Source organism: Bombyx mandarina, chromosome 28 (genome assembly GCF_030267445.1).
Source record: "Bombyx mandarina strain Sakado chromosome 28, ASM3026744v2".
Lineage (NCBI taxonomy): Eukaryota > Metazoa > Arthropoda > Insecta > Lepidoptera > Bombycidae > Bombyx > Bombyx mandarina.
In genome coordinates this window covers 3,396,944-3,508,435 of record NC_143233.1, presented here as the reverse complement: position 1 = coordinate 3,508,435, position 111,492 = coordinate 3,396,944, and the positions used below count along the sequence as shown (strand labels likewise).

The window sequence follows — 111,492 nt, the reverse complement described above, 5'->3', positions numbered from 1 at the left end:
CATATTTTTTATCATTCATTGACCACGATGTCAGAGCGTTCGTTTGCGCAATACACTAACTCTTATGCAAACAACCGTGAATGAAGTGTACCACAATAAGTTCGCACGTTACCGAATGGCCATGGGTTGTTGCGAAACCTCCAGTTTTATTTTCTTTATACCTCGAATAGAACTTAAAATTAATATTTTTATAATAAGGAACTTCGTTCCTATCCGGTGTCCCATGATACCACACATATTTTTCTCTTCCATTCTCTTCCATCAGCCGTTAGCTCAACACTGACTCCTCTTTCTCTCATATTGTTATTCACACACTCCATCCATGTCTTCTTCAGTCGACCTCTCCCCCCTCTATGAAAGTATCAAGCTTATAAAAGCGTTTTAAAAATTAATGATTTTTATTTATTTAATTTATTTATTTATTTATTTAATACATTTCTGCTCCACGCCATTCTGTGTGTGATTCCGTTAGTTCGACAGTCGGCGCCACACTTACGTTCGCTGCAACATCTGAAATATGAAAATTGAAACTTGTTATACGTGGCTCTTGGTTTTGTTCGATACGACGATATCGCTGGATATTCCGTATTTTAGCAAAATATATCTCGACATCCGAATATCAATACATGTCTATGTGAACTAGTGGCCCCGCAGTAGTCGAAAATCGACTATAATTAATTGGAATTGTAAGTTTGTACACTATTTTGATTGTATTTTATACTTCTATAATCACAAATTTCGCCAAGACTACACTATAAAAAAATATTAATAAAGACAAACAATATTTAATCTATTCTCAATTTGACCACAGACGTCAAGAACAAAAGTTTGACAATAAATAGTATGCATGCGTGTGTGCGTCAAATATATGGTATGTAGTGTGTGTAATGTTTTCTTTATTGATTAAATGTATCTTTTATGCATTATTTAAAAAAAATATTAGTATTGTGCACTTCTTCTCTATATTCTCTATAAATACGTGTGGAAAATTTCATACTCCTCCGTCCGCGCAATTTTCGTAAAAAGGGATACAAAGTTTTTTCTTCACGTATTAATTATATAGATTTTGCGAGCTTTTTCTGAATTGTTCTAATGAAATATTATTGTCATTGCGACTATCTGAGGATAAGATTCCTCAAAATAACGGTTCTTAAAAAAATAGTTTAGAAATCGAATCTACCTATGAAAGACGAGAAAACTATTATGAATACGTATTCTATAATATTCAGTAAAGCGACTAAGTCATCTTGGGTTTGCATTCATGTATGTAACCACTAATTAGTTATCACCTAAATATCTTCAAAAATACAGGAAATAAGTGGTTACGAAACTTGCTACATCTTTTTTTTCTGACCTTTTCTGGTGATCTAAGGGATAATGCCAGCGTAGCCGGATGAGTAGGTGAGCTCATGGGGCTCTTACCTGACGAATTTACTAACACTAGCCAGAGCAGTGCCTCGTAGAATACGTAGAATACGTACTACCACCGGGTCGTAAACGCGACTGGCTGACAAGATCCGGCGAGAAACTCAGTGGGCTCATTTTTATTATGTGAGGGTTTTCATTATCAAAATCAGTGAAAATTCAAATACATTTAATTACAAACAGTGTAAACGCGTCAGAATAATTTAAACCCCGCAAACATAGATGTCACCACTGGTTCGCTTCTGCCAAAACATATTATGTAATTTATCTCGCAGAATTAAAGTGATCGTATTGTAATTAGTCAGCGGGCATGCCCGCTTAATTACGTTTTAATTAACGAGTTCCGAGTTAAAATTGATTCGTTTCGGTTAATGTTACGCAATTTGGGGACCGCATGCAATGTGTTAGCGGACACAGGGCTGTAGCGTTTGACCAACAAATCGCAAATATTTGCAATTGCAACTGCGATGAGATGCGCTTAGCGTGACAGCGCTAGAGACGCGCCATGTTGGTTTCTGTGGTACCAGTTTAGTGGACAAACTCACCTGTCTGTGACTGTCGAAGCCCGTAGACATCGTGGATTCCGCTCCCACCGAAAGACATGAGGTCGAAATTTCATATTTATTTTATAGCTCACCCATCAAACCGAAATGCGTAAAGGAATACACAGGATTGTCGTATCTACCTGTGCGGGCTTACAATACGTCCTATCGCCAAGCCTTGTGCAACTCTCATCGGAAAAAACAGAAGATGTAACGTTGAATTTATACGAAAAAATCAATACCAGCGAATGAAATCAATGAAAATATATGTGAGCTTTTCGTTGGTACGCGAGGAGCGAAGTTGCGTTAGTTGTTTTATTTTGTTCATTTAGTTGAGCATCTGTGAAAGTTTCTTAGTAGGGTTCTTCGAAAATTTCACTGAAAAATTCTCAGTGCAATAATTATCATTTTCACTGACATTAAATTTCATTCCATAATATGATTTCCTTTCATTTAATTTCATCTGAATTGATTAAAGTCCCAAATTTTTTTTTTTATTGACTTTGCAGACATACGTGCATACGGCCCACCTGATGGTAAGTGGTCACCGTCGCTCATGGACGAATCAATTAACACCATTTTGTTTCGCTTCGAATTTTTCATATAACAGAATATAAGTAGTAATAAAACTTGCCTTAAAGGGCTCGCTACCAACCCATAAAATTAAAATTTTTTTATGAAAATACAGAATTTTTAGAAAAGTAAATTTTTTGCGCTAAACAATGTTCAATCAATCACTTTTCATAAGACCGTCATTTTTAATGCGCAGTATATTTAATTTAGGTACATGCTTTCGCTCAATTTCAAACTTCCCAACCTTCATCACTATTACTGTTAACCTTTATCATTTTATAGCTATATACTTTGATTTCATTTAATTGGGATCATGTGCTACCGAAATATTTCCGTTATTAATTGTTTTATTTATTTATTTATTGCTTAGATGTGTGGACGAGCTCACAGCCCACCTGGTGTTAAGTGGTTACTGGAGCCCATAGACATCTATAACGTAAATGCGCCACACACCTTGAGATATAGTTCTAAGGTCTCAGTATAGTCACAACGGCTACCCCACCCTTCAAACCGAAAGGCATTACTGCTTCACGACAGAAATAGGCGGGGCGGTGGTGCGAACTCACAAGAGGTTCTACCACCAGTAGATGTGGCCCAGTTGCCCAGTTGTTTCAAACAATAGCGGCTATATCTATACTAGATACATTAATTAACAACACTGATTTAACGGGGCTCTTACCACAATTTCACTATTATAGTTTTCCAGATGATTTGGCGTTGTTGAAAGTGCAATCAATGATCGCGGCTAAACTAATCCAAAGCGAAAATCGTGGTAAGAACTCCGTTATAAATGAATGAATGATGAATGATTTATTTTATTTCAGACAACAACAACAAGTCTATATGTGTACATAGTATCATTGAAACATATGTACTTAAAATTAACAAAAGCAATAAAAAAAAAATGCATTTATTCAAAACTAGCTGACACAATCGTTAAACAAAAGACCTAAACTTTTGTATAAAATAAATTTAATAAAAAACAAACAAAAGGAATCCGTGCGACGCGGGACACATCAAAGGAAAAACAAAATTGTTATTTTTATTTAATTCCGAGCATTTTCATATTTATTTACCTTTTAAACCTTCTCTGGACTTCGACAAATAATTCAAGACCAAAATTAGCCAAATCGGTTCAGCCGTTCTCGAGTTTTAGCGAGACTAACGAACAGCAATTCATTTATATATATAGAGAGAGATAGATAGATAATTATCAGTTACATTTAAAATATTCCATTCAACTGATACTTACTTCGAACCAATGTAACAGGTCCTATAATACGCGGTTAAGTGTGTGTCGTTTAGGTCAGCAGCGGCTTAGCTCTGACCCTGGCATTGCTGACGTCCATGGGCGACGGTAACCATACAGCATCAGATGGTCCGTTTTCTCGTCTTCCTACATGAAATAAAAAAAAAGATGTGTGGTGTCGTGGGACACCGGATAGGAACGAAGTTCCTTATTATGAAAATATTAATTTTCAATTCTATTCAAGGTATAAAGAAAATAATTATTCGGGTATACATTTTTTATAATAATTTTTTTATTGATAAAAAAAAAACTACTTTACAAAGTTATCAACTTTATTCACAATGATAATAATAATAACCGTCATCACGTAGACTATACATTAGACACTGTATAGCCATCATACTAAGATAATAAATAAATAGTAAAAATCTTACGTTACGGACGTTTTTTCCCGATTAGTGTACCCCTCTGCATCGTCCCATAAGGAACATCGTTCCAAAAACTTCCGAATCGGTTTTAATTTGATTTAGAATTTTAATAGACAAACTTGCTCACCGTTCTTGTTGCTCGTAAAACACCTAACATAATAACAGCTAATTGCCGATGTTAGCAAATTAACATTCGAACGGCGCGCGCCAACGGGCCTTTTTCATTGTCTTGTTTCTTATGCTAATTACTATGTTCTAATTGACGACAGCTAATTGTTAGGTATCGTTGCCTATCAACGAACGATTCTGTGTTGTCATTTATATTTCCATACGATTTATTGCGCGCACTCGCCGATATTGCGAGTCTAAATATAATTTTATTTATTTATTACTTAACTTTATATACCAAAGTACAGTAGCAATTTTAATATACAAAACACCCATAGCATAGAAACATTTTATTATATATATATTTTTCTCACGGCCCACGTGGTGTTAAGTGGTTACCGGATCCCATAGAGACCTACGACGTAAATGCCGCTACCCACCTCGAGACACGAATTCTTAGGTGTCAGTTTTTTACAGTACAACGGCTGCCCCGCCTTTCAAACCGAAACGCGTTCACTTTCACGTTACTGCTTCACGGCAGAAATAGGCAGGGTGGTGCTTAATAACCCTATCTATCTATCAGCCCACAGACATCCACTGCTGGACATAAGCTTCCCCCAAGGCTCGTCACAACGACCAATCCTGTGCTGTTTGCATCCAGAGGATTCCCGCGAACCTCAATAGTTTGTGGGTCCACCTTATAGGAGGCTTACTTACGCTACGACTTCCGGTACGCAGTCGCCAGTCGATTTTTTTTACTGGTGGTAGGACCTCTTGTGAGTCCGCGCGGGTAGGTACCACCACCTTGCCTATTTCTGCCGTGAAGCAGTGATGCGTTTCGGTTTGAAGGGTAGGGTAGCCGTTGTAGCTATACTTGAGACCTTAGAACTTATATCTCAAGGTGGGTGGCGCATTTACGTTGTAGATGTCTATGGGCTCCGGTAACCACTTAATACCAGATGGGCTGTGAGCTCGTCCAACCAACTAAGCAAAAAAAAAAAAGCCCCAGCGCGTAACAATACTAATCATAATCATAGTAGATGTTGTTACAAGTTGTGATATTCCCGAAATCAAGTTCTCAATGTACCTTCGATCGATTTGCGGCCTTGACCTGTGGCTGTGTACTCTTCTACCTTCCTAAGGTAATAAGGACATAAGATACACAGTAAATCTAGACAAATGGGCCGTTCCCGTCAAATGTCAGTTCATCGAATTAAAAGATGGCTCACGGTGCTACTGAAGGGATACAAATCGAAATTTCAATTAAGTTAGAAAGAATTTAGTAGCTATAAGCTTACGAGCTTCCGTAACATCATAAACGGGAAAAGTTCTATCGGATTGTGATTAAAATTTATATTGTGAGACCGCGCAGGTAGATACCTTCCTCTCTATTTCTACTTCGAAGCCATTTTGTATTCCGGCTTAAACGCCACAGCCATTAACAATATGGTTGATTTGTTGGCGCACCAATCTGAAGCTCGGAAAACTGCGTAGAACCATCTCATCTCAAATACCGCTGTGTCTCAAAACGAAATTATTTGACCAGTATGCTTTTAGGGATGGTATACGACAGCGATCAGATCAAATAAGCTTTGCATTAGACACCTTTAGCTCTAACACTAGGTGAGAGAGAGACGACGAGAAAAAAGAAAATAAAAACCTAACCTTTGCATTAGACGCCTTCAGCTCGAACGCTAGGAGCAGGCTTAGGGACCCCGGTAACCGTACTCGTCGAATTCGATAAAGAGTTCGACGTGCAACCCAACCTTAAACCTTAGCCCGCTGAGTTTCTCGACCGATCTTCTCAGTGGGTCGCGAATCCGATCCGGTAGTAGATTCATTCGCGAAGCCCATAAAAAAAACGAGAGTGAAACGTGGTCGCTCAGAATGGCTCAGTCATCCAAACAGCACTATGCTCAAAATTTCGCTGCCAAATCTAACCAGGAATGAAGAGATTTGTTGGATAACCGATATCAAGGATTGCGACGCTAAAGTGGTAGCAAGGTATGGCATATTACTCGTAGATCAGATTCTTGCTCGAGCCAAAAAGCTCTTAGATGTCGACAGTGTAATCGATGACGTAACGTGGGTAGTCTTCTACAAAAAAAGACCTATCGAAGGTGGAAGGAATGTGCTGAATACAGACAGCGTAAGTCTATGTACAGCAGTGAATGTCTGTAGGTTGATAGATAGATAAACACAAAGGCTTACTTTTTTTTATCTTTATTTAAAGAGATCATTCACCTAGTGAATATGCCACTCCATTACGCTACAACAGAGAGTAACAAAAAAATTATATAAAAAAATAAAGAAGACTGTTATCGTCTCTGAAGGCTCACCAAAACTATTTTATAAAATGACTTAGCCATTTCGGATTCCGAAAAGACTAATACCTAATTTATACCTCCAACTTGTCGAAAATCTGTATATTTTGCAAAGAATTCTTGTCTCAAATCATCGTTCCGCGCACACTCCATCATAATGTGAAAAGCATCTTCCACTACATCAAGGCTTTTACTTAACAGTCAAAGATTAGTTGCAATCCTTTTGAGATGCTTGTAAAAATATCCTATTATTATCTGTGTTCCAGATATAATTACTTTTGAGAAGAATAGAAATAACTAAATCCCTAAAGAAACTGTGACACGTAAAATAGTTTTTTTATTTGGAACAAATTTTGAGATGTGTAATTTCAATAGAAAATTATTCCTGAAACACGACTAGAATTATTAACTAGAAAATAATATAATCAAATCTTAATTAATTTAATTTGATCCATCCCACATCCTCTTAATTAACAGAATACGGCACGTACTTATTGAATAATTTAAAACAAACATCCCAACCTCACTGGATTAGTCTGAATAAATAACGTCGTGCCATGAACTGTGGTATGCTTAGAAAAGTTTCCATAATAATCCTTGAGTATAATCTGTACGTTCTAGTTAAGGAAGGGTACCGGCTAATCTGTTGTAAATCACGGATTCCCGACCTTTCTAAATAAAATACGTTTTAACTATTTGATAAGCTAAATCAATTTACTTAAGCCAATAACAAACATATACAGTATTTAATGATGATTCAAACTTCGAAAACACATAAACTTTACGAACACAAAATCCATATATTAATACGTGAAGCAAAAACTTTGTATCCCTTTTTACGAAAATTGCGCGGACGGAGGAGTATGAAATTTTCCACACTTATAGAGAATATAGAGAACAAGTGCACAATGCTAATTTTTTTTTTTAATAATACATACAAGATACATTAAATCAATAAAGAAAACATTACACACACTACATACCATGTATTTGACGCACACACGCATGCATAGGTACTATTTATTGTCAAACTTTTGTTCTTGACGTCTGTTGTCAAATTGAGAATACCTTAAATATTGTTTGTCTTTGTTAATATTTTTATAGTGTAGTTTTGGCGAAATTTGTGATAATAAAAGTATAAAATAAAATCATAATAGTGTAGAAACTTACAATTCCAATTAATTATAGTCGAATTTCGACTACTGCGAGACTACTAGTATACCTAAAACCGAAATACTTCAATTCGTCTCTTCCAAGAACTTCAAAATATCAAACCACAGGGGGTTAAAGTATGAAATTGCCGTTCTACGAATTGACATAGAACCTTCATGGTTTGAGATTTTTTGGAGAGAAAGAAAAAAAAAAACGAATTTCAATTTTTCAATACAAATCGGCAATTTTTTTATTTATTGCGTTGATGAGTGGGCGAGCTCACAGCCCACCTGGTGTTAAGTGGCTACTGGAGCCCGTAGACATTTACGACGTAAATACGCCACCCACCTTGAGATATTAGTTCTAAGGTCTCAAGTATATTTACAACGGCTGTCCCACCCTTTAAACTGAAACGCATTACTGTTTCACGGCAGAAATAGGCAGGGTGGTGGTACCTACCCGCGCGGACTCACAAGAGGTCCTACCACCAGTAAAAAACTTCATACTTTAACTTTAATATATTTCAATAACTTTGTGGATGTATTTGTTACTTTGTGTATATAAGAAGCGGTCAGATAATAATGCGAATTAATTCCGAACAACATATATCTTTAACAAACTAGTAAAGTCGAGTGGTAACCAAACCGAATCTCGTGGTATCGATCAGACTTTAGAGGCATGTGTCCTCAGAAATTTGAATACTTTTTTTAGATCGAAGGAATGCCTTTTTCCCTAATGCCTTACTGTTTCACGTTAAGTAAACACGTATCTCCAATAAGGATACATACGTACATCAAATGATATATTGGATGGCATAAATAAAACGCATAAAAAAGAGAGTACATATATTAGCTTATTTTTTTTTTTAACAATAAAAAAAAGTCCAAACGAAAAACGTAACAAGTCCCGCTATTGTAAATAGATCTTATTTCTAATAGAGCTTAAGTTCCTGCGTCCCCTGAATAGTTTGTAGCTGTTGTCCGATTTTAAGTAGCGCTTGTCACGCGGCGGACTGGCGCGGCTCGGTGGTAGCTGCCAGTCTGGACACCTGTAAAATACATGTAGAATTGGATGCACATTTTTTTTTTTTTGCTTAGTTTGGTGGAAGATCTCACAGCCCACCTGGTGCTAAGTGGTTACTGGGGTCCACAGAGATCTCCAAAGTAAATGTCGCCACCCACCTTGAGATATAAGTTCTAAGGTCTCAAGTATAGTTACAACGGCTGCCCCGCCCTTCAAACCGAAACGCATTACTGCTTCACGGCAGAAATAAAAAAATAGATAATAAAATATCATTTAAATGAAAATAAAAGTTCATTAAAATAATAATATTCAAACTATCTTTATTATATTATTTTTTTAGTAACCTGACGCAAATAGAAGGGTTGATGTGTGTGAATTAAAATTTTTTAAAGACCCGAACGAAGCCGGAGCGGGCCGCTAGTTTAAAATAAACAAAGAAACTGTTGGTTATGATCAATATTTTATTAACGCTTAGAGCGCGTACTGTCAATAGATCAACTCTCTAATAATGCATATAAAGTGCGGAGCGTCGGAATACCGACTATTGCCTTTTTTTTTTGTTGACAAATAAACACAATTGTAATAAGTTTCATTTGATTAGTTTGATATGTATCTTAAAAATAACCGAAATTACGAAAATTCACCTACATTTGAGGAAAATAATTAAAACTAGAGGTCCCGCAGTAGTCGAAATTCCACTATAATTAAGTGGAATTGTAAGTTTGTACACTGTTATGATTGTATTTTATATTTATATAATCACAAATTTCACCAAGGCTACTCTATAAAAAAAAATTAATAAAGATAAACAATATTTAATTTTAATCTATTCTCAATTTGACCACAGACGTCAAGAATAAAAGCTTGACAATAAATAAATAGTATGCATGCGTGTGTGCGTCAAACACATGGTATGTAGTGTGTGTAATGTTTTCTTTATTGATTTAATATATCTTTTATGCATTATTTTAAAAAATATTAGCATTTTGCACTTCTTCTCTGTATTCTCTATAAGTGTGGAAAATTTCATACTCCTCCGTCCGCGCAATTTTCGTAAAAAGGGATACAAAGTTTTTGCTTCACGTATTAATATATAGATTCTGTGCGACTTAGTTAATAAGGTACTTTTTTTTCAAAAATCCTTTAGCCATTTCTGAAAAATACTTGTCAATAAGCTCAGCATTAAAAGGATCAAATTATACTTTACGTAAATGCTATCAACCTAAAATTTACACCGTACAGTTATTTTAATATATGTTTAGAATAAATGATCTTCAGATTCCATCTCGAACACGTAATAGAATAGAACATGATCGATTTTGTAAATGAATTTCCTCGACAAATCCAAAATGGGAATCCCGAAGCAGCAAATTTAAAACTAAAAGATTCATTCCTAACGGGTACATTTTAATTATTAATTAAATAGACTGCTTCACTGGCGTCAAGTGTTAACCTCATAAATATCAAACGACATCCTCGAATCGAGATTTCTTAGATGTGTGGACGAGCTCACAGCCCACCTGGTGTTAAGTGGTTACTGGAGCCCATAGACATCCACAACGTAAATGCGCCACCCACCTTGAGATATAAGTTCTAAGGTCTCTAGTATAGTTACAACGGCTGCCCCACCCTTCAAGCCGAAACGCATTGCTGCTTCACGACAGAAATAGGCGGGGTAGTGGTACCTACCCGTGTGGACACACAAGAGCTCCTACCACCAGTAGCCATAGAATTATCTTGTCTGCTTTTGTATTGAACGTTATTTTTAACACTCTTTCTAATTACCTCAAACTGATTTTTTTATACGTAATTTTCACCAAATTAAAGACATTATTGATTTATTTCAACATTTTTTCATTATTCTTTTTATTAATTATCTAGGTATGCTGCAAAGACGCTATGCATTCCAATTTAAAGAATGTCTTGAGAACCACATTAACGATAACCACAAGAACCGTGAGCTAGTTCACTCATCAACGCAAAAAACTAAACTACACTATATTGGTATATAATAGGTTGGGGAAAAAGACTTTTCGCGTTATAGTATGTATGAACTTGTAATAAAATTTCTTTGGATATACTATTTGTATTTGGCTGGTTTTGGTATCATTAAAAGTTTAAATTTTAAAGAAGATAATTCCAAATTCAAATTGGGAAAATATGTGATTTTTATTTATTTTTCGTACTGTCAAGATCGAGTGAATCTAATGAAGAAATTCGATACATTTTAAAATTTTACTACAAAAACGGTAAAAATGCAACTGCTGCCCTGCCCTTCAAACCGAAACGCATTACTGCTTCACGGCAGAAACATGCATAACGATGGTAATTCATTACCTGTGCGGACTGAAAAGATCCTACCACCAGTAATATATAATATATGATTTCAGAAGTTTCAAATACAGTTTTCGCGACCACGGGCGAACTAAGTTGTTATTACATTGATTAAACCTCAAAAATTGTTTTAAGTGCGACTAAAACCCGCAAAAATCAAAGAAAATACTTTACTTTTCAATGTCGGGCAGAGTTTGGCCTTTGCACCTGACCTCCCATTTAGGCCAATACTTGAAGCCTTCCTGTTCGAATATCTTGATTGCACATACTCCATCATCTTTTATGTCTTCGTCGAGTAACGCTGAAAATGATGAGCTAGTTAATTCAAATGGCGTCGTATTTATCTTTAAAGTAGTTAGTCTAACATCTCGGTCCTACAACACCTTAAAATGGGGAACGCTCGACGCCTGTCTAACACCTGTCTGCAGCGCATAATGCGCTACTTTGGCCACGTTGCCCGCAGACGTGTAGACAGCTTGGTACGTCTGATGGTCACTGGAAAAGTAGAAGGAAAACGCCCGAGAGGCCGGAGCCCTAAACTTTGGTCCGACCAGATCTCCGAGCAAACCAGCGAACCACTTAACGCTGCACTACACCAGGCAACTGACCGGAACCGATGGAGGCTGGCAGTCGACAAGCTGAAACGGAGTCACGATCCTCAGCAATGAGGGAGCGACGGAGAAGAAGAAGAAGAAGAACATATATTAAAAATTGTTTGTGCTGCTCTTAAAAACACAGATTCGCGTATGGAAAAACTGACCAAATTTATTTGTATTTAGATTTAGTATTTTTTTTCCACTCTAAGCACCTGTCATTTTTGTAAATACTTTGATATTGGCAAAATCAATGCCAAATGTGTTGGAACCAAATTCTTTATAAAAAAATATATATGGCGTCTGAAACAAATGGTAGGGGTTTTAAGAAGGAAGAATATTTGCGTGGACTAAGTAAAGCTTATTAAAGACTTTGCGCCACAAATGACACGGGTTCTTATCTAGTAGATTGTTATGAAGTTGCATGTGACACCGCTTTTATTAGCTTCGAAGAATTCACAGATTAAATGGGTCAATCCCTTCGCGGGATGATAAACAGCTGCTGTATTCCGAGATCGTAATTGTTTTTTATGTAACGTAGATAATAAGCAATATATCGCACCTTTAGAATTGAAGTGGTTTAATCCAAAATTCTTGTTTTTTGGTAATGTAATTTTTTATTTATCGTATAGATAGCTCACAGTTCACCTGGTGCTAAGTGGTTACTGGGGCCCACAGAGATCTCCAAAGTAAATGTCGCCACCCACCTTGAGATATGAGTTCTAAGGTCTCAGTATAGTTGCAACGGCTGCCTCACCCTTCAAACCGAAATGCATTACTGCTTCACGGCAGAAATGGGCGGGGTAGTGTTACCTACCCGTGCGGACTCACGCGAGTTCTTTCCATCAGTAATTGAAGAATTGTAACTTTTCAGTTTAGATTTTAATACTTTGAACCTTAAAACGCATACCTTAAAGCTTAAAGTAAGCGTTAGGTTTAAAAGAGACAGAAAGTGCACTTTGTCCTTTTCTAAACTAAAATTTAAATTTAAATTACAATTTTCAAAATTTTAATTTTATATACTGATAGAATACGTGTTTATAAGTCGTTCACAGTATAAAACTGATTTTCTTAATAGTTAGGCCACTTAAATTCTAATGGTGATATATATAGGCCGAAATACTTGCTTACTTCACGACACATAATATAATAATATGTAAGATAGTTATATGCGTTATATGTATACAGGCCAGAACACTTGCTTACTTCACGACACATAAATGTAAGATGGTTATGTGGGTGTGCAATGCGCTGTACGAGATTTAGAGAATCAATGAAGATGCCGCTACTATGGACTGTGCAACTATGGCGCTACAAGAAACAGCACTGATTAATATGGATTTTTGTTATTTCCTGTCTCATTTTTATTAGCATAAATATATAAGCAAGCTCTGAGTCTACCTAAAAGCCGATAATAAGAAGGTTGTCGCCCACATTAAGATGCTCGTATGGGACTGAATCAAAATAAAAGGTGTTCACATTTTGAAACCGGTTTTAAGACAATTCTGCTATTTGGATACATCGCTTACCTTCGCAAGGAATGTCGCATTTACCACCCTTGCGACCTTCTTTGCACCACTCACTTCCTATCTGTAACGAAATTATTTATTTTAATTATCGCTGAGTAAGGTGCCAAATTCGGAAGAAAGTTTGGGCGAGCAACTAACATGGAAAGGTACTGAAGATTTCTACTAATAAACAACTGGTAGCAGAATATGCTGGGCATTGTTAGGTCTGTGGAGCAGGACAGATGAGTGGGTTCGGTCTGTAATGTCTATTTATTTATTTTTATTGCTTAGATGGGTCAAGCTCACAGCCCACCTGGTGTTAAATGGTTACTGGAGCTCATAGACATCTACAAGGTAAATACGCCACCCACCTTAAGATATAAGTTCTAAGGTCTCAGTATGGTCACTACGGCTACCCCACTCTTCAAATCGAAACGCATTACTGCATCACGGCACAAATAGGCAGGATGGTGGTACCTACCCGTGCGGACTCACAAGAGGTCCTACCACCAGTAATATGGAAAGGTACTGAAGATTTCTACTAATAAACAACTGGTAGCAGAGTATGTTTGACCTTGTTAGGCCTGTAGAGCATGACAGATGAGCGGGTTCGGTCTGTATTGTCTATCTTCCTCGTGACTTCTGTGGGATCTCAGAATATTCCGCCAAAATACATCATGCCACATCGATCTGTTCTCTGCGACGTGCACAACCTCACTTGTGGTGGTGTTTAGTGCGGTGCTGGTTTGGTCTGACCAACGCATAGAGGACCTGTCTTTCGGTCTTTTCCCTTCCACCTTCCCAGTCAACAACAATTTTTCTATGCTGTCGCTACTCTAACGTGGTGTCTGCGCAAAGAATTGGAAGACCCTTCTGAGTAGTGTCTGTGCGTATCACGCCCAAAAATGAAAATGGAACCATAGACTCACTTGAAACAATCCGTAGAACTTCCTCCGCGGCGACTTGACAACCAAAGCCGATGTGTTTCTATCGCTGCCTTGCTCGATTAAGCACACCCCTATAATGCAAATAAAAGAAAGAATATTATTATTATTAGAAGAGCAGTAGTACCAGAAATAGTTGGCGTTGATGATAAGCCTGATCGATCATTAATGTTTAGTGGTGTAGACTACTTGTAGTATTCAAGTACTAATACACGACTAAACGCAGCTCCACATATCATGACGTCGACTTCTGAAGTTTTATTAACAGCCAATATTATTGTCAATTAGTTTTGTTTCCAGCCAGTAGTAACTTCAATCAGTTCTGTATATAAGTGCGTGTAGCATTTTATTTATTTTTATTTATTTATTTAGACACACCAACAGCAAAACACACAAAACATTCAAGCTTAAAATTAGCAAGTATAAAATTAAGTACTGGTATGTAAGCCAGTTACAGGCGTGTACAACAATCTCTTATAACACACTATGACATGTTACAGCAATTTTACAAACGACAGAAAAATAGGTTAAATTTAAATGTTAACAGTACGCCATAAAAAAATTAAAAATTAAAAAAGAACATGTAAACAAGAGTTAATTCATACAGTGTGCTTCGTGAAATCGACCAGACAAACACAAGAAATAGAAAACCTCGCTATTGTTCTTCTTCCGTTCAAACTGCAAGTGACTGAAGTCTAATCTCAGCCACTTCAGTGCTAGTTGCTACTTATTTGCTACTAAGTTATTTACTAACTTATTTACTAGCATATTTTTAGTATTTATTTGCATTTAATCGTGTGTAAGTCTATCTTATATTCTATTTATTTTTCACATGTGTATATAAGTATATATTTTTATGTAAGTTTATTAAGATATAGCACCGTCCAGTTTGCTTATTCCAGTCCCTGCAAGGCTACCTGGAAGAGATCGCTTTCACCGATAAGGCCGCCAATTTATGTCACCGACTATTATTTGTTTTATATGCTTACTCTGTACATGTGGTGTTAAATAAAGAGTTATATTATTATTATTATTCAGTGGTCCCAATTAGTGTTGCTGCGAAAGAGTTGTGTATTCTGGACTAGAAGCCGATAGAGTTTGGTTACTCTATATACAATACAATAATCAACCTAATGTCATTAAATACGAGATAGGCCACTAGCTACCTACCTATCGAAAGCAGTAAATTCGGTCACAAGAGTCCATTGCTAAACGGCGCCATCAACATTTTACGACTCCAAACCTAATTCCGAAGTAATAAAGTACTTAATTGAAAGAAAAACATTCCTACATTATCTATAATAGTTTCCCAAACAATCCGCTCGGTTTCATTTGCTTTTCCTATCTCGTCAGTGCAAATAATGTTAATTAATTAATACGATTAAAACTTAAAGAGGACATATCTGTAGATAACGTTAGTTCATTGATCAAATAATTAATAGACTATGTATGCCCTGTGCTTGGAACCAAGATATTTATCCCAAATAGTTCAGTCTCCAAAGTTTTAAGTACTTATCTTACTTATGATTAGATTTACTAATCTTCTTTTTCTCCACCTTATCCCACTATGTGGGGTCGGCACAGCTAATTTTTCTCTTCCATTCTCTTCTATCAGCCGTCATCTCAACACTCACTCCTCTCTCTCTCATATCGTCATTCACACACTCCATCCATGTCTTCTTCGGTATGCCCTCGTATTCATAGCTGTGAAGGTTTTGGCAAAGTTTTACGACCGGCCGCCTGCCTGACGTCAACCCTCCTTGGGAATGCTTTTGTTGGTAGATTGCCCGCTACCAATCGGGTAAGTCGCTGGATGTTTGCGCTTAAAATCCCCATGTCGCCTTTTACGACACCCCTGGGAAGATAAGGGGGCGGAACTATTCTTAGCCGGATCCGCACGGCAATAGATTTACTAATGATAGCCGTAAAATATTTCCGGAAATACAAATATACTGTAATACTACAATTAATTAAATATTCGGTGATACTAGTGGTTCTTGTTGAGTGATGCCTATTTTTGCCGTAAAGCAGTAATGCATTTCGGTGTGAAGGGTGGTGAGCAGCCGTTGTACTGTAAAAACTAAGATTTAGGAACTCATGTCACAAGATGGGTGTCAGAATTAACGTCGTCAATGTACATGTCCATGTAATCAATGAACCAGGAGGATCGTGAGCTCGTCCACCAATTCAGGCAATAAAATAATACTTAATAATAGAAAATATCATTATACAGATGGCGTATGTGGATAGTATAATACAATTGAAGCAATCAGAATTTAAAATCACAGCGAAAGGTTGTGATCATGGCTACCCGACCTTAATGAACAGAATTATTTAAAAATAGCGGCCCGCTCCGTCTTCGCTCGGGTCTTTAACAAAAATTTCAAATAAAAAAATATTAATACACACACATTAACACTTATATTTGCGTCAGATTTCTAAAAATAGAAAATGTAAAATTTGTTTGAATAATTATCATTATTTTAATGAACTTTTATTTTCATTTAAATAATATTTGTTTTTATCTATATTTTTATTTTTTTTATATTATTATTTGTCTAATTTTCGTAACATTATTGGAGTTTTAGTAAGGGTCCCTAATTAAAAAAAAGAATATAGCCTATGTCACTCGGGGATAGTGTAGCTTCCAAACAGTGAAAAAATTTTTCAAATCGGTTCAGTAGTTTCGGAGCCTATTCAATACAAACAAACAAACAAATCTTTCCTCTTTATAATATTATAGTATAGATATATATGGCCAATAACAATTATTAATAGTTGAGAAGCATTTTATTTAGGAATTGTATTTTTTGTTATCTACTACGTAATTTACTATGTTAGAATAGAATAGAATTTCAGGTTTCTATATTCGAATTCGAATACCGTCGAATACATTAAATAGTTTATTCACGACATTAGATTCTAAAGACCAATTTACTTTATTGATCAAAGGTGAACATTTTGTCTCCTCTTTTCCGGCACAAACATGAGAGCCATATTTTTGTAAACCCTCTTTCGATTGACTGACTAATCTCCGAAATTTGTTTGTCACATCTTTTATCAAACAAGATTGAGTTTCTAAAAGCTCTGATAACAAGGATACAATTGATAAAATACTAAAGACATTCCTAAAATACTAGATTAATAAATAAGATGAATGACAATAACCATATTATTATTTTTACACAAACCTAGATAATGATGGAATAGTTTTAGTGAGCTGCACAATGTTGTTGTTAGTGAATTAAGCAGATATATCTGGAAAAGCCTTAATTTTGATGTGAAACATCTATAGCGGCACGTAAAAACGATATCTGGCGTGGCGACGCGTCGCCATGCGCAATCGACTGTGCGATTCTCTCCCACTCGATCCGGCGCTAAGCCATCTCTCTCGCTACACTGAGCTCGGATACCTATAGTGTATACTCCGTAGTGTATACCGTGTTGTTTACTACACTACACATAGCCTGTGTTTTACTTGAAAACAAATTATTTTTTCGTAATATTTTATTTTATCATTATGACATATTTAGTTCCTATCACAATCTGTTATTTTCTGCATATTACTTTTACAAAATAATGTCGATGTTTCACATCTGCCAGGCGTCTCGTGACAGCTCACATATTTTTTTATTTGAGCTTCGAAAATGAACTTTGATCAAACTCACAACTATTTTTATTTAAATCTATTAATTTCATTTTATAATTGATTTCGAATTTCAGTCAATAACATAAGTTTCAAATCTAAAAATACGTATTATCTTGTTTGGAATTAATTTTCAACGCCCCCAATTAGTGTGTTCAATTGACGATAAATGGTATCAAATCGCACACATAATTTACGTGATTTTTCGCCCATTGCCAAAACGAAAGACATTTATTGGTTTGGTTTGGTATTAAATTTCTATTTTCTCTCTGTTTTAAGAGTCTTCAAGACAAGTTTCTAGATTCGGAGTATATTTTTTTTTATTTCTCCGCGGTAACTAGACTTAGTACGTTTTTTTTTTCCGTTCTCCTAAGTTCAGCTCCAAAATGATTCGGTTTTAAATTGCTTAATATCTGTTCTGTATTTATAACGCAAAATTTCCAAAAATATTGTCAGTCTACAAAAGAGTATCACGAAACCTTCGCAAAATTTTACAGATTCTTTTTAAAATTTTTTTTTTGTTATTTTGATTTACATGATATTTAATCTATTAATCTTATAAATCTATAAGACGAGCATACAGCCCACCTGATGGTAAGTATTTACTGTCACTCATGGACATCAACAATACCAGAGGCACAGCCAAATCGCTGCTTAGCCCAGAGCATTTATTACATAATATAGAAAGGGATAATAGCAAGCATGCTCGCGGCGTTGTACTCCTAATCAATAATTGATTATATGTATAACTATCATTATTAATTATATATTATAAATAACGGCAACCTTTGAATTCACTACAATAGCTACTCTGACTCGCTTGTTCGGATAATAACAATGTTAATTAAGATTCATAATAAAAAATTTGAACTCCAAAAAGTGAAATATAATACAACAATCAAATTTACCAAAGACTTCAAAATGGAAGAGTGAAATATTGTACTTTTCGATGGCCTTCTATAGGCGATGCTAATTAAGAATATTGTCTATTGATTGATCATTAAGTACCACTGGTCCGAGAAAATTGTACTGAAAACGCTCATGTCGAATTTAAAAATACCGCTTTCTACCATTCCTTCAAAAGTTCAATAGTGCTGTGTCTAGTTCTAGTAAGTTTAATTTATGTGTGTGTTTTTTTATTGCTTAGATGGGTGTGTGGACGGGCTCACAGCCCACCTGGTGTTAAGTGGTTACTGGAGCCCATAGACATCTACAACGTAAATGCGCCACCCATCTTGAGACATAAACTATAAGGTCTCAGTATGTTAGTTGAATGATGTTCATTAGTAAGTACTTTAACTTAATAGCTCTTTTCGATCCACAAACCAGTTGATAATTCGTAGCTCTTGTATCTAAACGTCACACGAACGTGCGGCGTAAATCTATATATTAATACGTGAAGCAAAAACTTTGTATCCCTTTTTACGAAAATTGCGCGGACGGAGGAGTATGAAATTTTCCACACTTATAGAGAATAATATAGAGAACAAGTGCACAGTGCTAATATTTTTTTTAAATAATGCATAAAAGATACATGAAATCAATAAAGAAAACATTACACACACTAGATACCATGTATTTGACGCACACACGCATGCATACTATTTACATATTGTCAAACTTTTGTTCTTGGCCACTTTTGTCAAATTGAGAATAGATTAAATATTGTTTGTCTTTGTTAATATTTTTTATAGTGTAGTCTTGGCGAAATTTGTGATTATAGAAATATAAAATACAATCATAATAGTGTACAAACTTACAATTCCAATTAATTATAGTTGAATTTCGACTACTGCGGGACCTCTAGTAAATAAAAAAAGACGATCACGACTATGTAACGCTATGACAAGGTAAAAACATTTCGTTTACATCAACGGGAAACCCACACATTCATTGTGAAGGACATGATACAAAAACGAAGAATAATTAAAGTATGCAATAATAAAATAGAACAACTCACAATTACTGATGAACGTCCTTGGGAAGTTGTTTTTTAATAAGTCTCTCGTCAATTTACATCTAGTGTATACCTTGCATTGTGTGTTCGCGAGATATAACGATAATACTATTAATGTAAACAAAAATGCGCGTCCGCCCGCCATAGCTGCACGATTGTTACTGATATTGTCATAATTACGATTGCGTGATTACTATTCTGTCACGTAATTATGCGCTCGGTCACCTTTTGACATTACGTCTTATCGGGGAACTGAATTTTGAGTGTTAACGTGAGTTTTGCTTCTGTATCGTTCGTTTTTTTTTTATTGCTTAAATGGGTGGACGAGATCACAGCCCACCTGGTGTTAAGTGGTTACTGGAGCCCACAGATGTAAATGCACCACCCACCTTGAGATATCAGTTCTAAGGTCTCAATTATAGCTACAACGGCTGCCCCGCCCTTCAAACCGAAACGCATTACTGCTTCACGGCAGAAATAGGCAGGGTAGTCGTACCTACCCGCGCGCACTTAGAAGAGGTCCTACCACCAGTAATTGGAATTCGTCGTTGGAATCGTATTGGAACAAATGACTTATTCCGTTTCTACTTGGAACATTTCTTTGATTTTTTGAAGTTATACTTCTTTAAGCGCGTAATGAAAAATTGATGAGAGTGAAATTTTACGATGCGCGCGCACCGTGACACAAAATTAACAGAATGAAGTTGCCCACTAAATCGCTCATTACAATACGACCGACGTAACTTGGCGAGTCTGAATATAGCCGCAGGTGAACTTTTTCCTTGGTCCCGCGGTCTGCTCACAACACCATGCAGATCGTAGAGTCTCACATACCCCGCGCGCCCCTTTTGCGCGGGGACCTCGTAGGAGGTTCGGCCCTCTACCCGAAAAAAAAAAAAAAGAAAAAAAGGTGAACTTTCCGAACCGTACCGAGAATTACCGAATTTATACGATGTCAAGAAAAGGGATGTCCAATATGCGTGTTTGAAGATGTTGTTTAACCGATTATTTTTCAAATTGATTAAAATTTAAATAAAAAAGAAGAAATTAATTTAATAAAAATAAAGTATAACTTCTTACGCGCGTACATAGTACACGCACCCTTTTTTTAATTTGCCAACCAGGTGGACGGACATTATCAAGGAGGCCACAAACACCAGCGTCCCGGGCGCCATTAAGCAGGCCGAATGCAGGCAGCATTGGAGGAAGCTGGTGCAAAAACTGGACCAAGATGGTCACGACCCTCAGTAATGAGGAAACGACAAAGAAGAAGAAGAAGAAGAAGAAGAACGATATCTTAGTACATAGTATTTAATGTATTCGGCCTGTGGTTGGTAACAGTTCTTGTCCAAAGTTAAAATTTCTGAAATGATGCACGTAAAAGATATTTTTGTCAACGGATTCCGCTTCACAATCAATTTTTTTTCCTACCTATGCTGATAGCCTACAGAGGCTATTTCAGCTTCGCCCTAACATGTAGGTGAACTCACGGGGCTTAAACCGGAGTGCTGCTGACACTGGCCTTAGCAAGAGCAGTGCTTCGCAGAATCTACCACCGGATCGGAAACGCGACCCACTGAGAAGATCCGGCGAGAAACTCAGTGGGCTGTGTCTATGGGTTAATTCGCTCGTCGAGACCGGTAACCGGTGCTTGTGGTACCTAAAAGCACCTAACAATCAATGATGATCGCTCTAATACTTATCGAACCTGTCTATTGGTCACGGATTCTATGTTCAATTCGTGGTCTATGTCTATAGCTTTGCTAGGAAAATATTTTATAGATTAGCGTAATTAGGGGTGTGTTTCGTAAACCAGAAGAGGTACTGTCATTCTCTTTGTTTCTGCCGCGCGACTTTCATTTTGGTTTGAAGGCTGAGACTGCCCTAACACAATATTGGTGGTAGGACACAATTTTTTTACTGGTGGTAGGACCTCTTGTGAGTCCGCACGGGTAGGTACCACTAGCCTACATATCTCTGCCGTGAAGCAGTAATGCGTTTCGGTTTGAAGGGTGGGGCAGCCGTTGTAAATATATTTGAGACCTTAGAACTTATATCTCAAGACGGATGGCGCATTTACGTTGTAGATGTCTATGGTCTCCAGTAACCACTCCACACCAGGTGGGCTGTGAGCTCATCCACCCATCTAAGCAATATTTTTATTTAATAATAAATAAAATTGACATTTCAACCTCCATTCACGGTGTGATGTCTACTTTAATACCAGGTGGAACGGAGATCGTACGCCCATTAGCCCAAAAATAACAAAGACATTCGATGTTTCTGACGCCCCTGTCACAAGAGATGGTTCTAAATTGGGGCTCGACGTATTAATATCCCTGTTCAAATAGTATAACTCTAAATATTGTAAACCCTATACGCGTTAGTTTGGGAACTTGCGTCTTAACTAATATCAAGGCTTACCACAGTATCACTCTGCATATTTCTACCGCCAAATAACTTAACGAGAGCCTTCGTTGTTGGAGACATTCATATTGTGGTATATATACTCGTATATATGTATATAATATGCTCGTGAGCCGCATAACATCTGCCCACAGCAATGATACTGAATGACGATCACGACCGCTTTTTCAAGAGTGATACGACAAAGGAAATTAGGCTCTATATGCTAAAGCACAGAGCTTATTGAACAGATGGCTGGTGGGGCCAAACAGTTAAATTTTACTGGTAGTGGTACTCTTGTGAGGCCGCACGGGTAGGTACCACCACCCCGCCTATTTCTGCCGTGAACCAGTAATGCGTTTCGGTTTGAGGGGCGGGGCAGCCCTTGTAACTATACTGAGACTTTAGAACTTATATCTCAAGGTGGGTGGTGCATTTACGTTGTAGATGTCTATGGGCTCCAGTAACCACTTAACACCAGGTGGACTGTGAGCTCGTCCACACACCTGGGCAATAAAAAAAAACAGTTCTCGATTGGTGACCACATCACACGAGGTGAAGCAATGACATGCTGAAGATCACGGGAATCCGATGGATGTGGGTAGCATAGGACAACCCATTTTGGGAAGCCTAGGCGGAAGCCTATATCCAGCTCCCGATGTCCGGGGTCTGATCACGATAAACTCCAGTGACTTTTTGGCGATTGAAAAAAAAAAAAACAAACACAATCATTAATTTGTTAATAACTTTAATAATAAACGAATTGAAGAACATAAATTAATTATTTACATGCGAAACTAACTAATTTAAGCCGAACCATACATTTTTAACAAACAATTTACACCGATTTCATTCGATAACGGTTCGAACGCAACTTATTACAAAGCGAATAAAGCTTAGTTACCGAAACTGTTACATTAAACAAACAAAACAAACAAACAAAATCTATATATTAAATACGTGAAGGAAAAACTTTGTATCCCTTTTGACGAAAATTGCGCGGACAGTGGGAGTATGAAATTTCCCACACTTATAGAGAATGTAGAGAAGGAGTGCAGAATGTTAATACTTTTTTTTTAATTATGCCTAAAAAATACATTAATAAAAAAATTATTACACACACCACATACCATGTATTTGACGCACACACGCATGCATACTATTTATTTACTGTCATACTTTTGTTCTTGACGTCTGTGGTCAAATTGAGAATAGAATAAATTTTGCTTGTTTTTATTAATATTTTTCTATAGTGTAGTCTTGGCGAAATTTGTGATTATAGAAGTCGAATTTCAACAACCGGGCGACCACTAGTAATAATAAAAAAAAACAAAATGTGTGCAATTCACAAGTGTTAGAAGTGAAACCTTCCAAAATTAAAATACAATTATCCTAAACGTCTTAAGTATATGTAAAATTTTGTCATTAGTAAATAATTGTAAGGTAGCGCCCTCTGTGAATTGATATTTTAATTTCACGTATAATCCTAAATTAAAATTCACTACAAGAGCTTTCATACACACGTTAGTATTAAAAAATCTCACAGATGGCGCTGTATTAAATAGTATGTATATTTTTGTCTCATTCTTTGCTGGCTTCATCCTACACATTTTTGTATTTGTGTCTCTTACCTGTCGTTTTTTCCGTTGCATCCGGTTTGAAATCACAACGATTCTAAAGAAGTTTTCACTTCATTATTAAAATATGACATAAAAACAGAACACAACGTCTGTAGAAGCTAAGATGTAGCCGCGATGCTTTTTTTTTGTAGAGCAATTTAAGACCGGGCAAAGTGAAGTTTAGCCCTTTGACTCCCGTGTAGGTCACCTGTGCCCTACGCGGCGCACTGAAGTAATTATATCGATTTCTGTCACTAACATAGACGCTATAAATAAAACGGTACGACATTAATCTCGAAACAGTCACAACAAAAGCCAACTCGAAGTAATAAAAAACAATTATTATTTTACAAAGATAACAAATAAAACTCTGTTTATTAATAACAAGCCAAAAGCCACTAAATTAATGTACAATATTATTAATTTAATTAAATATAAACTATTTACATATTAACTTACTAATTTTGTATACAAACACGCCAATTATGAGGTCAGTCAGTGTAATATTGTCTTAAAATAGAATATCAGTGTCGACGTAACTCAAAGACATTCTTTTGCTCCGCGAATATCACTTCTATTTACATTAAATTAGTAATACAGTAAGCTAGTATTGGTAGACTATTTGTATTTTCTGTAGATGCAACTTACGCCAACAGTTTACCAAATCTTGATTAACTTTCTCATACAAATTAATTACAAAAATACATTAAGTAAAGCTTCTCTATTATGTATCTCATCATTTTATATCTTTAAACGAACAATTCTTGTATATTAATATATATGTATATAAACTGAATCTCGGAAACGGCTCCAACGATTTTCATAAAATTTAGTATACAGGGGATTTCGGGGGCGATAAATCGATCTAGCTACGATTTATTTTCAAAAAATGTTGTTTTATTCGTGTTTTCAATAATCAACTCTTCCCGACATCTATTGGCGAATAATAATACTATTTTTTTATTTGAGGGCAACTAACCGCTTTAAATACGCAACAAGATGGAGTTATCAAAAAAAAACCGAGCAAAGCTCAGTCATCATCTAGTCAATATTTAACTAACCCGTAAAGACTTCTAAACCTAAATTGAACAAGACTATTTTGTTCTTTACTAATGAAAACCGGTCACACTCCGTTGTGGCCTTGCTGAGTACATGAAAAACCCTGCAACATAAGTTGTAGGATAATGGCACTATGTTAATAAGCTTCGTACGTGCTCAAGCAATAAATTAACAATATTTAATCGCAATCCTACGAACAATATAGTAGCGTACACAATATAAAAAAACAAACATTGATTCCTGTAACTATTTATATAAAAGAAAGTCGTGTTAGTTACACTATTTATAACTCAAGAATGGCTGAACTGATTTGGCTGAAAATTGGTGAGGAGGTAGCTTAGAACCAGGAGAAGGACTTTTTATCACGTTCCCGTGGGACGTGACGTAAAACGTGATATAACAAAACGCAACTGATATAACAAAACGCAACTGACAGCTAAACGTAATATATTCTATGGTTAATTATAGTAGAATTTTGAAGTTGACGTGTTTAAAACAAACAGTGTGGCGGAACAAAGTTCGCCGGGTCCGCTAGTACTAGATAAATGATATTTACAAAATTTTATCTCACGAAAGGTTCGGTGTTAAATTCTCAAACAAATTCCCCTTTTCGATAACGTAAAACTTTCGTGATTACAATTAAGAGTAATGAACAGTTTCTTATAATAATTAAACATTATTACAACTTCGCGCACAAAGTCAGCAACATTTTCTAATAAAAATATTCCTGCCACCCTCGCGTTAAATAAATCAAAGACTAACAAAAAAGACTAGTACAATAAGCTCATAATTTAGAAGTAGCTGTCAGCATCACGTAATTCGCTCTAGGACTGTCCGGTTCTTGCACCGGATCAGGCCTAAAACATCTGTGACCTTCAAAATCGGTAGGTTTCTTCAGCATTTTCCTCACGAAGCATATTAAAGCCACGACCACGATCATCAAGCATAATGCGATCCCTATCAACGCTGTATTAAGGCCCCTAAAGCTCGCCTTGATTTGAGAACCGAATGGCTCTAACAGTTGAGGCACCACGCAGATTGGATGAGCATCTTCTCTCTTGAATTTGGATAAGGTGGCACACACTTCATAAGGTCCTCTTATTAGGCCTTCCATGGTGACCTCCAGGTTGGACTGACAACGGGTGTCCTTTTGGGCTACCAAAGAACCCTCAGAGAGAACTGCTAAAACTACAAAACAGTTAAACGGGTATTTCATGTCGGTATGCTGCGATCTGAGATTCTGTAAGCGCTGTGGCAACCCCATTATCGAGATGAGGACAGTTAATACACCGTCACTGGTCACGTTAGATCGTACTTCGGAGACCCTGAGGAATTATCAAATGTTTAGGCTCATTATGAAGAAGAAGTTCAAAAAAACATGAATTGATTCAAAATACATTTTCTATAATTTCCAGAGAGACCCTTTTTCCTTGTTAGAGGCTGAACGCTAACCAATATACTTTGGAACTATCAATTTCGTCTTTTGGAAGAAACAATAAGTAACTTGAGACCTTAGAACTTACATCTCAAGGTGGGTGGCGCATTTACGTTGTAGATGTCTATGGGGTCCAGTAACCACTTAACAACAGGTGGGCTGTGAGCTCGTCCACCCATCTAAGCATTAAAAAAAAATTACTGCGTAAAATATGTTACAGTTTATTTTGATGACACGAAGGTGATAAATTGAATAAGCAGTCAGCCCTAAACTCTTCAACCGGGTCACTCACCTGTAACTTTCGATTCCCGGTGAAGCGGTAACAACGACTGGCACAGCCGTAGCAAACGGTGCGCGTTTCCTCACAACCTGAGGCGGACCACACCCTAACACCAGAGACAGAGGAACATCCATGTCGTCCATTTCTTCTAACGCCAGACAGAAGCTATCAGAAAAAAAACACAATTAACTTATTGTAAACTTCAAGAAATCAGCTTGTAATTTAATAATTAATAATTTAATTCAAAATATTGTTACCGGGAATCTGTTATCTTTACTTTGTTTATTGCTTTCGTTGTGCCCAGAGAAGCGTATCAGAAAAAAAAACAGTTTAAATGGTATAATAACAATGTTGATAGTACTATTAATAACTGACACGTGGATTCTCTTCTACTTAATCTATACACATAAATAAAATTGGAGTGTCTGTTTGTAATATTGAAATAACCTCTTTTTACTACATGCATATGAATATGTATACGGTACATCGGTACATCGGTACGGTACATACGGTTTATCTGTCTGTCCGTTTGTTCCAGCTAATCTCTGGAACGGCTGGACCGATTTTGACGGGACTTTGACTGATAGGTAGCTGATGATATAAGGAGTAAATTAAGCTACTTTTTTTAGACTAGCTTCGCCCCGCGTCGTCACCCGCAGTACGACATTAATCGCGGGTAACATCGCGGGGCTCAGCTAGCCAAAAATAAATACAAACTCTCTTGTAAATGATGATGATGAAGTATATTGTGTTCGATTTTCGTGAATCATAGACACAATTAAGTCTAAGGCATGGTCGTCCGTGACCATGAAAACTGTGTAGTATTCGGAAAGAATATAATGACACAGTAAAAAAAACCCAAGATTAAACCGTAAAAGTTGTCTTCACCTAATTATTATTATGTACTTATTATTCACAAGTACGACCAACGGTATGACCTCGATCTCGACCTATTGTTGACATCGGCTCGCATTTCGGAGAATCATCGCCTTTATTGTTTCCGACTTTTCAAATATTTTACAGTTTTCGTGGTCACAGTCGACCAAGTTGTCTATTCTGTTTTTTTATTGCTTAGATGGGTGGACGAGCTCGCGGCCCACCTGATATTAAGCGGTTACCGGAGCCCATAGACATCTACAACGTAAATGCCGCCACTTGCCTTAAGAAATAATTTGTGCGGTCTCATTTTTAACACTACGTCAACATTTGAATATTGTACAAAGTACCGTCATATTTTCAAAAAAAAAAAAATTATTTTTCTTTGCACACAGAATGTTGTCTTCTTGTCCAAACGTCCTAACTCCGTCAGGGACTGAACTCCGAAGACTTAAAACAGGCAATGACGATCAATACTGCAATTTATATACCTCCAACCCAAATGCCCTTATAAAAGCAAGTATTTTACTTAAAACCGATAGTGATATCACTAAAATTAAACGAATTGGCATTTTGTATAAAGTAGCGTCAAATAATAAAGTTGGAATTTCCAAACTGTAGTATTATAACGAATCATCGCAGGTTTTTTATAGATAACCTCGCATCAATATTAGTATATAATTACACAAATTGTTTAAAGTCATTAGACAATAGAACTACATTGAAAAAGATGGAAATTGATTGAAAATCAGCCATCGAGCAGGTTTTTTTAGGAAAGATGAATTAATGGTTGCCCGAAGGCCTTTCCAGTTTCACCAAGACAGATGGGAAAGCAAAAGCTCAGCCAGTTTTTTTATATTTTTTTTATTGCTTAGATGGATGGACGAGCTCACAGCCCACCTGGTGTTAAATGGTTACTAGAGCCCATAGACATCTACAACGTAAATGCGCCACCCACCTTGAGATATAAGTTCTAAGGTCTCAGTATAGTTACGACGGTTGCCCCACCCTTCAAACCGAAACGCATTACTGCTTCACGGCAGAAATAGGCAAAGTGGTGGTACCTACCCGTGCGGACTCACAAGAGGTCCTACCACCAGTAAAAAATGTGATGGGATTTGCTAACAGCTGCCAGAGCGCCTACAAAGGAGACCTAACAACTCAAGAGCAGCTGTTTCGCGAATGAATCTTCTACCAGATTGGAATCGGGACCCGCTAAGAAGATACGGCGAGAAATACAGCGGGCTGATATATGGGTTAGGTTACAAGACCCTGACATTAATTTTACCCGAAGAAACAAGTCTGAACTTGATAAAAAGTATTTTAGTACTTTAAAATAGTCCTCATGCTACTTACGTATACTGATCGAGAGGATCTATCTTTAGTCCTCTTAACAGAATATTGGCTGGTGAAGCCCGGTGACAAGCCACGTGTTTCGCTATTCCACCACCCCTGGATACGGTCACTCCCGTGCACCGGTAATGTCTCGTCGAAGGTGGATCTACCACCCACGACAGATGGACCTCTTCATCTTCATACCAGGCATCCAGAAGACGGACCTTAAAGACAGGTAATAAATGAAGAGTTTAAAGTTTGCGTGTATCCTGATCAACACCAGTTAATCACTACATAGTATAAAACAAAGTCGCTTTCTCTGACCCTATATCTGTCTGTCCCTATGTATGCTTAAATCTTTAAAACTACGCAACGGATTTTGATGCGGTTTTTTTTAATAGATAGACTGATTAAAGAGGAAGGTTTATATGTATAATAGCATCCATTAAATAATGGAGAAATCAATAATAAATTACAGTTTCCGAAGCGAAGCGAGGGCGGGTCGCTAGTACTTTGATAAAATCAATAATACTTTAGTTATACACGATTATATAGGGATTCTTTTATTGCAAATTGCTTAAATGTGTGAACCGGCTCACAGCCATCGCGGTATAAGTGGAAACCAGACCCCATAGGCATTAACAACGTCAATGCCGTCACCCACCGCACATTTGTCTTCTAAATTCTCAGTTTTATAGTACAACTGCTGATCCTTCAAATCGAAACACATTGCTAATTCACAGCAGAAATAGATAGGGTGGTGATAATTTCCCGTGCGGTCTCGCAAGTTGCTCAACCACTAGTAAATACATATGAAAGTGCACTGCATATGTCTAAGAACGGTAATAGCCACTCACCATCAAGCGGAGCGGGAATGGGATAAAAGCAATTCTTAATACGTCCAATTGTATTGTGACTTTCTTGAAAGTCTGAAGCATGACGATGGTACAGCGTATTGCAAGCGTGCTCAGATAGGTATCACCATCTACATAATTTTGCTGCGAAGCAGTCTACGTTTCAGTTTTAAGGACAATATATATGCAAATATAGGTAAATATAGAGTTAAAAACCCACATTGACACCTTCACAAAGCAATGTTTTTTTTATTTATTTCTTAGATGGGGACGAGCTCACAGCCTATCTGGTGTTAAGTGGTTACTGGAGCCCATAGACATCTACAACGTTAATGCGCCATTCACCTTGAGATATAAGTTCTAAGGTCTCAGTATAGTTATAACGGTTGCCCCACCCGTCAAACCGAATCACATTACTGATTTGTGTTCATTGGCCATTGAGCATTACAGCCTTACCATCAAACACAGATGCCGGTAACAAAATAAACACAATAACACTCATGAAGCTTACCTTAGATTTGGAGATCGGCAAATCTTCTTCCGAAGGAACCTCTAATTCTTCGTCGTACACGTCATCATCTAATCCATCTATCTTATCTAAATACGAATCATCGTCTAAGCTGCTTCCTTCTCCATCTTTTTCATTAAAAGATATCGCATTTTCTTTATTAAAGTCATAATTTTCTTTTAGCTTCGCTTCAACGTGTTCGTTGTCGTCGCATAGTTTGTTTTTCGATAATCTGGATATAAGGCCCCCTTCTAAATGAGGGGGCGTCGTGCAAACAGCTGCCGATTTATCCGTTTGAGATAAATTCTGGGCCTCGCGAAGCCACCTAGCAAAGCTAGCCATTAAACAGTCACAGTTCAATGGATTATCTGAAAATGTATTTTTCTTTCTTTCATTTATATGTATTTATACATATATTTTTTTTTTATTGCCCTTGTAGTCAGACGAGCGTACTGCCCACCTAATGGTGAGTAGTTACCGTCGCCCATGGACTTCAGCAATGCCAGGGGCAGAGCCAAGCCGCTGCCTACTGCTTAATATTCTCTACAAGCCATGTCATAGCGCTCGGGAAACACCGTGGAGGGGTATATATGTAACCTCTATACGATTTATCTTAAAAGAGGTTAATATGTTATAAAGATGACAAAAATGGAATTTCGAACATTAAAACATTAGAAGAAGGAACATTAGAAATATAAAAGCATTTTTGGAATATTGAAATATAAAAAAAAGTGTGAAGCAATAGCTTTAAATGTTGTTTCTCTTTATAGAACAACTCAACTTGTGCTATAGCTTTACTAAGCTAAACTGTATTTTGATGTAAATAAAATAATACATTATATATATTTATTGGAATCGACCGACGAGTAATTTGGTTTTAATAACTTAATTAGTACAACCGATTTGCTCGTTGATCGATACACTGCTCTTGCAAGGGCTAGTGCTGGAAATTTTCCTCACGTATTTGGGATAGCCCCGTATACCACCAAAGATAAGGTAGGGAACAACAAACAACAACAAAAAACAACAACTTTACACAAAAAGCTTGCATACAAAAATACGACTAAGGTTTCAACCTTAGCTGAAATCTCAGTAGTATTGAAAAGCGTGTCTCTAAACCACATTGCGTGAAGCGATAAGCAATAAGATAAAACTTTCCATGCCTTTACACCTGTATCCCACATTCAAGAAGCAGTTAAAAGTTATAGGACACACTCAGTATTCGACCTTAACCTTCGTAAACAACAATTTTTTTAAAGATGCAACGACCAGTATTTTAAATGATTTGCGATTTGTGATTACCATATTTATAAAAAAGTCGATAAAGATTCATTTTTTCCACTACCAATCATTCATATACCAAAGAGTGACAGAGCTCAGAAAGTGCGACGTGGTGGAATTCTTTGCTTCTCCATTTGCTATCTCGCTCTACGAGATGTTATGCTAGCTATATATGTAAACGAACTATCCGAAGCCCACCTAATATATTGCTTAATATATCCCCAATATGCTAAGTAATTGAAATAATAAATTACCAAGTTTGATTATCAATGATTACTCATCATAATTTATCAAATAACGCAAAAAGATGGTAGAGAGGCAAAAAATAATAATCGTTTTTTTTAACACGAAAAGCTTTTTAGGATAATATACGATATACATTATAAACGATATATTAATAACACGTAAAAATCAGACGAGGTCAAATTTTATTACCGCGTAAAACATAAATCAGATTTCGCTTATGGAAATCGTGAGCTATCGAGCCCACAAATATACACAATGGATCGAAACGTGAATGGTAATAATAGGTGTCAGAAGCCAATGCTATGGATGTTTCTAACCAAAAAAAAAATCCCATAAAATATCAGTAACAAAGGGAGGGATAGTTAAAAGTCATGCAACAATAAGTCGGCGTTGCTCAGGGCGCCACAATAGGGCTAGGGCGTCACCTCACTGAAAACGTCGAGCCTCGACAAATATCCTTTGGTTCATCACGGATTTGCGGAAAAGACAACAAAAAACGTAAAAGATCTAAAGCATTGGATTTTTTGTAATTTTTCTTTCGTAAACCGATACCCTGTTGAGTTTTGGCGTTTAGCGGCAAATGGTTTTGTGTTTTACCCATATCTAGTGTAAAAAAGGAAATAATTAGAAAATTATTACTCAATAAGATACATTCAAAATCCTTCTTTTGAGGACTCAAAGGACATGGGTTTGATGTTTTGTTTGTATAAAGGTTGAATTGTCTAGTGATGAAGCAATTGTGTTCCCGTATGGATCCATAATATTTTTTTATTTATTAAGCAGCTGACCAACTAGTTCACGGCCCAAATGTGGTAAGTGGTTACCGGAGCCCATAAAAACTACAAAGTGATTTCCACCACCCACTTTACGAGTAATATCTGAGTTCTGTTATCTCAATTGTAATAGTAACTACGAAAATGACATTTTTGTTAAAAGATGACGTGTGATACGTAGAGAGAAGATGCGTGTTACTAGGAGATGTATGGAAATGGTAGTGCAAGGTAGAGGGGGAAGAGGTCGACCGAATAATACATAGATGGAGTGTGTGAATGACGATATGAGAGAAAGAGGAGTGAGTGTTGAGATGTCGGCTGATAAAAGAGAACGGAATAGAAAAATTAGCTGTGCCAAACCCACCTAGTGGGATAAAGTGGATAAAAAGAAGATGATTTTCGTTAAAAATTCATCGAGGAAATCATTAGTGAAAAAATATCAAGTAAATATTTCGTTAGAAAATTTGATAGCTGCCTACGAGATTAGAACATCGGCATAGTCGCATCGCTTGATACGAGTATACTGGCTTATGCTTCAGGCCACGACGACTTCAAACTCTAGGTTAATCTAGCCGAGAAATAATATTGAAATTCAAAGGTGCGGCTTAGTAGGGGCAGCTGATAGTGCGTTGACATTTCACGTCATCCGTCCAAAAGATCCATTCCAAGAATTATCGTTGTGTGATTTCAACCGTATTAGGAATCTTGTCTGAACCTAATTACATTTCTAACCGAACGTGTATAGACCAGGTCGATTACCCTTCGTACTCATTGTCTTCATTGTTATTAGATTCGGTTCGTAAAGTCCTAATTGATAATTCAGTTCGGGTCTCAAACGAACTAATTACTTCGGGGAACATTTATCTAATATTAAAAAAAAGAGAAATAGATAGAAAATATACCTACCTACCTTGTTACGTCGTAACAAAGTTCTAAAAATATAAAATTAATACAAACAAATCATTGCTCACAAACAAAAAAAATAACTAGTTGTTACAATGAATAGTAATGTAATTAAAATGTTATAAAAAAAAGTTAAAGCGCGCGGGTTTCATTCATTGTAACAACTAGTTATTTTGTTTGTTTGTGTCTAATAATTTTTTTGTATTAATTTTATATTTTTAGAACTTTCTTACGACGTAACAACCTCCACGACAAAACATAATTAGCCTTAATATTCAGTAATAGGCGGATATAATATGTAGGTACAACAGGTGGTATGATCGTTTCTAGGCAAGAATTTTCATAAGAGGCAAATCCTGTAAAGATACGCCCGCCTTGTCGCTGTATAAGTCTAAAAATACTCAGAGAGATCTAAAGGGTTTTTTTTTTGCTGTCGGATATAATTTTCCACATTACATGCGAATGTTGCGATGGATGTGTGAAGTAACGAGAATGGATAGAATTCGAAATTAATATGTTAGAGGAAGTCTAAAAATGGCACCTGTGACAGAGAAGTTGACAAGTGCGCGTTTGGGATGGTATCGACATGTGATGAGACGAAATGAAAATGAAGTTGGTAAGAGAGTGTTATGAATGTGGAAGGATATAGAGGAAGAGGTAGACCTAAGAAGGAAAGAATGGATGCGTGAAAGACGATATGTGTAAGAGCGGAGTGAGCAAAGAAATGGTATATGATTGAGGAGTATGGAAGGAGAAAACATGTTGCGCCGACCCCAGGTGATTGAGAGAAGGGCAGGACAATGATGACAATTTTCCACATTACCTTGAAACTTAGTAAGCGTGAACATACCTGTTTCATAGATCGGCAGCCCAAATATAAACCAAAATCTACGTAATGCTATCCCAACAAGCGCTTCAACCCGCACAGCGGTATGTCACATGAAAATCGCACGTCATTCTGAAATCATTACCTTCAATAGTGAAGCGACCGAGGCCCCTGTGCTGAGCCAAAGCGCCGTCATCTATCATAGACACATCGTTATCATGAAGATACAACTCTGTCAGGCTCTGCAGTGACTTCAGCGGCTCCGCGGAGAGCGAACGGAGGAAATTGTGGGATAAATCGAGACGGCGTAAGTTGAATAGTTGAGCTAGAGATGCACCTGTGGAACAATAAATAGTTTTAGTTCTATTGCTACTCTATTCATGCAGAACAAAGAAAACTTATAGTTTAACTAGCGACCCGCCCTCGCTTCGCTTCGGAAACATGAAACAAAAAAAAAAAAATAAAAAAAAAAAAAAAAAATAGCCTATGTTCATCAGGGACAATGTCGGCTTCTAATGGAAAAAGAATTTTTCAAATCGGTCCAGTAGTTTCGGAGCCTATTCGAAACAAACAAACAAACAAATCTTTCCTCTTTATAATATTATTATTATATTATTAGTATTAGTATTAGTATAGACTAGCCGTTCTCTAATTTTGGCCATTCGACTCCAATGTGGGCCAAATACTCTTTATTTCATCTTCCCAACGTTTTGGTCTGATGATTTACCAAAGCACAGAGGCATGTCTTGAAGCATGTGGTTCAAGTCTCAGTGCCTTATTGTAGCGGTCTAGTCCACGACTGGTTCCAAAGCAATCAGTCATTTTGCCACAATATTGTTAACAGTCGTTGCGAGATTCCGTGTACCAGATGATATTATCGTGTATTACATATATTAAATACTACCCGTACTCGCCCGCTTCGCTGGGTATTTAAAATTGAAATTATTATTTATTGTCATTATTATTATGGAGTCCAACACTCGTATAAGTATTGGCCTATCCATTAAGTACACGTATTTTCTACATGGATACCAAGTTTCGAGTCAATCGGATGCATGGTTCAGTAGTTATAATGGAGCATCCGTAAAAACCAATATAGATTTATATATTAGTAAAGATAACACGTCATGTACTTTATAAATTTTTATTGGCACAAATTTAAGGTGAACTGTAAAACTTGCTTGTACCATAATTTATTAAGAATCCAAATGAATATTAAACCACCAACCCGCTTATGCCTGTAGTGAAGCAGAACTTCATACCGATTATTATCCGTTTAAGTGTGAACCGTCGATAGATCGATTCTCTATTAATACTTATAAAATACCGGGCGTCAGAATATCGACTATTTGCACAGTTTGAATATAGATATTAAGTATCGACCTGTACGTGTATTAGCGCACTTAAGTATGTTTAACGTTTTTAATATAACAATAATATTTAGAAATAACCATTCTATGTTATTTTTCTGTGAATTTAGTTTAGATTTTTGTATTTTTTTTATGTTCAAGCTTTTGATAATGTTAATTTTTCACAAATCTTTTAGCAATTTATGCAAAATAATCGAAAATAACCTCAACACTAAAAGGATTAAAAGAAAAGCTTTACACAATACTAGACTTCTATTAAGGTCGAGTCTCAGAGTTGGCGGTGGTATTCAGCAAACTCATTGAAATCAACGCGCATCGGTCTTAGTTGTGGTCGACTTAACATCTAATGGCATATGAGTCTAGTTTTATGATTGAGGTTTTACTGGTGGCACGAAGGCCTTTCCAGTTTCACAAGGACAGGTGGGCGATTAAGGGCTCATCCAGAAGAGGCGAGACCTACCAACAACTACCCGAGCCAAGGGTGACCTAACAACTCAATGGTACATCAACCAACATCTTGCAAACAAATCAATTACAAAAAATAATAATAATAATAATAAAGCCATTTAATCCAATTCTCACTCTCGATTTATAACACAATGATTGTTAGTAAGTTGTAGTTTAAAATTAAAAGGTTACATACTTATAATTAATTAATTATTTATTATTAGTACTATTTATGAGATTGTGACCCTAAAGGTCCAAACAAAAGATGGACCATTGAAGTCACACGATGGAGAGGACAAATGGGGAAAAGGAATGTTGGTCGACAATTAAGACGATGGGCTGATGACATAACACACGTCGCAGGAAACGACTGGCTAAAATCAGGCAAAGACAAGAAGTCATGGAAAAGGATGGAGGAGGCCTTTACAAAAAAATAATGAAATAGGTCAAATACTGTAAAAAATTTCCGAATTAAACAATTCCGAAATACGTATTTCTGTATAAAACTGTATACGGTTCGTGGGGCTGTACGTTTTATTTCCTTTCTACAATGAAATTGTTTTAATCCGGAAATTAAAAAAAGAAAAACAAGAATCCTGCGTTCCTTATTGGACGTCTGATTCACAGTGACGCTGTGGAAATGTGACACGGAAAAAAGAAAAAAAAACCTAACTTGATTTCTTTCGTAAATAATTAAAAGATACTGGAATACAAAAAAAAAAGACGGAGATCTAAATGAACTAGATATGTCGTAATGTGTTTGATTTTTGTTTAAAAAGTCCCTAAGATTCAGTCCTGTTGACGTCATTTGATATCTCACTGTTTTTTTGAACTTTAGTTCTGTGCCAGTCTTAATCTTTTTTTTTTGCTTAGATGTGTGGACGACCTCACAGCCCACCTGGTGTTAAGTGGTTACTGGAGCCCATCGACATCTACAACGTAAATGCGCCACCCACCTTGAGATATAAGTTCTAAGGTCTCAGTATAGTCACAACGGCTGCCCCACCCTTCAAATCGGACCGCATTACTGCTTCAGGGCAGAAATAGGCGGGGCGGTGGCACCTACCCGTGCGGACTCACAAGAGGTCCTCATCATCATCATCACAATCGGTTGCTCTTGGCAGAGCAGTCGTGGTCATGTGGAATTCTTGCTCATTAAAGCCTTGACAGTTGTTTTCCACAGTTTGCGAACCGAGGCCCGGCGCACACACTCGTTAAGTGGGGTTTCAGTAAGGTCTTTCACCTGATCAGTCCAACGCATGGGGATTCGTCCACGAGATCTCTTACCATTGACCCTACCCTGAACAACAAGTTTCTCGATAGACTCTGCTATTATATATTTATTATATATTCGACAAGAGGTCCTACCACCAGTAAAAATCTGGCATACTAATCAGAAGATATTGTCTTACTAACTCGAACCATCAATCTTTTAACGGTACTTATAACTGTTCGACATGTGTGTTTTGTTTTGAATGAATTGAAAAGAACATTATTTTTAAACAAACAAACTTGTGAGTGTGTATGGTCACGTTATACATATAAACTAATCTCTATCATAAAGAACTATTCTTACTAATCCTAATTTCTGATTTGACATTAAGTATTTTCATATTATTATCTTCTACATCTCGTAAACTGTAAACTCAAAACTAAAGCTGAATTTTAAAAAAAACAATCAACAACATTTAAAATTTTTGTTCACTTTTCAAGATTGGTCCGTGACCACGACCGAATTGTGAAGAATTCTAAACTTAGGAAATAGTACAGCGATAATAATAAATACTAGATCAAACCGCTTAAAATATATTTTTTATATCTACGAAAATACATTGCCTTCTATTTAATTCAGGCGCTTAAAAAAAACTACCTACACGTGTATATTTCACAATCCAATCACCATCACCATCACCCATCAATATAGATGCTCACGAAAGATTGATTTTTGACATTACAAGAATTTCATTTTTTAAGCGCAATTTGCATTTTGGCGAATCCCATACATGCGCTCTTTAACTAACACTCTCATAATTACGATAAAACTTCTCTCTTCCCAACGATATCCGAGTGTCAAAATAAGGCGGGAGTACACGAAACTAATAAGTAAAACCTAATAGGAATAGGAATAGGAATAGCAAAAAATAGGAAGTATGTCTTTATTGCTTAGATGGTTGGACGAGCCACCTGGTGTTAAGTAGTTACCTGAGCCCACAGACATCTACGACGTAAATGCCGTCACTCACCTTCAAACATGACTCCTAAGGTCTCAATTTTTACAGTACAACGGCTGCTCCACCCGTCAAACCGAAACGCATTACTGCTTCACGGCAGAATTAGGCAGGTAATTAGGTGGTACCTACCCGTGCGGAATCACCAGTGTTCTTATAACCACGTTTAATAGATACCTATAATACTCACTCGAAACCGCAACTATCTCATTATGAGATAAATCCAGATCCGTCAAATTAGTCAAATGCTTGAAAGCGTAATCTTCTAAGACGTCAATCTGATTGTTATGTAGATTCAGACTTGTTAAATTCGACAGACCTGTAACAACATAACGTTATAGTATTGTTACGCCGGTAAGGGTAACGCCATCTATCGCCGAATAGTCGAACGAATATCGAAGGACCTAGAACGCTCGAGAAGTACAACGCCATCTATTGTCAGATAGCGGGAACTACTACTAGATATGTGTGGAATATTCTCGATAAATCTAGGGATGAGGTATTGGCTATAATAGCGTTGTAGAGATGGCACGTAGTCAGTCAGTAATCAGAACTACTCGAAGCGAACGGATCACCTGAAGCGAAGCGGAACAAGCGAATTGAGAGTTTTAAAGTGTTTGTTGAGTGTTTTAAGTGTTAAATACAGGTTTTAGTTGTACTTTGGTGGAACATTTATTTATCCCGAGCCCGCAGCGCGTAACAATATAATGGGAATGTCAAGAGAATCTAGACCTATACGGAATAGATTCGAAACTGAAGACATTAATTTCCATTCTCCAAAAATCTACGTTATGTACGTGGAACTACGCGAACGAGAATTAATTCTAGTAGAGAACTTCTGTCACAGACAGACGGAAAAATGGGAATACCGCGAATAATCATTTCTCTTATTCCATTTATGTGCTTGATATTGCAGCCCGGTGCGGTGTTCCATGCATTGGAGAAGTTCCCACTTTTTTTTTTCGTACCTAAGGCTTGAGAGACTATTTCAGCGTAACCTTAACTAGTAGGTGAGCTCACGGAGCTCAAACCGTAGTGATGCTAACACTGGTCCTAGCAAGAGCAGTGCTTCGCAGAATCTACCACCGAATCGGAAACGCGATCCACTAAGAAGATCCAGCGAGAAACTCAGTGAGCTGTGTCTATGGGTTGATTCGCATTTACATAACTTCATCACAAGCAATAATAGCCTTTAAACCCGGAATTTTAAGGTCAAATATGGTTTATAGGCACATAACACCTTCATTCAATGTAAGAACTCAGAAATCTTAAAAATGATACTCAATCCCTTTATCCACTCGTGTTGAATTATCTAGCTCCACAATTATCTAGCTCACAAATGTTCGTAAAATTTTAAAAAAAAATCTCTATAGGTTTCGTTAGTACACAATGAAATTTTCAAAATGAGATCAGTAGCTTACCAGCTAACGCGCCCCGTCGGATGCTGGCAAAGGTATTGTCAGATAGCTGTAAGGTTGCTAAACGACTCAAAGCCGGTACTGTATTCGAGCACAAAGGGCCTTCTAGGGCATTACTCGATAAATCCAATTCCTTCAACATGTGTGCTTCCTGAAACAAAAAAAAACAACCAGACCGTTTTATTGTCATAGACAGATCGGGTCTCTAGCGTTTTACCAGATTTTGTAGCCAAATATACGATGACACATGTCCTGAATTGACTTTTGCTTGGAGAACTCTCTGATAACTCAACCTATGTCGATAACCGAAAACTAAACCACTTTTTCTCTCCCAATAAGTTAAAATTACTTTGGTTGTTGGGTCATATAAGTGGCTTGTTAAAAAAGCGTGATATTTATTGCTTTAGGAAATGGTTTAACGGTAGGCAGTGGCTTGGCTCTATCCCTGGCATTGCTGACATCCATGGGCAAACGTAACCACTCGCTATCAGGTGGACCGTATGCTCGTATAAAAAAAAATTAGTAAAAATTGCCCGTATGCCGGTATAGTATAGCTTGGATCGATAGAATACATCAAAAAGATTTTCAAAAGCCTTACCTTAAGCGATCCCAAAGCGGATACTTTAAGTAGATTCCCGCGAAGCCTTAGAACTGTCAACTTCACCAGTGGCTTGAATGCGTCAGGAGAAATATCTGTCAATTGGTTGTCACTTATGTCTAAGTAAGTAAGGTTCCTTATACCCTGCAAAGAAATTCACTTTAAAATTTAAAAGTACGCTACATTTCCGGTGGCCGCAGTATTGAAGCTTTCATGAAAATTGCTTTTGATTTTTGTGACTTAAATATGGGATTAATTGGTCTATCAAATAGAATTTTTTTTTTTTATTTCCTTTATAGGTCGAATAGCATATTATTATGGCCAACGTGATACCATCAAGTTGTTACCGTTGCTCATGGACATCAGCAAAGCTTGAGGGGTAGCTAAGGCTCTGCCGAGTACTCTCCGGAAGGCTTGTTTGAAAGCATTCGGGAAATGCCATGGAGCTTATTCCAGAACCTGATGATACTTGGCATAAAAGGTCTCTGGAAACGCACTGTAGATAAACGTAGTGGTTCCAGATCATAAGGATTAAGGCTACTCCAGTGGCAGGAGACGCGATCGTGGAATAGATATGGAGGGATTCACTTGAAAAATTTCACAGAGCGCCTCCCATGGAAAACACGGTCCAAAGAGCAGAGAGAACTGTGGTCTCTCCATAGACCTCGAAAATAATAACATATATAGGTATATATAAAAATGAATTGCTGTTCGTTAGTCTCGCTAAAACTAGAGAACGGCTGGACCGATTTGGCTAATTTTGCTCTTGAATTATTTGTGGAAGTCCAGAGAAGGTTTAAAAGGTAAATAAATATGAAAATTCTCGGAATTAAATAAAAATAACAATTTTGTTTTTCCTTTGATGTGTCCCCCGTCGGACGGATTCCTTTTGTTTGTTTTAAGTATATTTTATACAAAAGTTTAGGTATTTTATTTATCGATGTATGGCACTACGAAGTCTGCCGGGTCAGCTAGTAACATATAAAGATGAAGCTGTTGCACTGAATAAATAAACCCTTCGTCTCATAACTGTGATAACTATTGTTTGCATCCTAGGAAATGTATGCTTCGAAGCATAGCGTAGATGTTAGTTAAAGCGGAAATCGCAAGAAATTTAATTATCCAAATAAAATAAACTTACGCCTTTATAAAGAAACGAATTTAAACAATACATCGCAATGGAAAAACCTTGATAAGAGTATTACGTAAATAGACTCTGAGATGCATACGTGACTGGTCTCCATTAACGCGACATCAAAACAAACTCGTCCTTACCTTAAAGGAATTAGATTCCAAATTGTGTATCTTGTTATTAGACAAATCCAATCTGTCTAGACTCCACAAACGCAATAAAGATTCTGTTGGCACTGAAGGCATTTGGTTGTTGGGTAAACCTGAAAAATATTTATTTAAATTCAAATTATTTTAACCGAGTGCAAAAAAAAGAGGAGTTTCTTAATCCGCCAACACTTTTTAAGTGCGTTACATCAGAACTTTTTTCTACGTCAACCAGTTTTAAAGATTCTTCGGGTGCTTCACATCTGGTCCTATTTATGAAGATCTAACCACTAGTTTTTGAGCTATATTTAATAAGTTGACTTCGACTAAATTGACGAGATAATTATTATCAGCACACTCTATAAGTTTTTCTTTTTGTTAAAATTTAGAATTAAATTTTAGTGAATCAGTTGTCATTTTTATTCAGGTTAACGTGATGGTAAACAATGTCATTTATTGCTGGTAATATTATGAGAAAGATATCTCTAAGCTCAACGCGTTGAATGATCCAGAGAGTCAAGATCCTGACTAAAAACAGAGAGAGGTTTGAACGCCCATTTAAGCGTCGATGATCTTAAGAACGATCATTTGACTATTCATTAGAAGATACAGCTATACGTCCCTGGTCTTTTCAATCATCTCCTATTACTTCTGTATAATCATTCCCTGAGCAAATCAAAATCTATTCATATGTTTTTATTCGATTTGAATTCAACCTTTGCAGACACTATCAAAACTTCGTGATTATTTCCAATACATACATGTGCATAGCAATACACGATTACTACTATTTTTTAATTAGCATTTAAAATAAGACGGACTAGAACTAGATCAGGTCAGAAATAATCAGCAATGACCAAAAATCAATTCAGTGCTGTTGATATGTGGAGCACGATTTTAAAGATGTGCAGTAGTATTGACATTATTATGAGAATACAGAAAAGAAAATTTGATATTTTTTTGTTTAAATGTTTTTAATAATAAAATCCAAATCATACAATCGAAAACAGAAGTAAAAGAAACACCAAAATAAGAAACAAGAAAAGCCCCTCTCCTGTAGCATGTTGCAATTGATATATGGAGGTGTAATCCAAGGTGATTTGAAGTCTGGTCGTTAAACCTATGGCAAATTCCTTTGTAACATGGTAAGAAGACATGCTGTGCCGACTCTGCATAATTGGGAAAGAAGAAGAATAAACAGTAATATTGGTAATAGCAATATCTTAATCTGGATTTCTAATCATAATACCTGAGGGGAAAGGTAGGTGTGGGTATGAACCACTTAGATATTCAGAAATTGGATAACCCTTTCACGATATAATTGAGCATAAATAAACAAAGAAAAATCACATTTGACCTCCCAATCAAATTGTTTGATGATTAATGTCTCGGGCGTTTTAAGGAATGACCTTCGACAAGCTGTTTCTGTTTACGAAGGTCAAAACGGCAATTGAAATTTTTATGAAATGAATTTATAAAATCGAATTTAAAGCATTGGAGATTCATTTAGACTGAGTTGAGTGCACCATTTCGACGTTGATTTAAGGGCTATCCCAATAAATGCAACAAATGTTTTTTGATGAACATTTAAATGATAGGTATATAAATAGTACTAGCCGTACTCGCCCGCTTCGCTGGGCATTTTAAATTAACATTTTTTATTTACATTATTATTAGGGAGTCCAACACTCATATAAATATTAGCCTATTCATTAAGTACATGTATTTTCTACATGGATACCAAGTTTCGAATCAATCGGATGCATGGTTCAGTAGTTATAATGGAACATCCGTAAAAACCACTGTAGATTTATATATCACTATAGATGTAGATACTACATAATTACACAATAGATATAAAAAAACTTGTCTTATATGTGATCACTACTCTAATTTTACTCTTGTTCATAACGACACAAGGGTTGGGGTAACCCTTAAAACCAGAAAAGTATTACACCTTAACATTAGCGGTAAACAATATTCACTTGCAATTCTAATGAGTACATATTTTGTACAAAAAAAAAACAATCTCTTTTTTGGTCAGTGGAATAAAAAAAATATTACTACGATATTAATCTAAAGAATTTTGACATTAACCCTTTGACTGCCGTGTAGATCAGTAGTGCCCTACGTGGAGCACTGAAATAATTATGTATATCGATTGCTATTACTAAGCGGTTCTATAGTCTAGCTTTGCTTTCTTTTATTTGTTGATGTATTTTTTTGTATTTTAAGTATCTTAGGAATACATTCATTCTCAGTATCTTCGGATTCATCTTTTTATTTTTTTTTATTGCTTAGATGGATGGACGAGCTCACAGCCCACCTGGTGTTATGTGGTTACTGGAGCCCATAGACATCTACAACGTAAATGCGCCACCCACCTCGAGATATAAGTTCTAAGGTCTTAGTATAGTTACAACGGCTACCCCACCCTTCGAACCGAAACGCATTACTGCTTCACGGCGGAAATAGGCGGGGTGGTGATACCTACCCGTGCGGACTCCCGAGAGGTCCTACCACCAGTGATTACACAAATTATAATTTTGCGGGTTAGGTTTTTATTACACGATGTTATTCCTTCACCGTGGAAGTCAATCGTGAACATTTGTTGAGTACGTATTTCATTAGAAAAATTGGTACCCGCCTGCGGGATTCGAACATCGGTGCATCGCCACATACGAATGCACCGGACGTCTTATCCTTTAGGCCACGACGACTTCAAAACTTCAAAACTTCTTTCCCAGAGTTTACTAGATATTCCAGTGTTTTAGTACCAAAAATCGATATAATTACTCCAGTGCCCTACGTAGGGCAACGGTGACCTATATTGTACTCTAAGGCTTACATTACAATAAGTACAACCAATGTTCCTATCAACTTTTACTAACTCACCCAAAGCCATTAGTGTAGACGAAAGACTAACAAACGTTCCTTGCTGTACTCGTCTGATGTCTCCTGAAGAAATCACCAGCCCGTGCAGTCCAACACCAGCTAACTCTTGCACTGACGCCGAAGTGAGTACAGTAACTCCTCGCAAAGCGCAGTCCAATAATGATATGGCGGTGTTCTTATTTCTCGCCCTCTGCTCTCGAAGATGACGTCCGATTATCTAAATGCACAAAACGTTATAATGAATTTGTCTGATAAAACAAAACTGTGCAAGAATAGGGCTGCCAATTCTGTGGAAATGTGGAAGTTTGTCTGCTAGCGGAGATAGGAAAAATTGTAATAGCTATGACGGAGGAAAACGTAAATACGTTAGTCCAATCCACCTTAAGACCTCATGTCGAAGTCGAATGTTCGAAGTCTCGGCTCTACGAGTACAATACAAGGGCTGCCTCACCCATAGAACTGGAATGGTTTACTCCTTCGCAGCAAAAATAGGCAAATTGCACCAACCAGCGCAGGCTCACAAGATATCATAATTACCACCCGTAATTATGTGAATTAAAATTTTGGCGGATTTAATATATATTTTTTGTGACTTCAAGTTTCTCGTCACAGTATTTTTACCCATAAGCGATGAAGTCAGTTAAATAATTGTTTGTATGATTTCTTCTAAAGCACCTTAAGATTCCAGTAATGTATAAAGAGTATTATCCTAACAGGTTATAAGGAGTCTAATATATTTTTATAAGAGCTGTTACCCGCGGTTATGGTCGTCATAGTCTAAGTTGCCTACGTCAATCTCCTAACCTAAAACTAACACTTTTGTTAAAATTTATAGCTTCATTTCCACTTGAAAGAAAGACAAACAAAGATCACATACTTTTACATTCGTTATATTAATAATTTATATGGCGTATGGATACATATAAATCAATCGCACTGAATAATATCAGAGCAAATAATTTGCTACATCGTATTGACATCAAAATACATTTGTAACGATAAAGAATTCGATACGTTTAAATATATTGTATTACATTGTAGCATATGTTAAAATTAAGGGTTTTATTTGAAGGTGGAGTTACTGGTGGTCCGAAAACCAGTTCCATCCAGTTCAACCCAAACCAGCTCTGTCAGAACAGGCGCACTGGCTTAGTCAGGAGGAGTGTCATTTGCTAACAGCTGCCCGAGCGCCTTTTTTTTTCCTACCTATGCAGATAGCCTTGAGAGGCTATTTCAGCTTCACCCTATCGTGTGTAGGTGAGCTCACGGGGCTCAAACCAGAGTCTTGCTAACACTGACCCTAGCAAGAGCAGTGCTTCGCAGATTCTACCACCGGATCGGAAACGCGACCCACTGAGAAGATCCGGTGAAAAACTCGGTGGGCTGTGTCTGTGGGTTAATTCGCTAGTCGAGCCCTTCGTCGCAAGCGAAGGGTTCGACGAGTACGGTGACCGGACGGAGACCTATGAGCTCAAAAGCAACTGTTTTGCGAATGAATCTACTATCTGAGGAAATACGCCGAGAAACTCTGCGGGCTGAAGTATGAGTTAGGTTTCACGTCGAACTCTTTAACGACCTCTATGAATACTGTTATCAGGATGGATATAAATAAATAAAATAACCCAGAATACAGTTTATTAACACTTAAAAGAGAAGTATTGATATGAAATAACCTGCAGCACACAATATAGGATATCAAATGGCCCAAAAGCCTCTCCATTATCGGCAGTATTTGTATTGTGCCGACAAACGTCGACGCCGAAACAATACCTTTTCTTGGGCCCCTACTTTCGGTTCTCGTTTCGGATCCATCAATTTAAAAGGATACCGATTTTTTTTTCTTGAGAGGCTATTTTAGCGTAACCTTAGCTAGTAGGTGAGCTCACGTGGCTCACACTAGAGTGATGCTAACACTGACCCTAGCAAGAGCTGTGCTTCGCAGAATCTACTACCAACGCAAGAAACGCGACCCACTGAGAAGATCCGCCGAGAAACTCAGTGGGCTGTGTCTGTGGGTATGGTAAAGGATGTTCGAACGTCTTCAGAAAACGAATACACATGGTGATTAGTACCTTGAGAGCGAAACGATGGGCTACGATCTCCCTTGCCTAAGAAAAATGTAGATTTCCTTGTCGCACGGAGACCGTAACATCAATTTAATTTAGTGTAAGAAAGAGATGAATATATATCTAAAATGGCCTATTCAAACAGGACGCCCGCTGTGAATGCGTTAACATGATAACAACAGAAAGTCACATTTGATTTGTATTTTATTGATTTTATTCGCGTGTGAAATGTAACAGAATAAAAAAAAAGTAACGGAACACTAATGACATGTGACTCGTTTATTTACATTACATTTCTGGTTAATGAAACACGTACATGCGAAAAGACGTGTACTTGGATGTTCTGTAACTCAATTATGCACTCATATCTGAATGAATTTGAATAAAATTTCGCACAAAAATAGTTTATAAACATTGGACAGTGGCTCGTTCTTTTTACCGGCTGAACTAAAAATCGTGTAATAAAAATGAAACCCGCAATATTATAATTTGCGTAATTACTGGTGGTAGGAGCTCTAGTGAGTCCGCGCGGGTAGGTACCACCGCCCTGTCTATTTATGCCGTGAAGCAGTAATGCGTTTCGGTTTGAAGGGTAGCCGTTGTATGTAACTATACTGAGTGAGATCTTAGAACTTATATCTCAAGGCGGGTGGCGCATTTACGTAGATGTCTATGGGCTCCAATAACCACTTAAAAAAACAACTTATGAGCTAACAAGAACTTTATGAGCAAGTCTTTTAACGCCCTCTTGAAACAGAGATGCACCACACTCTTTGTGTATATAGATAAATGAGGTATAAAAATCAAATTTAAGAAATTTATGTATTCGAACCATTATTCAGTGTGCTTAGTGCGAGTTCTTTAACGTTCTCGATGTCGTAAAAGTTAACTCAAATTTGTATGGAGTTCAAACGCTTACTACATTTGCCGCTAGGGGCGCTGCTCCAACTGCATACAAACTTAAGTTAACTTTTACGCTATCGAGAACGTTAAAAAACTCGAACTGAGCACACAGTTCGTTTGATAGCATTCTAAAACAAATAGTTGGGTCCTTTCCGTCACAATTCAGCAGACGCTACGTACACAAAGCCGAGTCGATTGGCACCTGTACAAACCCCGACTTTGAGCCGGGTGAGATCACGCCCCACTAAATACTATCCACTGATTGAACAATTAATCTTGATGCTAAATGCTAAGAATATTCAAAGATATCGAACGCCAAACGCTTAGCGCTTCGGTGTATTACGTATTTCGGACAAATTTTACCGCAAATTGTTTATCTATCGCAACATATGCACGTTTATTTCAGGGAGCGTCACTAAAGCATTTAATTAAATTAATCAATTAATTCGAACGTACGAAAATATGGAGTCGTCGTGGCCTAAAGGACATAAAACGCCCGGCGCACTCGTGCCGAGCGAAGCATCGATATTCGAATCCCACAGGCGGGTACCAATATTTCTAATGAAATATGCGTAATTAGCAATTGTTCACGATTGATTTCCACGGTGAAGGAATTAAATCGTGTAATACAAATCAAACCCGCAAAATTATAATTTGCGTAATCACCGGCGGTAGGATGTCTTGTGGGTCCGCACGGGTAGGTATCACCTCCCTGCCTATTTCTGCCGTGAAGCAATAATGCGTTTGAAGGGTGGGGCGGCCGTTAAAACTGAGATCTTACGCCTCATGTCCCGAGATAGGTGGCGGCATTTACGTTGTAGATGTCTATGGGCTCCGATTAGCACTTAACAGAGGGTTAGCAGTGAGCTCGTCCTCCCATCTAAGCTTTATAAAAAAAGGATTGTGTGGTTTTATGAAACCACGGTAAAAGTGAAACTTTTTTCACATTATAGACATTTAACTTTGACAAACAACATTTACATTAAACACTGACAAAAACAAAAACAAAATAGTGTGGAGCACTGACACAAATGAGTAATAGTCTTATACACTACACGGTCAGCTGCTGCAAACTATAGGCACCGGTCTTGGCTGCTCTAACGAGCGCCTTTCACTTTATCCCTACTCCGCAGCCGACCGTCACGCGACATGCAACACACAGACGAAAAAGTTTGAGACGATGTAAACGTACTTGTAACGCCGTGTGGTCACCGGTACACCTCAACGTGTGAGGCAGGTCGCAGGAGCACTCGGCCGCCGGTCTGCTGCTTAACGATGGACACCTCCACTGACCCTCTGATAGTTTTAACGCGAGGAGCAATCCCAGTATACCGCTCAACCTCATTCTGGAACAACGAATTAAAATTTCAAGGGTTAACGTTCGTTCTGCAATCGAATAACCATTAATCGAATTAGATAATAATTGTAACTTATACTATGACACTTTTTTTAATGCTTAGATAGATTGACTAGCTCACAGCCCCCCCTGGTGTTAAGTGGTTACTGGAGCCCATGGACATCTACAACGTAAATGTGCCACCCACCTTGAGACATAAGTTCTAAGATCTCAGTATAGTTACAACGGCTGCTCCACCCTTCAAACCGAAACGCATTACTGCTTCACGGCAGAAATAGGCAGGGCGGTGGTACCTTTTTTTTTTTTTTTTTTTTTTTTTTTCGGGTAGAGGGCCGAACCTGCTACGAGGTCCCCGCGCAAGAGGGGCGCGCGGGGTATGTGAGACTCAACGGTCTGCATGGTGTTGTGAGCAGACCGCGGGCCCAAGGATTTTAGGACCCACCCACTAAACGACTCCCCTGCACTCTTACACCCGACGTCCGATCCCCTCCGAGGTCAGAACCCGGATGAGGTAGGGGGGCTACCGCGGTCAACACTACAACCAGACGGCGCGGCTCACCCCAAGGACGCCCAGCCGACGGAGCCTTCGAGGCGAATCGAAGGCTCTGAAACGTCGGCCGTCTCGGTACGGCAGCCCGTCGGGCCGCCCAGACGGTGCCGCTGGTGTCCCGGAATACCCCGCTGGACCAGAACCAGCCTGCCGGGTCGGGACGCGATACACCGTCGACCGGTCGCTCTATTCACTCCACGGCAGCGCGCTAGAGTGCTGGTAGCGCGCCGCGCGGCCTCACCCCCTCAGGTCGCCCCTTGACCTTCACCGGGGGGAGGCCGCCACCTACAGGGGCCGGGACGTACGGGCGTATTCCCGCCTCCGGCCCCCGGCTCGACGGCGACGGATCGGTGCGGAAAGGGAAGAGCTCTCCCTCTCTCGCTCCGCCGCCTCCTTCTGCGAGATGGTGGACTCGCAGAAATCGAGCATCGCCTTCCAGGACGCGTCGCTGCCGAGCATCGTAGCCACGACGCGCGGCAGCGAGAGGTCCTCACCTATGACCGCGACGAGGGCGGCGCGTTGCTCGTCGAATCCAGAGCAACGCGCCAATGTATGTTCCGCTGTGTCTTCCTCGTCGCGGTCCGCGCAGTGGTGGCACTGCGCCGTCGGTTCCCTTCCGGCTATCTTGTGCAAGTACCGGCCGAAACAACCATGGCCGGTAAGCATCTGCGTTAGCCGGAAGGTGAGGCATCCGCGGTCGCGGCCCACCCAGTCCGCGAGAACCGGGCGGACCGCCTCGACGGTTCGGAGGCCGGCCGACGGGTCCGCCAAGCGGCGAGACCACGCCTCCAGCACGGACCGCCGAGAGTGGAGCCTCCGCGCTCGAACTACACCTTCGCTGGGGCGCCCTTCCCCCCTAGAGCGGAGGTCGCTACGCCACCGGTAATCGGCAGCGAGCGCCTCCGCCTCCAGGTCCCAGGGTGGCGCCCCGGCGAGCAAGCACGCCGCCTCGAAGGAGACGGTGCGGTATCCTCGGATCGCCCTGACCGCGATCGCGCGCTGCGGACGTCGCAGCGCGGCGACGTTCTGGCGGGTCAGGGCGTGGCACCATACGGGCGCACCGTATAGTGCCATCGACCGCACCACCCCCATGTAGAGGCGGCGCGCCACCTGATCGAGGGCGGTGGTACCTACCCGCGCGGACTCACAAGAGGTCCTACCACCAGTTAATTTTTTTTGCGATAAGACCGATATTGTACCAATTGCTCTCTCTCTCTCTCTCTCTCTCTCTCTCTCACTCTCTCTAAAGCATTTAAACATCAAAAAACATCAACGTAATAAATAAATAATTATCGACTTATTCGAACGAAACAACTCCGGTTGTATCAAACAGCATAACATACGTACGAAGGATATTTCGTAAGTAACAATAAACTTCAAGAACTGTAACGTTCAAGGGGCAATTCCGGTCGCTCAGCACCACTTGCGTAAGAGCAGCGACTTCAGTGCGTTTGGTTGCGACATAATCGCACATTTCCAGTGAGTGACGGCCGGACGATCGTGGGGCCGGAGCGGTCTAAGTTGTAAGCGAGAACGGAGACTACATAATTAAAAATTTACACGACGCTACTAACATTTTCGTTAGCAATCTTACGGTAAACATCTTATTATCTTACTAGCTTTTACCCGTGACTCCATCCGCGTGGAATAGTTACTTTGGCATAACGCAAAATTTTACCCCCACTTCATTTACGTAGAAAGTGAGGATATTTTTGAATTATATAATGTTAAGGAGCTATTTAAACCCCTATTTTGAAACATTATTTATTAGTGCTCCAATAGTATTGGTCTTACCGTGATGTTATATAGCCTATAGCCTTTTTCAATAAATGGGCTATCTAATACTGGAAGAATTTTTCAAATCGGTTCAGTAGTTCTTGAAATTAGCGCGTTCAAACAAACAAACTCTTCAGCTTTATAATATTAAGAAGTATAGATGGTATTTGCGTAATTACTGGTGGTAGGAAGTATTGTGAGTCCGCAAGAGTAGGTACCACCGCCCTGCCTATTTCTGCCGTGAAGCAGTAATGCGTTTCGGTTTGAAGGGCGGGGCAGCCGTTGTACTGTTAAAAGTGAGATCTTACAACTCATGTCTTAAGGTGGGTGGCGGCGTTTCCATTGTAGATGTCTATGGCCTCCGGTAACCGCTTAACATCAGATGGGCCGTGAGTTCGTTCACCTATCTAAGCAATAAAAATAAAAGTTTTCACTATTAGCCCGGACTGTTATGCCGAAGGTTGTGAGTTCAATTCTCAAATCGGGCAAACATTTGTGTGATAAACACGTTTGATCGTTGTCTGGGTGTTTATTATCAGAAAACGTATATAAGTATATAATGTCAGTCTCTGGTACCCTTAGCAGAGGAAACCCTAAATTAGGACCGAATGACCATGCGTAATTTTTTCACAGTTATTTATTATTATTATTATTATTTTATAGATTCTGCATAAGTTTACTCAAAAATTTTCGTGGCCTATTAAGTAAGATATGATTTTCTGTGAATCGAACACTACTTAACCCTAGTTCACAGCTGACTTTCACCATGAAGGATAAACGCGAAATCATACTTTGGTCAAAATTCACAAATCTACGTACGTACGAACATTTTACTATCTCCTAACAGCCTATAACAAATGTTAGACTATTGAGACCTTGTCGAACGGACTCCGATAGCAAATTACGTCGTAAAACTACGTAATATAACCAAGCAAGGATCGTTAAATTACGATGTAAATCGCTTTCGCTCGTGCCCTGTACAGCCGGGCGATCGTAGGAAACGTCAGTGAATTACCCGTTTATTGATAGAAGCGGGTGACGAACGTATAACGACCTACTTGGTACGATTTTACAGTGGCCAGTATTGTTTCTAAGGAATCTTATTCAACAGAAAGGTTTACTTAAACTTTAGTTTTAAGTTTTCATCTCATGCTCGTTAATATTTTACAGCTCTGTTAGATGAGTAACGGAATGCTCAAAAGATTAAATGATAATATAAGTGTTTTTTATTTTATCATTGGTTATACTAGTTTCCGCTCTATTTGGCGTCCATCTTTTGTACTCTTCAAACAGTAGGCATGACTGTCTTAGAAAATTCGGAAGAAATAAGCAGGATGGTGATAGCTACTAGTAAGAAGCTACCAGTGCCCCTAACACGAATAAGTGCTGATTGGCGATCACAGTGCCCTGGTATAATATTTTCAAAGCGCTGCATCGCCTTTTTTCCCTCAGACCCAGCCCACTGAGTTTCTCGCCGGATCTTCTCAGTGGGTCGCGTTTCCGATCCGGTAGTAGATTCTGTGAAGCACTGCTCTTGCTAGGACTAGTGTTAGCAAACGTCACCAGGTTACTAGAATAGGTAAGAAAAAAAACGGTTGTCTGTAAAGGCAGTTTACTGACGATAGTTGAACGTGACAACGTCATAAAAAATACTGATGGAATGGTTTCATTTTTCAAAAGAAAATTTTAATTTTATTTGTTTGATAGATATTTTGTATGGATATAGAGAAGGAGGTAAATGGAAACACTATTGAATTGATCAAGTTACATTTATTTGTAATACAAATACAATTATGTCAATTTTTTTTTACAATGTACATAGTTATTTTACAAGTGTGAATGGGCTTTGAATTTTATTATTGTATAGCAGCTGTCCACGCGGATGCATCGCTCACTCAAGTAGGAGAGAGACAGATGTCGAACGCTGCCGAACGCAGAGGCCGGTTGTGCCTCTTTGTCGCTCGTTGCGCGCTCTCGCTTGCACTTCAAGCCTTAAATGGAACGCCTCAGAGCGAGGTAACGCCGCATGAGTCATGTTTTTTCGTGCATGCAGCCGGCTCCATCGAATTATAAGACGTTGTCACGTCAAAAAAGCTAGTATGAGATTGAATTTCGTTCAATCAAAGGTACATAAGATTACTCCTTATAACACCAGTCCATTTATACTTATCACGCGGGTCCAGCCTTTTCAGAGTTTCTCCGGAGGAAACTAACGAACAAATTAAAAACTTGTTTCTCATTGTAACCACTCGTACACTGTATTCCAAGTGTTTTCTTCGGTTTTCTTGGGGCATGATTAAAACAGATTTTACGGTTTGGTCTCGTGTTTTAATTTGTCATTATATTCTTTGAAATACTAGAGGTCCCGCAGTAGTCGAAATTCGACTAGGTATAATTAATTGGAATTGTAAGTTTGTACACTATTATGATTGTATTTTATACTTCTATAATCACAAATTTCGCCAAGGCTACTCTATAAAAAAATATTAATAAAGACAAACAATATTTAATCTATTCTCAATTTGTCCACAGACGTCAAGAACAAAAGTTTGACAATATGTAAATAGTATGCATGCGTGTGTGCGTCAAATACATGGTATGTAGTGTGTGTAATGTTTTCTTTATTGATTTAATGTATCCTTTATGCGTTATTTTAAAAAAAAATAGCGTTGTGCACTTCTTCTCTATATTCTCTATAAGTGTGGAAAATTTCATACTCCTCCGTCCGCGCAATTTTCGTAAAAAGGGATACAAAGTTTTTGCTTCACGTATTAATTCTTTGAAATATTTCGAATGTTTTACAGTTTTAGCGGAAAATCGTCGGCTGATGCTTAAACTGAAATAGCCTCTCAAGGCAATAGCCAAAGCCTCTCAAGCATAGGTAGGAAAAAATTAATTGAATGTTCTGGAACAATGTAGACATAGACGAAACGAATTAAAAATATGGCATAGACGATAAACACAGTGCTATCACTCAAAGCGAAGCGAGAAACGGATCACCTTCAAAAAAGGGAAGAAGTGGATTTTGGTACTGATCTTTACCTTAAGGGTATTCCGGTTAAGAGTTCTTATTAATTCTGAGCCCCAGTTCGTAACACTATTAAAGAGGATTCACATTTTTTTCTTAGTTGGTTGGACGAGCTCACAGCCCACCTAGTGTTGAGTGGTTACTGGAGCCCATAGACATCTACGACGTAAATGCGCCACCCACCTTGAGATATATTATCAGTTTTAAGGTCTCAGTATAGTTACAACGGCTGCCTTACCCTTCACACCGAAACGCATTACTACTTCACGGCAGAAATAGCCTGGGTGGTGGTACCTACCCGCGCAGACTCACAAGAGGTCCTACCACCAGTAATTACGCAAATTATAATTTTGCGAGTTTGATTTTTATTACACGATGTTATTCCTTCACCGTGGAAGTCAATCGTGAACATTTATTGAGTACGTATTTCATTAGAAAAAATTGGTACCCGCCTGAGATTCGAACACCGGTGCATCGCTCAACACGAATGCACCGGACGTCTTTATCCTTTAGGCCACGACGACTTCGAACCCCTACGCCCTACCACCATATACTGAAACATTTGCAGACTTCCATGTCTGTTTGTGTTCTTTAGATTCGTGCGGCGTTTATCCAATTCTTTTTTTACAATCGGTACTTCTGTCGATCGTGCATGGTGCATGTTAGGCATAGTACCGTCAATGCATGCTATGATGGGCAATGCAAATCATTTTAACTAGCCAATTACGACAAGGATTTAAGAGTAGAACACAAAACTCTCACGACAGTTGAAGTTAGTTAAACAAACGTTATGAAGAATAGAATAGAATTAATTCAAGTACCCATAAGGTCGGTCATACATCTATGAATTAATTAATTTGAAGTTTAAGTTACTGTAGTTCGATATAACATATTTACTGGTGGTAGGACCTCTTGTGAGTCCGCACGGGTAGGTACAATCACCCTGCCCATTTCTGCCGTGAAGCAGTAATGCGTTTCGGTTTGAAGGGTGGGGCAGCCGTTGTAATCATACTGAGACCTTAGAACTTATATCTCAAGGTGGGTGGCGCATTTACGTCATAGATGAGTATGGGCTCCAGTAACCACATAACACCAGGTGGGCTGTGAGCTGGTCCACACATCTAAGCAATAAAAAAAAATGTAGCCGTCTCGGACTCAATTCCATTAAATTTTATTGTAGTCATAGACATAAGTCTACTGAGTTTATCGCCGGATGTTCTTGGTGGGTCGCGATTCCGATCCGGTAATAGATTGTCCTAAGCACTGCTCTTGCTAGGGCTAGAGTTAGTAAAATTTCCAGACTGAGTCCGTGAGTTGGTCTACACGTCCAGTGAAGCTAATCCATAATTCTTCGAGGTTACTAGCTATAGATAAGCAAAAAAGTAGACAGACGAGACTATAGTCGCTTAGGGAAATTAACAATGCGGCACAGCGGAGCCTATCACTAAAGATCCCTTAGCCAAGATTTTTGCAAATCGTAAACCTGACGTACTTATACTGAGTCTACGATAATCGTATACGAAATATCGGATAATGTAAATTTTAAAATAAATAACTAGAGATTGCACCATAAAATAAACTTTAATTACCTTTACCTTTAGTTAACAATATTTTTACTGGTGATGGGACGTTTTGAGTCCGCACGGGAAAACACCGCCCCACCTCTTTCTGCCGTGAAGCAGTAATGCTATGTCTATGGGCTCGAGTAACCACTTAACACCGGGTTGTCCGTGAGCTCGTCCACCCATCTGAGCATTAAAAAAAAGATTAACATCATTACAATACTCACGCCTCAAGGTTTTTAACCTCACATTGAACTGAGTCTGTGCAATTTCACACCAGATTATAAGCAACCTTACTCAACCTATCTTTAACGTTCTAACGCTAACACCAGTTCAATATGACCTTCAAATTACGTTCAACAATTAACAAAATCGCCCAGCGTTGCAGCTCTAATTATAATGGTTTACATATACCATATATCACAACAAGGTTAGTGGCCATGACAAGGGACTGCTGAAATACATAATTTCGGTCTAACACAGTACCGTTCATTTGCATTGAGTTTTTTTTATTAATTCAACGAAACCTTTTTAAAACTGTTATTCTTTTTTGCGGAAAGAGATTTCTGCGGGATTGTTTGTGGTCAGTTTCACGATTTTTTTTGTTGTGTTTTTTTTAAAGTTCTTTTTAAAGTTCTATCTTTTTTTTTTTCCTACCTAATCTGATTGCCTTGAGAGGCTATTTCAGCGTAACCTTAACTAGTAGGTGACAGCTGGACCGATTTGACTAATTTTGGTTCTGAATTATTTGTTTAATTATTTGTCCAGAGAAGGTTTAAAAGGTGAATAAATATGAAAATGCTCGGAATTAAATAAAAATAACAATTATGCTTTCCCTTTGATGTGTCCCCCGTCGGACGGATTTATTTTGTTTGTTTTAAGTTTATTTTATACAGAAGTTTAGATTTTTTATTTATCGATTGAGGCACTACGAAGTCTGCCGGGTCAGCTAATACTAGCTAAATACTAATTTACAAATAATAAAGAAATATTGCTAGTTTTATTAAATCGCTCGCTAGTGTGTGGTCCGCTTTAAAAATTGTGCAACAGTTCTCCCCACAAAGTGAATAATTGAGTTTTATTGGGTCAAGCTGGCAAAGGGTTTGTGACTTGCATCCACACCACAGGTTCTGTTTGCTCTGCTCTCCAATATAAAAAGAGGTTAGTTGAATTTAATATTTTTTTAAATCAAAATGAGGCTTACGATTCGAATGAGTGTGAGCTTTTTAATATTCGAGGAAATCACTGAAAATATATATTGTAGAACGAGCTACGTATAGTTAAGCTTTTGCAGTAACAAAAAGAACTAAATAATACATTCTAATGATTATTTCAGACTTGTAAGACACTTCTAGAAATAGTCAAACGATACGTTAGACCAGCTATACACAAATCATGCATCAAATTAAGTCCTTACAAAATACTCAATTTATTGTTGCTCATTCAAAGAAGTTTTTTTTTATTGCTTAGATGAGTGGACGAGCTCACAACCCACCTGGTGTTAAGTGGTTACTGGAGCCCATAAACACCTACAATGTAAATGCGCCACCCACCTTGTGATATAGGTTCTAAGGTCTGAAGTATAGGTACGACGGCTGCCCCACCCTTCAAACCGAAACGCTTTTTTTTCCTACCTAGGCTAGTAGCCTTAAGAGGCTATATCAGCGTAGCCTTAACTAGTAGGTGAGCTCACGGGGCTCAAACCTGATGACGTTGCTAACACGAGCCCTAGCAAGAGCAGCGCTTCGCAGAAACTACCACCGGATCGGAAACACGACCCACTGAGAAGATCCGGCGAGAAACTCAGTGGGCAACTATATTAAGCTTAGTAGATATATAAGTATAGGCGAACTCACAGAGAGTGACTCACTCACATTATATCTCTTGCTTAATCCATTTTCAGTACTATGATCTGCATTGTTATTGTTATAAACATTTACGTTAAAATTCAAATGGGAATAATATTTGTTCCTTGTTTTCGTGGCAATTTTAAGTACAGCGCTGAAATATATTAGCTTTTTCAGTTTCAAAATAACCAAGTGAAAATAGCATATAGCATTTTATTGATAACACCAAAAATAGAATAGGTACTATCAGAAAGAAACGAAATATAAAAGTAACAGAAAAGACTATAATTGTCCTTGACTGTTTTAATATTTCATATTTACATATAAATTTAACTTCCGTTCACTGAAAACAATGAAATGAAACAATTGTAAATAACGAATGAATATTTCAACACCAATTATGGATTCCTTTATTGAATCACCAGTGTAGTTTTTTTTTCACTCATTTACTGTACTGTTCATCTTTTTGATATCTGACATTTTTGTGTACGCCAAAACTGATTTAGAAACCCGTAGGCATGTAGAAGCTATCTAAGGAATAATATCGTGTCCACATTCGACATTCGCAGTGAAAGAATAAAAATCGCGCGATTATAGTATAGGCTGCGGCTTGGCTCTGCCCCTGGCATTGCTGACGCCCTTGAGCGACGGTAACCACTAACCATCAGGTGAGCTGTGCGTATATAAAACAAAAACAAAAAAAAACCAAACCCCTAAAAATGTATATGCATTATTATGAGCGTATTGTTCGCCCGTCACATCATTACGGATCCATCCGATTAACAGTGCTTTTAGGTACCTCAAGTACCGGTCACCGTCCTCGCCAAACCCGTCACTTGCGACGAAGGGCTCAACAAGTAAATTAACCCATAGACACAGGTCACTGAGTTTCTCGCCGGATTTTCTCAGTGGGTCGCGTTTCCGATCCGGTGGTAGATTCTGCGAAGCACTGCTCTTGCTAGGGCCAGTGTTAGCAACACTCCCGGTTTTGAGCTCCGTGAGCTCACCTACACGTCACGGCGAAGCTGAAATAGCCTCTCAAGGCTATCAGCATAGGTAGAAAAAAAAGGAAAAAAAAGGTGCTTATGGATAAAATGGCTGAGCAATTGCGTACCGCTTAGGAATATTTTGCATCCACATTAATACGAGGATGTTCAGAGCGCTCGGGAAACACGTTTGAGGGTAGTAATTCATTCCATAATCAAATTATATGTACTTGCCAAAAAAATTTCTTATGAGTAAACTTTGTTCCGTTCATTGCAAAGATAAAATACAGATGATCGATTCATCTCAAACGAATTCCCCTGAAAATTCCCAGTACCGAAATAAAATACACTACGAAATTCGGCAGCGTCAAACGACACACTCCTGTACGACTAATTTTTCATAACACAGGAATCAGTAGCGGCCAACAGGAATGATAGGAAAAGTAGCTTTAAACTCCATCCATAAGGTTGAATATCGCGCGTCCACAACTCGCTGCATTTAGATTAGGCTGTGAACACACTGTACCATTTTTTACAAGCGACTTCATTGCCTTTGACCTGTCTCTATCTACGTAACGGAATCTTTCGGATCGAAGTTTTTTTCTTTTTTATTTACTTAGATGGGTCTACAAGCTCACGACTCGGTGATTAGTCGTTACCGTAGTCCATAGACATCAACAATGTAAATTCCGCCATTCACATTGAACCATGACTTCTAAGTCTGAAGTTTTATAGTACAACGACTGCCCCACCGTTGAAGCTGAAACGCATTACTGCTTCACGGTGCAAACAGGGCCAACAGGGTGGGGATCCTGGCTGAGCCCTTGCTCGCCCACCTGTCCTGCTGAAACCTGCCTCAGGACCCACCAGTAATCCTTCAAAGATAAAAAAGAAAAGAAAAAAGAAGAAAAAAGTAAAAGTCCACATTATAAGCTGCGTTACAGCTTCGCGCCTGACTTTAATAATCAAGAGAGAAAAGGAGGAGAGGAAGGAGAAGGAGAGTATAGAGAGAAAGAGAGTTTTAGCTTTAGCAAGAGAGCTTTATTGTACACAAAAAATGTAAGACATTAAATACAAAAAAGTACAATTGGCGAATAAATAATTATTAAATAATAATTTAATTATTATATATTTTTTTTATTGCCCTTGTAGGCAGACGACCATACGGCCTTCCTGATGGTGAGTGGTTACCGTCGCCCATGGATTTCAGCAATGCCAGGAGCAGAGCCAAGCCGCTGCCTACCGCATAATACTCTCCACAAGTCTCGTTTGAAGAAGGACATGTCATAGCGCTCGGGAAACACCGTGGAGAGGAGCTCATTCCATAGCCGGATGGTGCGTGGCAAAAAAGACCTCTAGAAACGCACTGTCGATGAACGCAGCAGTTACAGATAATATGGATGAACTCTGCTCCGATGGCGGGAAGTGCGATGATGAAAAGGAGATGAGGGGATCATCTCAAGCAATTCCTCAGAGCACTCCCATACATTTACATACATACTTTACACAACTGTACTGTACACAAAAGTACTGGAGTGGAGACCTCGTACTGGAAGTCTAACGGGGGCAGACAGCCAACGAAGCGGACCGATCAAAGTAGTTGGTAGAGACTGGATGAGAAAGGCATGAGACCGAAGAGAATGGGGTGCATTCGAAAAGACCTACACTCAGCATTGGGTGGACACGGGTTGAAGAAGAGAAAGAGATATATAAATATGAACATTAATTATTAAATTGGTTTAATAATTAATATTTATTTGTAATACTTATTAATTTGTTTAATAATAATTATTTATTTGTAATACTTATTAATTTGTTTAATAATTATTATTTATTTGTAATACTTATTAATTTGTTTAATAATAATTATTTATTTGTAATACTTATTAATTTGTTTAATTATTATTATTTATTTGTAATACTTATTAATTTGTTTAATAATTATTATTTCATTAATAATTATTAACTTTATTATATTTTAAAATACAAATCTAGACCGTGCCTTTACGAAAACGTGAAACTTCGTGTTTCGACGGACTAGAGCGAGTTATGAAACGGAAGTCGGCCGCGGGCATCCACGGTAGTTCTAGAAGGTTATGCACACAAATTGTTCTCGCTACAGTCTCCAAACAATACAGCGCTCATTATTAGTGTTGTTGTTGTTGTTGTTGTTGTTTATTTTGAAGTTGTTCAATTTTGAATTTTACATTACATTGCATTCATAATTTGTTAATAAAATCGTAATGTTCATTAAATTTAGTTTCCCCTTCAACTTTTAATCCAATTGCAAATCACACAATCATGGCGCTAAATAAGTTTTCACTTCAGATGCAATTCCTTGAGGTCGATTGCGACCGTGGAATGATTTCCTCGACTACTTCCAGAACGCCGTGACACATCGTTCTTCGAACTTCAAAATGAGGTTTGAGGATAGTCCTCGTTATGCCCCTGGTATTCCTCATATGCATAGGCGATATAGACCTATATGTCGTATGATTGATGGATTACTGGTGGCCCAGAGGCCTTTCCAGTTTCACCAGGGCAGGTGGGCGAGCAAAGGCTCAGCCAGAAGGGGTGGGATTTGCTAACAGCTGCCCGAGCGCCTCCAAAGGAGACCTAACAACTCAAGAGCAACTACTTCGCGAATTAATCTACTACCGGATCGGAATCACGACCCGCTGAGAAGATCCGGCGCGAAACTCAGCGGGCTGATGCATTGGTTAGGTTGCACGTCGACCTCTTTGTCGAGTTCGATTTTCCTAGCTATTCATCTCACATGGTGATGGGGTCAGCTTTCCTTATTTGTCTCCTACATTTAGCTCTGTCTTCGACATCCTCGTCAGCGACATCGCATTCCCTCTTGTCCTCCAGTACTTCAGGTATTCCTCTAGGTTTCCAAGAATTATTGTGATTGAAAAGAAAATTAAACAATAAATAAAATTTCATATAAGTAAGAGAATAATATAAGTCGCTTACTAACTCTTAAGACGATAGATCCGAAATTGACTGACACGGCCGATATTACAATTTTTTTTTATTGCTAGATGCGTGGACGAGCTCACAGCCCACCTGGTGTTAAGTGGTTACTGTAGCCCATAGACATTTACGGCAGAAATAGGCAGGGTGGTGGTACCCACCCGCGCGGACTCACAGGGGGTCCTACCACCAGTAATTACGCAAATTATAATTTTGCGGGTTTCATTTTTATTACAATGTGTTATTGCTTTGCAATCGTTGAAGCTAGAACTTCCACAATTTCGGCGGGATTCCGATTATTTACGCCGAGCGTTATACTTTAGTAACAATAGCTTCAATAAATAATAAGTAAGGCAATTCCGGTAGTATTTTGTCAGTGGGAAACCGTAAAGTAGCCGCAGTTAAGATGTTTTATTTGAACGTTGTTCGCGTACGTGTTCTTTCCGTCGCTATCTGTTCGTTTCCATTATACTAAGATTCGCGATGAAATATTCTTTAGTTTTATGCATCGGCTGTAACTATACTTGAGACCTTAGAACTTATAACTCAAGGTGGGTGGCGGATTTACGTTATAGTTGTCTATGGGCTCCAGTAACCACTTAATACCAGTTGGGCTGTGAGCTCGTTCACCCATCTAAGCAATAAAAAAATTCGGCTTAAATAGTATTTTGGAAGGTTGAGAAAATAAACAGTCAAAATTTATCATATCCAAGTGAAGTTCGGATTGGGTCTGCTATTGGGCTGACTATTGCTTAAGTAACAAAAAATCAATCAGTCAAATTAGTATAGAGGTGATCTAGCAATGCTCCGTCATACTTCTGACAATCTATTTAAACATACTAATGAAATCTGGTCATGCTACGCTTTTTTAATACGCTTTTATTACCTTCAGACGTATGTATGTATGTTTGTAACGGAATCTTTGAACATGAATTTGACCTCCTCCCGATCCACTGACGGTGCTTTTAGGTACTTCAAGCACCGGTCACCGTTCTCGTCGAACCCGTCGCTTGCGACGAAGGGCTCGACGAGTAAATTAACTCTCAGACACAGCCTACTGAGTTTCTCGCCGGATCTTCTCAGTGGGTCGCGTTTTCGATCCGGTGGTAGATTCTGCGAAGCACGGCTCTTGCTAGGGTTCGTGTTAGCAACATCGTCAGGTTTGAGCCCCGTGAGCTCACCTACTAAAGTTAGGGTTACGCTGACATAGCCGCTAGGGCTATCAGCTTAGGTAGGAAAAAAAAAAAAAAAAAAAAGAATTTGACCCCCTTCAAAACGTCGGATTAACTCGAAATTTGGTATACTTATTAAGAACCGATGACAATTTAATATTTAAAAAAAAAAGTAGTTTAAAAAATCTAACAAAATACGCTTTTATAGAAAATCCAACTAAAAAACAGAAAATAAATTTTAATAAATTTGAATTAAAAATAGTGTAACAAAAAATTTTTTTATTGTAAAGAAGCGTCATTTTATTATACCACGAATGAACTCTGTTTCGGAAAACCGCTTGCCACTTAAAACGTGTCGTAGCGAACAATGGAAACGCACTGTCGACGCTTCCCACATATTAATTAGTCAAGTGGAAGCCGTGAGTGCACCGGTAATGCAAATGATTCCTCTGCAGACTCCGGTTCATACGGGTATCTTTGAACTCGAATATTATACGAAATTAAAACAGCGCCAAACTATACAACGGTGACATGGAGAACAGTTAAGCTCGATAATATATGTCGGAGAAACCACAATTATTAACACCATCGTCAGACATCATAGGGGCGAATAGGGTGATCGAGCTTAGCAGACGAAACATATGACAGTTCTTAGGACGGAGGCACCGCTCTTCAAGAAGGCTGGTTGGTAAGTGTGATGGCGTCTATGCGCCTCCATCGGCTAGGCTCTGTTGTAGCACGAAGTTAGCCGAGCTCCGACGATACCGCGATCGTGCTGCCATCTCTCGGGAATCGTGCTGCGTTTCGGCTAGCTACTAAACTAATGACCGTCTCCGACATATATATTTTTGACGTGACAACGTCTTATAATTCGATGGAGCCGACTGCACGCACGAAAAAACATGACTCATTGAGGCGTTCCATTTAAGGCTTGAAGTGCAAGCGAGAGCGCGCAACGAGGGACAAAGAGGCACAATCGGCCTCCGCGTTCGGCAGCGTTCGACATCTGTCTCGCTCCTACTTGAGTGAGCGATGCATCCGCGTGGACAGCTGCTATACAATAATACATTTACATGTTTTCGTTAAGTACGAAGTTCAGTGAAAAGTGAATGCTGTGTCAATTGTCCATGAAACAAATAAAATTAAAATTTTCTTTTGAAAAATGTAACCATTCCATCAGTATTTTCTTATGACGTTGTCACGTTCAACTATGGTCAGTAAACCGATTTTACAGACAACCGATTTTTTCTTTGTTTAATGACGCAAGTAAATAATAAAAATTCCCTAATACCATATTTTTCGTTCCCCAGATGATCCAATCACCACATCTCGGTCTACTGTTTCTGGCTGTGACCTTAGTCCACAGTTCCGAAGGGCACGCGAAGGTTTTCACGAGATGCCAACTATCCAGAGAGCTTTTAAGATACAACTTTCCAAGAGCTTTGATCCCGACTTGTAAGTTTCATTATTTATGTACAGATATTTTTTAAGATTTCGTTTAGAAACAGAGTTTTTATTTTTAAATTCATCTGCTGTAACTCAACTAGGAGCTTTATTTAAGAAAGTTAATACAGTAAATATATACATAATTCATTGCTTACTTATATTATCTTTTTATGATGAAAATCCTAAGCTAATACTTAGGAGAAGCTAATACTTAGAACTATGTCCTTTAAACTTCAGATTGGCACAGTAGCTTAGTATAACATTAATAACTTGCGCTATCTTTGTTTAACACATCACAAAAGCTTCTCCGAAGTGAGGCAGTTCTGCATTATTAGCTTCGAGTACGTGCTTTAAAGGCAGATACTCAGAATTCCCTAAAGATTCCACAGCAGCGTGTGTTGTATGATATAGCTGCTTCGCTAACCGATTCTATAATTAAATATACTCGGAACAGAGATTTGGATGTGTGAGTTGATTTTAAATGAACCCTCTAATGATGTTAGGTTACTTAAATAAAAAGATTATAAACAATTTTTAGTCATTAACTCAAAGCGAATCATCAGATAGTCTGATGAACTATGAGTGTGTCAAATGGTCACGCATCTGAGTTATGGTTTCTAATCGACAAGTCGATTATTAGTAAAGAGCTTCCCTTAGATAAATACAAACTAATTAATCAGTGCAGACATCTTAACATTGATGATTGAAATTAATTTGATCTACAAGCTCAAGTAAGAGATACATCATCATAGTTATCAGAAGAAGACACCAAATACCAATTGGATACTAAAGAATGATTCCTTTAGCAGATGATATGGTGCAGTATTGAATATGTGACACATGAAATAAAATCACTAAGTTGAAACAAATGCAAATCGTAAACTTAATACCTATAAACCAGATTTTGAATTCAATGACGGTGTTCACTTAAACTTGAGAATAACTTGACGCTTAAACCCTCGCTCGGGCCATCCATTATTTGTGGCGAAACGTCCCCTTTTGATTTAAGTCGTCCGCAAACGTATTAATTTGAATTAATTGCGAAAGGTGCCACCGTTTTCTGTGTTCCATGAACTTTAGAGATAGGAAATGAACAGTAAGGTAATCGATTGTAATGATTTAATACGTTGACTGCAGTATGCGGCTCAAAAAGCCCCATGCTCGACTGTCCTCTGGAAGTTACAACCACGTTCTTTCACTCGATGCGGGAGGCGACTATATCCACCTCTCTATGGGTGTGGATATGTTCAGAAACGAAATGTTGTTCTTCGAAGTGTTGCTAACACTGGCACTAGCGAGCCCTTCGTCGCAAGCGACGGGCTCAACAAGACAGTGACCGGTGCTTGAGGAGCCTAAAAGCATCGTTAATGGATCAGGAGGATCCGTAATGAAAAATAGGATGAGTGTGATGTTGGCCAATCTCCAATAACACTTCCGAAAACCGACAACTGCTTTACTATACACTACACATACCTCGAACGTAGTACAATAACAATTAGAGCGATTCTCTAACAAATTTTAAACTTAAATGAAAGAGGTTTTAGGGCTGTTTTGTCAACTGAACGATGTTCCCTCTTTATGCAAATTAGAAATCGCAAGGCTTTCTCGCAACGCGTGTTTAGCTCGAAGCCGGAAATTCGTTTAGAATTAGCGGCGTAAACTATTTGTTTATATTTTTTTACTTTAAAAAAAACTTATGCACATCTCGGAGCAGGTAAATGAATCAAATATAACGACAGTTGCTTTTTTTCTTTCTCCTACCTATGCTGATAGCCTTGAGAGGCTATTTCAGCTTTTCCTTGACGTGTAGGTGAGCTCACGGGGCTCAAACCGGGAGTGTTGCTAACACTGACCCTAGCAAGAGCAGTGCTTCGTAGAATCGCTTCATGTATAACATGACAGTTTGGGATAGACTTAAAAAAAATTATTATAAAAAGTCAAATACTTATGTGCTACTTACTAACATAATATATTATAAGTAATACTAACAAAATGTATGGTTTTTACTGAAATAAAAATTTAAAAAATAACATATGTTTATATATTCAGGTAAACTCCGCTTTTAGGTATACTTTCTAGTGTGTTTCTCGATGATCGAAATTCAACCATAACTTCTTAAGATTTAGATTCATTTTGTGATTTTTTTTCTTATTGACATTCGAAAAAGGTGTATACCTAGAATAAGTAAGTGTATACTTAGGGAATACCTATATTATAATTATATAATATTATTCATTAATAAGAAAACAAATCATAAAATGAACCTAAAGGATAAAATACCTATATATAGGCAAAGATAACACAATACCTTTATATGTTACTGTTGTATACAATATTAATACATTTGCCTATATAGATATACCCTTCGAAAAATTACTACCAAAATGGGCAGTACGGTGATACCCAATCGGACCATAGAGGACATATTATATCTAAACAATTCGCTGAATAAATTTCAAGCGGAACGAAATCCAATTGAAAATCTCATAATTAAATATTCATCCAGTCAAACAATTGGATTTATTTAATTTTACTTTCATAAACTTCAAGGAAATCCTTTCGACTTTGCCGGCTTTATTTAAGGTCAAACCTTGAATTTTAAACAAGGCAGTTTTTCGTCTGGATTACAGATCCGAAGAGGTTTTATTTTCTTTTTTGAAAATTAAGTACATTTCCACGGTTTTCGGGAAGCTTTTCATTTTCCTGAGCCTTTCCGCGAACTCCGACTCCAAATTTCAAATTGAATTTTCATCGTATCGTTACCATTTTAATTAACATAAAAAAATAACGTTGTTAAAAAAATAATTCTTTTGAGCAAATAAGAATTACTTGTATTTATTTGTAGCTTAGAAAATAACATTTCTTTATTAATAAACTAGCGGCCCGTTCCGGCTCCACTCGGGTCTCTAACAAAAATTTCAACGATATTTGACGTTGTTTTATTTTTTAAAATAAAAGAACACTTATTGCGGCATAACTATAATAGTTAGACATATGCTGTCGCGACGCTTTTTGTAAATAATAATGTGTTCTACAAAGTCGTAGTACTTTATTTTATTCTATCATCAATAGTTTTCGCAGGGCACGCGATATAAAGAATATATTAGGTAATTTTGTTTCACCTTGGGTTACATTATTGGAGTTTTAGTAAGGATCCCTAATTTTTTTCAAATAAGATTATAGCCTACTAGCGACCCGCCCTCGCTTCGCTTCGGAAACATTAAAACACACATGAAACCAAAAAAATAAAATAAAAAAAGAATAAAAAAAGTAGCCTATGTTCATCAGGGACAATGTCGGCTTCTAATGGAAAAAGAATTTTTCAAATCGGTCCAGTAGTTTCGGAGCCTATTCGAAACAAACAAACAAACAAATCTTTCCTCTTTATAATATTAGTATAGATGTCACTCGGGAATAGTGTAGCTTCCAAACAGTGAAAGAATTTTTCAAATCGGTTCGGTAGTTTCGGAGCCTATTCAATACAAACAAACAAACAAATCTTTCCTCTTTATAATATTATTATTATATATTATATCATAGTATAGATCATATTCCTCACAGTCCTATGAAATTTGGAGGCGCGAAAGACACTTGGGCCATACATAATAATATGATAAATCAATAGTCCTCTTCCAATAATAGTATTAGGGAGACAGAAATCAACGCAGCCTTTCGCTCGAGATTCGAGTAACTAAACAAGGGTGTTAGTGGTTTTTTTGTGGGAGTCTTCAAGAGCTCAGGCGGTGCGGGAATAACGGCTGTGATAGCAACAAATTTCAATCACTTTTTTTTTTTTTTTTTTTTTTTTTTTATTGCTTAGCTGTGTGGACGAGCTCACAGCCCACCTGATGTTAAGTGGTTACTGGAGCCCATAGACATCTACAACGTAAATGCGCCACACACCTTGAGATATAGTTCTAAGGTCTCAGTATAGTCACAACGGCTGCCCCACCCTTCAAACCGAAACGCATTACTGCTTCACGGCAGAAATAGGCGGGGCGGTGGTACCTACCCGTGCGGACTCACAAGAGGTCCTACCACCAGTAATTACGCAAATTATAATTTTGCGGGTTTCATTTTTATTACACGATGTTATTCCTTCACCGTGGAAGTCAATCGTGAACATTTGTTGAGTACGTATTTCATTAGAAAAATTGGTACCCGCCTGCGGGATTCGAACACCGGTGCATCGCTTCAACACGAATGCACCGGACGTCTTATCCGTTAGGCCACGACGACACATTTTTTTTATATTGCTTTGATGGATGGACGAGCTCACAGCCCACCTGGTGTTAAGTGGTTACTGGAGCCCATAGACATCTACAACGTAAATGCGCCACCCACCTTGAGATATAAGTTGTAAGATCTCAGTATAGTTACAACGGCTGCCCTACCCTTCAGACCGAAACGCATTACTGCTTCACGGCAGAAATAGGCAGGGCGGTGGTACCTACCCGTGCGGACTCACAAGAGGTCCTACCACCAGTAATCACTTAATGTTTTCGTATCAATTGAAACAGTGCCAGTGTGCTTTGGGGAGCAATTTGTTTTTAATGGCTCCAGTTGCCGGACAATATCTTACGATATCTTAAATGGATGGTTATCCAAAAGACGGAGCGTGTAGTTTGGAGTTTTGTTTTGTGATTCTCAGAAACACGTGTTTTAATATATACTAATGGTCCCCCGGTAGTCGAAATTCGAGTATAATTAATTGAAATTATATGTTTGTAGACTATTATGATTCTATTGTCAAAGACTATTATCTTATCTTATACCTTTAAACGAGCAATTCTTGTATATATAATCTGAATCTCGGAAACGGCTCCAACGATTTTCATAAAATTTAGTATACAGGGGATTTCGGGGGCGATAAATCGATCTAGCTACGATTTATTTTCAGAAAATGTTGTTTTATTCGTGTTTTCAATAATCAACTCTTCCCGACATCTATTGGCGAATAGTAATACTATTTTTCTTAATTGAGGGCAACTAACCGCTTTAAAGACACAACAAGATGGCGTTATCAAAAATATCTCAGAGTCAAAATCTCAGGTCATCATCTAGTACTTCTCAGAGATTTCAGCAAGACTACACTATAGACAAATATCAATATAGACAAACAATATTTAATCTATTCTCAATTTGACCACCGACTATAAGCAATATGAAAAGTTTGACATAAACAAATAGTATGCATGCGTGTGTGTGTCAAGTACATGGTAGTGTATGTAATGTTTTTACTTATTGATTTAATGTATTTTTTATGCACAATAAATAAATAAAAATTCTGCACTCCTTCTCTATATTCTCTATAAGTGTGGGAAATTTTATACTCCTCCGTCCGCGAAATTTTCGTAAAAAGGAGTACAAAGTTTTTGCTTCACGTATTAATATATAGATATTTTTTTGTCTATCAGGGGTATGCCTCATAGAGCATATGAGCAGCAGAACAACCGAGAAGATTACGAACCACAACAACTCCTACTCTAGCTACGGATTGTTCCAGGTAATAATTTGAATTCATCGGCTACCATAGAACAGCAACTACTCAGAATCAACCTCTGAATTTCCTATCGAATTATTTTATGGTGCATAGGTGCATAGAATATGATGCATATGGTGGACTAGGTCTTACTAGTGAATCTAATAGCCGAAGGTGGAGCTAAAATTATAATTTGCGTAATTACTGGTGGTAGGACCACTTGTGAGTCCGCGCGGATAGGTACCACCGCCCTGCTTATTTCTGCCGTGAAACAGTAATGCGTTTCGGTTTGAAGGGCGGGGCAGCCGTTGTAACTATACTGAGACTTTAGAACTTGTATCTCAAGGTGGGTGGCGCGTCTAGGCGTCCTCGTCCACCCATCTAAGCAATAAAAAAAAAAATCGACAATTTGTTGAACTTAACCAACCGTTAAGTTTACTACTACTACTCTACTACTAATTTTTTTTTTTTTTTTTATTGCTTAGATGTGTGGACGAGCTCACAGCCCACCTGATGTTAAGTGGTTACTGGAGCCCATAGACATCCACAACGTAAATGCGCCACCCACCTTGAGATACAAGTTCTAAGGTCTCAAGTATAGTAACGACGGCTGCCCCACCCTTCAAACCGAAACGCATTACTGCTTCACGGCAGAAATAGGCAGGGTGGTGGTACCCACCCGCGCGGACTCACAAGAGGTCCTACCACCAGTAAATAATTATGCAGATTACGGCATATTCTTGTGAGCAAAACAATAAGCTATTATAACAAATAGTTTCAGACTCGCTTACGGATCAACGCGACCACAAATCCTTTCGTACTAAAAGAAAAAACACGACAAAATCGATAATCTCCATATCCGATATTCGATTAAACCGGTTAATTAACGCAGTAACATTAATTATGATTATGATGTGAACCGACCCGATAATATTTTAATTACTATGCAAGGCTTACACCATATTACCGAGTATATGGTTATAAACGTTAATATGGATGAAGCGTTGTTTATTATACCGTTAAGTATCGTATTAACCGATAATTAAGTTTTTTTTTTTTTTGTTATGTTTTCAAGCTTTTTTTTTGCAACGGAAAATGGGTCAACTTTTTCCTTCCTGATAATGTATTTAAAAATAAACATCCCGCCTATTTTGCTGCAAAGTACAGGGTGCATAGAGCGAGTTTTTTAACGTTCTCGATAGCGTAAAAGTTAACTCCAATTTGTATGGAGCTGGAACGTTTACCTACGTTTGCCGCTAGGGGCGCTGTTCCAACTGCATACAAATTTGAGTTAACTTTTACGCTATCGGGAACGTTAAAAAAAACGCACTAAGCACACAGCTTTGAAGTGGGGTCGAAGACAGAATTCGGGTAATGGAGTAAATTCGATAATTCGATCTCATGTCTCGTGGTGGGTGGAGGCATTTACGTCTAGAGGTCATAAGCCCGTTCACAGAGAAATGCAAAAAAAAACACGAAAGCGTTCGTTGCCGTCTTCACAGTTTTTTTTTATTGCTTAGATGGGTGGACGAGCTCACAGCCCACCTGGTGTTTAGTGGTTACTGGAGCCCATAGATATCTACAGCGTAAATGCGCCACCCATCTTGATATATTTATTTATTTATTTATTTATTAAGTCGCACCAACAAAGTGATCATCAATACAAAACATTGACAAATTGACAAAAGTTCATGGCAGATGTCACCTCAATTATAGCGACTGTCCCTACGTACAGTATCGAAACTGAAAATTTGCGTTTTTTTTTTATGACACTAAGATATTTCTTTTTATGTATATTTTCACACAAAAAAGAGAAAAAGCTATAAAATACATATTAAACCATTTTTTCAATGAGTATAATATCGATACTTAACAAATCATTCAGCGTAAAAAATCGAATGTTTAATTTCGGTACTATACGCGGATACAAGAAGCGTGCGTGCAGGACGAAACTACCGCTTTCGTTGCTATACGCGGTGCCCCGCGCGCCCGCGCGTTCCGACGCAATTTTGAAGTAATGTGGTTCTAACGGAAAACTGATAAGTATATTAACAGATTTATTAATTCCGAGTGCATGATGTTTATTTTTTCCTTGTTTTTTAATCTGATTTCCTTAACAATATTCTGTGATTAATTAAGTTTACCTCAAAAACAATGTTTTTTAAAGTAAATGTCATTTACCCGAAGCATACTATCGAAAGTCCCAAATTCGATTTTGTACGTCGATTAACATTTTTTTTGGAGTATCGAAAGTGACAGTTTCGATATTATTCGCTGATGTTTAATTTCCTTGTGTAATCGAATCTGGTACATTCATTATTATACGCGGGTATATTTGTCAATGAGCCTATCGAAAATACCACTTTCGATGATTTCATTCGGAATTATATTCTTTTTATTTTTATATTCGATATATCTACTATAGAATATTACTTTTCTTAAAATCAATTTCTATGTTTTATTAATTTATGTTATAACATATCAACAGAACTATATTTTTTACAAATCAATTTCTGTTTTATTAACTTATTTGATACATGGACACTATTATAGTTTCTCCTAATATGGCCGTACCTAGTGCCGCGTCACTTATAACTGAATCGAACTGAACTGAATGTGAGTCTTCACTTATAACCTTGTTGGAAGGTGACTTGTCATCTACAGTTAAAAAAATAAAATCTACTTTTAAAGTTAACCCAAGCAAAAAAAGAAAAGGAGGAAAGGAAAAGGTGCAAAGACAACTGGATAGATGTTAAAAGAAAAATTGTAGTGAATACTGGTCAACAATATATTAACAGGAATGAAAAGGTACATAATAAAAAAGGAATGGGACCGATTTATAAAGCAACTTGTAAATTAAACTGCTGCGAACATTTTAATGAAACAACTCGTCAGAAAATTCATACAAGTTTTTGGCAATTGGCTGACCATGCTAAAAAATTGAATTTTATTAACAAATTTACCAAAAAGTTAAACAAGCGCCGTTTTACCACTGAAAGTACATCTAGAAGACAGTTTACCACTCAGTATTTTTTACCAGATCCAGTCGAAAATCAAAACTATCCCTGCGAATATAGACGTGTTAGTCTTAAAACTTTTTTGAGCACCTTGTCGATTACGGATCAATTCGTCCGTACTGCTCATCAAAAACTAAATCAGGAAGGTATCACTTTACCAGATAACAGATGAAAGCAACCATATAGTTAAGATAGATTCTAATATTATTCAAAGTGTATCTGATCATGTAGCCACTTTGCAACCAGTTGAATCCCATTACACCCGAAAAAATAGTAGCAAGCTTTATTTAGATAACAACTTATCAATGAGGAAAATGTTTTCTTTATATAATGGGTGGGACAATCTTCATCTCTATAATAACAAAGCGCAAACTTTACGCCAGTATACAGACATAATTAATGAAAACATGAATAGGATATATGTGACCAATGCCACAGTTTTTCTAACGAAAACTCTCCAACTGAAGAGCAAATTAGCGCCTATAACAAACATAATTATTGAGACTAAAACTGTTGCTAGAGACTTTAAAAATAATGATAAAATTATTGCTCAAAAGTGGTCTGAAACCTTTGTGCCACATTTGATTTCCAGAAATTTTTGAATCGTCCTCATGGTAACGTGGGATTGATTATTTTATTATAAACGGAAGCTCTGTGTGTACACTTTTATTTTATTTCATACTGGAAAGAAGGAAGAGGCGTGTTATATGTAGACAGAGTGCACAGGCAAAAGGGGAGCAAATGAAGTAAGCAGTTGCTTACTTCATTTTGATAACAGAAAAGTAAAGTAAGGTGTCAAGGAATTTCTCTTTTGGTCCGATAATTGCGCGGGCCAAATCCCGTAACCGAATAATATACTCTTCATATATGTAACTGGCAAAATAATATAAAATCGATATTACTCATCGCTTTTTAGAGCAAGGGCACACGCAGAACGAAGGAAATCTAAATGAACTGATATACATACCAGATCAATGGTTTGCGTTAGTGCGTTTGTGTAAAACTAATAAAACCCCATATAATGTAGTGGAAATGACTCAAGATGACCTTTTTAATTTTAAAGCTATATTGGATGATCGCAAGTGGAAAAAAGATTTTAGAAACGAAAATATGAAGTGGAATTTATTTTTATTAAAGAAATTAGTGTGCGTAAAGATGATCCAAATTGTTTATATTTTAAATACAAGCTTAAAGATAATCCTTCATGCTTAAACACCAAAATAGAAACAAGAAGTCATGGAAGAAGGCAAGTAATTAATATCGAATTAAATAAATTTTATAGTCAAACCATTACCTGAAGCTAAATACATATAAGGATATAATTCATTTAAGTAGCACTGGAGTCATACCCAAAGAATATTATAGTTATTATAAGAATTTGAAATATAGCAGGAACACATTTGAAGAAGACTGACGATTCAGACTAAATACAATATTACAGTTATCCTACAGTCTGTACTTACCTGAATCTGTTATGTTAACTGCTTTAGTTTAATTTTTAAGACGTCCCTTTTTAAAACTTCCCTTTATTCAGTATTTAAATTTTTTATGATTATTTATAGAAGAAATTATAAGAAATGTTTATTTTAATAAGAATACTAAATCATTATTAGTATTACTCTAAGAAATGCGAATGTTATTGGATTTTAAGTTAATTTAAAGCTTTTATTTTGTTTAGTTTTTACTTTGTAGAATTAAGTATGTTCATATTTTATTCAAAGAAGTTTGTTTTTTCTATATTTTATTTTTAACTAACTGAAGAATAAAAGTGTGTTTCATTTGATATCATTATATTAAACGTAAATCTGTGATTGCAATATTAGTTATGAATTTAATTGATTTCATTTTATAAATTAAAATGAAATCAATTAAAACCTTAGTAAACTAAACTTGTTTGCCTTTGTTTTAATTAAAATCGTTTTACAGGCCAAGTATCGAAACGTATAAAATACTTTGACGTACTGTATCGAAAGTGACACTTCCGATAATTTCTTAATTTAAATGTACAACGTAAAATATCGAAAGAGTCACATTCGATAATTTTGATAAAACAGTTCCCAAGTAAATAATCGAAACGGACCGTTTCGATTGTTCACGCTAATTGATTAACGTAGTAAAGTATCGAAACTAACATTTCTCAAAAACTATGAAGAATTTGGGATAAAATGACATATACATTTAACTGCCAGTAAAAGTTTACCATATATCTGAAATTATTTGCAGATAGGCCAATAAATGACAATTTGGTACACAAAATTAACTTCAAAGTGCTCTCCTGTAAAGTACCGTTTTTCAATTTCGATATTATACGTAGGGACAGTCGATAGGTGCAATCGACAGCGCATTAACATCAAAAATAAAAAAAATATACAGCTAAGATTTGAATACATTTCATTCATTGCTTAAGATTAATTTAATTGGGAGATGATCCGCGACAGATTTTTCCTGTAAGTAGTGAGACAATCAGAAAAAACATCTATTTCACTTAAAATAAGTTCAGCGCAATCGGACAACTCCAAAGGAACATTGACGGAGACCGCGCTACCGTGGACATTATTGTAGTCCCAAAGGATTCTGTTTAAGGGAGAGTAAGCACCTAAATTCGAACGAGCGGGCTTTCTTATAAACGGTTTATATTTCTTATATATAAGCTCTAAAGTCTCAAGTATAGTTACAACGGCTGCCCCTCAAACCGAAACGCATTACTGCTTCACGACAGAAATAGGCAGAGCGGTAGTACCTACCTGCGCGGATTCACAAGAGGTCCTATCAATCCAACTAACGCAGCTGTTGAGTTAAACAGACTAAAAACAAATGCAGTAGCATGTGCGGAATTTTGTTCTATTGAAACATTAAAAGAAACAACAATATTATTTCATGCTATGAACTAAGCAGAACATCCACAGGAGAATGTCGTTTTGGCGTCAAACGTTATCAATCGCGATCTCAGTACCATAATGCCCTAACTCCCAAATCTGCATCACAATGAATTTTCGTACGTATTTGCATGATTGCAGGCGCCGTTCAATCACGGCTTAATTTACCTAGTAATAAATATTTATCGATGGATCTCGTTGTGCTAACGCGGACTGCATTCGACCTAGGCTAGTCCAAACGCGAATGACGCGTTCCAATCCCGTGATGTAACATAATTATTTGTTTCCGCAAATGGGTTTCATTTCCTTATTCCTTACTGATTTTCTTGACTGGATCGAGAGTAAATTAAAATATGCTTGCGTTTTCCATAGAGAGTGTATTGAGTAAAGACAATTTTTCAAGACGGTGACACAATGACATTAGTCATAGATAAAAAATTAAAAAAATATTTATTGGAGTCTGAGGCTTTTCACGCGAACACTGTTTTTTTTTACATATTGTCTGTTACCTACGCATTGACGTCTTATTGGGAACTATCATCTCTGCTACATTTTGTGTCGCCTAGCATTAAGCGGGTACCGAAAATTGTAAACGTTACATTCTCAATTCCATTATCCATATGAGAAATGAGCTCAGCTTCAATTGTTTAGTAGCTAAGCTATCCTTCAAGCGGGAACCCATGATTATTTCTTCGCGGCCGATATAGGCAGAGTAGTGATGATTGGTAGCAAATGGGGAAGATTCAGCATAGAGGGGTTACATATTGTACACTGGTTACTGCAAATACTATGAAAAGATACAGTGAACTGGTTGATGGATGGGAAATCTACTGCCCAATTGTGACTCTGAATTCACGACATAAAGTGACTTGTTTCAGGTTGCGATGTCTATAGACTCCGGAAAACGCTTAACATCAGCTGGGCCGTGAGCTCATTAGCCCAAGTCATCAATAATATATAATAGTTTAAAAAAAACACGTTCTTATTAAAAATAACTTTATTTTCACAAAATTAGTCGGATTTTCTATTAAAAAGCGTGTTTTTTAGTTTTGATTTAAGCTATTATCTATTTTTCATTTTTTAATTTAAGTAGCATTTAAGTATCTTATATTATTCATTAACGTACTTTCAGGCAAATACAAGAGTTTCCTATTTGCTAAGTGAAAAAAAGAAGACGCTCAAATGTGTTGTTTTGACTGCCGAAAGTAAATAACGGGTCTAACTGTTTTTAAATATTGAATTGTCATCGGTTCTTGATAAGTTTGCCAAATTTCGAGTTAATCTGACGTTTTGATGGGGGTGAAAATCATGTTCACATATTTCGTTACATACTAATATAGAAACTAACATATTATTATGTATTTTTTTCCTACCTATGCTGATAGCCTTGAGAGGCTATTTCAGCTTCACCCTAACGTTTGTAGGTGAGCTCACGGGGCTCAAACCAGAGTGGTGCTAACACTGGCCCTAGCAAGAGCAGTGCTTCGCAGAACCTACCACCGGATCGGAAACGCGACCCACTGAGAAGATCCGGCGAGAAACTCAGTGGGCTGTGTCTATGGGTTAATTCGCTCGTCGAGCCCTTCGTCGCAAGCGACGGGTTCGACGAGGACGGTGACCGATGCTTGTGGTACCTAAAAGCACCGTTAATGGATCAGGAGGATCCATAATGGCGTATTTTGGGCGACGTCGACTGTTTACCATTCGGTCTACACGATCGGGTATGACATATGTATGAAGCTAATAAAATCGTATTAAAAATAGACTATGACTACAAAGACTAGCAGCAGATTGACAATGTGCTCGTCTGCCTATGGAGAGATTGATACCATTGAATATGATTTAACATTTCGATTGAATGCGTAACAAAGTTACTGAATCATAGCGATGACAAACAATAGACGCATTGCAATTTGGCGTTTCGATAATTAGTCGGGAACGTTTCATCGGAATTATTAGCGGATGTGATCATGCAAATTGCGATTTAGATTTATTAGTTAGTTAACTTAATATGAGCTTTGGAATACGGCAGGGACACACGGAATTCCATTACAGTTATAAACATGAAAGATAAATAAAAAAATTAACATGTGTGCAATTCACACGTGTTAGAAGTGAAACCTTCAAAAATTAAAATACAATTATTATCCTAAATGTCTAAGTATATTATGTAAAATTTTGTCATTAGTAAATAATTGTAAATCATCTTTTATAGTATGAGGTAGCGCCCTCTGTGAATCGATATTTTAACGTCACGTATAATCCTAAATTGAAATTCACTACAAGAGGTTCCATACGCACGTTAGTATTAAAAAATCTCATAGATGGCGCTGTATTAAAAATTTTCGACACTTCCGTTGCATACCTGCGTGACGTTACATCTGTAAAAAGTTTACCCTCATGCGCCCTAAAGAAGCTTCATTTCAAAAAGACATGCAAAAACAGCAGCAAACTGAACGAATTTCGTCTTCTTTTTTTAATGATATACAACAAGTATACCAAATTTCGAGTTAATCCGACGTTTTGAAGGGGATCAAAATCGTGTTCAAATATTCCGTTACATACTAATATAGATACTAACATAATATATGTCTTTTTTTTCTTACCTATGCTGATAGCCTTGAGAGGCTATATCAGCTTCGCCCTAATGTGTAGGTGAGCTCACAGGCCTCAAACCGGAGTGGTGCTAACACTGGCCCTAGCATGAGCAGTGCTTCGCAGAATCTACCACCGGATCGGAAACGCGACCCACCGAGAAGATTCGGCGCGAAACTCAGTGGGCTGTGTGTCTGTGGGTTAATTTACTCGTCGAGCCCTTCGTCGCTAGCAACGGGTTCGACGAAAGCGTATTAAAAAGGCTGTCAATTAAACTGGATCGCTCAAACGACTCAGAGTAAATATTGACCGAATTGTATTTACGATAATTGAACAAGGAAGTCAACATGCAAACGTCATACATTCCACGGCCTTAAGCCAGTATTAATTTCATAAATGTCGTAAACAAATAAGAAAAACAACGAACAAATAAAAGAGAAACAAACACGCCCGGTCTCCGAATATATTGAATATCTTTCACTGAAATATTGACTCCGACATACCGTATAGTATCTTGGATCGTTTATAAGCAACTCTTTTAGGCGGCTGGGAGTACAACTTTTCAACAAGATCCCACAAAACGTTCAATTACTACCTGTTCATAGATTTAAGAAAACTGTCAAGGAACGTTTGTGCAACTATGCATATTATAAAGTTAAGGATTATTTACTAGATGGCACTACGTGAGAATGAGGCGTTCGCTCCTGGCCTTTTAATTTTTCATTATTTTTTTTTTATTGTATTTTTCTACTTGTTTTTCTACTAAAAAACAAAAAAAATGAGAAAAAACAAAAAAAATAGAAAAAACCGCTGAGTTTGTTTCGCCGGTTCTTCTCAGGACTGTGGCTCTTTTTGGAACCGGTGGTAGAGTTAAAAATTTTATTTATATTTTAACATTCAACAAGTGTGTTATGCTGACATCTAAGTTGAATTAAATGATTTTTAATTTTGAATTTGAATTTGAATTTTCAATTCTTCGGAAGAGATCTTAACGCACTGACTCGCCAAAGTCCACAGAGTAATCCGGATGCCCGCGCGTATGTTCCAAACGCTTCATACTTTAGACATTCAGTGGTGCACTGCCATTTAAATTAACATCGTCCAATACACATTTATGTGTACCGAAAGACTCGGAAATAACAGATCTTCGCAAAGACATAACAAGAGGTGAAAGACTTAAGCGATATTTTTGCAACTTTACAGGCGAGTCATTTTACAGTTTCAAATTTGGAAAAAAGTATCATAACAAAAAAAACACGTGTGGCACTCGGGGAACGCCGCGATCAAGCTATTGCATAGCATTTTTTATCAACTTATGCAATTATAATTAGACAATAATAATAATATAACAATAATATAATAAGTCCACGCTATATTTATAAACATTAACAAAAGCAAAACATTAACTGTCCCCTTCACACTCATAAGCTAGACCGCGCGAGAGAGAGATGGGAAGACTTTTCATGATGCGCATGCAGTGCGACGTCACGCCGCACGCTTATACACAAACACTACACAAACGCAACGTGTGAATATGTTAAACACAAGCTACATGGTAGGCGGAGTGGAGGGTGTTAGGTTTTGTTTTCGTTACGGAATTTCTTGATTCGGTCGCCGCGCTCAAAGCCCGCGATAAAAGCTATGCAATAACTTAAAACTTCTTCAGCTATTTGAATGGAGTAAACTTAATTATATGTAGTTCAATTAAAAACATCGAACGGTTAATGTTGGCGCTGTTAACCAAATATAACACACCTTTAATTACAAAGATAAATGTCGCGTATTAAGCGAAATTTCGCTTCAATCAAATAGCCGTTGTAACTATACGGAGATCTTAGAACTTATATCTCAAGCTGGGTGGCGCATTTACGTTGTAGATGTCCATGGGCTCCAGTAACCACTTAACACCAGGTGGGCTGTGAGCTCGTCCACCCATCTAAGCAATAAAAAAAAAGCCTTTCGACCCTCGATATAATAAATCAGGCATCGTAGGTATATCAAAATTGAATCTAAAGTATGTTTTAAAAGCGTCTAGAATAGCACTGCTCCATCTGTGGAAGCCATAAATGATGACTAAGAGTTTCGCCGGAGATAGGGCAATAGCGTTCTCAGAGTGTTATACCAGCGTATTGTGATCGTCGACTGGCAGTTAGTTAGTGGGTATTGTAAGTTTTAACGGGTCAGCACCACCATTGCCATTTCTGCCGCACAGCAGACATGCGTTCCTCTTTGAAGAATGGGGCATCTGCTATTTGATTGAATGCAATGTAGAACTTCATGCCTGTCGGTAAATGGTCCAACAATAGAAGCAAATAGAAAACTCAAATCTAGAGCTTTTCGAGCAAGGGAAATACCACTAGTCCATCATTGCAAACTTTCATATCTATATATTATTGTATACTAGCTGATCCGGCAGACTTCGTAGTGCCTCAATCGATAAATAAAAGAACTAAATTTTTACATAAAATAAACTTAAAACAAACAAAAAGAATCCGTCCGACGGGGGACACATCAAAGGAAAAACAGAATTGTTATTTTTATTTAATTCCGAGCATTTTCATATTTATCTACCTTTTAAACCTTCTCTGGACTTCCGCAAATAATTCAAAAGCAAAATTAGCCAAATCGGTCCAGCCGCTCTCGAGTTTTAGCGAGACTAACGAACAGCAATTCATTTTTATATATATAGATATGAATAATTAAATAGGATTCTTGTAGGATTAACATGCAATAACATAATAGATAGTAGTACACTAGTATTGTTCTCTATAGTTAATTAAATACAGTATAGCAACACCTTTGATATTGATAAATACCCATACATTTTTTTTTGTGTGTGGACCGTCTTTAATCTGACGATGGGAAGCTTGAGTATTAATTGCATTGGGCTAAAGGTGATACTGTCGTTTGAAATAGAATGCACGATTGCAGAGAAAGTGTGCAGCAGAAAGGAATCCGGCATAGTATCCAATAGTAAATGGGTGATTCGCGAAGTGGAATTTGCATTGTCGCAATGAGTTCTCGTTACAGAAGCGATGCGGGACCGGGAACAGATCAATTCGCTTCGTCCGCAAGAGTTTAGAGATAAGAATCTCAGTATCGATAAAACATTTTTTTTTTTTTTATTGCCGTATAGGCAGACTATCATACGGCCCACCTGATGGTGAGTGGTTACCGTCGCTCATGGACGTCAACAATGTCAGGGGCAGAGCCAAGCCGCTGCCTACCGTTTACTTAATACTCTCCACAAGCCTCGTTTGAAGAAGGACATGTCATAGCGCTCGGGAAACACCGTGGAGGGGAGCTCATTCCATAGCCGGATGGTACGTGGCAAAAAAGATCTCTGGAAACGCACTGTGGATGAACGTAGTGGCTCCAGGTAGTATGAATGAACTCTACTCCGGTGGCGGACGGTGCGATGGTAAAAGCGAGATGTCGGTATCATCTCGAACAATTCCTCAGAGCACTCCCTCATGGAACATACGGTACAGAATACAGAGGGAACCGAAGTCTCTCTGCAGACCCGCAATATTAGTAGGATGTACTTATCCTACTAATATTGTAAAGAAGAAGAAGACAGTATAAAGATATTTAAAGATAATTTATTGCTGGTTAGTTATTACAATATACTTACTTCCTAAATACGAAAAACCTATGCTGCCATTTAAATTACTATACATACCTAGTCAGGTCATAAATTCTGTCACATATTTAATGTAAAATAATTGAAACAAGTTTATTCATTATGTAACCATTCATATACCAAAATGAACTTAACAAAACATAGATTCTTATGACACTAAAGTTTATTCAAAATGACCTCCGTGATTTTGAATACAGGCCTTCAATCTGCGCGGCCAGTCGTCTATCGCAGCACGAACGAGGTCCATGTCAATATCGGCGGCTGCCTTAATCAAGGATGTCTTGAGTAACTCCAAATTGGGATGAGGCTTTGAGCACGCCTTTTCCTCCAAGTGTTGCCATATCTTGTAATCTAACGGATTCCAATCTGGACTGGAGGAGGGCCAGTCTTCGTGCCGGATGAAGTCGATTTCACGCGCCGCCAGCCAGTCTTGTGTGCTCTTCGCTCTATGAGCTGGCGCCGAATCTTGTTGGAATACCCAGTGCCTGTTATTGAACATGGTATGAGAAACAGGTTCCACAAGGTTCGTCAGGACTGTATTTTGATACACAGCTGCATTCGTTTTTACACCTTTCTCATAAAAATGTACCTCTGTTAAGCCCCAATAAGAAACTTCCAACCATACTATGAGCGAGGATGGAAAATGACCTCGTTGGACACGCGGGATACGGTTGCTCGCTTCTTCACTACTGTGTGCGTACACCTTATCATTTTGTTTCTTGTAGCTCTCTTCTACGGTAAAATTTTTTTCATCCGAAAAAAGAATTTCCCGATATTTTTTTCCCGCGTACCGCTTCAACAAAGCGAGGCATCTCTTCAGTCTCAGGTCCATTAGACGAGCATTCAAACGATGTCCTGTTTTTCTTCGATATGCCCGAAGCCCTAAGTCTTCATTTAACACCCTTTTCATCGTGGTTCTGCTTAACCCCATCTGAAGGTCCAACAGTTTCTGCTTACTTTTGGGATTTCTTTGAATTCGCGCCTTCACAGCTTTTATCACTGCTGGAGTCCTAACAGACCGAGGGCGACCACTTCTTGACCTGTCATCTACACTAGAGTCTTCATTGTATCGTTTGATGGTACGATAAACGAATCTTTTGGTTATATTCAAAATTTTCAGTATGTTAAAAATTTGAATTGGCGCGTAACCGCAACTTTGCAACGCAATAACTGCAACACGGACTTCTTTAAGCGTCCACTCCATATTTAAAAATGAGTAAAATTCTAAAAGTATACATTTTTATTTTCATGAACAATTCGAGATTCGAATTCAATAAACTTTTTTGTGGCCAGCATTCTAAAAGAAAAGTTTTTACTGTGTGACAATACTTATGACCTGACTAGGTATATATTAATCATACTAATATTAACTATACCTATATAAATGTCAAAGTTTGTAAGAATGTATGGATGTATAATTGATACTCTTTAACGCAAAAACTACTGCGAAGCGCGAGCTGGTCGCTAATAATTTTTCGGTCACCGCCGAACCCGTCGCTTGCGACGAAGGACTCGACGAGTAAATTAACCCTCAGACACAGCCCACTGAGTTTCTCGCCGGATCTTCTCAGTGGGTCGCGTTTCCGATCCGATGGTAGATTCTGCGAAGCACTGCCCTTGCTAGGGCCAGTGTTAGCAGCACTCCGGTTTGAGCCCCATGAGCTCACTTCACGTCAAGGAGAAGCTGAAATAAGCTCTCAAGCCTATCAGTATAGGCAGGAAACAAAAAAAAGTAGATTTTAAAATTTTATGTTAAATTAAACTAGCGACCCGCCCGCGCTTCGATATTTTTTTTGTATAGCTTAGATGTGTGGACGAGCTCACAGCCCACCTGGTGTTAAGTGGTTACTGGAGCCCATAGAAATCCACAACGCAAATGCGCCACCCACCTTAAGATATAAGTTCTAAGGTCTCCGTATAGTTACAACGGCTGCCGGTAGAAATAGACAGGGCGGTGGTACCTACCCGCGCGGACTCACAAGAGGTCCTACCATCAGCAATTCTTCAGCTATTAGAATGGAGTTAACTTAACTGAAGTTCAAATTGAATTGTTTATACTAATTCCAAATAAAACGGACCTCTAATTACAAAAATATATGTCGCGTATTAAGCTATATGTCACTTAAACCACATTCACTTTCGTATTTCATATTCACAGCCGTTCACTTTACCAATTTACTTTTTTTTATTTTTTTCAATTTACCAAACTTCAGTACTTCATTAATACCTAACGCCTATCAAAGATCGACATAGAAGTGAAACATCACTAGTCAAAACGTTTTCCAAATCGGAACGCCGGATTGGAATCAGCCGGTGTGTAAATAACGTGTCTTGAGCTAATACTCTCATTCGTATTACTAATCTTGCAGAGCGTCTCATCACTGTTTGTATACACGCTGACTAAAAGAAAAATATCAGCTGAATCGGTATTGAATTTCAAGTCCTCGGTACAGTTCTTAGGGTGTAAACAAAACTTTCATAAGATCGTAACGTAAGACGATAATAGAGAGAAAAAGAGAGAGAGAGAAGAGAGAGAGAGAGAGAGAGAGAGTATTCTTTATTGTACACCAAAAAAAAAAAAACAATGCGTTACATACATTAAATACAAGAAAAAAGAGATAAGAGCGATCTCTTCCAGACGAAGAATACGTAATTCTGTTTTCTTCTTCTTCTTATCATACACTTCTGGATGAGTGGTCGTGGGTTTTGGTTTGTTGAGGCTTTTGGGAGACGTCTCCAGCTTTCTTTATTTGTGGCGGTGCCTATACATTCAATAAGGGAACACTTCGTTAGATGATTTAATCCATCTTGTGGGTGATCAACAGTGAGAACCTTAACTTTGTACTCTATTATTTATTTATTGCTGAGATGGGTGGACGAGCTCACAGCCCACCTGGTGTTTAATGGTTATTGGAGCCCATAGGCATCTGCAAAGTAAATGCCGCCACCTACCTTGAGATATGAATTCTAAGGTCTCAGTTTTTACAATACAACGGCTGCCCTTTCCTTCAAATCAAAACGCATTACTGCCTCACGGCAGAAATAAGCAGGGTGGAGATGCCTACTCATGTTGACTCACAATACGTCCTACCCTCAATAAAATCTTCTTTGACCCTTGACACTCTCCTCCTTGAGACTCTTCCTTGACCCTTCTTTTACTCATCTGTATATAATGTTTGCGTTAAGACCTGCCGTTATTTATAAATAGACTAAATTTCTGAATTAACAAACTGATTATTTTTATTTATTGCTATTTTATTTATTGGGTCCCAATATGTTACACAAACAATATTACTAGTAGCATATACCTTGATTTCAAACTAAATTATTAATTAAACACGATAAAGCAAGGTATTTGGACCTTTTAAGGTCCTCTAAGATTTGTCTAGAGTTCCGAAGGCAAATTTTAGCAACAGCAATCCGATATTTCTTAGCAATAGTGCTAAGACTCATATACGCGGGCCAGCTAATGCTTGTTTAGAATTTGGAACATATAGAATGACCCAGTCTCGTTACTAAACTAATGAATAGCTATCAAAAGATTTCGATGCTGAGTTATTGTTTTTTAAACAGATTAACAACAAAGACTGGTGCAAGAAAGGCAGGAAGGGTGGAAATTGCAACATGAAATGTGAAGGTATTATATATTTATTTTATTATTATATTTAGTATTATTACTGGTAGTAGGACCTCTTGTGAGTCCGCACGGGTAGGTACCACCACCCTGGCTATTTCTGGCGTGAAGCAGTATTGCGTTTCGGTTTGAAGGGTGGGGCAGCCGTTGTAACTATACTGAGATACCTTAGAACTTATATCTCAAGGTGGGTGGCGCATTTACGTTGACAATGTCTATGGGTTCCAAATGGGCAATCAGATCGTCCAGCCATAAGAAAGAAGAAAATGAATAAACAATTAAAGTACAGTCCTGTTAATCCACTTCACTGATAACTGAATGCTTTTCATCAGATCTCCTGAACGAAGACCTGGCCGATGACGTTAGATGCGCAAAACGGGTATACGATAGAATCGGATTCAAGGCCTGGCCGTCTTCTTACTCCTACTGCAAGCAGAAGAACCTACCAGACATCTCCAGATGCTGAACGCCTCTACCAAAGATACCATCAAATTAATTGTGTTCTCTTTTTTTATATATACGTCGCACACTGTAGTTGTTCGGTAATAAATGTTTTTTCTCAATATTGTGGCTTTCCAGACATAGTAATGTGTAAATAATGTGCCTGTAATGTGTCCAACGGCAAATAGCGGCAAACGCATGCATACGTTCCGACTCCATACATATTTGAGTTAACTTTTACGCTATCGAGAAGGTTAAAAAACTCGCACTAAGCAATCGCAAGAACACGTTTACCCCCACAGTTATCGGCTGTCCAACTAATATGGCTAGCCCATTGCCGCTTGAGCTTATCCATGCTATGTCGATAACTTTGGTTTTCTGTCGGATGACCTCGTTCCGGATTCAATCCTACAGATAAACTCCAAACATAGTATAGTAACAGAATTTTCTTCAAGGTCAATTGGCGCGCTAATGCTCCTAAATAAGGGAACATACAAAATAATACTAAATACCTAAAATTAATGTAAGCTGACAAAAGTGCTCTATTTAAATGGCCTTTTTTTGAACAGCAAGGACAAAATACTGAAAATTGTTTAAGGACTTTGTCAGATATAAGCGATGCATCCATAAGTAGTAAACATAAAGTTTCATTTACATATTCACGGAAGTATTACATAAATATGGTAGGTCCACTGGTGGTAGAACCTCTTGTGAGTCCGCGCGGGTAGGTACCACCACCCTACCTATTTCTGCCGTGAAGCAGTAATGCGTTTCGGTTTGAAGGGCTGGGCAGCCGTTGTAACTATACTGAGATTTTAGAACTTACATCTCAAGGTGGTTGGCGCATTTACGTTGTAGATGTCTATGGGCTCCAGTAACCACTTAACACCAGGTGGGCTGTGAGCTCGTCCACCCATCTAGGCAATAAAAAAAAATTAAAAAAAATATGTCGAAAACCTCAGAAGAATTGAGTTTTTTTGTCTCAGCTACATTCTAACCAAATTTGAATAGTACCGTGTTGTGTTAGCTGAATGACGTAAGTATCAGCTATGTTTAGTTCCAGTAGTACATTCTGATTTCAACCCTTAACTGCCTCTATGCACCCCGTATTTGGTTCGCTACCCATAATTCCACGGAACCACCACACCGAAATCTGTGGTCATATTTTCAATCTGGCTAAGCCTTGTAATACCCCTATGCGATATAGCGTAGGGTTGACTTCTGAAAGTATATTGTAGGTGAAAAAAACATATGCGTGTTATACTTTATCGCTTCAAGTGCTAACGCAATCAACACCCGTCTGGTGATAAATGGCCAAATATCAAGGTTAACAAAAAGTATGAACTACTTTAGTTATTAGGTAAAAAATCTTAATAATTCCGAACTATAGACGATAGGAAATTGGCGTAGAAGCTATTGACATATTTAATTTTAATCAATAAATATTCAGTACGGCCAACCCTAATAGCGACTGCATTTTCAGTTTAGAACTCTGCCAGGAGATTTTCAAAGATCCGGATATTACTAGATAGCGAGTTTTTTTTTTTTTTCAAACGTTTAATCCACGTTTTAGAACGAGTTAACATGGATATGTGCTCTAATAAATTGATGATTTTCGTAATGTGGTCATTAAGCCGCTTTAAGCATTATGCCGACAAAACACGTACTGATGGTAGGACCTCTTGTTAGTCCGCGCGGGTGGGTACCACCACCCTGCCTATTTCTGCCGTGAAGCAGTAATGCGTTTCGGTTTGAAGGGTGGGGCAGTCGTTGGAACTATACTTGAAACCTTAGAACTTATATCTCAAGGTGGGTGGCGCATTTACATTGTGGATGTCTATGGGCTCCAGTAACCACTTAACACCAGGTGGGCTGTGAGTTCGTCCACACATCTAAGCAATAAAAAAATAAAATAAAAAAAACGTTTTATGTTTAAGCGTTTGACCCATGTTGCTGCGCATCCATTGTAATTTTTTTTGGAACGTTCCTTATGCGACGATGCGGAGGGGTACCCTAACCGGGAAAAAACGTCCGTAACGTAAGATTTTTAGAAGAGATCAGAGGAATCTGACATTAAGTGCCGATCGCCATAGTTCGTCCAGGAACGTGATGTAGAAAATCTCAATTTTATTGAAATTAACCCACCTTTCAGATTGGGAAAAGCGAATTCTTGTTGAAGAAATAGAAGGGTAAGCCTTACGCCACTGGGGTCGGAGGAATTTGGGAAAATAAAAGTTTTTTCTCCCTACATTTTCACTGACATCGTAAGGGTCTATTCCAGTTTCACGCGAACGGGTAGGTGAGCTCACAGGCTCAACCTGCGAGGATTTGCTAACACCAGCCCTACTAAGAGCCACCGGATCAGAATCGCGACCCAGTGAGAAGATCGGGCGAGAAACTCAGTAGTGTAGATGAGAAAAGTAATTAAGGTGAGGATAGCGCTACGAATGATCAATGATGAATTATCACAGCTAATATTGCTCAATATCCGCTACCAGAATATCTTGACCCTTAGATTATTATCAGTATATCAAATAGTGGGCTTTATTTACTACCGTGAATGTAAATCTAAAACACACAAATATCAGCCAATCTTTTTATTTTTTATTGCTTAGATGGGTGGACGAGCTCACAGCCCACCTGGTGTTAAGTGGTTACTGGAACCCATAGACATCTACAACGTAAATGCGCCACCCACCTTGAGATATAAGTTTTAAGGTCTTAAGTATAGTTACAACGGCTGCCCCGCCCTTCAAACCGAAACGCATTACTGCTTCACGGTAGATATAGGCGGGGTGGTGGTACCTACCCGTGCGGACTCACAAGAGGTCCTACCACCACAGGCCATGTCTCAATCATCGCTGATGTACATCATACATGTGCTGACCACTTAGCATAATACCACGCACGGCATCGTAAAATGGTAATGGTACTAAAACTTGTCTATTGCAAAATAGCTTTTAACATTTTCGGATTCCATGAAAGATACCAAATCATGATTACTCCTAACCACGTTTCCTCCCACTTCAAACTTAAGTTGCCCCGATTCACACCCGTCGACTTGAAAATAAACAACTTTCCCAAAATAAAACGCTCGTAAAACAAACGAAACAAGAATTTATTCACAAAATTCGGCCCACTACGTCTCCATGTACGTTGGCTGGAAAAATAAATGATACAAAATGCATTAGTCTTTCAGTCAACGTCCATTTTTGTTGGACACTCGCGTGCATCTGACCCGTAGGCACGCCGATTGGCTTGGGCAATAGTTTCTGACGCATTCGGATATAAAATTTTTGTTTATTGTATTATTCCGTGTTATTAATGCCAATGCTCCAAGCGATAATGGGAACTCGACATCACACTTCATATAAATCGTATAATAAAAACTATTATTAATAATAATATTATCCGCTAGATCTATTTTCCCGATAGACCACTTATAGATCACTTATGCTTAGAACATACTCCGGGTCATTAGAACTTTCTCAAACCAATTGAAACACTGAGGAAATCTTCTAGAACATTCAAGAAATGCTTCCAGAACATTCAAGTGTTATATTTCCAATTGTTCCGGTATTCGTATTAACTATTTGTCAACAGATGGCGTTACTCGCAAAGATATAACAATAATTTTTATATTTATTATTCGCAATTAAGTCAAAATATGAAATAGTGCTTACAAAAATGATATATATGTTTGAACACCGAGATGCGACTCTATTTTACATTATAAGTGCGATTCTCATTACAAATTCATTGATCAATCAATTAAAGTAAAGGCATTTTTCATTACTGGTGGTAGGACCTCTTGTGAGTCCGCGGGGGTAGGTACCACCAACCTGCCAATTTCTGCCGTGAAGCAGTAATGCGTTTCGGTTTGAAGGGTGGGGCAGCCGTCGTAACTATACTGAGACCCTTAAACTTATATCTCGAGGTGGGTGGCGCATTTACGTTGTAGATGTCTATGGGCTCCAGTACTTAACACCAGGTGGGCTGTGAGCTCGTCCACCCATCCAAGCAATAAAAATAAAAAATAAAATCCACAAAGTATATGTACTCTATTATTTGCATTTATTCGATTATTTTAGGGATAGGAAAAATACATAAGCTGCCGCCATCTATCGTCGAATACTAGTATTACGAAAAGCTATTAATTTTTATAGTTTTCAGTTATAATATTTCTAACCTATTATTTTTACATTCAAATTCAAATTTATCATCAACTTAGTTATTTAGTTAATTAACTCTATTATATCTGTGCTAAATTTAATTAGTAGCTCAGAGATTTTACTAAGCTTGACGCTGATGCGACTATGAATGCAAATAAAAATTATGTTTAAGTGTTATATGATAAGTCTCGGATTCTAATGACAAACTTGATAAATTTTAGGACCGATCCAGTTTAATTCCAAACAAACTGTCGTGCCGAGGTCTTTGACTAAAATTTTAATTAGTGAGAACGAATTGAATTCCCATCAGAACTTGTATAACTATAGTTCTATATTAACATTATGATTGTAAAAGTTTGTATGTTGAAAAATCATTTTTTAACTCATCACACAAAAACAGGTGAAGGATGTGTGATCTGAAAATGAATTACCGTAGTAACCCCGGTAAAGTCGGTTATTTATGCTACAGTAAAAACGATATTACTAGTTAATAATTTTACGAAAAACAGATCTAAAAATAAACTATTATGGACCAAAGAGTGATAAAGGAAAATCTTTATCCTGCAAAAATGGAACGCGTCTGATTCTTTCTAAATATAAATGTAACCCATGTGAAGCCGCCTACGTAAGTCTGGTTGACAAATTGATAACCATTTTTACTGTTGGTAGGACCTCTTGTGAGTCCGCGCGAGTAGTTACCACCAGCCTACCTATTTCTGCCGTGAAGCAGTAATGCGTTTCGGTTTGAAGGGTGGGGCAACCGTTGTAACTATACTGAGACCTTAGAACTCATATCTCAAGGTGGGTGGCGGCATTTACGTTGTACATGTCTATAGGCTCCGGTAACCACTTAATACCAGCTGTGAGCTCGTCCACACATCTAGGCAATAAAAAAAACAACTAATAAGATGCCAGGCTGATTGATTTAATTAAAAAAAAAATGAAAACATTCGACGAATTATCGAAATCTAAACCTAAAGACAAAAAGACGTAACTCCGTATCGGATTCCCACGTAAGGTCGTTGACGTCAGACCGAGTGGAGGTTTTTGTTGCCTTCGATCGGTAGCGGACGGAATTCTTGCACTAACGAGACTAAGAGTGCAGGTACGATATGTCTGCATAGCGACATCTTGGAGCACGCCTGGGATTCTTCATGAATTTCAGAAAAACAAGCTTTGGATATTTCCGTCATTCTGATCAATCTGAAACGCAAGACTGCTTCGTGGCAGAAATAAGACGATTGGTTGCAGCGTGTGGTCATGCAACGAGAACTACCGCTTCTGCATTTATTGGTAGAGCTTTATTGCTTATATGGGTGGACGAGCTTACAGCCGACCTGGTGTTAACTGTTACTGGAACCCATATACATCTAAAACGTAAATGCGCCACCGACCTTAAGATAAAGTTCTAAGGTCTCAAGTATAGTTACAAAAGCTGCCCCACCCTTCAAACCGAAATGCATTACTGCTTCACTCCCGAAATAGGCAGGGTGGTGGTACCTACCCACGCGGACTCACAAGTGGTCCTACCACCAGTAATTACGCAAATTATAATTTTGCGGGTTTCATTTTTGTTACACGATGTTATTCCTTCATCGTGGAAGTCACTCGTGAACATTTGTGGAGTACGTATTTCATTAGAAAAATAGATACCCACCTGGAATTCGAACACCGGTGCATCGCTCAACACGAATGCACCGGACGTTTTATCCTTTAGGCCACGACGACTATCATTGAGAAATGACCATTTCCCAGCATACCCGATGAAGTTGCTACAGGGTATTATGTGTGAACATCGTAGCTCATCTCGCGATATACGGCTTACGGACTGATGAGCTATTACCGTCGCTAACGGACTTCAGCGATATCAGCAGCTCATCCAAGCTTCTGCCACTGGGAATTTAAACCAAAGTTCGGTCACAGAAAGGCGTAATAATTACCATGAAACGCCATCGAGGGAAGATCATACTAGTGCAGTGAAATTCATGATGAAAATGAAGTATGGAAATGAACTGCAGACAAATACAGCAGTTTCAAGTAATACAAATGTAATACAAAAATTTTACGTCCTATCGCCATGGGATTGAAATTGAACAACTTGCTACGGGAAGATTTTCTTTGTACAAAACTGATGGACTACTTCTAATTCAATAATAATAAAATTGCAGAACAAATTAGTCTCGTAATTGATTTTTGGAAATCAAAGTAAACAGGCGTATATGGCGAATATATTTCACAGACAACACTGTCTGTTACCGTCAACCAAATTGCTGACGGCGAAGATGATAAAACTAGCAGAGATGCAAATGAAATTACAGAACTTTAAATCGAAATAGTTTGTTCAATTTTCAATTGGTTCAGATGTATGTACTTATTTAATAAATTGTCATATCGTCGTTGTCAAACCAATATCTGCTATGTGCACTTTTTGAGATTTTTACTTTTCGACCTCTTCGTATAGTTCACAGCTCTATCTACGGTATAAAAAAACTGCTATGTGGTTATAGCTTTAATATTTATCTATAGCTTTCATTTGACGTAGTTCTTAAAAATTCACCTTCATATAAAATTTTATACGAAAATGTTTTTACTCGTTAATTCAAAATAGAGCTTTTGCACATAGCAGATTTTGGTTTGACAGCGACGATAACGATTTCAAAACTGAACGAAAAAAAAATAGAACTATTTGAGTTTTACACTGAGTAATTTAAAAACATAGATAAATCAAATAAATATAATGAACAAAACCGTTTCACATCTCCCGTCAGTTTCCACATCAGTCGTCGCTAGACCTTTGACCTCACGAGAGCGTTCGTTTTTATTAGTTTCGCATATTGTACACAAACTTTATAAAGCTTCGCATATAATGGAATTTACTTTAGTCTTCGTAATTCAATTGTATCGCTTTTGTATTCACTCAGTTCACAATTTACTTCATTGATAACTTTTATCGATTCAAAAATCACCTAGACAGAAACAATTTTGGCCACAATGTACTTGTTATTTTTATTATTATTATTGGCCTTGTAGGCAGACGAGCATACGGCCCACCTAATGGTGAGTGGTTACCGTCGCCCATGGACTTCAGCAAAGTCAGGGACAGAGCGAACTTATTGAAATTTTAGCTGCGGTGTCTAGAATATCAATACCCTACTCTTTGGGTGCGCGTCGGAAAGCGCAGCCGGATAAGAGAATCATTCGAGTATGGTCAGCAGAGTTCTCTGAGTAAAAATACTGATGTACGATAGAGCATATTGAGTTCGCACGTAAGGTACCATCATAAAAGTTCCGCGTTGAAAGCTGTGACAACTGTTATGCAATACAAATGAGACTAAAGTAAAAGCTATTAAAAATTATAATTTATTCAATACTCTCTCATTTTTATTAAAAAAAATGACAGAAACGATATGATGTCAACATTTATCATTTAAATAATTCATTAATAAACAGTTAGTGTTTAATATTATGTCTTTGACCTGAACTTCGACTTAAATGTAAATTTCTAAAATTTTTTTAATTTTTCGATTTTTGCTACCATACTAAAATAATATTTCTCATGTGGTCGATTTTTGGATGTATGTTTCAGCATTCTCCAAAATATCTCGGCATTCAACAAAAATATTTCCGAATTGCTAATTCCAACGGCTGATTCTCTTAGTTCGCTTATCTTGCTATCGTTATCTTCAATGATCTCTATATGGAGGAGACAGATATCAATTGTCTGAAGCGAGCGATGTCCTTAATCGGAAGAATGTGGTTCTTCAAACGATCCTGCATCCTTGAGTCGTTTCATGTTTTTTTGTACGGTTTTGCGCTTTTTACATTCAATTGAATGTGACTTCGTCTGAATTTAAAAATGCTAAGAATTACACCAATTCGTTCTTTAAATTTTGCTGTAGACGGAAGCTGGTCTAAACCGATAAACATCCTATTTTAGACAAAAACAATTATCCCTTAAACCGGAAATTATAAATCGCGCCAAAAAATAAACAAGATGGCGGCTGTACGCCTCAAAATTATTTTCATAAGCTAAGAACCACATCTCTAACAATAAAAACTATATACAGTTAAACTTGATTGTAACAACGTACCCAAAAACTCAACTTATTCATTTAGCGTCACGATAATGGGACATTCAAACATCTATTAGCACATAATTTGGAATAATATTAGCGATAAGTCGAGTACACTTACGCCTACATCGTAACGTGTCATATAACCTCAAATTATTGTTGACGAACGACAAACAAAAAATCATTCATACTACGATTTCCTAGACGATTTATTCATTGGAGATCGTAGACTGTGAACGTGGCTATATTACATTTTCCTAACAGCCATACTACGCGAACGTACTAGTGATGTACCGAATCGATCATTTTTGCTAATCAATTTTGATTATCGTTACCCAAAAAACATACTAAATTTTAATAAAAAATAAAATCGACTTCAACGAAACAAAATAAAATGAGAATATCGTCAATGCTGCTTAAGTAAATTAAAAATTCGTTATAATTAATGATAACTCAAAAAGTACTTGTCTTGATATTTGGGTCCACATAAGAAGCACTAATTTTCAAATGGATAATGTATAATCAAGTTCGGCTGACAAACGATGCTTTTTTGTCCTTGTAGGCAGACCGTAGGACCTCTTGTAGTAGGACTGGTACTGGTACTTGTGATAGGACGGTAGGACTGGTGGTAGGACCTCTTGGGAGTCCACACGGGTAGGTACCATCACCCTACCTATTTCTGCCGTGAAACAGTAATGCGTTTCGGTTTGAAGGATGGGGCAGCCGTTGTAACTTTACTGAGACCTTAGAACTTATATCTCAAGGTTGGTGGCGGCATTTACGTTGAAGATGTTTATGGGCGCCAAAAACCACTTAACACCAGATGGGCTATGAGCTCGTCCACCCATCTAGGTAATGAAAAAAATGGGCATACGGCCTACCTGAGGGGCTATCGTCGCCTATGGACTTCGGCAATGCCAGGGGGTGAGCCAAGCCGCTACCTAACGTTAAGTACTTTCCACAAGCCTCGTTTGAAGAAGGACATGTCATAGCGTAATCCTCTCGAGACGTTACTAGATTTCTGTGTATTTGGCCGTCACATCCACAAACCCATCAATCCTTGCAGCGTAACTCAAAAATTTCCAACGAAAACAAACAAAAAAACCTAAAAACTTTATTGATTCAAAACACTCAAAAATAATTTTAATACATTAATGAAATTATCGTTTTTATTAATCGCGTCTCTGTAGGTGTGAACGGAGCTTACATTCATGACATCTAAAATTGGAAAGTAAGGTACTTGGTGCCGCCCACGACGTGCGTGGGAGGCACCCGTGTGTCATAATCCCGTGGGTATTCCAGCTACAGACACAGCGTTCCGATCCGCATGTTTTACTATAAATTCGACGTTCAGTATGCTTAGTGCCAGGTTTTTAACGTGCTCGATAGCGTAAAAGTTAACTCGGATTTGTATGGAGTTGGAACGTTTGCCAGCGATTTCCGCTAGGGGCGCTGTTGCATTTGAATTAACTTTTACGCTATCGAGAACGTTAAAAAGCTCGCATGAAGTTTCACAGGGTTTGATTGCGAGAAACTTCTTTTTTTTATGTTTGAGCGATTACTGGTGGCCCTTTCCTGTTTTACCAGGGCAGGTGGACGAGCAAGGGCTCAAGCCAGCAGTAGGCGATTTAATTGAGATTAACGTTTCTTTATTTGTCAGTTTAGGCACACAAGCCTGTAGCTTAAATGGATCTTTCTACATGCGATTGGCGTTTTTCCTTTCCTACTTATGATAGTAACCTCGAGGGGTTATACAAGCTCTCCTGAACGTAAAGGTGAACTCACGGGGCTTAGCCCGGCGAATTTCCCAACACTAGCCCTGGCAAGGGCAGCGATTCGCTGTATCTACTACCGGATCGGAATCGCGACCCGCTGAGAAGATCCGGCGAGACGCTTCAAGACATGTCCTTAATTTAAGAGGTAATCCTTTGAATCTGGATTTTTGTTTTCAAAAACACTAACTAATACATCGTGGTTATGCCCGGGTGCAAATTATTAACGTCTAGTCCACTGAGTTTCTCGCCGGAACTTCTCCGTGGGTCGCGATTCCGATCCGGTAGTAAATACAGCGAATCGCTGCCCTTGCCAGGGCTAGTGTTGGGAAATTCGCCAGGCTAAGCCCCGTGAGTTCACCTTTACGTTCAGGAGAGCCAGTAAAACCCCTCGAGGTTACTATCATAAGTAGGAAAGGAAAAACGCCAATGGCATGTTTTTTTTTTTTTTATTGCCCTTGTAGGCAGACGAGCATACGGCCCACCTGATGGTGAGTGGTTACCGTCGCCCATGGACTTCAGCAATGCCAGGGGCAGAGCCAAGTCGCTGCCTAAAGAGATCCGTTCAAATTACAGGCTTGTGTGCCTAAATTGACAAATAAAGAAACGTTAAACTCAATTAAATCGCCTACGTTTCCGCTTCAGCTCATAGCTATGGTATTCTATATAAATCATTGTAATAAAGAATTCGCCGTGTTTTTATTTGAATTTACAATGAGCCTCGATACGAAGCCTCGGTTTCCCTATTTGGTGTTATCGTATAAAATGTATTCGGCATGAACTTCTTACTATTACAAACCGGTTTTATTTTCCTATAGAAACATAATGTCAAAACTACATTCACCGAAATTACAAAGGGATACGTAGATTCGTCGAGCATTATTTTGCGTTATAAAATCTATTCAATAATAGCAGCTTAACCTAACCTGATCTATCTTAAGAAGGAGGGAGCCTGGAGATCAGTAATACAGGTCTTTGAACCTAGTACAGACTTCAGCTCTTTCTAAGATTTCTAGATTTGAACACCGACACAGATGCATCGTTGCCAATAATCTTCATGATGACCTGGAGCTTGACTCAATCAGTAAGTATCTACAGTCGGCATCATTGCGCCACTTTGAGAAGACGGCACGACATGAGAACCCTCTTGTCGTGGCCGCTGGAAATTACATACCCGATTTTGTAGACCGAATGGTAAATAGTTGACGTCGCCCAAAACACGTCATTACGGATCCTCCCGATCCATTAACGGTGCTTTTAGGTACCTCGAGCATCGGTCATCGTTCTCGTCGAACCCGTCACTTGCGACGAAGGGCTCGACGAGCGAATTAACCCACAGACACAGCCTATTGAGTTTCTCGGCGGATCTTCTCAGTGGGTCGCGTTTCCGATCCGGTGGTAGATTCTGCGAAGCACTGCTCTCGCTAGGTCTAGTGCTAGCAACACTCCGGTTTGAGTCCCGTGAGCTCACCTACATGTTAGGGCAAAGCTGAAATAGCTTCTCAAGACTATCAGGACAAGTAGAAAAAAAAAGTTGCCGATACAATGAGGTCAAGTAATATTTAATACACACCGTAGTCGTAAAACATGAAATAGTTATGTTTTTCTAATCCGAAACACGCGTAGGAATCACTGAGGCGGCATAACAAAAATTTCACCATCCAAATCCGGATCACAACTGGATTACACAAAACTTTATGTTTATTCGTTAGATATTCATTGAATGCCCCGATACTCGTGGGCTTATTCACACCGTATCGTATCGAATTTTTACTTTAAGTATTTTTAATGTTGACTTGCAATACATAGAACCAAAAACAGACGTAAAAGAAACATTAAAAGAAGAAACAGAAAAAGTCCTTACATGTGACACGTTATTAAAGAAATAAATCGATAATTAAACTAAGTTATGATGACGACTGAACTAATTCATGATCACCATGGTTTTGATTTTTAAACCGATGAACAATACGTGAATTATTATGAAAATACAACAAAACAAATAAAACGAGATTGATTTTTTTAAAGTTCTAGTATTTGAAAATCTAAATTTTAATCTATATTTTATTTTAATTTTTTTGCTTAGATGAGTGGACGAGCTCACAGCCCACCTGGTGTTAAGTGGTTACTGGAGCCCCTAGGCATCTACGACGTAAATGCGCCACCCACCTTGAGATATCATAGATATCAGTTCTAAGGTCTCAGTAAAGTTACAACGGCTGCCCCGCCCTTCAAGCCGAAACGCATTACTGCTTTACGGCAGAAATAGGCAGGGCGGTGGTACCTATCCACGCGGACTCACAAGAGGTCCTACCACCAGTAATCTGTATAATATTAAAACGCAATTATAGTACCAAAAACAAAGGTAGTAAAAGAAATGGCAACCTCCCTACCGCAGGTTATGGCTACCATAGGGCTGACGTCAAACAGGGTAGCGATCGCAAATAACATGTCCATTCCCTATGCAACGTGAATACAGGATATGCTGCACCGACTTTACATAATATAGGACAAGGGCAAGAAGATTCACACCGTATTGTAATGTCGTTAAATATTTCTTTACTGTATGAAGATTATCCAAGAGCAGCTCAATAGCAGGTTTCTTAAATATCATACCAAACAGAGATATGAATCTCAGCAAGCTAACTTTACAACCGTAATCCTCCAGGCCATTTGTCTGTGATAGTACTATAGGTATCTATGCTCCCTATTATACCCACTATTTTATCTATGCTGTAAATGTTTTTTAATTTTGACCAGAGGAAAGCTATAGGTTCATATTTTTCATTGCGCAGTGCTAGTCAAGGGTAGAACGGTGTATTTTTCTAGTTTCCTATATATTCCTAATGAAGCAGATTATTATTACACGAAGTAAGATCATTATTTATTATATAAGATTTGACCTTAATTCTCCTACATCTTACAATTTTTCGATTAGTTCTCCAATATTTTGAGATATCGTTTATTTTGTGTACACAACGGTGTGTATGATGGAATTCGGTCCCATTCACAAAGCGTGGGTAAAGACGCCCGCGGCACATTGTCTGTCAATGAGTAGGCGGCCTTATGAACGTGTTTATAATTACCTACATGTTGACATATGAATTAACGATTTAACATGGAACACTGTTAATTGAACGTTGGGACTGTCAGTTTGTCGATCAGGCACCAAAAAGTCAAATAACACACTCCGTTAACCCATATTCTATTTAGCCACATCGTTCCTGACATCCGACTTCCGCTTAAATCGTATTAGTTGGCATACCAAATAAGAATGAAGGAATAACATCGTGTAATAAAAATCAAACCCGCAAATTTTGCGTAATTACTGGTGGTAGGGCCTCTAGTGAGTCCGCGCGGGTAGATACCACCACCCTTCCTATTTCTGCCGAGAAGCAGTAATATGTTTCGGCTTAAAGGGTGGGGCAGCCGTTGTAACTATAATGAGACCTTAGAACTTATATCTCAAGGTGAGTGGCGCATTTACGTCGTAGATGTCTATGGGCTCCAGAAACCACACACCAGGTGGGCCGTGAGCTCGTCCACCCATCTAAGCTATAAAAAACAAAAACAAAAATCTATTTAGCCACATCGTTCCTGACATCCGACTTCCGTTCAAGTGGTATTACTTGGCATACCAAAATATAAGAATTGACACAGAAGTTATACTCCCAAAAAAATCCTGATGTTGCCTGTCGTAAAATGTGAATACCTATCACTGGCAGGGTGCATAGAGAGCCCGCGCAGATAACTATTAGAATCCTGCCAGTTTCCGCCTCGAAACGATTCCTATTGGTTAAAGGAAGAGCCACTACACGATTCATTGGAAACTTCACTTTCGTGTTTCAAAGTAGATGAGGGTATTCGCATTAAGATATCTATTAGCCATTCAGACTTTTTGGCGGGAACGCGAGGAGTGAAGTTGTGTGATTTGTTTTATTTTGTCTATTTACTGTTTCTTCAGGTTTAAATGTGTAATAACGGTGGTTTATTAACTGTTTAATATATGTGAAAGTGCACAAGTGTGAGAAAATGAAACAAAGCCGCTGGACGTAACTTCTCGGTATCCTCCAAATAGTCCACCGAAAAACTCAGTAAATGATCACCATTTTAGTGAGATCACATTTCATCCCATATCATATCATCTTATCTCATTTCATTTAATTTCATCCCAGTTGATTAATGTCTCAAATTAATCATCTTCATTTCATTTCACTCCATATTATCATTTTTCATAAAAATAAGAGTATAACTTATAATAAGACATGACTTAAAGGTCTCAGTTACCAGGTCATAAAATGCATGAAAAAAAAAATGCCGTTCAAATAGTGAAAATAGAATCTCAATGCGATACTACATGCCCTTATCTTTATTTAATTTCGATTGCAAGCAAAATATACAAACCAATATCTTGTGATAATATCCGGGTGACTTGTAATCTGTGCCTAATTAACATTACTACGAATTGTTTTATTTTTGTTCTTTGATTGGACGAGCCAACGGAACGAAGCCTATACAGCCAGATATTTTTCAACATAAGGCCGAAGCTTAGTTAATTTTTAACGGCAATCCTTTAAGCTCGAGTTAATGAGAGCCACGCGGCAGAATTAAGTAGAAAGGTTGTGGCTACCCGAAAATCGAAAAGAAAAAGTATAAATCACTTAATAAATTCATAATACGTAGTGTGAATTAAACGTGAATGAAATAAATACTGATTTTCGTAAAATAAATTAATAGTCGACCATATGTTTCGTGCGATCTGAATATCATTAGCATAACATTAGATAAGTTTGGTATGCAGCTCAGGGCAGCAGTTAAGTGAACTAAAACGTTTTGATTGTACAAATATTTAGAAGGAACGATTACACCGACATATTTAAAATACATTATTAATTTATAATGAACTTATGTTATTTGCTTATGAAAGTGGACAGTCGAAATCGGTTATAGAAAAAAAGACTTTACATGATCTGTACAAGATCGAAATTGACATGACAAGACGTGGTTATGTGGCTGTTTTTACATTTTCAAATCAGATTAGCTATGGAATATCTTTAGGAACATCAATCGGTTATTTATCTACTCTTCGTTATCGAGTACTAATTATTACAACATAAAAAAAGCAAATTAGTTCTTAATAAATTTGGCTTTTATTCGTTTCAAGATTCGAACCACGTCTCTAGATGAGGGCGGTATTTAAATTTAGATGAATATGGGATCCCGCTAACATCAGGTGAGCAGTGAGATCATCAATCAATAACTAAAAACTAGAGGTCCCGCAGTAGTCGAAATTCGACTATAATTAATTGGAATTGTAAGTTTGTACACTATTATGATTGTATTTTATACTTCTATAATCACAAATTTCGCCAAGACTACACTATAAAAAATATTAACAAAGACAAACAATATTTAATCTATTCTCAATTTGACAACAGACGTCAAGAACAAAAGCTTAACAATAAATAGTATGCATGGGTGTGTGCGTCAAATACATGGTATGTAGTGTGTGTAATGTTTTCTTTATTGATTTAATGTATCTTTTATGCATTATTTAAAAAAAAAATTTGCATTGTGCACTTCTTCTCTATATTCTCTATAAGTGTGGAAAATTTCATACTCCTCCGTCCGCGCAGTTTTCGTAAAAAGGGATACAAAGTTTTTGCTTCACGTATTAATATATAGATATTACATTGCTCAAACGGTGGGTATATCGAGCCCTTCCATCCCAATAACAATATCGTTAATGTTAATTTAAGAGATTTATTGAATAAATTTTCGTGTCCAAACAGGTAGGTCTATAATTTAAGTAATATCAGAGCTCAAATTATTAGCGTTAGTGCGGTATGTGATGCGTAGAGAGAAGATCCATGTGACTAGGAGATGTACGGAAATGGTAGTGCAAGGTAGAGGGGGAAGAGGTCGACCGAAGAAGAAATGGATGGAGTGTGTGAATGACGATATGAGAGAGAGAGGAGTGAGTGTTGAGATGACGACGGATAGAAGTGGAAGGAAGAGAAAGATTAGCTATGCCGACCCCACCTAGTGGGATAAGGTGGAGAAAAAAAAAACTCTGCTACAGACGGCAAGTTGACGTCCATACAGTGTGGAAATCCACAGCGAAGCAGTCTTCCTTTATGCATTGTTATTAAGACACTGCTTAATGGTCGATCTTTGATTTTATTTTCGACCTACCAAGCTACCAAGTTTTTGGCTTCATTTCGGCTACCAAGTCTCACAGGATTGAGGAGTGTTTGTTATTTTTTTATTGCTTAGATGGGTGGACGAGCTCACAGCCCACCTGGTGTTAAGTAGTTACTGGAGCCCATAGACATCTACAGCGTAAATGCACCACCCGCCTTGAGGTATACGTTCTAAGGTCTCAGTATAGTTACAACGGCTGCCCCGCTCCTCAAACTGAAACGCATTACTACTTCACGACAGAAATAGGCAGGGTGGCGGTAGGTACCTACCCGTGCGGACTCACAAGAGGCACTACCACCAGTAATTATGCAAATTATAATTTTACGGGTTTGATTTTTATTACACAATGTTATTCCTTCACCGTGGAAGTCAATCGTGAACATTTGTTGAGTACGTTCATTTGAAAAATTGGTACCCGCCTGAGATTCGAACACCGGTGCATCGCTCAACACGAATGCACCGGACGTCTTATCGCTTAGGCCACGACGACTAAAGTAAGTTGTAAGCTTTTGAAAGCGACTGCAATTAATACCAGATGAGTTACCCTAAGTTAGTCTGTCAATCTGCCAAAAAACCGACCAAATTCGATAATCTTCATTGAATACGGCCCATGCAACCGTAATATCTCAGATCTCAGTGGGCTACATCCACTCTAATTGTGAACGATCCACACGCGTGGGCAACTAGACGGGCTATTCATCATCATACACGATGATATTGCGTGGCGTATCGAATAATTAAAGCTAATGCTACTTCTTAAAAGGCTTAAAAAAAATCATTTTTTTCTTCGAAGTCTTATAGTAAGGCTTGTTACTACTTTCGCATGTAAAGATAACCGAATGGTGGTCTCCCTAGCGATTCCTGAAGTATATTTAAAAAATATACTGATATTGTGAATTTTCAACCACTTACAGCTTGTAAATATGAATCTTGACTGCCCAACTATGGCAATAAAAATAAAGCCAAACAAAAACCTTCAGAAACTTTTTCTGTTTCATGCTCTCGTATAACCGTATAGATATTTATCTCTTTTTAGTGTCGCTCTTTCGTTTCATCGAATTTCAAGTTAGTCAAAATGTCCTAAAATAAATATTACAATATTTTTAAAAACAAAACCATATGTTTATATGCACTATATTGCTTATCCCTTAGTTACATACTTACAGAAAACAATTATATTTGTAATTTTAAAACTAAAAAAAGACGCTAAAATAGCAAAAAATGCTAACAAATTAATGTGGCAAAACCTTTGGTACCGTAATGCGCATGCGCGGCAAAAAAATCCAGGAGGCCATGTTTCCGCCATAAGAAAAAAAGATTGTACATTAAATTTATAAAATAAACATAAAATTTTATTATTTTATTTAGAGCTGCTTTTGTTTAAGCGTCCTAAATTAATATCATTTTTGTTCTGTCCATACTGATCTAGAAATTAGTGCGAGGCTATAAAATGATTGTATGCGTGGGCGAATTCAAATCATAAGGACGCCCTGATGTCGGTGACAATTTTGTTCAAAGATTCCTTTACATACAAACCGTCATACTTAAATACCAAACTAACAAAATCCTTTGGAAAAAGATGGCTGACACTCATACGAACATTTTTTTCGGCTGCAAATGAAAAATGGTAATATTTTAAGCCGTCCCAAACAGAAACCTAAGAAAATCGCCTATACTGCACGCAAACTATTAAATTAAACCATCTTCCAATAAATATAGGGAAAGAGTTGTTGTGTTCCATGCGCTCACAGCGGTCTCTAGGGATGGATTTATGGGAAAAATATAGCAGCTTAATAACTTTTACATGGAGCTTAGATCGTTCCCTCGGGTTGTATATATGTTATATATTACATTTAGTTGTATTTACAAATCGTTTTCAACCGAAAAATAAGAGAAATGATGTCTATCTATCGTCTATATTCCAGCCCTTCAGAAGCCCTCTATTGGACATAGGAGTCGTCTATTATCAAAGGTGGCAATCTGTGCATTTGGACAAAAAAAATTCTTGATATGTCAATACAGATTTATTTGAATTTAATCGTCTCCTTCAAAGAATACGGTTCAAAACCTGCATTAAATAAAGGTTAATAGTTAACCTGTTATTTATCTAAGATGTCGTTCCGAAGAGTTTTGTGACTGCCAATGGAATACAAAGTCAATAATTCGTTTTTCTGATTTACCAATCATTGTCTAAAAGTCAGATTGCCGCCTTTGATAATAGTCGACTCATAGACCTCCCCCAAAAGCTCACTACAAAGAAATCATATGTATAATAACTAAATTCTTATGTTTTTCGTAATGAAACAGTAAAAAAAAGTAATATATAACAGAATTCTAAGCGTTTTAATCATAGATAATACACATAAATTAGTTATAGATAGGCAACTCAAGCACTCAACAAAAATGTTTACGGGCGTCGGCCACTAGATGGCTTCGCTTCGATTCGTTTCTCGTTCCTCGTGAAGATGGCAGTAACATATTAACTATCCTATATTTAATTTTTAATGAAGGATTTTGTAAATTTTCAGTAATCACAATTTGATAAAATTCAATGAATTTTTCTATAACAAAATAAATAAAGACTCGTATGATTTATATTTTTTTTATTTTCTGTGTTTAGTTATACAATAATTAAATGCCTTAACTTTCTTTCATTCTTTCTTTCTCAGCAGCTCATCCCTACGATTCAGAGCCGCTGCGTTCATCGTAGTGCATTTAAAGTCATCATTTTTACCAAGTAGCATCCGACTGTGAAATGAACCTAATACCGCTGTGCTCTCCGAGAGTTATAACGTGATCTTCTTCGAATGAGGCTTAAAGTTCTCAGCAGTTGACACTGATCAAGCTGTAAGTCGGGCACTACTAATGTCTAATGCACTACTAAAGGTAAGGTCTTAAGTATAGGCTGTATGAATGAAATATAAGCACGATACTTTAAGCACCCCTTTTTACTCTTAAAGCTGTTGGAATGTATAAGAAAATACAAATTCTCTAAAATACGGTCCCACCGTAAATTTTCGAGTACCGTTTAACAAAAGCTTCGCCAACATTACACACCTTTGTTATCGCCCTGTTTAGGACAATGCCTGTTCTATGTAGCTCCACCCGGAGTTTGTATTTTGGCCCATCCACGTTAATGTCGGAACATATTGTAGCATGTCAAAATTTTGCAGGTCTCATTTTTATTACGCAAAGATCTTCGAGAATCTACATTAATATTAATAAAGCAGAAGAGTTTGTTTGTTTGAACGCGCTAATCTCAGGAACTACTGGTCCGATTTGAAAAATCCTTTCAGTGTTAGATAGCCCATTTATTGAGGAAGGCTATAAAACATCACGGTAAGACCAATACAAGTGGAGCACCAATAAATAATGTTTCAAAATAGGGGTTTAAATAGCTTCCTTAACATTCTATAATTCAAAAATATTTTCACTTTCTACGTAAATGAAGGTGGGGGTAAAATTTAGCGTTATGCCAAAGTAACTATTTCACGCGGACGAAGTTGCGGGCAAAAGCTTGTTTCTTTATAAAAATTGGGATCTGATGCGGAATTTGAACCCTGGCACAGTCGCATACAGACAGACGAGCATACGACCCACTTGATGGTGAGTGGTTACCGTCGCCCATGGACGTCAGCAATGCCAGGGGCAAAGCCAAGCCGCTGCCTACCGTTAAGTACTCTCCACAAGCCTCGTTCGAAGAACCGCATCGATACGAGTACACTTAGCGTCTTATCATTTCATCCGTGACAACTTTCATCAAACTAAAACAAGAAATAGTAAAACCTCTCGATCAGTATTCAATATGTTTCTTACGAAATCTATACGTTTTAACAACATGTGAAAATCGTTAATACATCCGACTTCTCAATTTATATGCTAAGTAGTACAGCCTACACGGAGAAGTTTCGTTCCACAAGATCCATAATGTATTCAATGAAAGCTTCGAAGGAAGTTCTTGAAGCTTCAGATTGAAGTTGCACATCGGTTAATTATATCACTTGTGCTGTAGACTTAATGTCTTGCGAGTTACACGTGTCGTAACTCGCACGTGAACTTCTGAAGTTATAGTTCAAAATCACCGATGCAAGTTCTTTATTTCTTTCGAAAAGGCCTTCGGTGTGCTTAGAGCGAGCTTAACTTCGATAGCGTAAAAGTCAACTCAAATTTGTATGGAGTTATAACAGCGCCCCTAGCGGCAAACGTAGGCAAACGTTCCAACTGCATACAAATCTGAGTTAACTTTTACGCTATCGAGAACGTTAAAAAACTCGCACTAAGCACACAGATATTTCAGTTCCTTACAACTTCTAACCTCTTCTTCTTTACTTGTACACTGGTGGCTCAAATAGGCACCACCACCCAGCCTATATCTGCGCGAAGGCACTACAATTAAATCTTAGATTTCATGCCTCAGCCTGTAAGGCGGCATTTACGTAGCAAATATCTATAGGCTCTAGAAACTCAACTGCGATTTTAAGCATTAAAAAAAACTTCGAAATACAGCATAGCAATGCTTCACAACAAAAGAGGTCGGTGTTGCAAGCCCCGACTGCACACCGACAAGCTTTTAAGCACAATTGATCTTCTCAGTGGGTCGCGATTCCGATCCGGTGGTAGATTTTGCGAAGCACTGCTCTTGGTAGGGCTAGTGTTAGCTAATTCTCTCAGGTTGAGCCCGTGAGCTCACCTATCCGAGCGTAGCCTTTTTTTTTCGGGCCAAGGGCCGAACCTCCTACGAGGTCCCCGCGCCTAGGGGGCGCGCGGGGTATGTGGGACTCAACGATCTGCAGGTGTTGAGAGCAGACCGCGGGCGCAAGGAATTTTAGGGCCCACCCACTAAACGACTCCCCTACACTCTTACACCCGACGTCCGATCTCAGTCCGGGGTCAGAGCCCGGTCAGAGTAGGGGAGTTCCCGCGGTCAACACTACAACCAGACACGCGGCGCCACCCATCCGAGCGTAGTCTGGAATAACCTCTTAGGCTATCAACAAATAGGTAGGGGAAAGATAAAAAAACACTTTTTTCATTTTGATCAATAAAAAACTTTGTTAATTAATACGTCTATCATTATTATTGCGAACGATTTAAACAACAAAACCTTCGCACAAACTGAGATCAAATCGTGATTGCGTAAAGCAATTTACGCCCTTAAAACTATATGAAATTAAAGTCAATTATCCTTTAAAACGGAATCGCAAACAATTCCCTTCGCTCAGTGTGAAATATCCCAAGTTTTCCACGGTACGTAAACACAACAGCGATGAAAACTCTTAATTTAGGACAATAGCCTTTACCGCCTTCGAATTAAGAATTCTAATCGCTTGTTTTTAGTGTTAGATGTGAATGGAAGTAACATGTATAATGTTTAGGCGAACAATTTCAAAATGTCACTAGAATCGGTCTATTATTTTCACCCACGCATCCATACAAATGAGTTGAATGTATGCAACTAAACTAATATAAACCAGTTTCGTACTACGGGAAATGGCTTTTATTTTTCGACCTGTAGCTTTAAATTGTTCGTTCTGTTTAAATTTATAATTTTACCGTTTCGTGGTGAGTATTTATTGAACCAACGCCATAGATTATTTTATTACGTAAATAGGTACGTAAACGGACGTGAATTTGTTTTAGAACTAAACGCCAAATGTTGATATTCAAATAAAATGATTCCTAGTAGAGCTCTCATTATTTTTTTAGTGTCTTCATAATTTTTTTGTCATATTAAATTAGTTGTAGTTAAAAAAACTTTTAACAAACGTAAACATGACTTGAAAGAAAACACTGATTAATAGACTTGTCAAAATATTTTCAATAGCTTTACGGATTGAATCGTTAATTCATTACACTCACCTTTCTGCTCTAATGATCGCTCATTGTCAACAAACAGCTCCGAACCGAACTGGCAACACTACGCATGACGTCACTTCCTATTACACTCCATTCATGAAACCAAATCAACCGATTTCCGGGTCATTTGTCACTTTACCGACCAATCACTGTCACTGGTTCGAAAATCGAGCGCGGGTCACTTCTTTTTTGATTTTTTTTTTTACGGCGAGGCGTGTGTTTCTGGCAGCGTGCGCACACGTTTAGCGCGAAGCCTCCGATCGCCCCCGCGATTTTTGAAGCGTGGGTGCCGTACCGGCTCCGAAAACGAATTTGCGTAATTTACAATGAGCTATAAACTAAAAAAAAAATACGTGCAACAGAAACGACCGCCGGCAACGGGGCAACGTTTCAAAATGGCGATGACAAAAGTAAGTTAGAATTTTAAATGAGTATCGAATAATGCATTCGACGTAAAAAGCTATCGGCTAACAATATTATGTGAGCCGGTGCGTTCAGGGGACCCGGGGCGCCATGTATGGAGAAACAAGTCCGTCCGCAATCCCACACGTTCCGACTTTTTGCCAGACGTTTGCAGGAAAGAGCTGCGTATCGGCAAAATTATTATGACACCCTGCACATTTGATACATGCAAGGCAGCGAGAGGTCTCTGAAGCTTGGACCATTCGTAGTCGCAAGGAGCATTGTGCTGCTTTTCACGTCCGAAGTTCATACATTGGTAATGAAACAGTATTCTGTAATTGGATGTCTCCTGTGGTGCTATGGGACTCTGGTCGTCTGTAAACTGTTTTAAGATGTAAATTTTAACTTGTCGTCGCGGTAATATGAGACTACCCTCTCTATAACATCAAATCGAGACTCGATTCAATACAATGAACTATAATGAAACTGTATTCGTTATTAAATCTGGCCAAGAAAAAACAGCAATATTATATTAAGGCCATTCGGCTATTCGCCAATGTCCTAATTCGGAAATCATATCGGCCAAGATTCGCGTATTAGGTTTTCGATTTTAGCGGGAATGCGATGAGCGAAATTGTGTGTCTTATTTAGATTCGTCAATTTAAAGTATCTTCAGGTTTAAATGTGTAATAATGTGGTGCTAAACAGTTAAAAATGTTTAGTTTGGCTAGTTTTAATTAAAGCCCGCAAGTGCTAAACAGTACCCACATTTGGGAAAATGAAACAAAACTGCTTCTCGAGTTCTTCCAAAATGTCTCAGAAAGCAACCACCATTTTACTGAGTCTTTATTTCATCTCATCATATCTCGTTACATTTAATTTCATGCAAATTGATTTAATGTCAAATTAGTTAACTTCATCTTCGATTCGCTTCAGATCATTTTTCGTATACATATGTAACAGAATATAAAAAGAAAATATGTCTTGGCTTAAAAGTCTTTATCTTCTTTTTCTTCTTGCTTCGGTTTCCTCAATACTGAGGGTCGTGACCACCTCCTCGCAACAAGAGTTTATTACGGATCATTCCACGCCATTTACCTCTATCTGCCGCCGAGTGTAGAGCATCGTGAGCTGTGGTGTCGAGGGTAGTGCGGATCTGGTCAGTCCAACGTGTCGGGCCTCTACCTCGTGGTCTTCTTCCGTTCACCTTGCCAGTCACCATTAGCTTCTCCAACCTGCCGTGATCCTTTCTTGCAATGTGGCCAAAGTATTCCAGAACTCTACGTAGGCAGATGGTAGAAAGCCTCGTCTTTATCTGGAGTCCTTGGAGGATCGATACGTTGGTGCGATGTGCTGTCCAGGGACTTGTCTTCATACCAGGACATAAAAACTAAGAAACGAATATATGCATTTTACTGGTGGTAGGACCTCTTGTGAGTTCGCGTGGGTATGTACCACCGCCTTACTTATTTCTGCCGTGAAGCAGTAATGCGTTTCGGTCTGAAGGGTAAGGCAGCCGTTGTAACTATACTGAGACCTTAGAACTTATATCTCAAGGTGGGTGGCGCATTTACGTTGTAGATGTCTATGGGTTTCAGTAACCACTTAACACCAGGTGGGCTGTGAGCTCGTCCACCCATCTAAGCAATAAAAAAAAATGCATGTTTTAATGGTAGATTTTAGACTTTGTGTATCAAGATGCCTCAACCACTTCAAATCCAGGGAGGCGTGATTTCATCTGACCCTATACAGCAAAAGTCGAAGTTTCGAGAACAACGAATTTTCAATACCCTTAAATCGTATCTACCATTTGACTAAGACCACGAACTTTACAATTTTTTTTTTACAGTCAGTTATAAACTCTTGACTAAGTTGTCGTAATGTCACTATAGTGATGTTGCTTGCTGGTCAAGTTCTGCTGCCTGGCTACTTACTGCTACTCTCGCCACTTTACTCAATAAAATGTCAATAAAAATTCAATTAAATCTATACTTCTATACTAATATTATAAAGAGGAAAGATTTGTTTGTTTGTTTGTATTGAATAGGCTTCGAAACTACTGAACCGATTTGAAATTATTTCTCTGTTTGGAAGCTACACTATTCCCGAGTGACGGGCTATAATCTTTTTTGAAAAAAATTAGGGATCCTTACTAAAACTCCAATACTGTAACCCAAGGTGTAAAAAATTACCTAAAAGATTCTTTACATCGCGTGTCCTGCGAAAACTATTGATGATAGAATAAAATAATATACTACGACTTTGTAGAACACATTATTATTTACAAAAAGCGTCGCGACAGCATATTTCTAACTATTATAGTTATGCCGCAATAAGTGTTCTTTTATTAAAAAAAAATAAAACAACGTCAAATATCGTTTTTTGTTAAAGACCCGAGCGAAGCCGATACAGGCCGCTAGTCTACAATAATTTTGCACGGTCTCGTTTAGTAAATTCCCTGGTAATCATTACAGCGATTTATGCTTTTTGAAACGAGAATGAAGAATACCCCTGAAACATAACAAGCTGACACAAAAGACACGCTAAATGAAGCGAAGACAAAATAAAAAAAGGTGGAGGGAACATGAAATAAGGATGTCAGCTGTAACTTATTGGAAATGAGAAGCCTTTGACAGGTGAACTTGAGGTTGTTCGCATTGATAATCACTCTAAACATTTTAGGTACATACATGTATCTTTACTTATATTAATAGAAAAGAATATAGAATTTTGAAGTCGTCGTGGCCTAATGGATAACACGTCCGTTGAATTCGTATCTAGCGATGCACCGGTGTTCGAATCCCGCAGGCCGGTACCAGTTTTTCTAATGAATTACGTACTCAACAAAGATTGACTTCCACGGTGAAGGAATAACATCGTGTAATAAAAATCAAACCCGCAAAATTATAATTTGCGTAATTACTAGTGGTAGGACCTCTTGTGAGCCCGCGCTAATAGGTACCATCACCCCGCCTATTTCTGCCGTGAAGCAGTAATGCGTTTCGGTTTGAAGGGTGGGGCAACCGTTGTAATTATGCTAAGACCTTGGAACTTATATCTCAAGATGGGTGGCGATAATTTATATATATATGTGTACTTTTATTGACAGTTTTTTTTTTAGGCTAATGTGGTATGGACATGTGATGCGTAGAGAGGAGATGCATGACACTAGGAAATGTATGGAAATGGTAGTGCAAGGTAGAGGGGGAAGAGGT

At 38.0% G+C, this 111,492-nt stretch overlaps 3 protein-coding genes and 1 pseudogene across 3 annotated transcripts; 2 read left to right on the top strand and 2 right to left on the bottom strand.

Annotated features, from left to right (window-relative positions):
• Positions 1-8,633: 8,633 nt before the first annotated feature.
• On the bottom strand, positions 8,634-19,977 carry LOC114243415 (lysozyme). Its single transcript, XM_028174900.2, has 5 exons — positions 19,810-19,977; positions 14,189-14,277; positions 13,281-13,341; positions 11,333-11,459; positions 8,634-8,849 (listed from the first exon to the last, which is right to left on the bottom strand). Exons 1-5 carry the CDS (start codon positions 19,949-19,951, stop codon positions 8,711-8,713), a joined length of 558 nt encoding a protein of 185 aa, XP_028030701.1. The 5' UTR covers positions 19,952-19,977; the 3' UTR covers positions 8,634-8,710.
• Positions 19,978-22,943: 2,966 nt separating this feature from the next.
• On the bottom strand, positions 22,944-108,353 carry LOC114243414 (Leucine-rich tendon-specific protein). Its single transcript, XM_089738976.1, has 12 exons — positions 107,879-108,353; positions 48,603-48,756; positions 44,442-44,658; positions 41,544-41,662; positions 40,269-40,412; positions 39,674-39,821; positions 38,443-38,571; positions 34,353-34,544; positions 30,182-30,546; positions 28,838-29,040; positions 26,618-26,770; positions 22,944-26,215 (listed from the first exon to the last, which is right to left on the bottom strand). The coding sequence occupies exons 2-12, from the start codon at positions 48,753-48,755 to the stop codon at positions 25,675-25,677; spliced, it is 2,364 nt and encodes a 787-aa protein (XP_089595102.1). The 5' UTR covers position 48,756; positions 107,879-108,353; the 3' UTR covers positions 22,944-25,674.
• Positions 56,741-85,922, top strand: Llp1 (lysozyme-like protein 1). The gene is made up of 5 exons (XM_089738977.1): positions 56,741-56,844; positions 63,975-64,119; positions 69,528-69,616; positions 85,297-85,360; positions 85,690-85,922. Exons 2-5 carry the CDS (start codon positions 63,975-63,977, stop codon positions 85,821-85,823), a joined length of 432 nt encoding a protein of 143 aa, XP_089595103.1. The 5' UTR covers positions 56,741-56,844; the 3' UTR covers positions 85,824-85,922.
• LOC149499691 (uncharacterized) lies at positions 72,157-73,211 on the top strand (annotated as a pseudogene).
• Positions 108,354-111,492: the final 3,139 nt, after the last annotated feature.

What these genes read in the sequence shown, in the direction of transcription:
- LOC114243415 (XM_028174900.2), bottom strand. Translation starts at nt 19,951, where the DNA reads ATGGCGGGCGGACGCGCATTTTTGTTTACATTAATAGTATTATCGTTA. An exon ending in AGTTCTACGGATTGTTTCAA is followed by an intron (nt 13,342 to 14,188) that starts GTGAGTCTATGG and finishes ATTTCGTTACAG; the next exon opens with ATAGGAAGTGAGTGGTGCAA. An exon ending in ATGCGACATTCCTTGCGAAG is followed by an intron (nt 11,460 to 13,280) that starts GTAAGCGATGTA and finishes CATCATTTTCAG; the next exon opens with CGTTACTCGACGAAGACATA.
- LOC114243414 (XM_089738976.1), bottom strand. Translation starts at nt 48,755, where the DNA reads ATGAGGTTGAGCGGTATACTGGGATTGCTCCTCGCGTTAAAACTATCA. An exon ending in GTCTACACTAATGGCTTTGG is followed by an intron (nt 41,663 to 44,441) that starts GTGAGTTAGTAA and finishes AATATTTTTCAG; the next exon opens with GTTTACCCAACAACCAAATG. An exon ending in GATCCTCTCGATCAGTATAC is followed by an intron (nt 26,771 to 28,837) that starts GTAAGTAGCATG and finishes TTTTTCTGATAG; the next exon opens with CTTCTGTCTGGCGTTAGAAG.
- Llp1 (XM_089738977.1), top strand. Translation starts at nt 63,975, where the DNA reads ATGATCCAATCACCACATCTCGGTCTACTGTTTCTGGCTGTGACCTTA. An exon ending in AAGAGCTTTGATCCCGACTT is followed by an intron (nt 64,120 to 69,527) that starts GTAAGTTTCATT and finishes TTTGTCTATCAG; the next exon opens with GGGTATGCCTCATAGAGCAT. An exon ending in TTGCAACATGAAATGTGAAG is followed by an intron (nt 85,361 to 85,689) that starts GTATTATATATT and finishes GCTTTTCATCAG; the next exon opens with ATCTCCTGAACGAAGACCTG.